Source organism: Phascolarctos cinereus, unplaced genomic scaffold, assembly GCF_003287225.1.
Source record: "Phascolarctos cinereus isolate Bilbo 61053 unplaced genomic scaffold, phaCin_HiC Scaffold_5;HRSCAF=322, whole genome shotgun sequence".
NCBI lineage: Eukaryota > Metazoa > Chordata > Mammalia > Diprotodontia > Phascolarctidae > Phascolarctos > Phascolarctos cinereus.
Window position 1 is genome coordinate 50,177,616 of NW_027555958.1, and position 123,595 is coordinate 50,301,210.

The 123,595-nt window shown below is 40.5% G+C and overlaps 3 protein-coding genes across 7 annotated transcripts in view; 1 reads left to right on the top strand and 2 right to left on the bottom strand.

The window, feature by feature from the left end:
- Positions 1-11,145: 11,145 nt before the first annotated feature.
- Positions 11,146-21,870, top strand: TRIM45 (tripartite motif containing 45). 4 transcript variants are annotated; one of them, XM_021002784.2, is made up of 7 exons: positions 11,146-11,270; positions 11,749-12,267; positions 14,508-15,241; positions 17,147-17,276; positions 18,353-18,467; positions 19,185-19,311; positions 20,607-21,870. In XM_021002784.2, the coding sequence occupies exons 2-7, from the start codon at positions 11,774-11,776 to the stop codon at positions 20,756-20,758; spliced, it is 1,752 nt and encodes a 583-aa protein (XP_020858443.1). In that variant the 5' UTR covers positions 11,146-11,270; positions 11,749-11,773; the 3' UTR covers positions 20,759-21,870. The 4 variants fall into 4 exon arrangements, with proteins under 4 accessions (XP_020858443.1, XP_020858432.1, XP_020858426.1 ...); XM_021002773.2 differs by lacking the exon at positions 11,146-11,270 and adding an exon at positions 11,381-11,518 and having other exon boundaries at positions 19,265-19,311; XM_021002767.2 differs by lacking the exon at positions 11,146-11,270 and adding an exon at positions 11,382-11,518.
- A 489-nt stretch (positions 21,871-22,359) lies between these two features.
- TTF2 (transcription termination factor 2) lies at positions 22,360-83,755 on the bottom strand. Of its 2 annotated transcripts, XM_021002759.2 has the most exons (23): positions 83,635-83,755; positions 83,403-83,505; positions 79,323-79,409; positions 64,547-64,613; positions 60,832-61,758; positions 60,137-60,263; positions 59,594-59,782; positions 58,313-58,461; positions 54,636-54,717; positions 53,254-53,370; positions 49,151-49,301; positions 48,224-48,329; positions 46,576-46,757; positions 44,734-44,887; positions 44,268-44,359; positions 43,473-43,555; positions 42,199-42,332; positions 41,329-41,499; positions 35,361-35,419; positions 31,715-31,868; positions 30,759-30,841; positions 28,743-28,817; positions 22,360-24,725 (listed from the first exon to the last, which is right to left on the bottom strand). In XM_021002759.2, exons 1-23 carry the CDS (start codon positions 83,660-83,662, stop codon positions 24,581-24,583), a joined length of 3,465 nt encoding a protein of 1,154 aa, XP_020858418.1. In that variant the 5' UTR covers positions 83,663-83,755; the 3' UTR covers positions 22,360-24,580. The 2 variants fall into 2 exon arrangements, 1 of the variants encoding a protein (XP_020858418.1); XR_013486868.1 differs by lacking the exons at positions 22,360-24,725; positions 28,743-28,817; positions 35,361-35,419.
- Positions 83,756-115,500: 31,745 nt separating this feature from the next.
- The window catches only part of CD101 (CD101 molecule), a 50,659-nt gene continuing 42,564 nt past the window's right edge, over positions 115,501-123,595 (bottom strand). Inside the window, exon 9 of the mRNA XM_021002744.2 lies at positions 115,501-123,595. This exon is cut by the window's right edge and continues 1,004 nt beyond it. The gene's annotated coding sequence lies outside the window, so the exon portion shown is untranslated.

The following is a 123,595-nucleotide window of genomic DNA, read 5'->3' on the forward strand; positions in this document are numbered from 1 at the left end:
GTTAAACAAAGGACTTGATATCCAATGCTGGAGCTAATTGAATGAGTAGATCTACACTTTAGGAAAATCACTTTGGCAGATGATTTGAGGATGGATTAGAGTGGGGAGAGACTTGACACAAAAAAACCCAATTAGGAGATGACTGCAATAGTCCAGGCAAGAGGTGTGGTGAAGGCCTGAGCTAGTGCAGCAACTGTATGAGCGGAGAAAGAGACATAAACAAGAGATGTTGAGAACACAGAAGTGGCAAGATTTGGCAATGGATTACACGGGTGAGTGGAAGAGAGCCCAGGAATAAAGCATGACACCAAGGTTGGGCACCTGGTGACGAGGAGAAAAGGGTACTCCATCAATAATAAGGAAGTTCAGAAGAGAGAAGGGTTTGTGGAAAAATAACGAATTCTCTTTGGGATGCATTGAGATGTCTACAAAATATTTAGCCAGGAAAAAACAATTAGGGCTAGATATATAGATCTAGAAATCAATTTCACAGAGATGATGTATCAACCCACTGGAACTAATGAGATTACCAAGTGAGATGGTTACTGGGGAAAAAAAAGAAGAGGGCCTAGAATAGATTCTTGAGGGACACCTATGGTTAGTGTGACATGGATGAAAATCCAACAAAGAAAGAATGGTTAGAAAGAGAGGAGGAAAACCAAGATGCAGAAGCGTCAAGAAAATCTAAATGAAAGTGTATCCAGGAAGAGATCAGCAGTGTCAGATTCCAAAGAGAGGATAAGAAGGATGAAGATTGAGAAAAGGATGATTGCTTTCAAACTTGAGACATCATTGGTAACTTTGGAAGGGGAGTTTTCATTGAATGATGAAGTCTGAAGCCAAGGGTTTAGAAGTGAGTAAGGGGGAGCAAGTGGAGACACTTAGTACAGATAAATTTTTCAAGGAGCTCAGCCAAGGAGAGGAGAGATATATGGTGAGGATAGTCATATCAAACAAGGGTTGTTGAGTTGCTTTTTTTTTAAGGATGAGGGAGACATAGACTTGTTGGTGTATAGAAGGGAAAGAGCCTGTACATATGAAAAGACTGAAGGATAGAGACACAATGGGGTGATATCTGGGGCAATTTTGCTGGCTCTATCATCAGAGGTACACGTGGAGAGTCTGGCCTTGTTAAGGAGAAGGGCTGCCTATTCATCCAATATAAGAGTAAAGGAGGAGACAGTAGTAGGGGGAAGATGCATGAATGATGTATGTTTATCTTTTCCAGTTTTGTCCTACCTGCACGTTTGATGCACGTGTCATCTATTACTACATCCAAGTTATTGATAAAAATCTGAAAAAGTACAGGGCACCGAGCATAGATCACTCAGGCATTTTACTTCAGATTTTCTTCCAAGTTGCCATAGAATCATTCATCACTACTCTTCTGAGTCCAGCCATCCAACTAACTCCAAATCTATTTGATTATAACACTGTCTAGTCTACATCTGCCCATCTTTTCCACATGAATAGCATGAGATACTTTATCAAACACATTACTGAATCACTAATTATTAGAAAAATACAAATCAAAGTAACTCTGAGGTTTCACCTCTGAGGGAGGCAGGCAACAAGTAACCATGAAGTACACTGTGTACCAGGTACTGCATTAAGCACTGGGGATATGAAAACAAGCCAAAAAGAGAAACAGCCTTGCCCTCAAGGAGCTTACATTCTAATGGAGGAAGACCACACACAAAAGGGAGCTGGAAAGCGGTGGGAGAGGATGAAGGTACCTATTAGCCATACGGTATTGCTTATGTCTGGAAAGTCTTAAGCATATCCAACAGAGGAACAGTCAGCAAGCCTGGGCCCCTCCCCAAAGGGAGGGTCTGAGACGAACTTACTAATGGGAGAAGGTGGAACAGTATCTGCTACGTAGGCTGAAACTAGTTTTCCTTAAAATGTACTGAAATAATCCTCAAGACTTAATTGAATCAGGAGACGAAGTCTCCAGCTGTTAACATAGCTCCCTGGTGGCCTGCGGACAAGAGGCAGCCAGAGAATGGGCAAGAATTGCTCTTGAGAACACTTGACTGGTATGGCAGCATGGTCAACACAGATGCAGGGAGAATGTGCTCTGCTCAATTAATGCATGGCTAAATAAACTTCCTTTTATTCTGTTAGATGGTCTAGGAGTGTTTCATTTCAATTCTAAACCAGAATTTGGGCCACATTGGCCCAAGTGAAGCCCAGTCTATACTTAGAGACAGAGCGTTGTATCAGAATGGCCTCATGGAAGCTGGGGAAGGTCAGTGAAGAGAAAGGTGAGACCCACATAGTCCCCAAGCTTTTGGCCTTGCTTCTATCCGTACTAGCCATTTTCTCTACAGCAGCTCCCATTCCAAGGTTGGAATTAGCAAATATCCAACCCGCAGGCATTCAGCAACTCAAGACAAATGTGAATGGGATTTTCATCTTTGAGAACTAAGTCCTAAAGATGCTTTAGCTGCCTTCTTTGGAACCTTCATTTTGAGGAAGAGCCCAGACTGACCATGTTCCACTCTTGCTCTCCAAACTCTACCCACGCCACCATAAGGGTGCATCTTCCTCCTCCTCCTCCCCTTTTATGTGTTGTCTTCCTCCATTAGAATGGAGGCTCCTCAGTGGCACAGACTCTTTGTTTTTCCTTGTATTTGTATCCCCAACACTTAACGCAGTGCCTGGCAAATAGCAAGCATTTCAATAAATGCTTGTGGACTTGACTAAAGATGATAAATGCTATAAACTTTTTTTGCTAAATTTGTATAATTTTCATATTTGGAAATTATAGTACTCTATCAGAGAAATTTTGGACCCTGAGGCAAAGTTCCAGCTGTTCTGTCCTAGATACAGCTGTGGTCCAGGCATGACTAAGCTACTGATAGTGGGGCAGAGGGGAGAGGGGGAAGAGACATATGCTAATATGCCATATGAATCATATAAACTAATACTACAGAAGTCCAGAAGAAGAAGAGTTCAAAGCATAATAACTATCTAACACGTAACCTTCCTATGTTACGTTTGCATTCTAACCCCAAGGAGTAACTAATGTTGGGATTTCAGGTTGGAGACTAGTGGGGTAGATTTTTGATCACAGAGAGAGGCCCATCCCAACAGTCTTCAAATTACATCTCACAGCTATATATTCCATATGCAGGCAAAAGCACCCCTGTGCCCCAGGATTAAATACCTACAAAATAAAAAATCTGCCAAGTAAATAATCCACATGAAGATAACTAAGAGTTGGCTATATGAGATATTTGAAAATGTTGAGCTTTAGTTTAAGGTTTTTCTTTGCTATGATTTCTTGGGTGTTTACAGAGCTCACTCTGCCAGTGTCTTAGAGCAGACCACAATATTAGGACTGGTTGATAGAGTTATTCTTGGTGATTGCATTATCAGATCACACCCACACTCTGCCTTTCAGAAGGCAGTAGACCACTATGGGATTTGAAGTCTCTTTTACTTAAGTTGACCAGATTCTGCCCTCTGGGTAAGCAGGCCTGAGGATAGGGTCAGTGAGTAAAATAGTGGGATTAGGGGGCAGACAGGACAGGACAGTATCAAATGAGGAGAAAGTTTCTCACAGTTGTCTAATTCTAACCCATCCAAAACCACGACCCATCTTTTCTCTCCCTGTCTCCATCCACAATGTATCTTAGCTTGTCAGAAGTGAAGAGTGTGTCAAGATCAAGAGAAGGAGAGAGTGGGATCCTGGTCAAGTGAGAGGCTGAAACCTTCCTTACAGAATACTTTCAGAATTGAATTTCAGGGCCTGTTTAAGTTAATGTGTGTGTATGTACATACACCCCCCCTATATATATATATATATATATATATATATATATATATATATATATACACACATATACAATATATATGGAGATACATACATATGTGTATATGTGTATATATATATATATATGCACATATACAATATATATGGAGATACATACATATGTGTATATGTGTATATATATGCACATATATGTATGCATACAAATGTACACATACGCATATATGTGGAGGGGTGCTCATTATTCATGGACTCCATATTTGTGAATTTGCCTACTTAATAAAATTTATCTGTAACCCAAAAATGCATACTCGTGATATTTTCATAGTCATTTGTGGATATGTGTAGAGCAGTAAAAAATTGAAGTCTCTCATTGCAAATGTGCCCAGCTGGGTAGAACAAGGTGACACGCTCTTCCTTCTTTTATCAGCTCTCACACCGCAAACAGTGTCCTTTTCTCAGTATATTTAGTGCCACATTATGTTGTTCTATTTGTATTATCTTTGTGCTTTTTGTTGGAGATTTCTCTATTTAAAATGGCCCCAGTAATGCAACATGATGGATTGAGGAGAAGGCTGCCAACTATGAGTCTCTCTTCTAATAATCCAAGCATGATATGATGAGGGTCTGGACTGGAAGGGGTGGGGGAAGCTGGAAGTGGTGAGAAAGGGAGACTCTGAGGGACATTTTTTTTTGGTGAGGCAATTGGGGTTAAGTGACTTGTCCAGAGTCACACAGCTAGTGAGTGTTATATATCTGACTCTGCATTTGAACTCAGATCCTCCTGACTCCTGAGCGCCACCTAGCTGCCCCTGAGGAACATTTTAAAAGGAGAAATGATAGGACTTAGCGACTGATGAGATAAAGTATATGAGAAATAAGAATGACTCAAACCTGATGCCCAAGTTTTGAACCTAGATAATTGGGAAATTGATGGTGCTACTGAAGAGACAAGCTAGAAGGGGAAGTTGGTCCAGGGGGAAAGGCAATGAATTTGGTTTTAAACATGTAGAATTTGAAGTGATATGGGCATTTCCCAGTTAAAGTGCTAGTAGGAATTTGAAAAATCGGGACTGGAGTTCAGGTGAAAAAAAAAAAGATTATAGATATAGATTTGGGAGTTACCATCTGAAAGTTGGTTAAATGCATAAAAATAAGTGAGCTCTCTAAGGTAGATAGAGAAAAGCAGAAAGTAAAACTTAAGAAATTCCTTAGATGGGAGACAGGACGAAAAAGAAAACAGCTGGAAAAACACTTTCACATCATCCCAATAACCTGTGTGGTAAGTGGGGAAAGTCTTATTATCTCTATCTTACTAAGGAGAAAATTGAAGCAGAGAGAGAGATTAAGTAACTTGCCTGAGGTCACAATGTTTAATTAGGGGCAGGAGCAGACTCCCTGACCTTTTACTCGGAAAGCCCCCAATTATGTTTCCTTTTGTTCACAGGAAGAAGGGAAGGGAAGGGAAGAGAATAAGCTTTTATTTAGTGCTTACTATGGGCCAGGCTCTGTGCTAAGTGCTTTAGAAAGAAGTGCATTTCTGACTGCTTGGGAGAACAAGCTCAGAACTCCGTAGACAAAGAGGGGTTTTCTGGGAAACAGCTCTTAGAGCAACACCTCAGTCTCAAAGGGAAGGCTGTCAAAGCTGGGAAGCCGTTTATAGCTATATCACAGCAAGATTTGCCAGTGAGACAAGTCTGAACTCTGGACCTTGAACCAAAAATTTCAGAGAGGGTTACCTTCCTCAGTCCCTGGACTTTTCCTTATATACTAGCCATGTAACAATATTAGGTCTGATCCTGATTCAGTCTCTTAGTTTCTTCTCCTCTGAGAAAACAGGATGATGATGAGGATGATAACAATAATAATAATAGCAGCTAGAATTCATAGAGTGCTTTAAGTTTGCAAAAGTACTTTTAAAATATCATCTAATTTTATCCTCAGAACAACCCTAGGAGGTAAATCCTATATTACTAATACCCATTTTACAGATGAGTTAGCTAAGGCAGACAGAGGTCAAGCAATTTGGCCAGGATCACAAAGCTACTGTCTGAGAATTGAGATCTTCCTAACTCCAGGTCCAGCACTCTAACCCACTGTACCACCTAGCTGAGAGAGGAATCCATTCTGGGAATGGGGAAAGCATGAACAAAAACAGAGACAAGAATGGGAGGATGAGAACAAGTGGAGAAAAAGCAGTCCCTGAGCCCACCTCTCACCGGTGACCAGCAATAAATCCGGTGGTCTTTTCTTAACTCTTCTCTTCCCAGACCTTCCTCCATACTCTGCTCTGGCGTCAACAACACCACACTCTTCCTGGTTTTCATCCTCTTTCTCAAACTGCTCCTTTAAACACATTTTCTCCAGGCAAATGTCAGCGTCCCTTAATGTTGTTATCCCTCCATTCTCTCCTTACTGACACCCTAACCCTAATCTCCACACTCCACCACAAACTTAAAGTGAACTCACCTTCACTGATCTCTAGGACTATGTATTCCTTTTATTAATTATAGTTCAATTTGTATTATAAATCATCTATGTGTGGTTAATAACCTCTTAGAGACTATAATCTCTTTATGGGCAGGAACTTTATTTTATTTATATTACTATCTCCCCTAGCACCTAGCACTTAACATAGTCTTAATAAATACTCTGGTGAATGAAATACTCTCCTAGAAATGAAACACGGTCTTCCTCTTCATAATTCAAATGTTCCCTTTCTATCCATCTACAAACTCAACGTTTGGCATTGCTGACATTGCTGAAAAACAATGAAAAGGAATGACTTGGGCTTTCCTGTCTTTAACTCCACTGTCTACAACATCTTCAATTGGCTTATCCATTGTTTCCCCCCCCTCCCCCATTTCTCCCCTTGATGCTTACTGTCCGGGTCCCAAAGAGAGAAGTGGCATCATGGGGTCACTAGAAAGGTGAAACTATCAGGGCAAGGAATTGTCCAGGAGCTTCACACACACACCTTTGGCACCTCCTACACGGTCTCTCTCCTCCCTGAAACTTCACATGCCAGCTCTCAGCACCAGATCACATAGGGGCAGAGATTGTTCACTGACAGTTTCTTGTTATCATTACTGGCATCATCATTGCATCATCAACAACAGAGATTTGTGGAACCGATGCTACATGTAGGGTTACTACATGTTAGGCATAGGAGATAAAAAGAGGTCTAAGTTATAGTCCTAGCCCTTAAAGCGTTTACAATCTAGTTGGGAAAATAGAACACATTATTAATATTAATAATGATGATGATGATAGAACACACTATCACATGCTAAGTACCAAGTGGTACAGAAGAGAAAAGGCATTGATCATCAAAGAGGGTGAGGTGGTTAGGGAAGTCTTCATGGAGGAAGTGGGTCTAGAGACAGATTTTGAAGGAATGATAGGATTTAGAAATGCAGAGATGGGGAGAGGGGGAGGAGAAGGGAATGTCCAGTTAGAAGAACATTCCAGACATGTACATAACAGGTTTCAAAAAGCAATGAGCAGACTGGTTTAGTTGAAGTGCAAGGTTTGGAGAGCAGTAGGAAATAAGACTGAGGAAGTAGGTAAAAATCAGATTGTAGTGGATTCTGAACATTAAATAAGCTAAGGAGTATACATCTTACAAGCAATAAGAAGTCACTGAAGGTTTTTGAATGATGGCATGTTTACTTGTGCAAAAGGAATTTTTTTAAATCACATATAGGATAAATTGATCAGAAAAAAATCAGAAGCAGGGAAATGAGTTGGGAAGTTACTGCAAAAGGAGATATGATGTGATGAGAGAGTGAACAAGATTAGTGGCAGCAGGAAAGGAACAGATGAATGAAAGAGACCTGAAGAAGAAAGAAAGAAAAGACTTGCTAACTACATGCAGATGATGAGAGTCAAGAATGACTCCAAGGTTTCAGGAGCCTGAATGACTGGAAGAATGAAGGTACACTTTGGACAAACAGCTTGAGGTAAAAGACAGTGTTAGCTTTTAGACAGGCTCAGTTCTACAGGCGATGGAAGTCAGGAAGAAGCAGCATGGCGCAGTGGTAAAAATATACTACATTAGGAGTCAGAAGACCTTGGTTCAAAACCCTGTCTGACAAGATCTCCTGTCTACTTGTTGACCTCCTGGGCAAAGTAACATTACTCTTCTGTTCTCTTTCTTCATCTATAAAATGAGAAGATTGAACTAGATGACCTCTAAGGTCCCTTCCACTTCTAAATCCATGACTGTGTGATCTAGGTGAAGATGTCTGGCAGACAAGATGCCTGATTTAAGGACAAGGATAGATGTGGGAATTACCCGCATAGGAGTGATAGTGAAAACTGTGGCAATGAATGAAATCTCTCAGGGAAAGCATGCCTTGGAGGACACACACATTTAGGAGACAGGAAGAGGAAGTAGAAGTAGAAGAAAGCAGCATAGGAGAAAGAGAAGGTAAGAAGGAGACCAGGAGCAGGTAGTGATTCCCCCAGCCAGTGATGCCTCCCCTCCAAAATGAGACTGTGTTTATTTTGTACGTATTTTACGCTTTCATATGTGTGTGTGTGTGTGTGCGTGTGTGTGTGTGTGTGTGTGTATAGATATACATATGCATGTACACATTATCTCCCTCAATAAAATGTAGGCTCTTTGAGGGCAGGGACTATTTCATTTTTGTGTATGTATGCCCAGCTCTTGGCACAGCCTGACACATGATAGACATTTAATAAATGCTTTTTGATTAAATAATGGTATCTTGAAAGCTGAGAGAATAGAGAATTTCAAGGAGAGGAAATTGCTAATGAAGATGAATATTACAGATAAATTTAAAAAATGAGGACTGATAAAAGGTCACTATATTTGGTAATTAGGAGATTACTAGATATTTTGGAGAAAATACTTCAGTAGAGTATTAGGAAAAGCAGCCAGTGGATATTTAGGAAATGGAAGAATTAAACGCAGAGAAATCAGGTCACAGAATCATTGAGAATCATCTAATAACTAGATTCTAATTGAACTTCCTCACTTTACAGATGAGGAGCCAAAGATCTGAAGTGACTTCCCAAAGGCAGACTCCAAGACTCTTTCCACTCTGCTACTTTTGAATGTTTCAGAAAGAGAGAACATACCTGGAAGGCATAACAAAGTCAAGGAAAACTTTAAGGAATGGGAAAGCCCGAGCATATTTGTAGGTAGAATGGATAGAGAGGAACAGATTACGGAGAGAAAGAGATTGAAAAAGATGGTGGACAGAAGGGGATAATGGACTAAGGTCACAGGAGGACAGCAAAACATGGATGGGATCCAGAACACAGGCAGAAGGGTAACCTTTCTATGGGAGGAAAGGCCTCCTGAGATGCAAAGGATGGGGAACAGTCACAGATATTTTGAGACAGAGAGGTAAACAGTAGAGATTGTGTCTGATGACCTGGATTACTTTTAGTAAATTAAGATACAAGAAGCAACATAGAATGCTGGTTTCTGAGTAAGGAAGACCTGCATAAGTCTTGTATCTGACATTTAGTGGCTTGTGACCCTGGGCATGTCACTTAAACTCTGGGAGTCCTCTGGCAAATTACTAAGACTAATATTCAGAGAAGGTGCAGATCATTTCATTAGTAGATGAAGTACATATATGAAACTCACAATGCCTATGGACTTGCAGATTTTTTTAAAAAGGCAAGGAGTAGGATTATATTATAGGGTAATAGAGATAATTAGGAACTTAATGAGTTAAAATAGCTGCCGTGGGGAACATAGTAAGGATTTAAGTACATAATATGTGCAAAGTGCTAAGGACATTAAGGCAAAAATGAAACAAGATTGCCCTCAAGGAGCTTACATTCTAGTGGAAGAAAATAAGAAATAAAAAAAATTGTCAAGTAGCAATGAGGACCTGGTTGAAGTATAATAGCATGAAATTGTTTTAGACTCAGTCAGCATGGTTTCATAATTTTTTTTCTAGCAAATCAGAAATGCCCATGTTTAGAGTATGCAAACAAAAGGTGTAACCCAATGATTAGAATGGTAAGCCTAGTAAAAAGTCAGAAGAAGGGACAACTCATCCTGAGATGGATGCCTTGAGTCCAAACTAGATAGAAAAGAAAGCAAAGTCAGAAGGGAGTTGATGGACTGTGGAAACAGGGAAAAGAGTAAAGGGACCAGAAGTGGAGATGAAGATGAAGATAAGATTTAGAAGATATCAAGAATAGCACAATGGGAAAGTGAGCAAAGTGCTGATCACAAAATCAAAGGTATGGCTTTGCCAGTATAGGGCTGAAGTAGATTGAATTTTATCTTCTTTCATCTCCTCTCATCAATGCCTTCCAGGTAGACAGTACTGAATAAATATCCTATCTGTTAATCTCATCCCCCCAACTAAATAATGAGCTCAAGGAATTCTTGTCTTACACCTCTTTGCTACTTCCTGCTTAGATGTACCCCAGCCCACGAGGCACATAGTAGGTCCTCAATGAATATTTGTTGAGTCACAAAACTAAAGACTGTTGTACGGTGATGGTGGCATGGAATTATGAAATCACAGAAGGTCAGAGCTGGAAGGTACCTTAAGCGTCCACATGATCCAACCTCCAAATTTTAAAAATGAGGAAAGAGGCTCCATGGACATTGGGTGACTCGCCCAAGGTCACACACCAAGATTTAGGGGCAAAGGGTCCCCAGTGAGTGCCAGGTTGTTGGCCCCCTTTCCTATCAGACAGGTGGGGAGACCTATATGGGAACACAATGGGGAGAGTGAGGGTAAGAGATCTAGGGCAACAAGCTCCTAAAACCTGCAGAATCGAAAAAGACCTCTGTCCCTTCCAGTCCTCTGATTTTTCTAGCCCTGAGCAGGGGGATCGTATCACCAGAAAAAATGTGGGAGGGGAAAGAAGAGCATCAACTTCAGGGTGACAACACTCGCGTTTTCGAAAAGCACTAGAAGTGAGAAGGAAAAATAGTCTGGCTGAGAAGAAACTACATCTCCCAGAATCCCTTGGGGCTCCGGGGCTCACAGAATTTAATTGACATCACCAACAACCAATCCGAAGGTCAAGAGGCAGAACTTCCTGTTTCTATTGTTATCCTTCCCCAAGGTTTGATTTTTTAAAAGCTATTGGGAGAACTTTTCGGTTACCTCAGAGGTATAAGAGATAGTTGCCCGTAAAAGGGTGACTCCTGCTTGACCTCTAACCGGTACCACCCCCCTCATCCCGTCCTATCCCCTTAGTAAATCCTTCCTACGGAGGTCCACTTACCTACTTCCTCCACTTTAGTGCCGCCCTCTCCGTTAAGTGATTGGTGAAGACTGGAATGGTCCAATGGTGATTGGTAAAGATCAGTGTCACTCTGAATGGGGGCGTGGCGGGGTGCGTGAGGCAAGGGCCGCCTTTCCAGGATGGTGATTGGACTCATCTGAGGAAGAGGAGGAGGCGGCGGGGTTGGTTTTGGCGTTTTGGTGTAGAGAGAGGAAGAGGAGGAGAGAGGAGAAGGAGGCTGAACAAACTGAGCCTCGGGGTACAAGCGTCGGGCGCTGACTACTAGAGGGAAGGGGGCGGGGAGTGTGCTGGAGGTTGGCACGTGACAGGGAATGGGGTGGGGAGGGGAGGAGCGAGTTGGAGGGTGGCGCGTGCTCCTGGGGAGAAGGGCGCGTGCGTGTAGGAGGATCACGTTGAGGCTGGATCCTTGAGTGGCGGGGCGTAGCAGATGCCTGGGGAGGGGGCCTGGAGATGTAATGAGTCCCCCACTGCCCAGCTACTTAGTAGGTAGAATTGAAGCACAGTGAAAGGGCTTGGGGTGGAGGGAGGCTTCCCTGGGTCAGGTGGGTAATATCCAAATTGGTAAATTGCATGCTCCAGACGTCATCTCCAGGTGTTGGGGAATTGTTTTTTCTTTCCCCCTTATGTTTTTGCCCCTCTGTCTGTCTATTAGATGTGTGACTTGGAAGGCATTCCCCTATTGGGGTGATCCTAACCCCTCTGTTGCTTCATCGTAGGCACGTTTTGGAAAAACCTCGGGAAATGTCAGAAAGAGAGGCGGAGCAGGCGCCCCAGGGGGCTGGGATGCAGATCTCTAGCCCTCCTGCACTTGGAGGCCTAGGCAGGACTCGCTGTCCAATGTGCATGGAGCTTTTTAAAGTCCCCAGGATCTTGCCATGCTTGCACACGTTTTGCACGACCTGCCTAGAACAGTTGGAGCCCTTCTCTGTCCTGGTGTTGCGACCACTAGACCCAGGAAAAACCTCAGAGGGTGCAAGGCTCTGGGATAAGCAGCCCCAACAGCTGGAGCCACAGCTTAGCATCCTCTGTCCAGTCTGTGATACAGAGGTTGATCTGCCTCCTGGAGGAGTGAAGGCCTTAACCATGGACCACCTGGCTATAGATGAGGTGCTGCTACAAAATCTGCAGGAGGACACTCCAGGTGTGGTGTGTGATCTGTGCAGTGACAGGGAAGTGGAGAGCCGATGTCTCACCTGCAAGGTGAATCTCTGCCAGTTCTGCAGCCAGGCTCATAGGTAAAGAAGGGTTCGGCCCGTTTGTCCTGGGGCTAAGTGGAGGGGCACAGAGTCCTGGGGTAGAGATTCACTATGGAAAGGACACCTTTCTCTAATAGAGTGGAAGTAAACACTAATCTCTCTTGTGGACCCCAATTCAGTTCAGTGATCACTAAATACCGACTACATAGAAGACAACACTGTGTCAGACAAAAAAGAAAAATCCGTCAAAATTTGTCATTTTGTAGACTGAGGAAACTGAAATCCAGAGAGGGGAAATGACTTGCTTAAGACCACACAGGTAATAAGTAGTAGGCCCGGGACCAGAATGCAGGACTATTAAAACACTGCACTATGCTCAGAGAGGTTCTGAGGGCCTCTCAGCATTTACGTTAAAAGAAGGCCACTTGGTCAGAAGTTGTGCCGGGCATTGGAAGGCTTGTTGCTCGTTGAGGTAGGCCACTGTGTGCTGGCAACAAGTGCAGGGTTGCTTCTGGATGTCTTAGTATTTGGTGGGCAAACCAACTCCTAGATATTTCTGTGCCCCCGAGGGGACACCCTTCCCCCCCCCCCACCACCCACACAGTGTTGTTGAGTCATTTCAGTCACATCCAATTCTTCACGACCCCATTTGGGGTTTTCTTGGCAACAGTACTGGAGTGGTTTGCTGTTTCCTTCTCCAGCTCATTTTACAGATGAGGAGAGTGAGGCAAACAGGGATAAGTGACTTGTCCAGGGTCACACAGCTAGCGAGTGCCTGAGTTCATATTTGAACTCAGGTCTTCCTGCCCCTGGGTCTGGTGCTCTTTCCACTGTGCCATGCAGCTGCTCACAGTGGTTATACGGCTACCCAAGGTGCTTGTCCGTGATTTTTTTTCTTAGTAGGGCCATCAGAGGAATAGTATTTCTTCTTGTTTTTTAATCTGCAGTTGTGAGATGATCCTTAATAGTCTCTGTCAAATAGGCAGCTGACAGCAGGTCCCACTGGGGTGACTTTCCACAAGCTCCTCCCTCCCCCCTTCTAGCACAGGATCAGGCTTGTTTTACCTTAAATGGATTCCCAGATGCTGATGGTTTTGTTTATTTAGGATGGGTCACTGAGCTGGACCTTTTTCATCAGGAAGCCGAAAGAAGACAGCTTGTGTCAAAGATGCCACTGACTACTGGGGGCTGTCCTTGTATTCTTCTGATGTCCATTTTAAGTGTTTGGAAGTAGTGGAGCTCTCTGAGTTAGGAGCAGCCAGACATCAGGGGTGGCTGCAGAACAGGGAAAACTTTCATGGCTGATTTGGGGGAGTAGCTGCTATCTGGAGAAAATGCCCTTCCAAAGCCTTATACCTGAACTTTATCTGGACTGATTCCGCACAAGCTACTCTATAATTCAGTTCCCTTGCAGGGTCACTGCTGAGTCATTTATTTAGTGGATTTTCCATGTCCTAGTGTAGAGTTTCACTGGAGAGCTCCTCTCCTGTTTGCCAAAGGGTAAATCATTCTGCAGGCTCTTGTTTCAGTTTGTTCAGATATAGGCAGAGGGGTACAATTCCCTTTTTAATTTGCTGTGAACTTTCGGAATTTACTACCCTTTTGTGTCTTAAGGTGGCTTTTTTCTTAGATGCTCAGAGATTTGGGGGGTCAGGTCCTACAGCTGAAATTGCCTAGATTTTAGCATTCTAAGAAAACCATGGACCTAATTTAGAACTTGTCTGTAAGCTGTGTTATGGAATCTCTGCTGGTTGTCAATGGAGTTTTAATGGCTTTTGATTAATAGTAGTGGCAGGGAGACATATTTAAGCATATTGGAAGGAAACGTTTCCTAATCAGTATCTGAGAATGGAATGGGGCCATCTTGGAAGGTAATGGGTTCCCTTTCCAGAAGATTTTCAAATAAAGGCTGGATGACTACTTGTCAGCTATATGGTAGAAGGGGTTCCTAATCAGGTATTGATTAGACTAGATAGCTTCTGAGGTGCCTTCTGCCTCCGAGATTCTGTGGTCACTATTTCTGTGGCACTTGGTATATTCATTCATTTAGTAAACTACCTTGCGTCCTTTTTTTTACCGGCTGCTCCTACACGCTTATGTCTGATCACAAGTCGGTACAGTGATTTTATTTTTTCATAGAATCAGAAACCTTGAATAATTTGACCCAAAGAAATGGCAGAAGCGGGCTTAGAACCTATAACCCCCTACATTGCATAGCCACCATGCATTCTGCTGAGTCATAATCTCCATCTAATCTTGTCCCTGTCTGTTTAACCTAGGAGGCAAAAAAAAACTACTTCCCACTCTGTCATGCCCATGAAGGACCCAAAAGGATATAGCCAGATTAAGAGGCCAATTATGTGTTCCATCCACCGTGCCAAGGAGCTGAACCTATTCTGTGAGCAGTGTGACCAGCCAGTGTGCCGGGACTGTGTGCTAGGTGACCATAGGGAGCACACCTATGACTTGATAAACAACGTTATCCACAAGCATGGGAACTCCATGTGGGAGCTCCTTCACAGCACCCAGCCCCACATGGACACCTTAGAAAGAGCGCTGGCCCAGATCGAGGGTATGGGCAGTGCCCTCCGGAGCCGCATGGATGCGCTGTCCGCCGACGTCCAGGAATTTTGTGATGGCTACATCACGGCTATCAGAGAACACCGCGATCAGTTGCTGAAGCAATTGGAAGACCTCCGGATCCAGAAGGAGAACTCTCTGCACCTCCAGAAGCTCCAGGTGGAGCAGCTGCTGGCAGACCTGAGGACCGGAGTCGAGTTCACCGAACGCCTGCTGAGTAATGGCTCCGACCTGGAGATCCTTATCACCAAGGGGGTTGTGGCGAGCAGGCTGAAGAAACTCAAGAAAGCCGACTACAATGTTGGCCCCGGGGAGGACGACGGCATCTGTTTCTCCCCACAGGAGAAGGCTGGCCAGTGTGGTGGCTATGAAGTGTTTGGGGCCATTCTCACGAAAGGGGTTGATCCGGCCAAGTGCCTTCTCCAAGGGGAAGGTAGGGAAGCATTTCTTATTCATCTCATGTCTTTGGGGATGGACTCTTCTTATCCTGCAGGTCATGGCCCAGTACTCACCTTGAGAGCATTTCCCTTCTGGTCAGTTTACTGAGGCACAGGGGATCCCATTTGAGAAACTGGACACCTACATCCTTCTTATCTCGTTACCATGGGAGTCAGAGGGAGACATTTTATAGACCTTCTTTAAAAGGTCATGAGGCGTAAATTTTTTCACTTGAGGAAAGTAACAGTTGCCCAGCTACTCAGAGACTGTGCCTTATTTCTCTAAAATGGACAGGTATGAGAGGCAGAGGAGGTGACCGCAGTGCCTCAGCAGTCATGCTGTACCTTGTAGTGCCCACATGTTACATGTTAGAGCAGGCTCCCAGCGGAAGCAGGGGAGACAAGGAGAGAAAGGGGGAATTCTGGAAATTCCATTTGGAATAACAGAATCCTTTTTCCTGGATTCTGTCCTTAAAGTCAGGTTGGGCTAGAGCTAGAAGGAGCCTTGTCATTTTCCAGATGAAGACGGTGAAGCCCAAGAGTGGTGACTTGATTTGTCCAAGATCACAACTAGTTAGGGACAGAATTGGGAATAAAAATTCAATCTCCTGTATGTTTGAAAACTTCTGTTTTACAACTCAATCATGTCCCTGAGTCATCCTTTTTTTAGGAAAATCTCTTCCATAGGATACTGGAAACATTTGGGGTCACCCAGCAGCCTGTGGGGTAGCCCAAGCCAATCCCTATCTGCGGTTAGCAGGCCAGCAGTAACATTTAGGGTGATCCATAGGGGATCCCCCAGGGGAAAGCTGATTTGGGCCATATTCCTCTGGGATTTTCTCCAGTGACCAGAATCCCAGGAGGGAGAGGGCTGGGACCAGAGAACTGTGCTCTTGTGCAGTCTAAGTAAGGAACCAGGCTGCTGGCGCTTCCTTGCAGTTTGTGTTACACAGGGTGCCCAGTTCCTTCTGAGGACTACAGCTTCCAGAAGGATTCCTTCCTTCTTGTTCAGTGAGCCACCCTTTTCTTCTATGATTTAGGCATAATTTAGATGCTATGTCTTCCTCCTCCTTTTCTACACAAATGGAATTTTGATTCCAAATTCACTTTGTTTTTCCCATGGCCTAAATCTCCTCTCTATCCCAAGACAGACCCCGAATGAGAACAATAATGATTAAGGTAAGGAGTCAGAAAGGAGCCTTTTCTCAATTCTTCTGTTCCTATTACACTTTAGCCCTTCCGGAAGGGAAGCACATTAATTTGGGGCGCGCTGGTCCTTTGATTTCTTGGGGTCTCAATTTCTTCTTCTATTAAAGTGCTGCACTAAGCGATCTTTAGGTGATTCCTTACGGCTCTCTTATTTTACCAATAATCCCATAAAAGGACAACAGCGGCCAGATCCAAATGCTGAGTGGTCTGGTCTGTTTTGCAGTTGGCAGTGGTGGGTCCTGGGGCCACGTGAGTTTGGATTGAAACTGTAGCTGCCTCAGAAAGCTCATAATTGCCCTTAGGGTTCATTTGCTGACTCTGGGTATGGCTCCGGTTCAGGATTCCTATGGGGTCACCGGGTGACCGGTCTTTCTAGAGGATGCCTGGAGGTTCTCATTGTCCAAAATCTCTGGTTCAGTCTTGGGAGTGGGCTTGAGGTATCTTCTAGGGCACATGGCCTAAAACCAGCTGCTGCATGACAAGTAACTAGGGGTACTGCTTTCTCTGGCAGTTACTCAGTGACAGGGTAGAAAGAATGGCCGTAGAGCAGGCTGAGAAGGCAGGATGAGGCAAAGGTAAATTATTTTTTTTTCTCTAAAGGCTGTAGAGTAAACTGCTGCCTACTAAAGTACTTTCAGTCCTTTAAATTTGTTCTTTTGCAGTAATTATTTACTTAATGCTTGCTTCTTCAGACATCCACAAAGCTTGGGAGAAGCAGCAAGTCACTTTCACCCTGCTCTGCAGAGATATTTTGGGAGAGCACATGGACAGAGGAGGAGAGCACATCCGAGTGAGCGTCAGCCATAAAAATAAGAAGGACTGGTTGGTATCCGACGGCTAAGTTTCACGGGTAACACACACCTAGAACTGAAAACTCCAGACTCCCAATATTTGGGGATACAGGTGCAGTGACCATCGTCATATAGGCAAAGCTGCCCTCAGGGGTGCTGTGGAAATTCCATTTGAAAGTGATGATTCCCATTGGCTACGCCTTTCCCTCTCAGGAGAATGTTGTCCAGGTGGGGGTGAGAGCGGGAGGTCATTCTTTATTGGTTACATCAGGTGTCACATGGTTCTTGTGACCATATGCAGTTTGCTCTCACAGGGGCACTTTCTGAGACCCATATGTCTCTAGACTTTAATCTGTGCTGGACTGATGAATATCTGCTTTGCTACATAATAATATTGAGAGCACATGGTTTGTGTGCCAGGAAAGGATGGAACAAAGAGGAAGAAAATTCAAATAGGAAGAATAGGATACAGTTATCAGGGATTAGAATCACAGAAGCAGTTTTGGAGATGAAAGGCATCTCAGCAGTAATTAACGCCCCTCCCTCTGCCTTTCTTTGAGATGATCCAGCGTGTTATATTGAAGAGTACTTGCTGTGGACTCAGTGGGCCTGGGTTCAGCTCCTACCTCTGATGTGGCTTCCCTGGAGCTTAGTTACTCCTTTGTAAAATTAGGGAGTTGATAGCTTTAGAAGTGGATGGCCTCCGAGGCCTTCTCTCTTACAGATGAGGAAATCAAGGACCAGAGAGAACTAATGTGTGTAAGATCATTAAGTGACTGGGAGTCAGAGATGAGATTCGAACACAGGTCCAGGATCCGATTTAAGGACCCGTTCTTCCATCCTATCGTGCTGTGTGGTGTAGCTGGCTGCTGAGGTCTCTTACAGCTCTAGCATCTGTGTCGGCTCCGGTTTATGCTGCTTGTTCAGGTGTGGAATTAACTGGAAGATGTGGTAACTCTCCAGTGACCTTCCTTGGCTTCCTGACAACAAGGAAGGCTTATATAGTGATTCCCTTGGCCTTTGGGGACCCCCGAGTGTAGTCAGTTTCTATAAATGATGCTCAGGCACGTGGGAATGAGTCTTTCTTGAACTCTTGTCCTCATTCAGTGTTCTTAAGACGATGGTCCAGGATAACAACAATGGGACTTACACCATTTCCTTTGTCCCTGAGGAGCCCGGCCCCTACACCGTGTGCGTCTGTGTCAGAGGGCAGCACGTCCAGGTGAGTGAGACAGCCACTGGCAGTTAGGCTGCCCTGATCACCTTCACCATCGTAGCCCCTTACCCCTGAGGACAGTCCTTTTCCCATCATACCCAGACCACCTCCTTCCTTTGTTGGCTGCCTTGGAGGTGTTGAAGTAGGATCTGTAACAGGATTGCCCTGGTGGTGAATAAAGGATGTGCCTTGGAGCACAGGGTGATGTGACTGATCACAAGAAGTCCCTGCACTCACCCTGTCTCTTCTTCGTTTAGTTCATTCTTTCTCAATCAGGATACCATGCATCAAGATGTCCATAACGGTGGAATGGTCCTCATTCCCCAAACTTGAGGCCTTCCAGCCTTACTGAAAGAGCAAGGAGGGTTGTGTCCACCCCACTTTGCCCACCTTGTATTTGTGTGGTTCCTTATTATTGGTTTGGGACAGAGATGTTCTGTCACAGATGTTGAGGTGGGAGTTGTCTGGTTTTTCTATCCATTACATCTAAGAACATGACATTTTAGATCTGAGCCTTAGAAAGTGGTAGTAAGCAGTCTACACAGTTGACTGGGATCCTCCTGGGCATTTAGCAGTGTTGGGCAGATAGGATGTAGAGATACTTGTAGTTTGATATAGGATTCACTTCAGGGATTGGAGTTAACTCATGCAGAAATTAAACTGTCACTGATAATCATTTCCCAAATGGAGAGCCTATCCTCTATCACAGTTATGGTTTTGTAGGGCTCGCCATACAAAATGATGGTGAAGAGAAAGTTCCGCCAGCACCAGGGCGTCTTTCATTGCTGCTCATTTTGTTCCAGTGGGGGCCAGAAGAGTGCCCGGTGTGCCTGTGGAGGAACCATGGCAGGTGAGGTGCCCCAGCACCCGAGCACGTGTGGCAGGACCCACGCTCCCCTTCCCTTGTCCTGCAGCCATTGGATCTGATGGCCAGCTGACTTAGTTGTGGGTCTGGAAGGAGACCCAGGATGTCCTTGTGCACATCGGTCTGAAGGGTTCTCTTAAGCTGTCTGAGAACTTCTAGTTATGCTGTGAGGCAGCTGATCCTGACTTTGGTGTGGACCCTAGAGGGCTGAGCCATGTCAGAGGGGAAAAATGATTCAGTTAGACTACCTGTGGTTCTGCATGTGGAAAGGAGACATGTGGGGTGAAGGTTTGTTCAGATTTCTTTGGCACAATGGTAGACCAGAAAGTAGATTTCAGAAGGTCCACCCCTCTCCTGCTCTCACTCCTTTCTCTCTACTTTTCCTTGTCTGTTATTCCCCTTTCAGCCAGGCTTCATTCAACTTGGTACAAGGGGAAAAGTGCTGCTTCTGCAGTCAGAGAACCTGGGTTCTGTTCCTGCCTCTGATTCTTCCTGTCCACGTGATCTTGGACAAGTCACTTTCCCTGGGCCTCAGACTATTCTGTAAAATGAGGGAGTTGGACTAGAAAGGCCCTGAGGTCTCAGCTACCTCCAGTGCTTGTCCTAGCTGCTGTATACTCCTGGCTATGTGCTGATTAAATAATATGATTAAAATAATAATTCACAATAACTAATTTAGGGCAGCTGGGTGGCACAGTGGAGGCAGGAGGATGTGAGTTCAAACCCAGCCGTATGACCCTAGGAAAGTCCTGCCTGACTTCCCCCAAAACAAACCACATTATCTTTCTCATCTACCGACTTATTTAAGATGAACGTTCTGGCCGATGTAGTTGTTGGTGGACAGATGTCAGCCTGTTGTTTGAAGATCAGGTGACAACGTCGACAAAGTACCGTGTCAATAATCTCTAGGTGCTTCGGCCAGCAGTTGTCGTTAGCAGTATCTCCACTGCAGTCACTGAGCCTGATGCCGTGCCATGGCCAAAGCTGGCTCCAGGGAGAGCTGCTCTGCAGGGCTTTCTTTCCAAAAGCTGCTGCTTGGTCTCCCCTCCACCAGACCTAGGCTGCTGCTGCTCAGTTAACAAGAAGCTTTCATTAAGCTTCAGTGTGTGCAAGGCACAGGGCTGAGGGCTGGAATAGAGAGAATGAAACCGTCCCTGTCCTCCAGGATCTCACCTTCTGTCAAGGAAAACCATCACGCAGAAGTGGATAGAAAATATGGACAGAGACTTGCCCTTGGGAAGCCTTGTTCTAATTCTCGCTCTCTTGTCTGTGCCGGGCAGGTGGGTACCAAGGTTGTGGACACGGACACAAAGGTCACCCGGGCCGCCGTCACTGGTCGTGCTGTGGGGCGACAGAGGAGAAGTCGGCCTGCTTGTGGAAGGTGGAAGCGGAGAGTTCCCAGAGAAGCCTGGTCAGGACAGTGGCACTCTGAGTTATCTGATGATGAAAAGGCCAAGTTTGCATGATTGTCACTTAGCAGGAAATCGCCAGGCCTTGTGGCAGAGCTGCTGATTGATTCTGAAGAAACCACTACAATAAATGTGCCTTATCTTACCATCTAGAACAGTGCATCTGTGTGTTCCTGAGGTGATGGCCCCCGAATGAAGCTTCGGACTAGGTGGTTTTGTGTCACTGTCACAGTGTCTCACGGCGTGTCCCTCATTACAAGGGAAAGGCCCCATGGATTCATAGCCTGGCATGTTATTACCACTACTGGCTAAAAGCCAAGGTGTGTTTCTTGCCGATGGCAGATCGACAGTATCATCTTCATCTACAAAGAGGCTGTGCTGCTAGATAATAATCACGAAAAAGGAAATTTTCCAATCTAAATAGAGCTTTCCTTTCCATAGCTACTACTTTCAGGCTAGTAGAGTTGTCGTTCAGTCATTTCAATTGTGTCACTCTTTGTGACCCCATTTGGGGTTTTCTTGGCAAAGATACTGGAAGTGTTTGCCATTTCCTTCTCCAGCTCATTTTATAGATGAGGAAATTGAGGCAAACAGGGTTAAGTGACTTGGCCAGAGTCACACAGCCAGGAAGTGTCTGAGGCCAGATTTGAACTCAGGAAGATGTGCTTTTCTGACTCCAGGCCCAGTGCTCTATGCACTATGGCGCCACCTAGCTGCTGCTACTGGCTAAAAATCAAGGTATGTTTCTTGCTGATGGTGAATTAATAGCATTATCTTAACCTACAAAGAGATTTTGCTTCTACATAATAATCATGAAAAAAAAAGGGTATTTTCTAATCTAAATAGAGTTCTCCTTTCCAGAGCTGGATATCTCAGGCTCCTACAGTTAGAGATATACATACCTTACGTTAAACTTGTAAGATCTCCTTTTGGTTAACTGGAGCAATAACTTGAATTTTATGTCTTTGTGGTAGTTTTCTGCTTTGAGGTTGAAAGAAGACTGGGTTGTAATTTAGCATTAAGCCTGTTTTGTACACTTTATCCTGGATGCCTTTTGGAATACATACAAACTAGATGTCTTGTGTGTACCTTATTTAGCAAAATACTACATAAAATAATCTGGCCTTTTCTCAAATGCTTGTCTTTCTGAGTTGTTTTCCAGTGTAACTGCAAGTAGCCTGGACTATTCTGATTGCCTCAAACATGAAGAGAATAGCTCCTGGTGAAGAAGCCTGGCTGGATTCATTCCCTTCCCCCACCCCACCCTGGGCTATTAATGAATCGAGTTCAGAACTTGAAAAACTGAAGGAGGGGAAATGTACCATCTGCTTCAGATCAGGGTGCATTGGAAATTGGGAAACACTGTTATTTGTTAAAACATCCTCATACAACAAAAAATCTTTATGTTTCTAAGCTTTACAAACCTTCAAGTGCTGTATAAATGTAGCTAGAATTACTTAACTAAACAAGATATTTCTTGTAAAAATTCAAGTACAAGCAGAAAAAACGGACAACTTGTGAGAGCAAATGAATTTTAAAATGTCGTCTTTAGGACTTCAGCTCTCCTTTGTGGCAAAACCAAGACTTAGCAATTCAGGAAGCTTTCCGAGGGCAAGGCAGGAAATGGTTTCAAGGAGATCAACTTTAATTTGTCAGTATTTAAGTACCAATATACCAGTGTCCCCAAAATCTTTTAATGCACTTTTAATCTTTAATAACTTCAGAAGCAGAGATGTTACAATTTACAAAAAAAAATTTAATTTTGAAATACTGATGTTTCTTATTCAGATTCAACATTAACCACCATCTTGTGCTATCACTCTAGTTGATGTCAAACTTTGTAAAAAACTTCCTACAGCTGCTCCTCTGTGACTGAAAGGATGGCATTTGTAATCCATACCTCCAGCTCATTCAGAGAATAAGGTTCTGATGCAGACATGACAGTTTTGAAACGATGCCATTCCCTCAAAAAAGTCAAGTGATCAAGGAAGAGGACCTCCTTTACCAATCCATTGGTCTGTGGAAGTGTCATCTAGAAACTGTCACACATACAGTGTGGGACAGGGTGCCCCATTTGTTAAAACTAAAGAGAAATTTGAATAATTAAACTTTCAAATAAATTTTTCAGTCTGTAGTAATTATACTTCTAAACTTATTAAAGCTTAAGACTGCACTAAGATTTTCAGGATACCCTGTATATAAAGGGACGTTATGACGAAATATGCAGCTGATGCTATAGCTGAACTACCGACAAAAGCTTAGCTTCTTTCAAACCTTAAAACAGTAGCACAGCACTGCTGAATGAAAGAAAAATCTTTCCCTGTGCCATAGTCCTCAGCCCCTTCCTCCCACCTGCTCCTCTCCTCTCCACCAAGGGACTATAGTTATGGGGTCATCTGTCTCAATAGGGAAGGAAAGGATGGTTGAATTAAAGATGAAACATTCATGCCTTATTCAATTAACATAAAAAAAGGCCTTAGGTTTCTTAATTCCAAGTACTGTATGAGGGCAGAAAGGAACCAATGAAGCAGACAACCCAGTAGCTGGGTATTATACTGTCTGTTACAACACGTAGTAGACCCCTTTTCTATTTATTAAGTGTGTGTGTGATAAGTTTTTGGTTTGAATAATACCCAGAAACAGCCTAAAAGCACAATAATACTCACTTCCGCATTTTTGTGGTAAGAGCTCCTCAAATCCTACTATAATTCTTCATGATTTCACCCTAAAGTAGCAGTCCTATACAATAAAGAACAGCAGCTACAAGGGCACCTTGTGTCAGTTTTCTGGCAATGTTAACTTTTATCAGATGACCGGAAAGAGAAAGTGTACTTAGTGGCACCCAGCACAGCCGGATGAGTATCTTTAGGCAGTCTGGAGTCAGCTTGGAGCCACTGTGCCAAGCAGCACCAACAAGAACACAACACAATTTGCCAGAGGCTGCAAAGCAGTTGTCAACACCCCCCCCCCCCCACAGCTGGACGGCACAGGGGCCGAAGGAAAGTTGACATTGAAAGTTGCCTTCCTTTCTTATAGTTCAGAATGATCCTCTTGCTAATATAAGCTCTTTTCAAGGAGTCTCTCAAGAACATATCTCCAAAAGCTGCTATTTTGTAACCTGGGGGATAGCTCTTGTGTATCTGCAGAATGCCCTAGTTTAAGCAACTCTACACTAAAGAGAAGAGGGAAAAATCTCTTTAGAAACAATGTCAAAAAACCTCTGAGACACCACCTCACATGCATCAGATTGGCTAAGATGTCAGAAAAGGAAAACGACAAATGCTGGAGGGGATATGGGAAAAAAGGAGTTGTGAACTGGTCCAACCATTCTGGAGAACAATATGGAACTATGCCCAAAGGGTTATAAAACTGTATATACCCTTCGACCTAGCAATATCACTACTAGGTCTGTATCCCAAAGAGATCAAAGAAGAAGGACCCACATGTACAGAAATATCTGTAGAAGCTATTTTCATGATGTCAAAGAATAGGAGTTGAGGAGTGATTGAACAAGTTATGGTTTATGAACGTGATGGCTGTGCTGTAAGAAATGCTAAAGGGGAAGCTTTCAGAAAAACCTGGGAAAATGGAAAGTGAAGCGAGCAGAACCAGAAGAATAACCTACATTGTAACAGCAATACTGCAAACATAATCAGTTGTGAAAGACTTAGGAACGTTAACCAATACAGTGATCCACCACAACTCCAAAGGAATCATGATGTAAAATACTATCTACTTCAGATAGAGAATTGATGGACTCAGGGTGCAGATGCCCAAATAAATCAACATTAGAAGCATCTAAAAATTCCCCAGCTAGACTGTTCAGTTCTGTCTTAGATGGAAAATTAAACGCCAAAGAGGATTTTGAGGTCAGCAAGAGTGAGCTTGGTGAAGGAGTCCCCAGATCCAGACAGAACCTGTGTGGCTAAATTCTTCTTCCTGGTCTGAAGGTGCGAGATCTTTTCTTCTACTGTATCCTCACAGATAAACCTAAAAAACCCAAAACATAACATTAATTTTCCTTAGGCTGCATGGGAAAAAAAAAACCAACCCAAAAACCCTGACATAACTTGAAACTTGTACACTAGGCTTTTTATGGAAATCTGAGAGGTTCTTATTTCTCTAGTGCCTAGATGACTGACAAACTCTTGACTAAATTCAAGTCCTTCTTTAAAAATATGACTCCAAATGCCTTTCTGTTTTCTTTTGAGACCAAAATAGAGGAGGAAGACTGAGTGAGCAAAAGGCACACCTGTGTAAGGTGTAGAATGTCTAGCTTCCATGTACCTCGCCCCAAAGCGTGCTGGATGCAGTCAGGCACAACACTGCATCTAGCAGCAGGGCCTGGGGACGTCCTCCCCCAGAAGTAGCCAAAGCTGAGAACATGCTGTGCAATTCAGGGTTAGTGCCAAAGAGCTTTCCGTTGGCCCCCGTATTAAAACAAGGCTTGCCTCAATGATCCACAGTTGGACGCCTGCTTCCTTTTGTGGTACAAAATAAGTACTCTCAAGTTCCCCTAAGCTCATTTCTATTTCTTTACTGATTATGAGCCCCAAGAGTAGCAAGCCTGAGCAACCTGCACTACGGTATAAATGAATTTAACCACTTTAATTAAGTACCTACAGTGTGCAGGATACTGTACTGGGGAAGATAAAAATGTCTGACCCCTGTCCACTGGAGGGGAACTCAGAGGTTGAGTCCAACCTGTAGATGCAGAGGAACGCCCTCTACAACATCCTCAGCAAGTGGTCATCCAGGAAGTGGCAAGGAGCCCATTAGCTCCTGAGGTAGAGGGTTTCAGGAAAGGCTTCTTGCAGTAGAAAGATTTAAGCTAAGTCTTCTGGGATAGGTAAGATTTCAGAAAAAGCTGAATGGTTTAATGAATATAGAGTCAGCTTGCTGCTGAGTCAAGAAGACATGTGTTCACACCTTTCCTCTGACACACAATGGTTGTGTGATCCTGGGCAAGTCATATAACCTGTCAATGCTCCCACAAAACTCTTGGGGCTATAAGTTACAAAATAATTTGACAATCTGGGTTGGGAGAGAGAGTTTACCCCACTAATTAATTCACTGATGCAGAGCTTTGTTCCCTTACCCTAAAATATGAACAGGCCCAGAGGATGGAAGATAAAGCCTAGTAGAGGGGATGCAAATCAATCAACATGCTGATGGAATAATATGAGTAATTAGTAGCTCAATTTGTCATGGACAGAGACCATAAAGGTAGTTTGGCACCAGGTTGTGGAGGGTTCTAATGCTGGAATAAGGAATTTGAACAGTGTGATGTAGGGGAAAGAGCAGAGTGTATTTGGAGTCTAAGGATCTGGATCTGAATCTCAGCTCTGTCACTTTTGTAACTCACAATCTCTCTTTTGTAAAATGAAGGGGGAAAAAAATCACTGAATTAATAAATAAATTTAGGAAGTTGGTTTAAAAAAAAAACCCAAATAAACCATTAGCTTTGATTTAAAAAAGAAAGGAAAACCAAATTACTAGTATCAAAAAATGAAAAAGAATTCACAACAAATGAAGAAATAAAGGGTATTACTAGAAACTATTTTGTCTAACTATATGTCAATAAAACCAAAATGTTACATGAAATGGATGAATATTTACAAAAATGTAACATACCTAGATGAACAGAATAGGAAATAGAGAATTTAAACAACTCAATCTCAAAGAAATTGAACTCCCAAAGGGGGAAAAAAAAAGGACCAAGTCTATCAAACACCTGAAGAACAATTAATTCCAATATTATACAAACTGTTTACAAAAACAGGAAAATAAGGAATCCTACCAAATTCCCTTTTTTTTTTTTTGGCTAGGCAATGAGGTTAAGTGACTTGCCCAGGGTCACATAGCTAGTAAGTGTTGTGTGTCTGAGGCCAGATTTGAACTCAGGTCCTCCCGAATCCAGGGCTGGTGCTCTATCTACTGTGCTACCTAGCTGCCCCCCAAATTCCTTTTAAGATATGTGATCTTGAAACCTTAACTAGGGGGTCAAAAAAAGAAAAAAAACTATAGACCAATATACTTAATGAACCCTGATACAAAAATTTTAAGTAAAATGTTAGCAAAGAAGCTAAAACAACATATCACAAAGATTATACACTATAAACAGTTTAGATTTATTTCAGGGTTGGTTTAATATCAGGAAGACTATAAACATAAGTGACCACATTAATAATAACAATTATATGATTATATCAAGAGATGCAGAAAAAGCTTTTGATAAAGTATAAACCTCCATTTTTGTTGGGAAAAAAAACCCAACCTAAAACATAGGAATAAATGGATCCTTCTTTCACAGGATAAATAGTATATATCTAAAATGAAGAGCCAGTATTAAACGTAAGGAGAATTAACCAGAGTCCTCATCAAAGGAGCAGGACATTAAAAAAATCCACATAAATCATCAGCATTTCTGTATAATACCAACCAAATCTAACAGGAAGAGGTAGAAATTCCATGTAAAATAGCTATAGAATGTAAAAAGTTCTCAGGAGTCTATCTACCAAAATCCACAAAGGAACTAAATGAATATACTTACAAAGCACTGTTTAAGGAAATAAAGACCTAAGTAAGTAGAGATATACTAACTGCTCCTGGATAGGCCAAGATAATATAAGAAAAGTTGACAATACTACTTAAACGAAGGTATTTATTCAGTGTCATGCCAGATTACCAAACAATTACTTTTTAGAACTAGAAAAAAAATAACAAAATTGTTTGGAGGAGCATAAAGGTCAAGAATATCAAGGGATATAATGAAAAAATGGGCAGAAAGAGTATTATTACCAGATCTCAGGCTATACTACAATGCAGTAATTACCAAAACAATTTGCTCTAGGTTAAAAAACAGAGAGACTGATCAGTACACAATCAATGTAGGTCCACAGTACACTGAAACAGATGAACCTAGTAGCCTAGTATTTGATAAATCCAAAGATATCAGACTCACTACATGTCAAAAACTGATGGGAAAACTGAGCATTTATCTGGCAGAAATTAGGTTTAGACTAACCTCACACCATATACCAAGATAAACTCCAAATGGACACATGATCTTAAACTGTGGGCTTGCAACCTCATGTGGGGTCGTGATCCACAGTTTAAGACGTGCTGAAGGGGTTGTGCATAGAAAAAGTGTAAGAAGCCCTGATCTAGATATAAAAGGTGACATCATAAACAAATTAAAGGAACAAGGAAGAAATTACTTTTGAGAACTATGGAAAGGGAAAGAGCTCATGACCAAACAAGGGGATAGCAAGGATCACAGAAGATAGAGAAGACAATTTCAATTACATAAAATTTAAGTTTTTGCACACACACAAAAAGAAAACAACCCAGTGCTACTAAGATCTGAAGGGAAACGAGTTAAGTAGTTAAAAAAAAATATATCTTTGCAGTAAATTTCTCTAATAGAGGATATATAGACTGATTCAAATATATAAGAATAAATGGTCAAAGGATATGAATAGGCAGTTTCTGGAGTAAGAAATCCAAGCTATCAATATCCATATATAAAAAAGTGCTCCAAACAACTAGAGAAATGAAAATTAAAGGAACTTCAAGGTTCCACCTCATATCCATAAGATTGGCAAAGTTGACAAAAAGGGAAAATGACAAATTCTGGAGAGACTGTAGGAAAACAGACACACTGATGCATTACTGTCAAAGCTGTGAAATGGTTCAACCGTTCTGGAAAGCAATTTGGAACTGTGCCCCAAAAGTTAATAAACTGTGCAATATTCTCTAATCCAACAATACAACTACTAGGCCTATTCACCAAGGAGATCAAAAGAAGAAGAAAAGGTCTTATACATACAAAAAATATTTATAGCAACTCTTTCTTGTGGTAGCCAAATCGTTGCTGAACTCATACATAAATCATTTCAAACCATCAAACAGAAGGTAGAAGAGTTCTTACTCTATCTGAAGAAGTCAGAGTAACCTGCCAAAGAATCTTAGAAGGACTTTGAGGCCTGAAAGATCATTTCTCACCTGTGTATGACCACATTTTTTTTCTGTCCAACTCGGTAAATTCGGTCACAAGCTTGGTCCTCAAGTGCTGGATTCCTGCCAGGGATAAGAGGAAAAAATAAAGGTTTCAGCAGCTTGAACTGTACCTGCCTAAATGATCCTAAAAACTTGCTCTTCAGTATCTCACAGTAATACTACGTGATCATCTATCCTCTCCACATTTTTTGGATAGAGGTGACTCTCTTCCTTAATAATCCCTTGCCCTGTTACTATTTTAGAACTGTTAGCTACTGAGGCAAGGGTAAGATTAGACCTATCTCCAAAGAGTCAAACTGTCTTGCCACTCAAAAATATCAATTTTCTTTTGCTTTTTTTTGTTTGTTTGTTTGTTGGTGGTGAGGCGATTGGGGTTAAGTGACTTGCCCAGAGTCACACCGCTAGTAAATGTTATGTGTCTGAGGCCAGATCTGAACTCAGGTCCTCCTGACTCCAGGGCCAGTGCTCTATTCACTGCACCACCTAGCTGCCCCCAAAATACCAATTTTCAACCCCAATCTCTCCTCTACTACCTTCTCTCAACATTTCAGTGTCTCACTCTCTTTTTTTTTTCTTTTTTAAAGGAGAGCAAATAGTATGCTTCCATCTGCACTCAGACCCCATATTTCTTTCTCTGGGTGTGGACAGCATTTTCCATCATGAGTCTTGGAGTTGTCTTAGATCCTTGCATTGCTGAGAAGAGCTAAGCCTATTAAAGTCAGTCATTGCACAATGTGGCTGTTCATGTGTACAATGTTCTCCTGGTTCTGCTCATTTCACTTAGCATCAGTTCATACAAATCTTTCCAGGTTTTTTTGAAGTTTGCCTGCTTATCATTTCTTATAGCACAATAGTCTTCCATTACATTCATGTACCACAACTTGTTCAGCCACTCCCCAACTGATGGGCATCCCCTCAATTTCCAATTCTTTGCCACCACAGAAAGAGCTGCTATAAATATTTTTGTACAGGTGGGTGGGTCCTTTTCCTATTTTTATGATCTCTTTGGGATACAGACCTAGAAGTGCTATTGCTGGGTCAAAGGGTATGCACACTTTTATAGCTCTTTGGACATAGTTCCAAATTGCTCTCCAGAATGGCCAGATCAGCCCACAACTCCAAACATCAGTGCTTTGCTCTTTAAAAATCTCTGAGAATCATCTTCAGTTTCAGGAACTGCCATGATTCTTTACCATATATTCCTTATTCAATCTTCCCTCATAAAGACCTGTGTGGTACCAAGCACAGTAAAGCCTGAACCTAATTTTCCAAAGCTCAGCGCAGTATGGTAGCTCTAAGTGTGCCAATTTTAAGTTGGTGAGGATTGAAGCACAGCAAGAGTCCCTGGGAGCACTGCTCATTATGTAAATTCCTGATCAGAGCAAGAGTCAAGAAAACAAAAGATAATTATTAAAAATTCTCACAGCACCTGACTAATTCACTCATATTTATATGCAAACAGAGTATAACTGTTACTGGTCTTTACCTTGTCAAGTCCAACACAAACACTAATGTAGAGTTGACATGTTAAATATACTTCAGCTCCCTTTACGTGTAATTGAAAGTTCTTCATGTTTTTTTCGGAGTAAGATTTTTTTTTTAAAAAATCCTCCCAAGTTGAAATGTTCTTGGGCCCCAAAAAATGTATTTGGAAACAGGCACGTTTTGTTGCAGCTGAAACAGACAGGTGTTTGCTCTCAGCTGCCAGGAATGGCCCTGCTTCAGTTACCATGGCAACAGATGTGAGCTTTAGCAATCAAGTGGAAGACTTTAAGTTATCATGTGAAATCTTACTCAAGAATTCTGGGAACTACTCCTCCCCCACCCAAAAAAACCTCCCCACTATGCTTATTTCTCTTATAACAGCACATAAGCCAACACACATCCATGTACACAGCACAGGCACTTCTGGAGAGTAAAGAGAGAACTCAATGAATAAGGCAGATCCCTCCCTTCCACTCTGGCGATCTGTCCTGCATAATGAAGGAAAGCAGTTGGTACCAATGCATATCCAGAAGAAAAAGGTGGTTCCCTCCAGTTAGGTTCAGTCCAACGCCTCCAGCCAAGAGAGAGATCAGCATGACCTTCAAAAGGAAGCACATGTCACTAATTCTGAAAGGCCATCACGATCATCCCACAGGCTGCTGCCAGATTTCCTCCTCTCACCAATTACTGCATGATTCCATGGGGATCACAAGATCTTTCCATCACTTCCTCTTTTTAAACACCACTCCCCCCACCCAGCCCTTTACCTGCTCCAATCAGCCAGACATCAAAAACGAAGCCAGTGTCTGTGACAAGCGCAGTGCTATGCTGAAGTACAATATCCTACCTGTAAGCTCAGCTTGAGTCAGGTACAAAGCTGGAGCTTCAATAAACAGTTCAGATGAGCCTGCTACACCACCCTGTCTGCTCTTAACAGTTTATGAAAATGGAGAACCCCAGGAAAAGCAAAGTCCTTACAAAAAGCACCATGTTAACAAATACATAGGAGGAAATAATCCTATATTCAGAATTGGAGTATTTTGCTAGTGTCCAAAAATTCATGCTCTGTAGGGGAAATAGGCTTAAGTCCAACTCTCAACCTATGTGTATTTGCCAAAAAAGAGTCAGCCGTTTGGGATGCAATTATAGATTCTGTTTAATGGTAGCTAAACTTGTGTTGATATCAGAGACTGGCAATCCTATTGTTAGCAATAAATTAGCTCTTAGAACTCTTGACATCAAAGGACCATGAAAACAAAAGAATTGAATCTCTGAAGCCAAATGTCACCTGTAAGAGAACTAATTCCTTTTGGCAAGGCTGAAGGCTGTGACAGCCTCATATTGTCACTGTTAGCTTACTTCTTTGGAGATAGTCAGTATCAAATTGACCAATCTGTGCCCTGGTGAGAGAAATTACAGACTGCTGATCTTCAAGAGATTTCAGTTAGCAGTTTTCAGGACCCGTTTCCTACCTGGGGTCCACTGCAGCTGTTGTTGAAAGCTTCTACCAGGTCCATCCTCTGTTTGGGATTGACAGAACCATCAATAGTGGCATAAGTCAGCCCATGTCGCTGAAGATGCAGAGCTACAATTTTCAGCATACAGGTCCACTGAGACACAATGACACTAAAAGACAGTAAAGGGAACAAATACAATGAGCTCTAACTCAGTTGACAGGTGTCAGTATCCCTGTTATGCATGGCCTCTAGGCCCCAGGTAGAAGAATGGGTTTCTACTTAAGTATCATCTCCAAATCCCTATAAATCTGATACAGGGGAAAGACCACTGGCTCTGAAGACAAAGGACATGGGTTCAGATCTCACCTCTGATGCAATCAGTCAACAAGCAATTGAGTACTTGGTAGTTGTTGTCAGTCTGTCCAACTCTTCTGACCCCAGGTGGGGTTTTCTTGGCAGAGATACTGGAGTGATTTGCCATTTCCTCCTGGCTAGTGCTGGAGCTCATCTGACAGATGAGGAAATTGAGGCAAACAGGATGCAGTGACTTGCCCACACAGCTAGTGTCTTCCTGACTCTGGGCCTGGCCCTCTGTGCGCTCTGGCGCCCCCTAGCAAGCTGCCCATTAAGTGCTCATTAGGTACCATAAACTCTGAACAGGTCACTTAAGCTCCCTCAGCCTCAGCTTCCTCACCTGGGGCTGCTTCCAGCTCTAGATCTGTGCTTCTTTATGCCTGTCTCTGAAGAGGTGGCTCTTCTTGCCAAGGCCTTGTGACCTCAATCACATCCACTGAAAGCTTTCTCCATCAGTTATCCCCCCTCTGTTCTTCTTCTTCAATGTCTCCCTCGCTGGAGGCTCCTTTCCTACTGCCCAGGCCATTAGCGTTTTTTAGAGAACCTTCTTTGGCCCTGCCATCCTCTCAAGTTCTGATCTTTCCCCACCAAACTCTTAGAGGTGCCTGTCACTGCCTCCACTGCCTCACCTCCCACTCATCTCTTGACCCCTCTTATAGTCAGGCTTTCCACCCTGACCCTGGATGGAAACTGCTCTCTTCACAGTTAGCAACAGTCTCTTCACTGCTAAATCCAGGTCCCTTTTTTCAGTTCTCAACTTCCATGACCACTCTGTAGTTTCTGAGAGCATTGCCCACCTTCTCCCACCTCTCCTTTCTTGGCTTCTGTGACACTCCCTAAGCACAGTGGATAGAACACTGGCCTTGGGAAGGAGAAAGACTGAGTTCAAATGCTGCCTCAGACACTTAATAGCTGAGTGGCCTTGAGTAAGGTCACAGCTCTTATCTGCCTCAGTTTTCTCCTCTAAAATGGGGATAATAGCATCTACTTCACGGGGTTGTTGTGAGGATCAAGTGAGATTACATATAAAAGCACTTTGCAATTCTTAAAGCACTAAAGAAATGTTAGCTAAATCATCATTATTTATTTGTTTGTCTAATTGACCAATCTTCTTAGTCGCCTTTGCTGGATCATCCATGCCACCCCCCCCATACACCCCCCCCATGTATATGGGGAGAGAGAGAGAGAGAGAGAGAGAGAGAGAGACAGAGAGACAGAGAGAGACAGAGAGACAGAGAGAGAGAGAGAGAGATATCTCCAGACTTAATCCCTCTCCTTAACTCCAGTGTCACATCACTAATTTCCTGTTGGACAGCACCACCTGGCTGTCCCACTGGCATTTCAAATACATATAAAACTGAATTCAACACATTTCCCTCTAAAAATCACTTGACATTTATGAAGTACTTTAAAGCTTGCAAAATGCTTTACGTACATCATCAGACCCACGTCTCACAATAGGCCTGCCAGGTAGGTGTCACAGCTATTTGAGAGTCTGTGGTTTCTGTTGTTGTTCTAACCTGTGATTTTCATGAGTACAGGGAATTCCTATCATGAAAACTCCCTCCACAAATGCCAACTAGCAACTCTCACCTCTAATGTAAGTTTCAGAGAATTGCACAGGTCACTTAGAAGTAATTTACTTAAAGTCATGCAGTTACTATGTGTCAGAATCTAGACATCACTCCAGTTCCTCCTGACTCCATCCTACCTGCCCTGCTGTTTCTCACCATTTTACTGATAAAGAAACAAACTCCAAGGTTCAGTAACTGGCTCCAGGAGACAGAGAGGACAGGCAGAGGCTAGATGTGCACCTAAGCCTTCTTGAGTTCCCAGCACAGGTGTTCCTGCTGTCCTTCACGCTTCCCTATCCCTAGAGAGGGCGGGCATTGCCACTCTCACTCACATTCCCCCAGGTTTATAACCTTGGAATCCACCAGACCCTTCAGCTTCTCTCCCCCAACATTCAGTCAGTTAGCAGCCCTCCCCAAGCTCTTTCACCAACATCCTATCCTGGTACACACCTTCTCTCCTCTTTGTCTTCTAGTTCCCAGGCTCTTTCTCTCTAAAACATCCAGAGTTGCCAAAATGATCTTGTCAAATCACAGATTTGACTGTGTCATCCCCTTGCTTAAAAGCTGTCCTTGGCCCCACTCTCTAAGGCTTCTAGGATAAAAGCAAAACTCCTCAAGACCCTCCAAATTGTGCCTCCAAACTACTTTTCCCATCTTACTTTATAGACTACACACAGACACTCAGACAATCTGACATTTTGGCTGAACTAGACTACTTGTTATTCCCTGCACCCAGCTCAGCACTGCCACCTTCCACATCTATGCAGTCACTCAAAGGCTAAGCTGAGGTGCCTGTCCTCCCAGGAGCCTTCCCTGATCCCTCCTTCTTGCTTTGTCAAATTACCTTAGACCTATCTAGAGGTACATCTGTTGTAGCTAGCCCTCCAGTAGAATGAAAGCTCTTGAGTGGCAGGAGTGGTTTTGGTTTTGTCTCCCCCGGGCACCTTATACATAGTAGGCTGTTGAAAAATGTCTGTTTAATCAAACTGCCACATCCTCGAGACCTACCTCTGAGGCTGCACAAAATCACAGAATCTGAGAGCTGAAAAGGACCTCAGAAGTCACCTAGTCCAAACCCTACAGGAGAGGAACCTCCATCATAACATGCCTGACGAGGGAACCTCTCAATGCTGCCTGGAAGTTTCTGAGGAACAGGACCCTACCGCCTCCAGGGGCAGCCCGTCCTGTGCCCACCGGCTCTGATTCTGCTGGCATGGTTAATCCTAGCTATGAATTGATGGTGAAAAGGGCAAGGAATGAATTCTTTGAGTTGCTTATGCGAAATGGTGTCAAAATAAAAATAAAAGCCTATAGTTAAATATATTTCACTTTTGTTATTTTATATCCTTGGTATACACCTAGAAAACAAATCTATTATTCTGTCAGAGAAGGGAAATAACAGCAGAGAGAATCAGACCATCTCTTGGGCAGCTGTTAACCTCAAACTGCTTTTTTACTTTCTATTAGAAAGTTTCCTCCAGACATTTAACTTGTTATTACAGGGCTCCTATAGAGATTCTTCTTTCAGTCTGAACCACAAGAAAATTTTAATTCATAATCACAGATAGGTGATGGTTTCCATCCACTCTAATTACTGTGCTCTTTCTGTTGTGGTGTGACTCAAGGGCCTTGGGAAAAGGTTTTTGATTCTCACAGAAAATGAATTAAAACCAGCATTCAACTCTCCAGTTTAGTCATAACCAAGCCTTAGGAAGATGAGGCATTACATTTACCTTTTTTGAAATTCTGAATTTTTCTGGATCAGCTCCAGCTCTGCTAACAGAGATGATATCTAGATAAGAGAGAGATTGATTTGTAAGTTTATGAAAATCCCATTCATATATTATCTGTGTACATTATAATTTACCCTATAACACTGTAACAATCCACAGAGCTGGTATTATGTTTTGTATACAACAGTGTCTAGTACAGTATCATGCAAACATGCTTTATACACACACATACACACACATACCCAACACTTAAAACCCTGAACTGAATATATTTGTTCATTTGTATCTTTCCCATATGATCATGGTTTGTTGTTTTAGTTTTTTCTTGTAAAATGGGCACATGTGCTACTCATTGTTACCTCCCATAAATAACCTCCTGGCAATAAGCTAATCTACTAACTAGTCTGAGTGGGTAAAACAGGGAAAAAACACTCAAATGACTCCTTTAATTTGCACCCAAATTAAAACTTTCATTGTACCCAAAATAGAAATGAACTTTAAATTCTACTTTGATTAGGTCACTTTGTAATTCAACCACTGTCAAGTATTTTTCTTTTAACATTTTAAGGATGCCTTTTTCCTTTACACTGGTCATTCCCAAAGTGCCTACCACATAAAGCCTCTCTTTGTCAACATATATTTGTTGAATGACTAATTTATTACAAAATTCACTTCCACTTTTCTCCTCTACTCTAATTGTTGTTCCAACCCATCCAGTGCCCATGACGAGGTCAGCTGCCCTCCATTAAGGTTCCAGGGCATTTGCTAGAGAAGACACCAACTAGAATTTAAACAACAAAGGAACCAGTCAAGTCAGCAGGTATTTACTGAAAACTCACAGAGCCAACTGCTCATTTGGGAACAGCTATAAACAATACATGGGGATTGAGTCTTGACACAGAGAAGACTAGGTTCATCCTGTTATGTAACAACAATAATATTATTAACAACAGATTTATATAGTGTCTTAGGGTTTCCAAAGTACTTTATATACATTAACACATTGGATTCTTACAACACCCTGAGGTAAATGCTACAGATATTATCATATCTTTTTTATACACGAAGAAACCAAGGCCAATCCACTTTGTATGAGTTGTCTGAAAGGCCAGTGGGACAGCAAGGTGGTGGTATCCAACAAGAAATTAAGGATTTGATAAGAGTTAAGGGGAGAGATTAAGTCTGGATATGTAGGTATGTATATATGTACATACTTATGTCAGGGAGGCCTCTGAATGGAGCAGAAGAGATTAACTAAGAGTGTGTAGAGTGAAAGAGATAAGGGCCGAGGACAGAGCCCTGGAGTACACACCAACGCTTATCTGCTGGGCCTGGATGATCCAGCAAAGGCGACTAAGAAGATTGGTCAATTAGACAAACAAATAAATAATGATGATTTAGCTAACATTTCTTTAGTGCTTTAAGAATTGCAAAGTGCTTTTATATGTAATCTCACTTGATCCTCACAACAACCCCGTGAAGTAGATGCTATTATCCCCATTTTAGAGGAGAAAACTGAGGCAGATAAGAGCTGTGACCTTACTCAAGGCCACTCAGCTATTAAGTGTCTGAGGCAGCATTTGAACTCAGTCTTTCTCTTTCCCAAGGCCAGTGTTCTATCCACTGTGCTTAGGGAGTGTCACAGAAGCCAAGAAAGGAGAGGTGGGAGAAGGTGGGCAATGCTCTCAGAAACTACAGAGTGGTCATGGAAGTTGAGAACTGAAAAAAGGGACCTGGATTTAGCAGTGAAGAGACTGTTGCTAACTGTGAAGAGAGCAGTTTCCATCCAGGGTCAGGGTGGAAAGCCTGACTATAAGAGGGGTCAAGAGATGAGTGGGAGGTGAGGCAGTGGAGGCAGTGACAGGCACCTCTAAGAGTTTGGTGGGGAAAGATCAGAACTTGAGAGGATGGCAGGGCCAAAGAAGGTTCTCTAAAAAACGCTAATGGCCTGGGCAGTAGGAAAGGAGCCTCCAGCGAGGGAGACATTGAAGAAGAAGAACAGAGGGGGGATAACTGATGGAGAAAGCTTTCAGTGGATGTGATTGAGGTCACAAGGCCTTGGCAAGAAGAGCCACCTCTTCAGAGACAGGCATAAAGAAGCACAGATCTAGAGCTGGAAGCAGCCCCAGGTGAGGAAGCTGAGGCTGAGGGAGCTTAAGTGACCTGTTCAGAGTTTATGGTACCTAATGAGCACTTAATGGGCAGCTTGCTAGGGGGCGCCAGAGCGCACAGAGGGCCAGGCCCAGAGTCAGGAAGACACTAGCTGTGTGGGCAAGTCACTGCATCCTGTTTGCCTCAATTTCCTCATCTGTCAGATGAGCTCCAGCACTAGCCAGGAGGAAATGGCAAATCACTCCAGTATCTCTGCCAAGAAAACCCCACCTGGGGTCAGAAGAGTTGGACAGACTGACAACAACTACCAAGTACTCAATTGCTTGTTGACTGATTGCATCAGAGGTGAGATCTGAACCCATGTCCTTTGTCTTCAGAGCCAGTGGTCTTTCCTCTGTATCAGATTTATAGGGATTTGGAGATGATACTTAAGCAGAAACCCATTCTTCTACCTGAGGCCTAGAGGCCATGCATAACAGGGATACTGACACCTACAGATTGAGATGGAGCTGAATTCAATGCCTTTCTCCCTAAAATCACCTGACATTTATGAAGTACTTTAAAGCTTGCAACATACTTTACATACATTATCAGATCTTGGTCTCACAACAGCCCTGCCAGGTAGGTACCACAGTTATTGCAGGGTTTGCTTTTTTGTTGGTCTTCTAACCTGTGATTTTCATGAGCACAGGGAATTCTCATCATGGAAACTCCCTCCACAAATGCAAGCTAGTAACTCCCATCTATACCTTAAGAGTTTTAGAAAATTGCTGCCAATATAGTCAAATACAACATCACTTTCTAGTCTCTTTCACTGCAAGGTTTCTCCCACCTAAACATCAAGCTCATTCACAATTCCTTAGAAGACATAACAGAAATAACCCCGTTCAATGACCCTCCAACAATAAGTGTCATTCAAGGCATAAAATAAGGAGATGCTAAAGGTATCTGCCAACGTGTCGGAGAAGATCCAGAGTAAAGTCCAGGCCAAAGGAGGGTTCTCTGTGTGTGGTGAGGTCCTGGAGATGCTCCAGTTTGTGGGTCACATCATGGTGACTGCATCAAACCCCACAACTGCAAAACCTTCTGGAAGTTTTCTGCAATTACCTGAAAGGGTTTAGTCTGTCACCCACACATGGTAGACCAAGTGGATAAAGAGTGTCTGTTGTCCAGATTTCAACATGCATTTGGACGGACACTCTCTAGAGTTTGTCCAGTAGTATGTATACTTAGGACAGACAAGAATGAGCCTGGCCCAATGCTGAATAAAAGGAGCACAGTGGGCTAGACTGCATTTGGTAAATGGCGAAGCTCCTTTACTGGCGCCATATTTTCAGTAGCAACATTTTATCAGTGGTACTCTATGGAAGTGAATTGTTCTCTTGGTTTTGCTCACTTTGCTACATAAAAATGCATATGAATCTTCCCAGGTTTCCCTTTTGTTATTTCTAACTGTACAATAATATCCCATTACCTTCATATACCATAATTTGTTCAGCCGATTTCCCAGCTGATGAGTTTACAGTTTTTTGTGACAGCAAAGTACTAGTATGGGTATTTTTTGTACAGATAGGCATTTTCTCTCTTTACTGAGTACTGATATTGCTGGGAGGGTATAGACCAGGGGTGGGGAACCTGTGGCCTCAAGACCACATGTGGCCTTCTAGGTCCTTAGGCGAAGCCTTTTGACTGAGTCCAAGTTTTACAGAACAGATGCTTTTATTAAGGGGATTTGTTCTGTGAAGTTTGGATTTCGCCAAAGGGCCGCACTTAAGGACTTAAAGGGCCACACGTGGCCTCAAGGCCGCAGGCTCCCCACCCCTGGTATAGATAGTTTAGTGACTTTTGGGGTAGAGTTCCCAAATCCTTTCCAGAATGGTCAGGTCAATTCACAGTTCCAGCAACAGTACAACAGTGTTTAGCCCAATTTTCTGGCCTGTCAAGATCTTTTTAGATCCCAACTGTCACCAGTGAGTTAGTTTTCCCTCCTAGCTTTGTATCGTCAAAAAATTTGACAAGAATGTCATTTATGCCTTTTTCCAAGTCACTCATAAAAATGTTAAATAGCACAGAGCCAAGGTAAGTTCCTTGAGGAACTATTGGGGATTTCCCTCCAAGGTGACATGAAGTTATAAGCACTTACTCTGAGTCTGGTCATTTAACCAGTTCCATACTGTCCAGTTCCACACTACTTGGGGTACAGAGTAAAATTATACTATCATCTACCCCAAATCTCTCCATCTTTGTCATAAGTTTAGCATGAGATATTTCATCAAATATTTTGCCAAAAATCTAGGTAAATACATCTTCAGCATTCTTTGATTTACCAGTTTAGAAAGCCGGTCAAAAAGGAAAATAAGTTCTGTTTGGCATAACAAGTGTGACATGGCAGTGAAACAAGCTAATAAGATCTTGGGCTGCATTGGGGGGGTGGGGTAGAGCTTCTTCCAAAATAAGGAGGTGCTGCATTCTGCTCTACCCGATCTGGGGTATTATAGCACCACAGCTTAGAAAGGACATTGATAAGCTGGAGAGCATCCAAAGAAGGGCCAAACCAGAATGGTGGAGATCCTAAAGTTCATGCTGTATAAGGACTGATCGAAGAGTCTGGGATTTTTTTGCCTGGAATAGACAAGTCTGGGTGGGAGACATGCCAATCATCTTCCAGTATGTGAAAGTCAACCATGTAGAATAGTGATACCCCGAACTTCCCCTTCCCCCAGTTCCCTTTAACTGATCTTCCTTATAGGAGGTTTTAACATATTATTTAATTTCAATCTAACAACAACCCTATGAACTACACAGGGCAGCTCACAAAATCTCAAAATTCAAAGGAACATCTGAGGCCAATTAGACTAACTCATTCTAATTCTGAAGAAACAATAATCCCTTAAACAACATCCAGCTTTTATGGGATGAAATCCTGAAGTAAGGAGGAATCTCCTCAATGAGATATTCTTCTTCTCATTTTAAAGGCAGGGGAACGGGCTCAGAGTAGGTAAATCAATCAACAATCAATTATTAAGTGCTGGGCATGTGTCAGGCATTGTGCTAAATACTTGAATTGTAAAAGATCATCTAGCTAATAAATGACAGAGACTGGGCAGATAGCCCAGGTCATCAGACTCCTTGGTCTTTCTTCCACACAGTAGTGATAAGGAAGGAGCTTTGGGGTAAGAATGGCACAATTCAGGTAGGAACACTGAAAAGAGGACACACTTAGGAGAGTGTGGAGGACAAGGGCATATAATTATAATCCAGCTAACAAAGAGTGTGGCTGGAAGCCAGTTAACATCCTATCTCTGCCACCCTCTGGAAGGAAGTGTCAGCCTTAATAAGCTTTAATGGAACTAGAATGGAGTGATTAATGGAGGTAGCTGGCCGAGTAAGAAACAATACTTAGAGCTAGAAGGTTTTCAGTGAGTAAAAAGCAACTGACTTCAGGTACAACCCCCATTTTGTGGATTCAAAGTCCTTTTGTGGTTTTCTGATAAAGCTCTTTCTAAAAAAGTATCTTTGCAGCTTTGTTCACTGCTTAGGCATTCCTCCCAATGTAAATGGATATGTGACTCCCTCTTTCGCCTCCCAGGAAAAAAAAAATTAAAAACCTGTCTTGGTCTTTTTTAAATGCCTCAGACCATGAATAATCAGGTGGGGTTACCTGGTTCTTTTCAAATTTACTGTAGTCTGGCCAGCTTAGCTCTCTCCATCCCAGGGTTTGGCCATTACCAACTCTGAAAGGAATTGAAGACTGGAGGAAAGAGAAACCCACCAACTGAAATCCAAAAGCAATAAAGAAGAGCGAGACTTCCACGCCTTCCACTGCAATGGTGATGACTCCCCAACCCCATAATACCTTGGTACTCTCTCTTGTATCTTCGAACAGTTCCACCTTGAATTGTGTGCCATTAAGGCAGACGGTGGCAGATGGATCTGGGTTATGGAGTTCTGACAAGGTCAAAGCACTGAGCTGCTCCTCCAAGGAAAGGAACAGGCCTTCACTCTTCAGCTCAGTCTGGTCAAGAGTCTAGACATAATGAAACAAATCCAGCATCAGCAAAAGTGGCCCAAAGGCTTATGCCAGTTTAGGAAACTGGCCAAACTGCTGATCCAGGCTGAGGGCTGTGCTCAACACTCATCAAAATCCTTTACAAGGCACCGTTAGTAAATCCTCACAGAAACACTAGACAGAGCATAATTCCAACCATACTAAAAGCCTGACAAATAAAAGGTTGAAAGGTCACAAAATATATGACATGTCCATTTCCGCCAGTTTTTAAACTCTATTTCAGTTCTTCAAAGTTAAGTGTAGTCCCAGAGTAAAAGACAGTTCCATTCAGTTCTACAGCCCCACAAAAATCTTCTTAATTATAGAGATAGGGCCACCAAATTAACTGGACATGAGAACATAAATGCTCCTTTAGTTAAGTGGTTCATGGGCATTAGCTGACACATCTCAATTTAAAAGCCAAGCAAGCATTGCTTACGGCACTGGCTGCCTGCTAAAACCAGTCTTGGGCAGAGGCAACAGTAACTGAAGAATTACTAATCACCCAAGTCTGTGAAATCAAAGCTTTCCCATTCAGCCTCTCAATGAAAGATTAACCCTTGACCTGACAGACACAAGTCAGCGAGCAGACAGACGGCATCACAACTAGAACGGACCCAGGAGCTTCTCAGAATCTTCCAGGGCACCACACAGAGATATGTTGAGGGTTTTCCTTACCGATTTTAGTAAAGAGAGATGACAGCAGCACTGGCGGAGTCTCAGCAATGATGACAAGATATGGGCAGTGCTGGAATACTCGGGGCCAGCTGGGGCGCTCGGCCCAGGATCACAAGATTCAAACTCCTTTGTCACTGCCAAAGCAGCAAACCCAAAGATGAAGTGAAGGGCAGAGAAAGAGTTGTTAGAAGAGCCAGGGCAGGAACAGGTCTGTTTTAAAGTTCAGGGTGGAGTGCTGGAATACACTTCCAGTTCAGGAAAGAATTTCCCAAGCTGCATAGTTGCTGGGACAGCTAACAGGCTTTCTCCCCATTAGACTATGAGTGCCTTGTGGGCAGACTGTCTTTTTCCTTTCTTTGTATCCCCAGTGCTTAGCATAGTGCCTGGAATACAGACGGCGCTGAATACATGTTTCCTGACTGACTAACAGGCCTTCAGTATACCTATGGTTCTCTGCCTTCAACAAGGGACCCAAACTAAGTGAGATCCTGGTTTCAAAGACTGTTGATGATCTGGTTGTGGGGTTTTTTCCCCCGATTGGAACTATTTTTAAAATACACGGGTTCCATTCTGATTCAAACTCCCTCCATAAGTGGTTTGAAACAACCCTTGCTCAGTATGATCACTCTAATCTCTGCTTCATGGTTTGGTTCAAGGTTCTGATACCAAAGGAACATAGGTTTATGACTAAAAGAGACCTTAGAGGCCATCAAGTACAATCCCCTTATTTTACAGGCAAGGAAACTGAGGCCCAAAGAGGTTTAAGTGAATGGCCCAGGGTTATACATTAAGTGTCTCAAGCAGGATTTGAACCCAGGTCTTCCTGACTTGGAAGACAGCTTTTGAAATACTATGTCATGCTACTTCTCCAAGAAAGCAGCTTATCAAATGCCCTGGATGGTACTTGCCGGGTCCATTTCTCCATCCCTTCAAGCACACACTATCACACATCACACTGTATCTTCTAGCAGACTCCCTCTTCTGGAGGTGGAAGTGAACCTGGGCTCTTCCAACTCCACTTGGCGAGAGGGGTGAAGATTCTGGCAGGTCCTGCCATGCTGGGAAGGTGGCCAGCCTGGGCCCCCCGACAGACTGTGGGACTGTCGTTTAAGGCTCAGAGGGTCTTGTCAGCGAGTGTGCTTATGGAATGACTTACTGACATAGCTATGGAGGAGGTCACCTATTACAATATGGACGGATGGAATCAGCACAGGGAAGAACCTGCACTAATTAAACTGTCGCTCTTTTGATGTGACCTCTTGAGCAGAGCTCACCTCTACTGAATGGATTATCAGGGCTCCTTCCAGATTGCTTGTTTTCCCTCAGATGCCTTTTTAAGTAGGACTGTAGAGTTGACCTGGATCAAACAAAGACAGACTCTATGAAAACCACGACAACCTACACTTAGAAAGTGCTCTACCACCTACAACATACTTCCCACACAGCCACTCTGTGGTGCTCAAAGAAACCATAAAGTGAAGGTCATGATCACTATGGCTTTGTGCTGGCAGCAGCCTGCTGGTAAACAATTAAGGTCACCAGATAACCTGTCAGTTGAAATTAATATAATAACAAATGATGACCAAATATGATGTCATAAGAACTAGAAAAAGAGTCTGGTTTTTAACAAAAGACAGAAAAAGTCACAAAGACAGAAGCAGAAAACAACAGAGAGAGAAAACTTGAGGTTGAGGGGGAAAGACAGCAGCCATTATCAAAGTATCATTGAGTAAGATTAAGAAAAAGGCCAAGTGTGATTCTGAATGTTATATACACTGACTAACAGAGCAGAGAGAGACAACCTCACATTACTGGCATGACTGGGGGCCAAACTGAACCTATGCATATTACATTAAGATAAGAGGGATTTTTGTCCCAGAAAACAAATATGAAAGAGAAGAATCAAAATGTTGGACTATTAAAAAGAAAAGATCTAACAAATCAAACATTGGTCAACTCACAACACATAGTCTAAGGGGGTCCAATCTAACTTTTCATTTACTACCAAAGGAAAAAGAGCATGGATGATATGAGAGAGAGAAAGAGAGTGAACTTCTTTTATCACACACCTTGATTTTGTAAAAAGGACATCATACACAGCTTTTTCATCTTCTGAAAGTTTCAACTGGTGCAACTTGAAGCTACGTTGGGGCAACACCACCTGATGGAGAGTCAAAGAAATACTAAGCCAGTATATTTACAAATATTTATAATACATGTGTGTTATAAAAGGAAAGATATCTTTGATGTTTATCTTAACATACCATTTAAAGGTTACTGCAGAGCAGACTCACAGAAACTGGCACTAGACATCAGACTCCTAGCCATTACTTAAATATCAGGTGCCACCTTGAGGACAGACTTCTGATAATGGTGCAGTCATTGCATTAAGTAGCAATCCTGTGGTCTCCTCTGAAGTAGGAAATTAGGAGCTACAGAACCCATGAAATCTAGCAAGTAACCATTTCAGCACAATGAAAAGGACCATCTCCCTCCTACTGTGGCCACCCAAGTGAAAGACAGAAATGAAGTTACCAGGGGTTTGCCACTTGAATCCAGCTGGTCTTTTGTTCTCCTCAGCAAAAGACTTTTGGTTAAAATACTTAACCTCTCCCCTCCTTTTGATGAACCATTGTCAACCTGACTCTTCCATAGCTTGAACTCATCAAATGGAGAACAACGGAGGAACCTGATTTTTGGAGGGGATGGAGCAAGATGGAAAAAAGGAACAGCAGTGAAAGGTTAAAGCCCAACCTGAGAGGAAAAGTAAACCATATTTTGTGTTTCATCTGTCATTCAACTACACTAAAAGGAGATCATCACAGCAAGGCCCCATGAACCAGATCAAGACAGCCTGGGCAGCCACTAAGACCACACGACAACATGGGAATTTCTCCATAAACATCTGTGAATGTTTGACAGTCACAAGAGCCCAACCACCAAGAAGTGAAATTCTCTGTAACTCAGTCTTGTATTCCTATAGGAATATACTAAGGAACAACCAACAACGCTTTTTTGTGTCTGCCTCAGATAAACTGAGGACCTTGCCCTAGGCCCTGCTTTTTGAAGAAGAATATGTCCATGACTTTCTGTTGTCCTAAATGGACTTTTGGTTTCATTTTTAAGCCAACTCGCTCGGCATTTGAGAGGCAGGGTGGCACGACTGAAAAACTGCATTACGTCTGGAGTCGGGAGAGACCTGGATTCACATCTCACCTCCAAGCTTACTAACTGGGCAGCCACATGTAAGTAACTTAACCTCTCCAAGTCTCAGTTTATTCATCTAAAAACAGGAGTAATAACAAGTGTCAGCAGCAAGGTGCCCTGCTGCCAGAGTAGGCAGCAGTCCCAAATGGAACACATTACCCCACCATTCTCACCAACACTTTCCCTTGTACACGAGTCCAAGACCTTACACCCAAATATCTTAGAAATATCTTAGAAGGTGCCCAGACCACCAATCTTGCTTCCCAGCTCTCACTGCTATCATCCAGGGGAACGACTCCTATGGAGAAGAAGCCCCATCATCCCTGCCACCGCCAATACCACCCACTGAACAACTGCCACCAAAGGACAGGTAAGCACAAGAGGACCTGCCCCTACCCCTCACTACCACTGCCAGCCCTGCTTCCGGGCTGCCCTTAGAGCCATTGCCTAGGGAAGCCACCCTTGTGGAGATGAGATCTGGTGACTAACTCTGCCCCTGCTATAGTTACTGCAGACCCAGAAAACAAAGCGCTCACCCCCAAAGTCCTTGGCACTTTATCACAGTTCAATGTCAGAAACAGGAAATGGCTTTATCAATGGAAATGACACTAAAGAGGGTGTATTACCATGTCTTGACGCTTCACCCTAAGGACCGCTGGGCCTTTCCATCTGACTTGTAGCTGAAACCTCCTAGTTATACTGCCTCCCCCTATTAGAATGAGTTCCTTACAAGCAAGGATTGCCTTCTCTCTTTGTATCTCCAACACTCAGCATAGTATGTGGTATACAGAAAGTGTCTAATAAATGCTTTTTCTTTTCTTTTTTCACTCACTTATTTCATTCAATCAAACATTTAGTTCACAGGGCTGCTTGGTGAATCAAACAGAATGAAATAAAGGATGTATATAAAGCACCTTATGAACCTGCAGGTAGGTCATATACAGAACTGTATAAATGTGAGTTACGGCTGTTAATACAAGGACCTCTTATAAAGACACAATCATTTATCAATCAGCTATCAATCATTAATTTATAAAGACCTTTTGCTATTAAAAATATTAATAGACTCATCTTCTGTTATGTACAAAAATCTGACTCATATTCAGGTTCTCAATGTAAGGAAGCTTGTAAAGGGCTACAAAACCCACCCACATTCCTCCAGAATCTTACTTCAGCAATGAATACATGTCCAGCAGGTTGTTCTGAATGGGGGTTCCAGTGACAGCCCAGCGGGCCCCAGCTCGTAGCTTACAGACAGCTATGGAGGTCTGCACGCGGGGATTCTTAATGTTGTGAGCCTCATCCAGTATGATGCGAGCCCAGACTATTTGCAGCAATGGCGATGTGCAGTCCTAGAGAAGATAGACTGGTGATGCAATAACTCCAAATGGGAAGGCTAATATTAAGAACATTAAATAGGGAATTGGTTTAGGACCCAAACTAACTCAACAGGAGTATATATAAGCAAGTCATTTAAAGTCTCTCAACCTCACCCTACCCATTATTTCTTCAGTGACACTTAAGGTCTAGATAACACATAAGAAGGGCAGCTAGGTGGCACAGCAGATAGAGCTCCGGCCTTGGAGTCAGGAGGACCTGAGTTCAAATCCAACGTAAGACGCGATACTTACTAGCTGTGTGACCCCGGGCAAGTCACTTAACCCCGATTGCCCCACCACAAAAAAAAAAAAGAAAAGAAAGTAGATAACATATAAGAAGACCTTAACTTTCTAAAACAGAAAGCAATCTTTCAAAAACAAGGTAAAAGAAACCCTCACCATTCACGATGGCCATATTCAAAAGATATAACCACAAACAGATAAATCTGTAAACACTAAAAACTGCAATTGATACTTGCTGCTGTAGCACATGCACTAAATGCAAATGATGTGGCAGATTCTGGCATAATCACTGTTCAGGGACAACAGTGATTCATGGAGCTGTAATTTATTTCTTTAAACTGGGTTTGTTGCTACCATAAAAAACAACTTGCTACTAAAAAATGTATTCATTCAGAAAAGAATGATCAATGTCACACATTCTTCCTTATAGTATATCAAACCACACATACGCTTACCTAACAAGTGAACTTTCTTGATTATATCCATTATTTTCCCTACCCTTTGACCTCTTACTCATCTGCCACAATCATTGCTTTTTTCTTTTAGATACCATGAATATGGATATAGATATGTCCAGGATACTGTAGAATTTGCATTATTAAAGTAACCAAAAAGTACAGTAACACACTGATTACCCTTGTGGAAAAACTATGAGCTGATACACATAAGCTTCCTGTATTCATGTTATTATTACAAGTTATGTAAAGTTTTCTACTATATTTCTATTTCTACTATAACAAATAATTTGAAATATGCCTAACTTCAACGTAAGTGATACATAAAAATATATACATATATAAAAATATAGGGGCAGCTAGGTGGCACAGTGGATAGAGCACCAGCCCTGGAGTCAGGAGGACCTGAGTTCAAATCTGGCCTCAGACACGTAACACTCACTACTTGTGTGACTCTGGCAAGTCACTTAACCCCAACTGCCTCACAAAAACAAAACAAAACAAAACATAAATATAAATAATAAATGTTTGTTGAAGTGTTTAAGTAAGAGATTAACTGCAAAAGTGACAAAGGTGGGTCAGGGAAGCAGATATTCACTCCCATCGGTAAGACATATTATAAATGGCTTCCATTTTACAGAATTAAAGAGATGAGCTCTTAACTCCATGGGTTAGGTAAAAAATTCCACCCCAGTTAATGATATATGGTTTCTAAAATTGTTTTCCCTCAAAGTACCTTACCTTCACACAGGCATCAGTAGCAGGGACAGTTCCCTCTTCCTTCCTTGTAGGGATCTCCTTGGCAAGAAGACTATAGGTGGTGATTACTACATCATATATGGAAAGGCTATACAAACATGAGACATGGAAATGAATAAATTTGGAAGGCAGAACTAACACTTGAGAAGTACCTGTGCCTACCTGATTGAGTTATTGGGGAGAAAAAAGTATTTTACAAATCTTTAAAGCCCTATATTAAGTGAACTATTATTCATGAAACCAACATCTCTCAGATGACATATATAACGCCAAAGACAAAACAATGAAATTCTTCTACACAACTTTTCAAATGTATTATCTCACGTGTACCATATAAGGCTGGTTTCATTGCTAATAAAAGAAGAATGTAAATAAAAAAAAAATCATGGACATTGACAATCCCCTAAACTAGGAGAAATGTGGACTCAGTCTACTTTCAAATAATAGCCTTCTTCTCTGGGAGAGTCCTGCTGCCACCTGGTGGCAAACCCTAGGAATCCCAAGGCCTTCTAGATTATAGCCTGCAAAAATAAGCCAAAGGCCAAAAATAAGCAAAGGCCAACATTCGGCTCTCAATGTATGCATATCCCTCTGCTCTATAATGAAAGGAACTAGGTTCCATTTTAACACCAAGCATGACCTCGACCTCCCCTTCCTTTTCCAATGAGATCCCTGGTGAAAGATGGCTTGTTTTTTTCCCAGCTCCAAACATGGGAAGGTGATTGATTCTGAAACTGCAATACACACTCGCAACATTAGTTAGAGTAGAATCTACATGTGATAGTAAGTAGGTGCCAGAAGAGACACCATCATCTCGGTCTTGCTGGTGAAGGTCAATTTTAACTTACAGTCCCCCTTAGGCTAACCAGATGCTGAACCCTTTCAAGGTCACAATGATCTTCCACTTACGCCTTTGCATGTTGTTCCCGATGAGACCCATGATAAAGATAGATTCTCAGCCTGTTGCCACTCACACGTTTTTCTATTTCCTTTTTCCAGTGATGAATCAGGGAGGCAGGGCAGATAATTAAAGTGCCATGGGATGTAAAGCTAGTGGAATCTTAAGGGAAAAAAAACCATGCAGTTAAATGATAAAATCTTAAGTTCTTATGGACCCATCACCTTTTCTTGACTACTCAACTTCTATTTTTAACATTTATTACTCTTATTTCTAGGGGTTTATGAATATGAGCTAGAAGGGAATATTTTTATAAATCAAATTTCTTTAGCTATTTTCCTTCCTTTCCCCCATAAAAATATAATCCAGGAAGATAGCACTGGCTCCTTAGTGGTACAGAGAGGTGTGTTGTAGGCCTTCTTAAGGTGGTGCTTTACGTATTCTAAAAAGTAACGCTATATATCCTCTGCCTAGAAAAGGAAGAAGGGGTAGAATGAGGAACAAGAAGACATTACATAATTCTCCAGTTTCCCATCAGTTGGGTCTTCAGTATGACTATTATTTTTAAATGCTGTGAATCCCCAAAATAAAAACACATATTCAAATGTAAGTATGAAAAACAATCTCCAAAGCCAAATAGAAATTATTTGGGTTGATCTCTACTTGGGCCTCTCTGTGAAATGTGTTCAAATATATACATTAATCACCCTACCCCATAATGGAACTGGGCTCCATCCTAACAATAAATATGATCGCCTCTTTCATTTCCAATGGGGCCACTGATGGCAGATGGTTAGATTTTTTTTTCCAGCTTCTACCTTATCTTTAGAATTATTTGTGTGTGATCCAAGACAATTTCAAAGGACTCATGATGAAAAGTGTGATCCACCTCTAGTGAGAGAACTGATGAACTCTGAGGGCAAATTTTCTCACCTTTGCTGCTTTCTTTTTGCAATACAGTTAATATGAAAATGTTTTGCATGATTTCACATGTGTAACTGATATTATATTGTTTGCCTTCTCAGTGGGTGAGGGAGGGGTAAGAGAATCTTGAACTCAAAATTTATAAAGAAAACAACACTATAAATAAATGATTTTAAAAAAGAAAACTGTAAACAGGAAAAAACAAAATAAAGAAAAATATAATAAGAAAAGAATAAAAATAAAACACTGGAGAAAAAAGAATTGTTTGTACATATTTGGTTATAGTATATGTAAATATGGATTCACAACTGGTTAGATGACTAGACTCAAAGAGTAATAATTAATGGTTCAATGTCAATATATCAGGAAGTCCTCAGTGGAGTGTCCAAGAGATCTATGCTTGACTTGTGCCATTTAATATTTTAACTAATGACTCTTAGATAAAGGCACAGATGACACGCTCATCAAATCTGTAGGTGTCAGCAGGATGAAAAGGACAGCTAACAAACTAAATGACAATCAGAATCCAAAAAGATCTTGACAAGCTAGAGCACTGGGCTGAAACTAGTGAAATGAAATTCAATGGAAATAAATGCCAAGCTTTACATTTGATACAGGAAATCAACTTTACAAGTTCAGCCACAGTCAGACAATAGCTTTGTTTGCAAAAGATTTGCTCAATGAGTCAGCAGTGTGATGTATCAGCCAAAAAAGCTAATGCCACTTGGGGCTTCATGAAGAGGGGCTTAGCTTCCAGGGCTGATAGTCCCATCACACCAGGCCCTTCTCGGACCTCATACAAAGTAACATATCTGAATATGGGCAGACAGTTTAAGGGCAATGATAAGCTGGAGTGCACATGCAGGAGAGCCACCAGAATGGTGAGAGGATCAGCTGAAGGAATCAGGCACGTATAGTCTGAACAAAAGAAGACATGAGACATGGTGGCCGTGTCTGCGAGTGTGTGAAGGGCTATCATGTGGAAGAAGACTTAGGTTTGTTCTGTTTGGCCCCAGAGGGAAGAACCAGAAAGAATGGGGAGAAACTGTAAAGAGGCAAATCTAGGCTTGATGTCAAGACAAATTTAGTAACAATCAGAGCCATCCAAAAGTGAAAGGATTGTCTAGAGAAGGGTGAATTTCCCCTCCTTTGAGGTAGGCAAGTGAAGGCTAGGTGACCTTCTGTTGGGTATGTTGCAGTGAGGATTCCTTTGGCATGAGAGTCGGGCTACATGAGCAATGACATCTCTTTCAACTATCGTTTTCTGTGATTCTAAGGAAAGATCTTTTAAAATCCTGACTTGGGCATCCATGGTGCTAGCTATTCCTCCTAATTTTGGATCACTTTCAATTTAATAAGCCTATCTATGATCAATATGTCAAATAACACAAGGCCAAGCATGGATCCCTGGGAAATCCCACTGGAGATCCTCCCACAAGATGACACAGAATTACTAATGATTACTTTTTGGAGTCTTGAAATTCCAACCTAGTCAATCTAATTGGAATCCAGTCATTCCACAATTCCAAATTCATTTAATTGTATTTTATAATCTGGTCTACATCTCATCTTTTCCACAAGATTAGCATGAGCTACTCAAAACTAGGTTACAGTTAGTTTCAGAGATCCTTTTATCTTTGTAACAAGTGTCAGTACAAACAAGAACTATTTTGGAGAATTAATTTCCTTACATGATTATATAAAATGGACAATTTTGATATATTAAATTTTTAAACGTTTGGACAAATAACACTCATACAGCTAAAATTAGAATGGAAGTAGGTGTGAAAAAAATTATTAGAGCAAGTTTGTCTGTAAAACACCTCATTTCCAAGATATTCTAATTTATAAAAATAAGAGCCATTCCCCACTGATAAACAGTCAAAGGATATGAATAGGCAGTTTTCAGAGGAAGAAATCCAAGCAGTCAACAGCCATATGAAAAAATGGTTCAAGTCACTAATAATTAGAGAAGCGCAAATTCAAGCAATTCTGAGGTTTCACTTCAGATTCATATGATGGACAAAGTTGATAAAAATAGGAAAATAACAAATTTGGAGATGCCATTGGAAAATAGGCATACTGATGCACTGTTGGTAGAACTGTTAACTGATCTAGTCATTCTGAACAGCAAGCTGAAACTATATTTAGAAAGTTATTAAACTAGTATACCCTTTGACTCAGTCATACCACCATGAGGTCTATACCCCAAAAAAGATCAGAGAAAATGGGAAAGGCCCTACACGTACAAATATATTTACAGTAGTTCTTTTTGTGGTGGCAAAGAACTGGAACTTAAGGGGATACTCATCAATTGGGAAATGGCTAACAAATTATAGTGTCTGAATGTAACAGAATACTATTGTACTGTAAGAAATGATTAAAGGGAAGGCTTCAGAGAAAGCTGGGAAGACTTGTAGGAACTGATGCCAAGTAAAATGAGAAGGAGAAGGGAAGAGAACAAGTCAGTAGGTAACTACTAAATGCTAGTCACTGTGCTAAGTGCTTTATAAGTATTATCTCATTTGATCCTCACAACAACTCTGGGAGGCAGATGTTATTATTATCACCATTTTATAGTGAGGAAACTGAGGCAGAGGTTAAGTGACTTTTCCAGGGTCACACAGCTAGTGTTTAAGGCTGATTTAAACTCAGTTTTTCCTGACTCTAGGCCCAACATTCTACTCACTGTGCTACCAGGAAAACAATTTACATAACAATAACATCATAAAAACTTAAGTCTAAAAGACCTAAGAACTCTGATCAACCCAATGATCACCCACAATTCCAGAGGATTCATGGTGAAACACGTACCCACTTGACAGAGTTGATGGACTTAAGGTGCAAGTTAAGACATATTTATTGAATGTGGCCAATATGAGAATTTGTTTTTCATGACTATGAATATTTGTTACAAAAGTTTTGTTTTTCTTTCCTTTTCAATGGAGGAGTAGGAAAGAAGATAGATTTTTTTAAGTAAAAAAAAATTAATTCAAAAACATTTTCTAGACGGAAAATTTGCTGATTTTAGTAAAGTCTATAGTCACTCTGAATTTGTATTAAAAATGCCACCTGAGAAATTAGTTGGCTCCCTCATAGATGGACTAGATATGACCCAGGGTGTTTTGGCTGCTTATAATTTGAAGCCTCCTTCTCTCAGCCCAGAGGAACCCCCGCCCCCATCCTGTACCATCTTTGGAGAGACACAAAACAAGCTTTTGGTCTTTCTTTTTCTTCTGCTCTTGATTTTTCTGGGCTAAAATGAGTGCAATCATCGTCAGGGTCTTGCCTAAGCCCATATCATCCGCTGGAAAAGAAGAACACAGAAGACAGCTAAGGTTATTCAGGGGACAGGATTAACTTGCCTCCCAAGCCCCACGTGCACGAACGTTCTTTGCTTCCTTTTCCCTTTACGGGGCTCCATCACAGTTATTCTTCTCAAACTCTCTGGCTGAAAGCAGACCCAGGTTTTCTTCCTATTGCTGTGTATTTTGACTCTTTACGACTTGACTCAGAACTTCCAAAGTACCCAGAAATCACACACTTGAAAAAGGTTCACAAACAAATGTTAACCTTACGTCAACCAAGCCCCCTCAAAGTGCTTTTACTTGATCCCTAAATAGAACTGCATTCCTAGAAGGGATGAGCGACCTTTTAAATTTTTCAAAATGGAAAAACTGAGACCAAATGACAGGCCTTTCATGGAAAAAACTAGCTATCAAAAAAGAAGCAGTTAATCAAATCACAAAAGATATGGAGACATCCCACTCCAGGAATCTGATATTAAGAATAAAGGCTCCTCCCTGCTAATCACTGGATTTAGGAATGGGTTTAGTCTTATTAGAACCAAGGCAACTAAAATGTAAATAAGTTGCAGAGATTCTTGTGATTAATAACTAGCATTACACTGACTGAAAAGAAACAGCAGCTTGTATAAGTAGGCTTAAGAACTTAATTGGGGAAAGGATGAATCAAGCAGCAGGATGAAAAAAAAGCAAGTGGAAATAGAGTATATTTTAAAGGAGTTTGGGGATTGTAGAAAAAGAAAGTGGAGAGACTAACACATGGAAAATATGTTTTACGTGATTGCACATGTATAACCTATATCAGATTGCTTACCGTCTCAATAAGGGGTAGGGGAGGGAGTGAAGGACAGAATTTGGAACTCAAAACTTTAAAAAAAATGTTAAAAAAACACTAAAAACCAAATAATTTAGGAAAAAACAACTTGGTAACTAAAACAAACTGATCCCGAATATATATGCCAGACAATCATTTTAGAAGAAAACACTCATGGATGATATTCTAAATTTGAAAGTTTTATTATTTTTTTTTATTTTGATAAATAAATACCTGTAGCAGCATGGCAAGAGTAAAAATAAAAAAAAAAAAAGAAAGCTAGGGACAACCACCTTCAAAACAAACAAACAAACAAAATCCATAAAACTCCTATTAGGTTCACAAGATTGGCTATAATTCTACCTCTAAACTGTTCTCCACTTCCCCTACACTTCTCTGAAGATATTCTGTCAGGGTACATGTACTCACAAAGGCCAATACTTCTCCACTTACCTAGAATTCCTCCATGAGGTTTTTGATTCTCTCTCCATAATAACCATGCCAATGCTTGCTTTTGATGCAGAAGCAAAGGGACCTGAAAAGAGAAATGAAGTGTAAAGTATAACTTGCCCGGTCATGCTGTACTTAGTTGTGGTTACTCCGAATCTCACACTTTGCTTCTTTGTTACACGCTCCTCATTTTCAAAAGAAATACCATTAGGAAACCAACTAAAGTGGACAGTAGTCCTTCCATCTTTCTTTTCTCCTGTGTTACATCCTTCCTCCTTCTAACTTCTCGACAAAGGTCAAGATTCTACTCTGCCTCTTCAGATCCTTATTCAAATAACTTCTTCCATTTTTAAAGGGGCATTTCATTCCACCTGATAACCTGAAGAGCGAAGAGATATTCCTTGAACCCCATTATATCTTTGCTCTAGGCTGCAAACCAGCCTGCACTGTGAACATCAATAGCAGCTACTTAGCTAAGGCAGAAAGACAGAGAATACTCCATGTACATCACTGCAAATTTGTCTCTCATGGTCACAGTGGTTGTTGAAGTAGAAATGATATGAAACCTTGGAAGTGACCATTCAACTCTCAGAATTTATGATAGAGTACAGGCAAGCTGTCCACCTAATTACAAGAGAGCATATTTCAAAGGACTCAGAGATACAATAGATAGGATCCCATGGACTAAAAGGAAAATTGGACCAGGGAAGATGGGAAACAATAATAAAATTCTGACAATATAAAGAAAAATGATTTCAATGAAAAGGGTAACTTGTCTAAAGAGACCAATGTGAATGCACAGGGGAACTCGATCAATTTAGATTTTAAAAAGATAAGGTACAGAAGAAGGAAGTAGGGACAGATGAGACAGGATGAATACAAAAGCATGTCGCAGAACCACAAAAATAACACGAGGAATGCTAAAACTCTGAATGATCCGATGCAAATAAAGGACACTACATGCAACAAAGATTCCATTTTGTTGTTTTTTTGTTTGTTTTGTAAGGTTATTTTTTTTTTCAGTTATAAAGGACAAAAGAGAAGGATCAAAGCAGGAATAGGACTGGGGCTCAATATGGATGGGACAATGGAAAAACAGCAGATCAATTATCCAACTCTTGCTTCTATTTCCTTTGCCAAGCACAAATAACCTTCAGAATGGAAAAGACAAAACAAAAATTGTTAATAGGGTACTGATATCCAAGATTTATAGGGAGGTAGAGCACTTAGCTGCCTGTCACCAGGTACAGACTATCACAGGGTAGGATCATGAATTTAGAATGGGAAAATATCTTAAACATCATTTAGTTTAACCCTTTAATGTTACAAATAAAGAAACTGAGGCCCAGAAAATTTAAATGACTTGTTCAAGGTAACACAAAGTAACACAAGTAACAAGATTGGAGCAGGGATTGGAAATGACCGCTGTCTTCAGGCATCTGAAAAGAAACCATGTGGAAGACAGATGAGATTTTTTCAGCTACTGCTTTGAGCTTGGGCAGGTTACTTCACAGGGCTTCTGTGTCCTCACCAGAACGAGGAGGCTGATTTAGCTGGGGAGGTCCCTTGCAACTCTAAATCTATGATCCTATGAAATAGAAACCCAAGTTAGAAATTGCAGAGACAGCTCTAGGCTCAAAGTTAAGGAAAACCTTCCTCTTTCTTACAATCAGATTTATCAAACAGTGGAATGGGACACCCGTGGAGATGATGGCCTACCTCCCTAAAGCCCTTCAGAGAAAGGCTGGATGAGCACTTGTTGGCGATGTGATAGACGGATTCTTGTGCAGTGAACTAGATACGCTTTCTGCCACTCAGATCTGTTAGGACCAGCACTCTATCAACTAAACCCTAGTAAGCCAGAACTCATTTCTGCACACAACTCGCTAGTAATTGCCTTTAGATTTGCCAGTCATGCTGTCTGGGAAGTCTTATCCCTCTCTTCTCTGCCTGTTCAAAATCTACATTTTAAGGTCCAGCTTAAAGATCAGCTCCATTAATTGTTTCCTGACTCATCTTAACAGACAATGATCTTTTCCTCTGAACTTATTTAAGACTTTAGATGAAAGAGCCAATTCTAGGGCCATGATAAATTCACCCACACAAGGGGACGAGACCTCTGGGACTCCTGTCTGCTTCCTTGGCTTTCTTGTTGCCCCATGAGTAGTGGGGACACTGGTCACCTTCTTCCTTATCCCCAGAGTAGATAATAAAATGTTAAGGAACTCACTATCTTTCTGCGTAAGCCTTCCCTGTCCTACCTTCCCTACTGCTGCAGAGGGCAGCACTGTCCTCCCAGTCCCAGAGCCCTCTAGGCTCACAACCTAAGAGTCATTCTGGACTTCACACTATCTCTCACCCTCCACATCCAATCTGTTGTTACGGTCTGTCCATTTCACCTTTGCAGTATCTCTCGAATACATTTCCTTCTCTGTCCTCTGCTCTAACTACTAACCTCCCTGGCTTCCCTTAAGTCCCAACAAAAATCCCACCTTCTATAGGAAGCCTTTCCCAACTCCTCTTAATTCTAGTGCCTTCCCTCTATTAATTAGTTTCCGTTTATCCTGTATATAACTTGTCTACATATATGTTTGCTTGTTGTCTTTAGATTATGAACTTCTTGAGGGCAGGGATTGTCTTTTGCCTCTTTTTGTATCTCTAAGTGCTTAGCAAAGTAACTGGCACATAGTAGGTGTTTAATAAATGTTGACTGACTATGGACGGTATGAACTTAACAAATACTTAATGATAAAACTGGACTATATCATTACTAAACATAATGGAAAAGATACCAGCAGAGAAGTTACTAAAGCATCTAGAGGCAGAAATGATATATTAGAATCTCACCATGCTAGGCTATTTCATACAAGTTGTTCATATAAAACAGAATTTATGCCTTGGACTACAACAGTCTCTATAACGTAAAGGGTTTCAGCTTTGAGGTTTCATTCAATGCCCAACAGATTGGCAAAGATGATAGAAGATGGGAACAGATTAGATTGTAAACTCCTGGAGGGCAGGGATTGTCTTTTGCATCTTTTTGTATCCCTTGCATTTAGCAAAGTGACTGGCACATAGTAGGCACTTAATAAATGTTTATTGATTGATTCATTGAATGTTAGAGGGGTTGTAAAAAGACAGGCACACTAATTACCATTAGGTAGAACTGTGAACTGGTCTGACCATTATGGAATGGAACTTGGAATTATGCCAAGAAAGTAACTAAAATGTCTATCATTTGACCCCGTATGTCCTAGACAGGTCAACAGTTAAAAAAAAAAAAGCCCCACATACACCTCAATATTCATAGCAGTGCTTTTTGTAGTAGTAAAGATCTGGAAATAAAGTAGATAGCCATCAACTGGGGAATGGCTAAACAAGCTGTAGTACATGAATAGAAAGGAATAAATAATATGATGATCGGAGAAGCATCAGAAGACACATAAACCAATCAAAATAAAGTAAGCAGAACCAGGAAACAATATACACAATAATAACGTAAATGAAAACACCAAAATAAATGAAACTGGACTTATAATGACAAGAAACCTCTCCACTCCCTTCTCTGCAGTGATGGGGGCCTATGGCTGTAGAACAATGCAAATAATGTGAGACTTTTTTGACGTATTGGTTAGTCTGGCTGAGCTGCTTTTTAAAAATTCTTTTCTAATTCAGTTTACCTTCAATCCATCAGGATCTTCTTCCACTGTCTCCTTGCCAGGACATGATTCAAGAGACTTGTGGAGCTGATCGATGGCATCACTTGTAACTTTCCACACAGCCTGAAGGCGATCATGGGTCATCCGGCCCCCATACAAGTGGACTTTGTCTAGGAAAAGTGTTATAAATCTAGTTTTACATAATCTGGCTGGACAGAGGCTATTAATTCCTTCCTGTTACAATGCCACAATGGCTGAAACATGGGAGAGGCAGTGCAGTGAAACGTGTTAGCTTTGGAACCAGAGGACCTGCACTCAAATCCTAGAAAGATGGGAGACTATAGTTGTGGAGGGCAGCTAGGTGGTGCCACAGTGCATACAACATTGGCCTGGAGTCAGGAAGACTCATCTTCCTAAATTCAAACCTGGCCTCAGACACTTCCTAGCTGTGTGACCATGAGCAAGTCACTTGACCTTGTTTGCCTCAGTTTCCTCATCTGAAAAATGAGCTGGAGAAGAAAATGGCAAACTACTCCAGTATCTCTGCCTAGAACACCCCAAATGGGGTCACGGAGAGTCAGACAGCACTGCAAATGACTGAACAACAAGGGTATAGAACATTGCATACACCGGCAGACATGAGCCTTTTGTTGATTAGTTTTCCTTTGTTACTAGGTATAGTGTTCAGCAAGGTCAAGGGAAAATACTGTAATAGGAAATGACTTGTGTGAAAACAAGAGGCATCAATACAACTCTAAAAATAAAGAAATTTATGATCCTATGACAAAGTTTTTTTTTCCAGTACAATCCTAGTTCTCAAACATTCATTTTTTTTTTTTAGGCAACTGGGGTTCAGTGACTTGCCCAGGGTCACACAGCTAGTAAGTGTCAAGTGTTTGGTCTGAGGCTGGATCTGAACTCAGGGACTCCTGACTTCAGGGCCGGTGCTCTATCCACTGTGCCACCTAGCTGCCCCACAATCCTAGTTCTCTAAGCACACTAACTACATGAAAATGTAGCATGCATTCATCCACCTACACACAAAAATGAGAAGAAAACTACCACAAACGCAAAATGCTTCCATGTTTAAAAACTGGCCTATCCAGCTCATAAGAATGTAGGAAGGAACTGGATTAGGTCTCAGTAACAAGTTAAACTTTGCAGAGTACCATCATCTGAGACAGAGTTCAAAAACAGCTTTTGCTTTTACATGGGAACAAGGGCATCCAAAAGCTAGCACCTACTTATTACCTATAACAATATTTATGATGGTTAAAAACTCACCACAGAACCTGACCTTACCTCCAGAGTGTTGGCTGGGTCCCCCAAGAGACGCCTGGTTGGGAGCATGCAATCCCAAAGAACCCCCCAAAGGGGGAGAACCCTGAAGCTGCAGCAGTTTGGGTGGCACCGCTCGAGGGGCTTCTGCAGTGGTTTTAGTGGAGGGATTGCATGGCAGATGGTCATGAGCATCTCTTTCCTTATTACTCCCTGCTCAAAAAGTAGAAAAACATCCAAAGTTTAGAAAAATAAAGAGGTCAATCAATGATGTGAAAGTCACAGGAGCTAGATATGAGTATTCATCACTACCATCCTAATCAGTGAGAGGGAAAGCTTCCTGTTAGAGTTAGTGGGATTCCCAAAATTGCTTAAATGATGAAAATTAGAGAGCTGACCTTTGGGACAGGGAGGGCATTCCACCACTAAGTGCGAGCTTTGGAAGAACACTCAGAGGTAAAAGTAGGACCAAAGAAACAGGATGACAAATCAGTTTACAGGCTGCTTGCCAAAAGTGGTTTTTCTGAACTGTAACCAGATGTTTAAGCAGGGATTAACTCATTTTACCTTGTTCTGTACTTGTCACTGTGGCTAGGGATAGAGCATTGAGTGCAGCCTCCAAATCCTGAACTTGCTTGAGGAGCCTCTCGCCCTTGTCTGGAAGGGCCTGGATGTTCACTGTTGCCAGTGTACTCTGAAAAGCAGATTCTGTTAGACTGATGGCCTTGTCTTCTCAGCATGCCAATGAGGGAGAATTTTAAATAAAAACACAGCAAAGTACTGAGCATCTTGAAGCTTTGCTGTTGCATGGTAGTCTGTAATTTTTTTCCCCTAACATTTTCCCTACTCTAGAAAAGCAACAGACAAAAAGGGAACACAGGGGTAATTGGTAAGTCCCCTGACTATTCCTTTTCCTTATTTGCATAGTACGCTTAAAGTTTATATGTGTTAAACTTCCGGAGCTCTCTGTTTGCCCAAAACAAACACTGACTGTGTGAAACCACTAATTTTTCTTGCTGGATGCCCACTAGGGAATATGTTCTGGGTTCTTATTTCCAGTACAGTATTGTCTGAAGTGCTCACACTCTAAAATTCTCTCTAACCGGCCAATAGTTGGCATCTAGGCTAAGTATCTAAAAACATGCTAAGCACAAATACTTCTAAGAGCCACTCCCCAGAAAATATTACCTCTAAATTAAAACATTTACAGACTAAAGTTACTCTCACCACAAACACACAAATATCACAGTGCCCAAAGTCACCTTTTTTTGCTTAAGTTGTGCTGCGAGATGCAAACGTTGGGGCGTAGGGTCTAAAGGCTCCACCTTCTTCAAGGTCTTGGTGAATCCTGGGATTGATCTTGGCTCCCTGGTCTCAGGCACTTTAAGATTCTTCTTCTGTGTTGAATCTTCAGTCACCTGAACATGTAGGGAGTTTTCTTGTTTGGAGGAAACAATATCATCTTTACTGCTTTCATCGATGCCCTTCCCTTCTCCTGGAGCTCCTGATGATACTTGTGGTCCACTGGCCCCTCTCTGAGGGACTACTTTGGGAATCTCTAGCTGTACCAGACTTTGACTCTTTGGTCTTGTCTGTGGGTCAAGATCAGCCTTGACCTTTGTTTCTCTGGCCTCATAGTTCTTAGGCTGCTCTCTCTGGGTCTTCTTTACGGTGTCCAGACTGACAGTACCTGGAGGCTTCTGCTTAGTTTCACTCTCCCCCTGAGGTGCTGATTCACCAGAGACTAAGGGATTTGCATCTTTTGATTTCTTCTCTTTAACAGGAAAAGACTGTTTCCTTAGGTCTTCCTTAGTGGACAGGTCTGGTTTAACCTGAGAAAAGCTTCTTGGATGTGAAATTTTGTGATCTTTTTCTTTATTCTGAAGCACTGATTCCTTCTTGGGTACTTGTGATTTATTTATTACCACATCCAGTGGAAGCTTCTCTTGCACAATGGATTCTGGCGTAGACTTCTGCTCCTTGTTTTGTGGCAAAAGCTGATCTTTCTTTTCCTTCAGTTTCTTTTCAGCTCTCTTTTCTTCATTTTCGCCACTGTTTAGTTGTTTCCAGAGGGATGGTTCTTGGTTCCTGTCTAAAACTTTAAAAGGATTTCTTGGATGGCTGGAATGCTGGAGCCAATCAGATGCATCCTGGGCTGTACTGCTTAATTGTCCTTTAGCACTGGGTTCCTGAAAGAGGCGATCAAAGAATAAAATTCTAACACACAGTTATAATGATGATGTCTATATGTAAAATGTCTCTCTCAGAAGAAATGGAATGAATGGAAAGCATAAACTTATGTTCTTTAACTTCCTTAAAACAGTCTCTCCAGGAGGCATCCCTCCTCCTAGAAAGAATCAAAATTTAGGAGACTTGTTTACAGATCCACTTACAATCGGCTACAAGACCCCTTGTAACACATTAAGTTAGGCCTCAGTCTCAGAAAAATATTGACCAACCTCTACAGGATGCTCTGCAGAATCGAAAGCTAAAAAAACTATCATCAAAACGCTAAAGAGTAAATATTTTGTCTTGCCGTCATAATGTTGTCTAGTGTCTATCTTTCTTTCTGTTAGGCAGAATATCGTGAGCAGCCATAATGATCCAAATGCACTCTGGGAGACAGCATATTACAGCAGAAAAAAGTCTCAACTTATGAGCAGAAGACCTGGATTCAAATCTTGGCTTACTTAGGTAAATCATTCAACTTTTCCGGGGTTTCAGTTTCCTCGTCTAGAATGAGATAAAATTCTTACCTTAAAAAGTTGTGGGGAAAATACCTAGTATAAGATACATCTCTCTGACCATCTAGAGATATGAGAGTTAGCATTAATCTCATTTCAGTAAATGAGCTCTGCATAAGCTCTCTGAAATGGAAAATTTTCCCACACCTACATAATGTCATCAAATGGGGATTGTGAGCAGGCATTTATGTTCACCTTGCAGTATGGCATAGTAGATAGAAGATAAGATTTGTGTCAGGAAGACCTGAATTCTAGTCCTATCTCCATTTAGTATTTCTGTGACTCTAGGCAAGTCACTTAACTCCTCTGAGCTTCAGTTTCTTCATATGTAAAATGGTGAATATGTATTGTAACTACCTCACAGGATTGTTAAATTCAAATAAATTGATGTGCATAAAGCACCCCGCAAAACTTAAATTGGTAAATGAACATCAAATGTGATGACGATGGTGCCTAATCAGTCTCTAAAAAGACTTTTCAATTAGTTTGAGTGAATATACATTTTCTCCAAATAAAGGTAATGCTGACAATTTTCAGGACACAAAAGCTGCAGTGAATTGGTAAAAAGAACAAGAAGTCCTAACCTTGATTATAACTGTCGAGGTCTACAGACCACTCTATAAGCCAGTGGGGACCTACTGATCAAAGCAGAGTAATTCATAATGGGATAAGACGTCACAAGTCAAAGTTGGAAGACCTGAGTAGCCTCTGTGTCCAACCAATACCTGAACAAAAATCTTCACATGCCAGACAAGTGGTCATTGCACCTCTGGATAGTACTCATTGTTACATGTGGCCTCTTGCAATTTCACCCATTTCTGTAGATTGCATCATTTAAACAACTGAGTACAACATTAAGCAGCGGTTACGTGCAAAGCATGATGCCAGACTCCACGGAGACAAAAAGGAAGCAGTATCTACCCTCAATGGGGAGAGAGATGTAAAGAGGCTGGAAAGGGACATCAGAGCCAGATGATTATTATTATTATTAAATTATTATTTTTTTAAATCAGGCTAAGGATTTTTCGTTTTTTCTAGAGAAAATGAGAAGTCACTAAAGGTTTTTGATTGCTTTTGTTCAAAACAAAACAGGACAGAACCACATCAAATGAGTATGTTAGGAAGGTTTAAGCAGCTCTAGGAAGGTTGGACTGGACAAGGGAAGAGAGTGAAAACAGGGAGACCAATTATCCAAGCAAGAGGGAATGAGGGCCTGACCTGGGATGGTGGCAATGAGAGTAAAGAGAAGGGAGATGTCAGAGAAATTGTGGAAGTAGAATTGATTAACTCTGGCAAAATGACTGACTATGGAGAGTACAGGAAAGGAGGAAGTCAAGGATGACTGTAAGATTATGAGACCAAGTGATTAGGAAGACAGCTGTACCCTCAACATAAATAGGAAAGCTGGGGCAGCTGGTGGTGCAGTACATAGAGCTCTGGCCTTAAAGTCAGGAGGACCTGAGTTCAAATCTGGCCTCAGACACTTGACACTTCCCAGCTATGTGATCCTGGGCAAGTCACTTAACCCCAACTGCCTCACCAAGAAGCAAAAACAAAAATAAAACATAAATAGGGAAGCTTAGAAGAGGAGCATGGGGGGACCAGGACAGACGGGGACAGAAAAGGAGAGAAAAGGGGAGAAAAAGGAAGAGTGAAGAAGAGGGATAAAGGGGGACAAGGAATAATAGGAGAAGAAGGGAAGAAAGAAATAGGAGGGAGATAGAGATGGGGAGAGAAAGAAGAAAAAGAAAGAGAAGGAGAAGAGAGATGGGAGAGGGAGGGGAGAGAGAAGGAGGGAAGCGATGGAAGTGAAACCTACATATAAATAATCATTGGAGAAACTTCCAAAAGATGATGGATGGGATAGGAACAAGTGCCCAAGTCAAAGGGTTGGAAAGTCACTGAACCTACTGAGACTAGAACAAAGCAGAGAAGGGGTGAGAGCTCAGAGAGGCTATGACATGCAAAATAGGAGAGCTGAGGAAGCTCAAGATGCCTGGCCTCAATTTTCTCAGTAAAGTAGGAGCTGAGGCCACCTGCTGAAAGCGAAAGAGACTGGAGGCAGACTTAGAAGCTTGAGAAGAAAAACAGTTTAGAACAGCCATCATGGATTGTACCAGTCAAATCAGGGATAAATGAATCGTTACAAGCAGTAAGGGCCTTGTTGGTTAAAAAAGATGAAAGGTTTTAACATAGGGAGTTATTGGTTTAAATCAAGATGAGCCATTCCTACCTTCCAGGGAATGTTTCCACACCAATGTTTCTTCTCTGCTTTACTTCGACTACATCGATAGAACAATCTAACAGAACATAAAACACAAAGCAGAGCCATGAAAGCCCAATCAGAAGTGCTAAGTTTATTTTTTATAACCAAGCCCGAAAGCTTTGTTAAGGCAAATGTCTTGTTTGTATTCCATAATGTATAGTATATACATGTTGGATAGTACAGTACTAAGGGCATTTGAAAATGAAGGAAAAAAAATAATGCTGCTGCTGCTGCTGTAACCTGAGGATGTATGCATTTCTTTTGCTCCCTCAAAACTTAGCTGAGCATTGATTTAAGCTTTCCTCAAAATTCATCCATTTTTGTCTTACTTGATAGGCAGCTACAAAGACCTGAATCACAGCTGAATAAGAGTTTTTATTTAATATGTTCAACACCCAGGGCGTCAAATTATTTGCATTCAGGAAAAAGTGTCCCAGAGTTAAATCGTTTTAGTCTTGATTATAACTGCTTTATGCAAAATAAGTCAATCAAAAGCTATAGAAAATTATCAATGAATAAAAAATGCAAGAGAAATAAAGAATTCCAAGAAATAGTGAAGAACTCGAGGCTGTTTCATGCTGGCTCTGCTTGTCACATCTCCTGCTAGCAATGTGGAAAGACTTTAGGTGATTTCTTGGACCTCTTTTCTTTCCATTTCACCCCTAAGTCTATTTTTTATTCTCACTGGGGCCCCCAGTACTTTCCCAGGCCAGTACCAATTTGGACTTAACCATTTCAAATCTATGCCTATCCTCTACTCAGGGGTCCTACCAACCCCCTGACCCTGGATTGCTCACTCCCATCACGCACCAACTCTGTTGCTCTTTTTCACAAGCCGAAGGGGACTAGAAGATGCCATACAGCAGTACTGGCTGGGTTCCCTATAAACTTAACCACTCTCTATTGGACCCTCTCTGAAGCAAGGTGATCCTTTTATCCCTCCAAAAAACTCTCTCACACCACCCTGCCCTTAAGCTAAGGACTTCAGCTTAAAACTTTACTAAAAAAAATAAAAAATAGAAGCTACTCCCAGTGCACTGCCTCTCTTGCCTTTCTCTGCCTGTCACAACTGTTTGATGGTTATCCTCCACTATCAATTACTTTAATCCAGACTCTGATAAAGAGGTGACTCAACTCAATGTACTCTTGATCCCATCCTCTCCTGTTTTCTCCAGTATATTGCCCCCAAAGCATCCACTTGCTAATATCTCCCTACCTACAGACTCCTTCCATGCTGCCTACAAACATACCCCATTCTCCCCTAACCTTAAAAAGCTTTCACTGCACACTAAATCTTCTTGAGCTAGCATCCTACCTCTCCCCTCTCTTTCGATGCCAAACTTCCAGGAAGTTACTGACACAATGCCTCTACTGCCTCTTCTTCCATTCACTCCTCAATCTTTTGCAGTTTGGCGTCTGACCTCAATATTCAAATGAAACTGTTCTCTCTAAAGTTATATACAACTTCTCAATCGCCAATCTAATGGCCTTTTCTCAGTCAGCATGCTTTTCAATCTCTCTGCAGCGACGGCAGTGTTGATGACCCTTTCTGCTGCTGCTTTCTCTTCTCTTGGTTTCTGTGATACTGCCTCTCTTGGTTCTCCTCCTGCCCATCTGCTTCTCTCTTTTCTTCTGGCTCATCTTTCTTATTACACCTGTTAGCTGTGCACGAATTCCCAAGGTTTTGTCCTAGGCCGGGGGAGGGGAACCTGCGGCCTCAAGGCCACATGTGGCCCTCTAGGTCCTCAAGTGAGGCCCTCTGACAGAATCCAAACTTTACTGAACAAATCTCCTGAACAAAAGGATTTGCTCTGTAAAACTTGGGACTCAGTTAAAAGGCCGTACCCGAGGACTTAGAAGGTCACATATGGCCTCGAGGCCACCAGTTCCCCACCCCTGTCTAGGCCATCTTTTCTTCTCTCACTTCTGCTGGCTCATCTTTCTTACCACACCTGTTAGCTGTGCATGCAATCCCAAGACAGTTCTAGGCCATCTTCTCTTCTTTTTCTACACCCTCTCACTTGCTGGCATCATCAGGTTCCATGTTTAGTTACTGTCTTTGTGCAGAAGACTCCCAGATCTACATATCCAGCCCTAGTATCTCTCCTGAGCTCAAGGACTATATTAACTGCCTATTAGATATTTTGAAGTATAAATCCCATACACACTTCAAATTCAATGTGCCTGAAAACAACTCATTATCTTCTATTATTAATGCCTCTCTTATGAATTGCCCTCTTTCTGGAGAAGGTACCACTATTCCTTCCAGTCTCCCAGTTTTGAAACCTTAGTTTTTTCCTTGATCTTTCACTCCTCCTCACCCCACTGAGTGCCAAATTTTGTCTCTCATAGCTCTCTCCTGGATTATTTCAATAGCCTAATTGGTCTCTACCTCAATCTTTACCCCTCCCAACTCATTCTTCATACAGCTACCAAAGTAGTTTTCTTAAAATGCAGATCTAACCACATCACTCCTCTGCTTAATCTCTGGTTGCTAAATGTTGTCTCGAGGATAAAATATTTGACATTTAAAGCCCTTTGTAACCTAGCTCCAACCTACCTTTCCAGGGTTATTACATATTACTAATCTTCCTGCACTCAATGGTGCAGCCAGACTAGCTTACTTGCAGTTCCTCACAAATAATACTCTGTATTCTATGTCCATGCCTTTATATTCATTGTCCCCCATGCCTGCCAAGTACTCCCTGCTCGCCTATGCCTCCTAGAATTCCTATGATCCCTTGAGATTCCAGTACTACCATCACATAAAGCCTTTCCTGCACGTTCTTTACACCCACCCACCCATACCACTTTATTTATTTTGTATATCTCATGTATACACTTATTTGTGTGCATGAGGTTTCTTGTAACAGAATATAAGTTTCTTGAGGGAAGGAACTATTTCATTTTTGTCTTTGTAACCCTAGTGCCTAGCATAAACCCTATCACATAGAAGGCACTTATTAAATGCTTGTTGATAGACTGATTTATCTCAACTAGGGGGAGTGGTCCCTTCAATGGTAGAGATTCTAACGCCTTCTCATCCTGTGCATTTCGAGTCACTGTCTTGTCTCTTGACATTACACAGCTAGCTGGGCAGTAATGCAAACTGCCCACCTCCTTTTCTGGTCATACCTTTGACACCACTTCTAGTAGCCAACCTCACTGGGAATTTGCTGCTGTATTATTTATGTCCACCATTACTTTATTTCCCTCTGGATGAGTTACAATTTTGATTCTTCAGAGACTGTGGTTTCCACGATTTATAGCTATACCCTAACACTGGATTGTTAGTATTGAAAAGGTAAGCCTTTGTTTCAAGGAAAAGCTTCAGGTCATTAAAAGAACTGTGCAATGTTCCAAATGCAAACCTTTTTATTTAATTCTGATGCCAATTCATTCTTCACCCACAACCTGTTCAAGGCACACACATATATACACACACACATATCATGTATACACTTACTGAAGGATCAGCTCTGTCAGCTATCCCATGTACTTGAATATCACAGTCTGGCCACTCAGCATAATTCATCTATTTGGTTTTTGCTAAGTACATAATTGCACTAAATACTTCTTTGACCGAGTTTGGATCCAATTGAAGAGATTCTGCAACATCTGGGGCTTTGATGCAATCGGAACAATGCTATTCCAAAATAGAGTCATCTGGAAGACCACCATTTAAAGGAAATTTTCCACTTAGATTCTGTGGTGGATGTCCTCCATGATCATAAAAATGTCTTTAGTGAGCATACAGAACCCTGTTTTATGCCTCATTTGATACGAATAATCAGATGGCTGGATCAAGTTATCTCTGTTACATCTTTCAAGGAATTAGAGGATCACAGCTTGAGAACTGGAAAGGGCCTCAGTGGTCAATAAGTCCAAGCCAAACTCAAAAAAGAATCCTCTACCACATAGGCAGCATCAACTTTTGCTAAAAGAACTCTAATGAGGGGGAGTCCACTGTCTCTTAAGGTATCTCCTTCTATTTGTGGACAGGTCTATTGGGAGGTTTTTCCTAAAATGACACCTAAATTTGCCTCCTTACAACTTCTGTTCATTGTTCCTAGCATAAGGTATAGGAAATTATGTTTCCACAGACACAGAGGAAATGGTCTTAAAGTCAAATATTGGTGTGAAAGGAGTGGTTTTACTTAGAATTGTTTTTCAAAACTAGTTGTGTGGTTAAAAGCGCTGAAAGTAGGACAAAGGTTACAAATTGCTCAAACTGCTAGTGCTTAATGAGCCTATGAATATTATCTTCTCCTCCCCAAGGGGAAGATTAACACAATTTTAGGCACAATGTTGTATGTAGAGGGAGGGAAAAACATTAAGGAATAATACGAAGTAGGCATTCCTGGAAGTTGTACGCCTTGAAGTATCCAGCCAATGGACAAACAAGGGAGGGACCTTACATTTCAGGACAGGAATATAACTGCTTGCTTTTGCTTCTGTAGAGTGTATCTGCCTGTAGCAGCACATCCGCTTCTTTTTTTTTTTTTAAGTGAGGCAATTGGGGTTAAGTGACTTGCTCAGGGTCACACAGCTAGTGAGTATCATGTGTCTGAGGGTGCATTTGAACTCAGGTCCTCCTGGCTGCAGGGCCAGTGCTCTATCCACTGCGCCACCTAGCTGCCCCTAATACACTTGCTTCTTGCAAGAACATATAATAAATGAGCTCGCCTCATCTATCTCGAGAATCTTTGTTTTTCCTAACAAAAGTTATTCCTAACACTAGTTCTGCTCTCAGCGGCCTAGGACAAGGAGGATCCCTTTCTCATAGGACAGCCTCCAAATACTTTGAGCCAGCTATCACATTTCCCAAATCTTCTTTTCTCCTGGGCTAAACCACCCAGGGCTCCTTCAAGGCTCATGACCTTTCAAGGCACCGTCTTCTTGATGCTATACAGCAGTGGTGTCAAACTGAAATAGAATCAGAGTCTTAGAAAACCAAATTAACATTATCTATGTTGTATTGTATTTTTATTCATTCTGTTAAGCATTTCTCAATTACATTTTAGTCTGGCTCCTGCAGCAGCCTCAAGTCTGACACCTCTGGTCTATAGCTTATCAATGTCCTTCCTAACCTGCGGTGCCCCAAATGGTATATATACAATACTCTAGATGTGATCTGACAAGGACAGAGCACGGCTAGGCTATTGGCTTTTTATTCCTGGAAGTAATGCCTCTTCTTTTTCTTCTTCTTTTTTTAAGGCAATTGAGGTTAAGTGACTTGCCCAGGGTCACACAGCTAGTACATGTCAAGTGTTTGGTCTGAGGCCAGATTTGAACTCAGGTCCTCCTGACTTCAGGGATGGTGCTCTATCCACTGCACCACCTAGCTGCCCCCCAGTAATGCCTCTTTTAATGATACCCAATATCCCAACAGCTTTCCTGTATTCAGGATCACATTATTTAATGACTGAATGAAAAAGCACTTATTAAGCATATACTATAAGCGAAAGGACTGTATTGACTGATATATGCTGAGCTTGAAAATCCACTAAGACTCCCAGATATTTTTTCACACAAATTCCTATCTAATCATTCTTCCCCCATTTTGTATTTGTGAAGTCGATTTCTTGAACCCAAGTGTAGACTTTATAATTATCCCTATTTCATCATATTAGATTCAGCACAATATTCTAGCTTTTAAAGATCTGTTTGTATCCTGACTGTCAATTACTGTATTAGATATCTCTCCCAGTTGTGTCTTAACATCATACCTGATAAGGATGCCATCAAAGTCATTATCTAAGATATTGATAAAAATTTAAAAGCAGCAGAAGGTGAAATACAACCCTTAAGGCACTCTACTGGAGACCTCCTTCCTTCCAAGATGACATTAAAACTGTCAAAGATTATTCTGTGAGTCTAGTGATTCAACCAATTCTGAATCCATCTAACTGTATTTTACCCAGCACACACTTCTCCATATTTTCCACAAAAACAGCAAAAGAGGCCAGCCTAGCATAATCTACACTGACGTTCTCTAGTCATCTCTTTAATGATCTTCCTAGAATTTTTCCAAGAATTGAAGTCAAGTTCACCGCCTACAGTTTACACTGTTTTTTCTCCCCTTTTTTGAAAATCAGGTCAATATCTACCCCTCTTTCAGCGCTGTAGTATCTCTCCTGTTTTCTACAGTCTTCTCAATGTCACTGACAGTGGCTCAGAGATCACACTCACTCATTCTTTTTAGTACGTGAGGACATAGTTCATCTGAACCAGGTGACTTGACTTCGTCAAGAGCAGCTAGTGCTCACTTACCATCTCATTAGCCATTTCATTATTCATCATGGGAATCAAAATGTAAACACAGGTAAAGGAGACAGCACTAACAACTAGGAGGGGACCACAAAAAGGCAACTAGATGGCTCAGGGGATACAGCACCAGGTCTAGAGTCAAGAAGATCTGAGTTCAAATGTGACCACTTAGTATGTGACCACCAGTCACTTACTAGCTGTGTGACCCTGGGCAAATCATTTAACCTCTGTTTGACTCAGTTTCCTCATCTGTAAAATGTGGATAATAATAGCATCTACCTCCCAGGGTTGTTGTGAGGAAAAAAGGAGATAACAATCGTAAAGCTCTTAGCACAGAGTTCGGCACATAGTAAGGGCCATATAAATATTAGCTAGTAGTAGTAGTAGTTTCCCCCCAATCACAGTTTTAGAGCCAAGAGGTTACCTAGGGGTCACAGGGCAACCCACTCATTTTCTAGATGAGGAAATTGGGACCCAGAAAGATTTGGTTAGTTGCGTTAGGTCATATTGCTGGTAAACGGCACAGTGGGTATTTGATTCCAAGTTAAGTACTTCTCCCACTATCACACACCTTTTAGAACGGATACTTTAGTTGATCCTTGAAGGAAGATAAATGTTGTAAGAGGGCGAAGAGAAAGAGGAGGAACATCACAGAAAGAGCAGACAAGAAGGAGAAAAGAAATGCTGGGTTCAATTTGGCTGGAACACAGATGGAATGATGTCTTTCTGCAAAGACAGGTGCCAGACCATGAAAGGTTTTTTAAGTCAAACTAAGGAGTTTTTCTTTTATCTTCAATGGTATAGGGAGGCACTGAAATCTTGAGAAGGGAAGTGACAGGGTCAAACCTGTACCCCAGGGAGATTATTTTGACGGTTATATGGAGGATGGAAAGAAGAATGAAGAGACTAGAGGTGCGGATACCAATTAGGAAGTCACTGTAATAGTCCAGGGGAGCAGTGATGATCACCTGAACTAGGGTAGAGGTCATGTGAAAACAGAGAAATGGGTGGATGTGAGAGATATTATAGAGGCAGATCCAATAAGAATTGGCAACTTATTGGGCATGGGGGTAAAGGAGAGTGAACAGTCAAACATTATTCGAAGATTGCCAACCTGAATGACTGGAGGGGTGGCAATGCTCTCAAATGAGAAACAGGAAAGTTTGGAGAAGGTACAGATTTAAAAGGAAAGATAATAAGTTACATTTAAAAAAAATTTTTTTTCCTATCCCGCCCCCATTTATTTTATTCTCTCTTTTGACCCTGTTCTTCCTTAGAAGTGTTTGCTTCTGAGTACCCCCTCCCCTAATCTGTCCTCCCCTCTATCATCCCCCTGCTCTCTTGTCCCCTTCCCCCGCTATTTTCCTGTAGGGTAAGACAGATTTCCATACCCAACTGAGTGTGTATGTTATTCCCTCCTTAAGCCAAATCCTATGAGAATAAGATTCACTCATTCCTTCTCACCTTCCCCCATTTCCCCTCCACTGTAAAAGCCTTTTCTTGTGTTTTATGTGAGATAATTTACCCCATTCTACCTCCTCCTTTCTCCTTCTCCCAGTATAATCCTCTCTCACCCCTTAATTTTATTCTCCAGATATCACCCTTTCACTTTCAACTCACCCTGTGCCACCTATCTAGCTAGCTAGCTAGCTATACACACATATAATTTTTTCCCTCCCACTACCCTAATACTGACAAAGGTCTCATGAGTTACAGATATCATCTTTCCATGCAGGAATCTAAACAGCTCAACCTTAATAAGTCCCTTGTGATTTCTCTTTCCTGTTTACCTCTTTGTGCTTCTCTTGAGTCTTGTATTTGAAAGTCAAATTTTCTATTCAGCTCTGGTCTTTTCATCAAGAATGCTTCAAAGTCCTCTCTTTCACCGAATGACCATTTTTTCCCCTGAAGGATTATACTCAGTTTTGCTGGGTAGGTGATTCTTGGTTGTAATCCTATCTCCTTTGCCCTCCAGAATATTATATTCCAAGCCCTCTGGTCCTTCAATGTAGAAGCTGCTAAATCTTGTGTTATCTTGATTGTGTTTCCACGATACTTGAATTGTTTCTTTCTGGCTGCTTGCAATATTTTCTTCTTGACCTGGGAACTCTGGAATTTGGCTACAACATTCCTAGGATCAACCATCCAGGTTGCCTTGGGCTGGAAATTTGTTTCACTCTGTCCTTGTGTGGGTTCTGTCACTTTAGAATTTGTTTAGAGTTGTTTTTTACAGATATTTGGAGAGGTTTGGGGGACAGCTCAAGCAAGTCACTGCTTTTACTCCACCATCTTGGCTCTGCCCCTAATAAGTTCCATTTTGCACTCATTGAGTTTGAGATACCTGTAGGATATCCAGGTAGAAATGCCCAGCAGAGAGGTGATGAGGTGGTACTACTAGACTTCAGGAGAGAAATGAGGCTTAACTATATAGCTAGAATCATCTGGATAGAAGTGATAACTGAAGCCATGGAAGCCAGTAAGATCTCCAAGAGAGAATGTAGAGAGAGAGAAGCCTTGGGGAGACACCAAAGTGGGACATGACTTACGATCTCTCAAAGGAGACTGAGCAAGAGCAGCCAGACAGATAGAACCAGTCAGTCAACAAGCACTTATGAATGCCTACTATGTGCTAGGCACTGTGCTAAGAAGACAGAAGAGTCACAAGAATCAAGCAAAGCGAGAGTACCTAAAAGTCTAGGGCAACAGTAAAAAGTCAAAGAAAGCAATAACACTCTTCTCAAAACCCTTCAATGGTTTTCTTGAAAATATCTAAATTATTTAGTGTAGCATCTCTGCACTAATGTGAATGGTTGCCTCCTAATGTTGTGAAATTACATTATTTTAAATAATATTTAAAATATCTCACTCCTGTATGAAATGTGAAATGGGTAATTTTGACTACATAAAATTAAAAAGGTTTTGCCTGAACAAAACCAATGTAACTAAAATTAGAAGGAAAGCAGAAAACTAGAGAAAAAAATTTCAGCAAGTCCCTCTGATAAAGGCCTCATTTCTCAAATATATAAAGAACTGAGTCAAATTTATAAGAAAACAAGTCATTCCCAACTGATAAATGTTCAAAGGATATGAACAGACAGTTTTCAGGCAAAGAAGTCAAAGCTATCTATAGTTATATGAAAAAATGCTCTAAATCACCATTGATTAGAGAAATGCAAATTAAAACAACTTTGAGGTACCACCTCACACCTATCAGATTGGTTAATATGACAGAAAAGGAAAATGATAAATGTTGGAGGGGATATGGGAAAACTGGAACACTAATACACTGTTGGTGAAGTTGTCAACTGATGCAACCATTATGGAGGGCAATTTGGAATTATGCCCAAAGGGCTATACAACTACATATCCTTTGATCCAGCAATACCACTACTAGGCCTATATCCCAAAGAAATTTTTAAAAAAAGAACCGATTTGTACAAAAATATTTATAGGAGCTCTTTTTTGTGGTAGCTAAGAATTGGAAATTGAGAGGATGCCCATCAATTGGGGAATGGCTGAACAAGGTATATGACTGTGATGGAATACTACTGTGCTATAAGAAACGACAAGTAGGATGATTTCAGAAAAACCTGGAAAGACTTACATGAACTGATACAGAGTCAGATGAGCAGAAACAGAAGAACACTGTACACAGTAAGAAGTCATATTGTCATAATGAAGAACTGTGAATGACTTAGCTATTCTCAGCAATATAATGATCTAGGACAATCCTAAAGGACTCATGATGAAAAGTGCTATTTTGAATCTACTGGCTTCTATGGCTGTCAGCTAAAAATGCTATTGATTTATGTCTGAATACAGACAGAAACATATCATTTTTCACTTTTTTTTGTTCAAGTTTTCTTCCACAAAATGACTAATGGAAATGTTTTACATCTTTGCACATGTATAACTCATATCAAATCCTTATCTTCTCAGGGAGGGGGAGAGGAGGAAGGGACAGAATTTGGAACTCAAAAATTAAAAAAAAAAGAGTTTTAACATGTAATTGGGGAAAAATATCATTTAATTTTATTTATTTATTTTTAAAAAGAGAAGAAAAAAATCTCACTCCCAGTAATAAGTGGTCTAAAAAAATAATCTTGGGGCAGCTAAGTGGCCCAGTGGATAGAGCTCCAGCCTTGGAGTCAGGAGGACATGAGTGCAAATTCGGCCTCAGACACTTGACACTTACTAGCTATGTGACCCTGGGCAAGTCACTTAACCCTGACTGCCTCATCAAAAAAAAAAAAACCAACCTCCTGCTTTTACCCAGGTCAGTCAAAGTAATGACAAAGTTCAGTTTTCCTTTGTCCTTCTACCCTTCACTTTAGGAGAAAGAATGTTTTACTTTAAGAAATGTGGGAGTAGCCCACTTTTTGTGGATAGAGCACCAGAACTAGAGTCAGGAAGACCTCAGTTCAAATCCAGCCTCAGTTGCTTACAAGCTGTGTGACCCTGGGCAAGTCACTTCATCCTGTTTACCTCAGTTTCCTCATCTGTAAAATGAGCTGGAGAAGGAAATAGCAAACCACTCCACTATCTTTGCCAAGAAAAACCAAACGGGGTCATGAAGAATCAGACACAACTGGAATAAGTGAACAACAATAAAAGCGAACTGTTTGGGTAGGGGAAATTCAGGAGAAGGAAGGGAAGAGAGAAACCATGCACACAGAATAGTGCATCTGCAATGAAACCCAGCTGCAGTGCTGGTTGGTTCTAGTGACCTGGTTTGGTTTTCTTCTTCTTTGTTACAAAAGATGGCTCACTCAGTAGGGGAGGCCGAGAGGGAAACATTCAGCAATGAATACGATATAAAAACAAAAGATATTAATTGTTTTGAACTTTAGCACCAACTAATAAACTCAAAGCAAATATCTAATTTCCGTTCTCTTGGGCGTTCTGATGGCTTACTTAGTGCAAGAACTCCAAAGCTACACCTGGGAAATGACTGGTCTATTCAGGGACTCATCAGATGCTAGCCAGCAGTACCACCTAGTGCTAAAATTCAAGAAATACACCTAAAAGCAAACTAAAACTATTTTGTAGCAATATTCTTGAGAATAACTGTCTTTTGCAACCATGAACACTTTGTAGGATTAATATGATGGCACTGACTAAAGAATATAAAATTTTTTATGCTCTTTGGAGGAAAACCAGGGCATAACACTTCTGGAAAGAATAAAACGAGTCTTTGTTTTCTGAAGTTCCTGTCATTTTAAAACACTGGAACACTCAACAAAATTCAAACACACATCAAACACAATGCAGTACAGTACTTGGTTATATTCAGTCACCAGCAGTTCAGTGACTTGCTGACCTCGTGGCCCAGAATAAATTCAGAGTCTCTTACAAAGAACCATTTCATCAAATCTTCCTCTGCAACATCAGGAGCAGTTATTACTTTCTCTCCACCCCCACTGCCTCCAGGCTAATGTAGACCCTTATCACCACATACCTACATTATTGCAACGGCCTTCTAATTGGCCTCCTTGCTTCCAGTCTCTCTCCTGAAATCAATCCGTCCTGTATAATGCTGTTTAGTTAATATTCTCCAAATTTCATCTTTATCACATCACTGGCCTGGCTAAGAAATCTTTAACAGCTACTTACTATTACCTACAAAATCAAAGTCCAAGCACTTTAACCCAGCATTCAATTCAACAACCTGCCTCTCTAGGTTCATTTTGCATTACTTCCCTTCGTGAACGTTCCAGTTAAAGAACTAGCTATTTCCCCATTTGAGGACATCATTTATTGCCTTCATAAGCTCACCAAAAAAGTACCTGAAAAGCACTCCCTCCTCTCTAAGAATCCTTATCTCCCTAAAAGGCTGACCTCAAATGCCATCCTCTCTTTGAAGCATTTTCTGATAGTCCCAGCATTATCACCCTCCTCAAATTTCCCTAGAGCATTTTATCTGGCTCTCTCCTTTGCCTACCTTGCATTACATTCGACTGTGTTCATGCTGTATCCTTCCTATAAGAAGAATATAAGCCCTTTGAGAGTTAGGACTGAAAAATTTTTTATCTACGTAACTCTGGTGCCTAGCACAGTGCCTTGTAAGTAATTAACGAACTTTAAAAAATGTTTGTTGAATTTTTCCCTCTCCCACATAACCGACATCCAATCAACTGCCAAGTGCAATGAATTCTACCACCACAGCGTCCCTTCCATCTGTCCACTTCTTTCTATTCCCCAGTCACCACTTTATTCTCTCTCACATGAACTACCACAACAGCCACCTAACCAGTCTCTCTGTCCCCAGCGTCACCCGAGCCCAATCCATCCTTTACATTGCTGCTACGTTAAATCTACCTAAGCACGAGGACATTCTGGTTATTCCCCCGCTTGGAAAGTCTCAATGCCTCCCTCGTGCCGACAGAACCAAATCCAGGATTGCTGGCATGGCATTCAGGTCTTCTACGATGTATTGTTGTTGTTCAGTCGTTTCAGATGTATCCAACACTCTGTGACCCTATTTGGGGTTTTCTTGGCAAAGATACAGGAGTGGTTTGCCGTTTCCTTCTTCAGGTCATTTTACTGATGAGGAAGCTGAGGCAAACAGGGTGAAGTGACTTGCCCAGGGTCACACAGCTAGGAAGTGTCTGAGGCTGGATTTGACTGCAGGTCTTCCTGACTCCAGGCCCGACACTCTATCCGCTGCCCCACCGAGCTGCCAGCATATATTCTATAACATTCTCCAGCCTATACTTCCAGTCATTTTAGCATTATGCCTTGAAATACTGCAGCCAAACTGAGCTAATCACTATTCCCAGAACACAACCCACTTCTGCTTACGTGATTTCCTCTTTGTGGAATGCCTCTCTTTTGCATCTCTTACTACTGAGATCCCACCTACGCTTCAAGGCCGGCTTCCTTAGGAAGCCCTTACTGAACTCTGTCTCTCTCTCGTGACACTTACTAGAAAAGAGTATGGACTTAGAAATGGAAGATTTATACACTGGAGGCCATTTGGTACAAACTTCTTATTTTACAGATGAGGAAACTGAGGCCCAGAGAGGGGAACAGACTTGTCCAAAGTCAGGTTGTAAACAGCAGTTAGGATCCAGATCCAATTGCCAGCCTCAAAATCCAGAGCCCTTCCCACAATACTGCACTGTCCCCACTTCCTCATATTCTGCCTTACACCACAACTAATTCTGCAGTCACCTCTCCACATCTTAGCATCGAAGCCAACGCCTCTCAAGATGAGGGACTGTGTCCTACCATAATAATAACAATTACTATTATTATTGATTTAATTAAGAATAGCTTAAATTTCCAAGCCCTTTATGTACACTACATCTTTGTGTGATGTGGGCACTGTATGTATTCACAAACAGGCTCAGAGACATTAGTGACTTGCCCAAGGTCACACAGGCAGTCAAGCGCAGTAGTAGATTCAAAACCAGGTCTTCTAATTTCAGATCTAGGGTTCTTTCTACTACACGTGCCCAACAGTGCTCTATATGTGGCACGCTTTTAAGAAACACATTTTTTTAATTGAATTTAAAAAAGACATTATCAGAAACAGTCAAAACCAAGGGAAATCTACCAGTAAATTACTTTGGCAGCAATCCCATAACTTACATGGACAATCAGGGACAACTGCAGTCCCAATCAAATAATTCACAATATATCTAATGCACGTCCAGGGAATCAAGAATTAACTGTAACCACACATTGAATACCTTTTTTTTCACAATCACTGCTACCATTCACTTGCTGAATTTCCATGTATAGAATGTGTGCTTTCCTATGAATACAGTACTAGACTGCCAAACCTTTAAGAGAGATCTTAAAGGGAAACAGAGGCAACTATCTTTAAGGAGAGAACAGCAATTACTATATTTTTTATGATGTATGGCTCCCTGAATTTCCTTAAGCAATTTCAAAACACAAGGTCAAGATACAACGTAACCTATTTTTTAAAGTGGCATCCTAAAGCAGGGGTCCTCTTAAGTCCAGGCTGAATGTGAAACCTGACTAGTTCTTGGAAAAATATTAGAAGGACCTCTGAAACTATCTAGTTCAACTCTTTTATTTTACAGATAAGAATTCTGAGGGGACACACATCACCTTTCCCCCACAGTTATTCTCAGTAGAGAAGGAAGCATGGTATCAACTATTAACACTACTAAAGCCTCCCAAATTTTTCCTGATGATATATCTTTCATTTTCCACAAATCTTATGATCACCAACAAGGATGGGAGTGGGGTATCTGCTAGCCCTATGATTACCCATATCAATATTTGAGATTAACCAGTCAGTAATCATCACCTGTCCAGGAGAAAAAGATATGCAACAATTAACAAAGAGTAATTATTCAAAGAGTACAAAAGTGTTGAGAAGACGGAGCAGAGCAAACATTTACCTGTGTGTGTGTGTGTGTATGCATACACACACACACATAAAACAAACACACATATTAAACATGCACACATATGCACAAACATCCTTTGAACATACCTATATTCTTTCATGTCTTGCGGCTGAAGCAAACCCTGGAGCTCTACCACATAATCTTCATGTAATAAACAATGAGAAACAGGAACACTGAACATAGAAAAAGAATATCAGATTTTTTTTTTCATTTCAGGAGACAAGAAATCAAGCACTCAATATCCTAAGATCGAATCCTAAACACAGCTTTTCTTAAACATAAGAGAAACACAAAAACTCATTTATGAGGCCAGGCCTCTAAAAGCACTGCTGTTCTGTATATCAATATGATACATCCTGCTATTGAGGAATTTTACATAAGCCTTTGCCAGATAACTGAAATTTACTTTTCTAAGCAGCAAAGCTCCCTTTAGATGTTTTTGATAGAATCTTTTAAAAACACATAATACATCACCACCTCCTTAAATAGTAAATATAATTTAAAAGTTTTTCATAACTTTGGGTTGTTATGAATATCAATTATGGCACTGTTTTATAATATAGTAGGACCACTGAGGCATGTAGAGTTGTATACCCTTATATTAAGCCACCATCAAATGTTAGGCTTATTGTGTTTGCTTTAGTTTTTCTATAAAAAAAGCTGTCCACTCTAACTTCTTATCGCCACTCCTTTTACCAGTATCTTTCACTTTTATCTTGCTACTTCTACTTTGCTATAATTGGGGGAAACTAACAAGTAAGTTTCAGCATTCAACAAACATTTATTAAACACTACGTACAAAACACTGCTCGATACTAGGGACTGTTGTGGTTCAGTTGTGTTGTGACCCTATGGACCACAGCATGCCAGACCCTTCTATGTTCTACTGCTTCCCAAAGTCTATCCAAGCTTATATTCATTGCTTCCATGACACTATCTATCCATCTCATCTTCCGCCATCCCCGTCTCCTTTTGCCTTCACTCTTTTCCACTATCAGCGTCTTTTCCAATGAGTCCTATCTTCTCATTATATGGACAAACTATTTAAGCTTCAGCTTCAGTATTCGTCTTCCAATGAAGAGTCAGATTCTGGAAAAGACTTTCACATAGCACTTTTCTCTCACATTCTGCAACAGCATCTACCTAATTGAAGATAGGCTTCCTGGGAAGCATAAAATTCCACTAATTCAACATAAAAAAAAAAATGAGTCCCTCCCAGGTACAAAGTCCTAAATTAGGGGTGGGGTGCCATGTGTTTAAATAAGAGATGGAAAATAAAACAAATGCACAAATTAACTACAACAAGTAAAATGTGTTAAAAGTCACAAGAAACAGGGGGCAGCGAGGTGGTGCAGTGGATAGAGCACTGGCCCTGGATTCAGGAGGACCTGAGTTCAAATCTGATCTCAGACACTTGACACTTACTAGCCGTGTGACTCTGGGCAACTCACTTAATCCCAATTGCCTCACCAAAATAAAAACAAATAAGAAACTTATTCTACATGCAGTCCGTTATTGTATCTATTAAGTTGTAAAAAAAACACTGCAACTAGTCTTCTATCCAGTAATTTCTCTTCTCCTATCAACTTATTACAGGTCTAAGACAATATTTACCCCCAAACATCATTTTTTGAAGGTACAGGTAAAAAGAAAGTATTGTTTAGTTTTTTCAGGTAACTCAGATTCATTAGTTAAAAAATACAAAACCAAGGTAAATGCATGTATTGAGAGGACAAACTTTCTTTCCTGAAAATAAGCCCCATACCTCACACTATCTGCATGAGTATTGAAACTTTTTTTTAAACCAAGCTTAGTTAAAAATCAATAAATAGTAAACAAAGACTGAAATGAGAAGATAGAAACTTTTTTTCTTATTCTACATGTAATCTGTTATATCTGTTAAGCTGCAAAACTATTCCAACTGCCAGGAGAATATTCTGTCTTGGGTAGTATTCCAATAATTTCTTCCTTTTATTATCAAGTGAGGTATGAAGCTGGAAGTTTTCTTAGGAGGCAGGGGGACTCAGCTGAATTGGGTCTGTAAGTTAGAAAACCAGCTTCATATTCACTGCAAGGCCACAAGCAAATTACTTCACAACTGTACCTTCCTTTCCCTACTTATAAATTTCATACATGTGAAAATGTTCACAGGGGGATTGATTCTAAGATGGGAATGACAAGCCATCGCCAATTTAGTGTTGGATTTAAGAGTCAGGAAGGCCTAAGTTGAGATCCTCCCTCAGACACTTACTTAATAGTTATATGATCCTGGGAAAGTTATTGAAATTCTTCCTCAGTAAGTCATTTAACCTATCAACCTCAATTTTCCCATGTGCAAAATGGGGATAATACTAGCACCTACCTGTAAGGGTTGTTGTGAAGATAAAATGACAGAATAACTGTAAAGCACTTAGTATAGTGCCTGGCACATAGTAGACAATGCTACCTATCATTTTAGCAAAAGGGAAGAGGAAGAATTATTCTATTTTGGTTTTTATGTCCCTAGTTCCTAGAATTGCATCTAGCACAGAGTAGACTTTTAATGTTTTAATTAGGTTTCTTTAATTGAAATGTGGGATAAACAAGTAACCATTGCTAAAGGAAGATAATAGAATCACAGAATTTTACTCCAGGAAAGGTCTCCACAGCTAGCTGGAGGCAGATCGAGGACAACACCCTGACTCCTAAGTCCAATACTTTCTACTTTACCACATTGCTTTCCTTTAGGCCATTCTGGATTTCCTCCTCCCACTCCCATCCCCAATCAGTTAGGAGGCAATGAGACTTAGAAAGAACAGTGGACTTGGAATCAGGGGCCCTGGACTCAAATCCCACAAGGCATATTAGCTCTCTGAGCCTGTTTCCTCATCTGTAAAACTGGGATAATTGTGGTTGGCTACCTATCTTACAGGGTTTGGGTGAAGAAAGCAAACTTGAAGCTACATAAAGATATGAGTTATAACTAACCATCTGTTCCACTTTGTTGATGTCTAGCTAACCCAAGAGTTCTTAAGTGTAGTCTGTGAACCTACGTTTTTTTTTAATATTTTGATAACTATTTCAATATAGTTGCTTTCATTTGTAACCCTATGTATTTTATACATTTAAAATGACATGTAAATGCTAGTTATTATTTTTTTATCAACTATGTGCCAGGCAATGAAAATATGAATATAAATGTGGTACAGATTCTTTGCCGAAGGAATTTACATTCTATTGGGGAAATGTGTTTACAGATAAGTGAACAAAGGAGATATATGAAATAGATACAAAGTGACAGGGGCAAGGGCTAAAAGAAAAACTACTAGTCCAATCAGGGAAGCGCTGTTGAAGTAGGAGGCATCTCAGTTTGTCCTTAAAGGGGGTCAGTGGTTACAGGTATGGAGGACAATCTATGCAAAAGCAGGAAGGTAGGGGATGAAAAGAGCTACTCTGTTGCTCCCCAACAAGCAGGCCTGCTTGGCTGAAGCCAAGAGTGAAGAAAATAGAATAGTGTGTGATCAAAGGTGTACCAGCTCAAACTGAAGCCAAGTGTGAAAATTTTTAGTATGAGCATTTACACTTAGAAATTGGCAAACTACAAATCAGAGCTTGACTTACTGTTTTGTTGGTTGCTTAGAATGAAAAGTGATACAAGAAAATGTTAACAAAATAGGTTAAACTCAAAGGTGTGTCATTCATGCACTTCCCCCACTAGCTCACCCCCGAAATGAGTCCACTGGCTTCACCAGACTACTCATGGCACACAAAAAAAGGTTAAGAACCCCTGCTCTCAGTCCTTATAGACATCATTACTAGACTGTAAGCTCTTCGAGGGCAGGAACCTTGCCTTGGCTAAAGTTTAATTACTCTCAGCACCTAATGTCTAAGGCAAATTCTGCTTCCATTTCGATTTCTGACTCTAACCCTAACCCAGGCCTCTGCACATGGACAGGGAAAGGAGATGGCCTCGGAAACTTAATCGGCATAGGGAACTTCCAGGTGAGCGAAACTCCCTTCATCAATGCAGGTCTGCAACTTATAGTCTTATGAGGGCTGGTGAAGCGACTTGCCCGGGGTCACACAGTCGGGTGCCTGAGGAGGGCCCTGAACCCAAGCCTTCCTTAGCCTGACTTGGGGAGACAAGCACAGGCGGGCTCCGACAGCCCCCCACACCCAGGACCTACTCGACTGGCCGCACGAAGCCACACGACTCTCCCCGGCACACGAAGAAGCTCTTGCCTTTACTGGGGCCCTCGCGGACTCCGGTTTTCAGAAAGCAAAGGGTCCCTGAGGAGAGAAGGCGACACTGAGGACACTCGACATCGACCCGTGGAAGCAGAAGAAACTCCGTCTCCTGTACCTCCTCTCCTCCCTCCAGGCACACACCCACCCGAACCCTCGCTCCGACCACCTCACCGTGATCGGGACACAGAACCGGCTCCATAAGTACAGCCGAATGACTTCTACTTTCCTTTTCCCCCCCGAAGCCCCGTCCTCTAACTCTACCACGAGTCAATCAGCCCCCGTAGCTCGGCGACTTCCGCCATCAGTGCGCCCTCCCTGAGGTGCAGCCAATCACAGCGGGGGCGAGCTCACGAAAGCCAATCAAGATCGCCGGCAGACTCGACGCGTCCGGAATTTAAAATGACAAAGTAGATTGATTGGTCAGGACGAAAGGATTGTCCCCCGGAGCCCTATTGGCGGAGGAAAAGAACGATGTGCGAGGGAGCCAATAGTAACAGGGCTCACTCGTCCTAAAGTCGAAATTCAAGGCGGTGACTGCCTGGGAAAAGTCACACGGGACTGTGGGACTGAGCGTGTACCTCTGTGCAGTCCAGGCCCTGGGGAAGATGCGCGAGAGCGTCTCTGTGTCTGCAATAAAATACAGGGCGCTTTTATTTCAGTAGAAGACTCTGTCTAGGTTCTAAAGCCTGGTGATGATGATGGTGATGATGGTGGTGATGGTGATGATGGTGATGCTGATGGTGATGGTGATGCTGATGGTGATGGTGGTAATGATGATGATGGTGAGGGTGGTGGTGGTGGTGATGGTGATGATGGTGATGATGGTGGTGATGGTAGTGGTGATGATGATGGTGATGCTGATGGTGATGGTGGTAATGATGATGATGGTGATGGTGATGGTGATGATGGCAGTGGTGATGATGATGGTGGTGATGGTGATGATGGTAGTGGTGATGATGATGGTGATGATGATGATGATCTCAACAACAAAAACAATAATATCAGTAATTATAAGAGGCTGATTATTCCCCCTCAAGTACTCCTGGCTTCAGCCAAACTGGCCTACTTGTTGCTCCTCTCCTCCCAACCAGTAGGTCCTTTCATCTGCCGCCTCTGAGCTTTTTCAGGCTGTCTCCCATATGTGCTCATAGATGCTCTTGATTAAGCAAAAAGACTACACCAACTTATTTGAAAGATTACTCACTACCAAGGATTCAAGTTTATCCAAAATTATATGCCTAGTTGACCATATTGATAACAAAACAATAAAAAGTATGATTGTTAGCAATTGACATAGAAAACAACTTTTTCAACCCCTAAAAATCATAGGAATAAATAAACCTTCCTTTAATATGGGAAAATATCTATATACTAACACCAAGAACTCCTCTGTTAGACTGTGAGCTCTTTGAAAGCAGGAGCTGGTTTTTTTGTTTGGCTTGGTTGGTGTTGCCGTTTGCCTTTCTTTGTATCCCTAGCACCTGGCACAATCCTGGGCACATAGCAGATGCTTAGTAAATGTTAGCTGGCTGACTGACAACTGACATCTATAACATCTTATATCAGATGCCACAATAATGCTCCAAACTGATCCAGGAGCAAAATATTGAAGGCCATATAAAACTCAGAAGAGGAGAAGATACTTTAATGACTATGAATAGGGGAATAATACTTAAGTAAACAAGGGATAGAGGCAACCAGAAGAGATAAGGTGGATAATTTTGATTATATAAAATTAAAAAACTTTTGCACAAGCAAAATCAATTCAGTTAGAATTAAAAAGGAAACAGTTATCTGGCTTTTAAAAATGTTTGAGCAAATTTCTCTGATAAAGATATAATATCCAAGATATATTGGGAACTGATAACATATATGTATACATACGTACATATACATGTGTGCATGTATATGTATATGCTGGTAGAGAGACATGCAAATACATATACACACACAAGAGCCATTTCCCACAAAATAAGTGGTCAAGGGATATAAACAGGCTGCTAAGTGGTACCAAAGTCTTCTAGTATCTCAGTGGATAGAACACGGGTCCTGGAGTGAGAAAGTTCAAATCCCACCTCAGTTACTAGGTGTGTGACTCTGGGCTTCTTAATACTGAATTTAACTTGTTTGCCTCAGTTTCCTCATCTGTAAAATGGGGGTGATAATAGCACCTCCCTTCCAGGGTTGTTGTGAAGATCAAATGAGATAATACTTGTAAAATGCTTGGCACATAGTAGGCACTTAGCAAATGTTTATTCCCTCCCGTTCCTCCCCCAGCTAGGCAGCTAGGTAGCACAGTAAGTAGAATGCTGTTCCTGAAATCAGGAAGACCTAAATTCAAATCCTGTCCTCAGACATTAATTAATTGTGTGATCATGGTAAGTTACTTCTCTTGGCCTCAGATTCTTCAAATCCAAGTATACTTATTTACAGTGTTGTTATCAGGAACAAATGAGACAATATCTACAAAGGGCTTGACAAACCTTAAAGCATTATGTAAACATTACCTATTATTATTATTATCTCTTGTCAGAGAGGTAGGAGGATTGCATATAAAACTGCAATTACATACAGCTTTTTGTTGTTTTTCAAAAGTATATAACAAGTCATCATAGTAGTCCCAAAGCTGTTTTGCTTATTCATGTCTCCCTTTGGATTTCCTTCTGTACCCTTTTCTGAATTAAAAAAAAAATTTGTTATATAACTTTTCTTTTTTTGTTGTTATATAACTATCACTGTACCCTGTCACTTTGCACCCCCCATAAAGCCTTATTACCAAAGCATACAGTCCAGCAAAAGAAATCCACACTTTAGCCATATTTAAAATTGTATGTCTCATTCTGCATCTCTAGGACATCACCTCTCCGCCAAGATGTAGAAAGCATGTTTCATCATTAGTCTTCTGGGGTTGTGATTGTTCATTGTATTAATCAGAATTCTTAAGCCTTTCAAAGTTGTTATTTTTATAATGTTTTATTTTGTAAATTGCTCTCCTGGTTCTGCTTCCTTAACTCTGCATCAGTTCATACAAGTCTTCCAGGTTTCTCTGAATCAATTCCTTTAATAATTTCTTATGGTGAAATAGTTTTCCATTAATCTATATATTATAATTTATACTGTGGTTATTATTAAAATGTTGATATTATCACAGTTCAATCAAATTTAAAATATAAATCATATTTAATTAATTTACATTTTTAAGATTATCATAATTTTTTCAGCCATTGCCTAGTTGATGAACACTTCCTAGTTTCCAGTTCTTTGCTAGGACAAAAAAGTGTTGTTATGGGTATTTATATTTTAACATAGGTCCTTCCCTCTTTCTATTATCTCTTTGGGACTTTTGTTAAATTTAATAGACATTTTTTAAAATGATGTCAAAATTCACAGTTTCATATGTAATCCTCTTTTTCATTCTTTATATGCTGAAATGTTTATGTTTGTTGATGATTTTTTAATGTTAAAAAAAGAGTTTAAACAAATGTTTGTTGATTAATCTGGACATCTAGACCTCCATTCCTTTTTCTTTTCCCTTTTCTTTTCTTTCTCTTTCTTTCTTTCTTTCTTTCTTTCTTTCTTTCTTTCTTTCTTTCTTTCTTTCTTTCTTTCTTTCTTTCTTTCTTTCTTTCTTACTTTCTTTCATCTCCATTCTTTAATGGGTACAATTTTCAATAGTTATTTCCTAGACCTTACTTCCTAGTTTTTATTTCTGTAGTAAAATGAACAACATTGCAACTGTTACAATGCTTTCTGTGATGTATTATCCTTGAAGATTCTATCTATATTATATGCATAAAGATATACTTTTGCCCATTTTTGAGAACAATTTAGAATTATGCAAATAAAATGACCAAAAAAAAATCTATATTCTTTGACTCAGAGATTCCACAACTGGGCATATACTCCAAAGAGGTCATTGATAAGAAGAAAGTCCCCATATGCATCAAAATATTTATAGTAACCATTTTTATGATAAGAAAGAATCGCAAACAAAGTAGCTGCCCTTTGACTGGGGAATGGCTAAGCAAATTGTAGTACTTGAATGTAATGGAATGTTACTATGCCATAAGAAATGACAGATATGATAAACACTGAGAAACATGGAAAAACTTATATGATCAGATGAAGAATGTAAGTAAGCAGAGCCAAGAAATCAATATACAGAATGACTACACATAAACAGAAAGAACAGCCATAAAAAGTTAAAAAATGAATGTTGCAAAGTTGCATAGAACAGGCATGGCTTGAAAGAGAAGATAGGAGATGTCTACCCCACTCCTTTGCAGAGGCAGGAGGTCCATAGGTATGGAAAATCACTTATATTTTCAGGCTTTTTCAATGAATAGATCAGTTTTGTTGAGCTTTTTATTCCCCTTATTATTCCTGTTTGTTTTCTTTTAAAAATTTTTTTGTTACATAGAATGGAAAGACTCTCTGAGAAAAGGTTGGGGAAGGATACTAGGAGAAATTTTAATGGTATAAAAACGAAAAATATCAATAAAATTTATTTTTTAGAAATGTGGTTTTGATTTTTAGAATTTTGTAACTGCAAATGCTATCCTTCCTCATTTTGAAGACTGTAAGTGAATTTTATTGTTACTTGCTATAGAAATATGCATACATATACACGTTTATACAATGCCATATTAATAAATAAACCTTTGTTAGGATTTGAGTGTATTGGAAGTTTATTCTTCTTCTCCTGTGAAATCTGAGTTAGCATCTCACATGTAGAATCTCAAAGGGAAAAAAAAAACCCATAAGCACCTTTAGGAAGCCTTTGATTCCTCACTTGAAAGAATAACCCAAGGCCTTCAAGATTCAGCTCAAGTGCTCCTGTCTTCATGAGACTTTTCCCTGGTCCCCAAGCTACTAATGCTTTCCCCTCTAAAGTTACTTTCCATCTACTCTGCATCTATCTTATATGTTCCTATTTGTGTGTATGTTGTCTTTTCTTAAAAGATAAGCTGCTGGAGGGCAGAGCCTGTTTTTTTTTTAACTTTTTATTTGTATCCCTGGTACTCAGCACAATGCTCGGCACTTACTAAGGTCTTAATAAGTGCTTGATTGATTGAGTCTCCTGATTCTTGCCAAATAATTGGCATTTATTCCAAAAGTATGAATTTTTTCCCCTTTGCCCCTAAAATCATCCAAGAATTTTCTTCCCAGTGATAACTTCCATAGATAAAGTGTCTATCTGGCCAGACAGTCCCATAGTACTTGCATAAGAGATAAGACTTTTGTATCCCCCTTGAGTAAATCAGGAAATATTCTACTTTCATACTTCTCAAACAATTACTCCACTCAAAGATCCAAAGAAGTAAAACTGAAGTAGATAAGACCTTGTTCTATTAATCACTATCCTGGAACCTCCAAAAGTCAAGTAAATAAGCCCTTATTAACTGTGTGGTTTGCACCAGGCATTGTGCTAAGCACTTGGGAAACAAAGAAAGGGGAAAAAAAAATCTCTGATCTCAAGGATTTAAGTCTAATGGGAGAGACAACTATGTACAAATAAGATATCTACAGGGTAAATGGAGGAAAATTTCAGAAGGAAGGCATTTAAGGGACACCACGAGAGGCTTCTTGTAGATAGTGGGCTTTTAAGTGTGACTTGAAGGAAGCCAGGGAATCCAAGAGGTAGAGATGAGGAGGAATGGAATTCCAGGCAAGGAGGACAGGCAGTGAAAATACTCCACATCTCAAGATGGAGTATCCTATTAAAGGAAGAGGAAGGAGAACAGTGTCACAGTATTATAGAATATATGGAAGAGGAAGAGCATAAAGCGTAAGATGACTAGAAGGTTAGAAAGGGATTAGGTTCTAAACAGCAAACAGATGATTTTATATTTGATCCTTGAGGTAACAGCAAGACACTGGAGTCTATTGAGCAGGGGGTGCAGGGATAACATGGTCAGAACTATTCTTGAGGACAGACTTATGGCCAAGAGACCAACCATCAGCTGTTGCTATAGTCCAGGCTGGTGGGGTGATGAGAATCTGTACCCTTCTGCTTGCAGTGTCAGAGGAGAGAGTATATGAGAGGCGTCATGAAGGTAGAAACAACAAGGCTTGACCATTGATTGGATTGGGGGGGGAGGTAAGGATGGCAAATAGGTTGTGAGACTGACTTACTGGGAGGGTGGCAGTACCTTGGATAGTAATAAAGAGGCTGGAAAGAAGGGAAAGTTTTCAGGGAAAGGTGATGAGTTCAGTTTTGGACATGTTGGGTTCAAGATGTCTACAGGACATTCAGTTGGAAATGTACAGTAGGCAGTTGGAGATGTGCTACTACGTGAGTGAACCAGCTCCTTATGTCAGAAATGGCATCTTTCTGATATAAAAGGAAGCCATCTTTGGAGTTGGTTCATACCATCGGTATCTAGCAATACCCCATTTAGAGCACTCTAATGTCTGACTTCCATCTCCAGCCTTCCTGAGGCCTTGGTTGGCTTTTTAAAATATCTTTTAATAAATCTTCACTGGACACATAAATATTGTACGTAGATCTCCTTTTTCCCTCCCCAATGCAGATGTAAGATTACACAATCATTCACTCAGGGAGGTATTTAGGAATAAAGGAAATAAGCATTTATTAAGTGCTTGCTAGAACAGGCACTGTACTAATCACTTTACAAATATTATTTCCTTTGATCTTCACAACAACCCTGGGATTTAGGTGCCGTTATTAGTCCTATCTAACAGTTGGGGAAACTGAGGCAGACAGAGTGATTTGCCCAGAGTCACACAGCTATTAAATGTCTGAGGCCAGTGTTGAACTCTACTGGTCAGCTTCCATGATGCTGATTTCCACTCTACTTCAGGGGTGGTCACACCTGATATGTCACAGTCACCTGAAAATTGTTCTGACTCCAAGATCTTAAATTTTGAAATCCTCTTCTTTGACCTTCTTCTCCCACTTTCCTTCTCCCCCCTGTTCCCTGGCCCTCATTGTGATCTCCTGCCTTCAATCCCTTCCTCTTCTAGATCTTGACTCTAAGCTCAGTGATCCATTGTGCTACCTAGTTACCTCGTGCCTAATGTCAAATGAAGGAACTGAAACAGATAGATATAACTGATCAAATCACTTCCTCATTCTTAAATTCCTTGAACTCAAGAGGCTCTTCTTTTAATTGCTGCTGTGAGAGGCACTAATTTACTTATTTTTTTTCTGAGTAAATGAATAATGATTTAATTGCAATGGTCAACAGGTTGCCATTAAGTCAGATCAACTAATTCCTCAGTAATTAGTGACAAAGAAGTTATTTACAAAGCTTATTTTTATAACAGAAAAGAGGAATAAAAAATTACAGCAATCTTAGGAAACTTGCTTTGAACATAATTCAATTGGATAAGATGGGTCATCTGACTAGTTTGCTTCTCCCAAGCTTTCTTAACCCAAATTCATACTGTTGGCAACATTTAGCTGTCAAAGTGAGATTACCGGAGAAGTCCTTGCCCTGCAGTTGATGCCTTTTGTAGCCAGAAAGCTTACTTTATTTTTTTTATACATGTACAATCATGTTAAACATATCTCCACATTAGTCATGTTGTGAAAAGAGAATTAGAACAAAAGGGAAAAAGCATGAGAAAGAAAAAAAAACACCGGTGACAATAGTATGCTTTGATCTGCATTGAGACTCTATAGTTCTTTCTCTAGATGTGGATAGCATTTTCCATCATGAGCCTTTTGGCATTGTCTTGGATCTTTGTATTGCTGTGACAAGCTAAGTGAGAGGCACTAATTTAAATACCCCAAACCAAATGCTGTCTTCAGCTTCCAACCTGACCCTTCTTGAATACAGAATTACATAAAGCCTCACAAGCTTCATGCTTATCATTCAAGAAAAATCAAGTGGTTGGAGGGTGTTTATTGTACAGGTTATGACACGTATTTGGAAGGCTAGCCCTCAGAACTGATCTATCCATACATATATCTTGGAAGGACACTTTAAGTAGATAATAAATTGTAACTAGAATTGAATAATAGGAAAAGAATGGTCTGTTATACATTTGGGAAATTTCACATCTACTTTAACCACCCAAAGCTCCTCCCTGAGATAAAAATCCATTTTTAACATCATTATTCTGGTGGTGCTATATGACTGAGAATCATGGAATATCACAGTTTCTGAGGGATCAAAACTGTAGGTCACCCAAAAGGCAATGGAAAGGGTCATAATGAGTGCAAACAGAATGTGGTATATTACCAGTGAGGGACTGAATAAATGAATGAGTCAAGTTAAATATGTTTAGAAAGGCATATTGAGAGGAGTTTTATACATCCAGCTAAATAGTATTTTCTACTATAGGCAATGAGGAGGCCCTAAAGGTTTTCAATAAGGCGGGTAAAATGAATAGACCTTTGCTTTAGGAAGTTTATTTTGGTGACTATATGAGAGTGGATTGGTCAGAAACAGGAGAAGAAGAGACTAGTTAGAAGGCTTTTACAATACACTGTGTGAGGGGTGATATGAACAAGAACTAGGGTGGTAGGATGAGCAAAGAGAAGAGGAGATATCTGAAATACTATGCAAATATAATTGACAGAACCTGGCAATTGTGTGGAAGTGGGGGATGTGAAAGAAAAGCCAAAGGTGACTTTGAGCTTTGGAGCGTGGGAGAAATGTGGGTGCCATCAACAGAAGTAAAGAAGGTGGGAGGAGGGGAAGCTTTATGGGGTAGAAGATGAGTCAATCAGAGACAAATAAAATGACCATGTAGCTATGAATGCCTAATTGAGGATAAATAGCATGTTCCAGTCAGCTCAGTTTTCTTTTTTACATTTATTTTAGCAGTGCTTCATGGTGGGAATAATTCTGGGTTGGGGATTAACAAGATGGAAACATCAGAAGAGCAAAGGTACATGGTGGAAGACAATGTATTGCTTGAGTCAATTAAACTAGGAGACTATAGAGTCAAAAATATAAATGAACACACTGTTAAGCCAGTTGAACTAGGAGACTACAGAGTTAAAAAAAAAAGAAAGAAAAGAAATAGGTAGAGGGAGGGATTGAAGGCAGGAGATCACAATGAGAGCCAGGGAATGGGAGGGGGGGAGGGAGAAATGGGAAAAGAAGGTCAGATAAAAGGATTTCAAAGTTTAGGAACTTGGAGTCAGAGCAGTTTCAGGTGACTGTAACACCTCGGGTGTGACCATCCCTGAAGCAGAGTAGAAATGTTCATCATGAGAGCTGATCAATAGAATATAAGCTCCTTGAGGTCAAGGGCTGTTTAATTTTTGTCTTTGTATCCCCAGGCAAAGTGCCTGACACATAGTAGGTGCTCAATGATGCTTATTACAGAATCACAGAATGTAGAGCTACAAAGGCCCTCAGCAGCCATGGAGTCTAACCCTCTTATTTTAAAGATGAAGAAACTGAGATTAAATGACTTACCCAGAGTCATATAGCTAGTATCTGAGGTGAGATTTGAACCTAGGTATAATATCCTGTTTAGTTTACCACATCATCCTGAACTAAAGGAAGGAAATATGTAATCATTATTTTAGTACATAATCTGAGCCCCAGAGCCCATTCAGAGAGGTGTCTTTCTTCATTGGCAGAGATCAATGCCTTGAGCCTGCCTACAGGGCAGAGCAAAGTTGGTGAGAGTGGAAGAGAAGAGAGATCTAGTCTCTTCAGGTTCTTTTAGCTTCCATCATCAAGACAGAAGATTGGGATTCCAACTTCTCTTCAGTGCCATGGAGGAAGAAAGATTCTGGGAAGAAGTCAACATGTGGAACTTCTGTCACGTTCTTATTCTTAGCTTACTACACTGAAGACTGGGGAATTTTCCCTTCAATGAGATCTGGGACACTCTCTCTTGGTGGAGTTGAGTTATCTGACTCTCAAAGAGAGAATTCCTTCAATTTGTATTGTCTGGTACATATTCTCATATATGTGTGTGTGTGTGTGTGTGTGTGTGTGTATGTATATGTATATGTGTGTATGTATATGTATATATGTATGTATGTATGTAGATTTCTCTGATTTGGGTTTTATGATCAATTTGGATAAATGAGTTTCTTTACTATTTTCTACATGTGTGTTAATTATGGAAGTGGTGTTTGGGAAGGGAGTCAAGCTTGGCTATAAAGCTGCCTGCAACCTCCCCTCACCCCCGATTAAGGAACAAAAATCAGGAGTTTAGCTTGAACTTAAATATTACATCTTCTAGACTAGTGTCAAATTCAAATAGCAATGGATCCCTGTGGGTGTGAGCTGTATATTGATTTAGAAAACCACAAATCAAAATTATCTAAGTTGTATTGTATTGTTATTTATTTTGTAAAATATTTTCCAATTATATTTTAATCTGGTTTGGCCCTGTGAGTGTTTGAAACCTCTGACTTAGGCCAGCAATATTTAAGGGAGCAGATAGATATAATTCTAACCTCTCACCCCTCTCTCAGATGAGAGCAGAGTGACCAGCTTCTGCCTCCCAACTTCCTGCTTCCTCGGCTGGTAGAAATTAGTCTCCCTTGGAGAAGGTTTGGAGGAGATCTAGAGATGTTTATTCTTGCCTCCCTGTAAACCACATATGACACCCCATGCTACAAATATATTTGAGATGGATTAAACTAGACCAGATTTTTTAGGCTGTGGCCTATTAAATTGACCTACTCTTATTTTTTCATTATAAAAAAAAAAGTTGTGTGGTTTTTTTTAATTAGTGAGTGATTCTTTTGCTTAGGTATATGTAGCCAAAATGACAGCCTCTTTGTATCATGTATTGTGTATCTTGGCATAAACTCAATCTACTGTGGGAAATAACATATTACTAGATTTCATATAGCCTGATACAAAGTTTATTTTGAATTAGTCTGCCAATTACTGGAAAGAACTTTGCAGAATATACTTTGAGGACCACTCAAAGCAAATGGTATAAAGAAACACAAGCAGAATCATTTGGGCAAAAATGACCTTTTTATCTTTTGAGAGGAAGGATTTTACTGCTATGCAGGCTTGAACTAACAGGATATATTGCCATCATTGTTTATACATGGTTGGTCAAAGGCCAAACTTAAACAATAATAATAACAGCCAGAATTTATATAGTGCTTTAAGGTTTGCAAATATTACGGTTTACAAATAGCATGCCTTTTTATACTCACAACAACCCTGGGAAGTAATTGCTATTATTATCCTCATTTTATAGATGAGAAAACTGAGGCAGACAGAGGCTAAATGACTTATCCAGGGCCATCCAGTTAGTAAATATATGAGATGGAATTTGAACTCGGGTCTTCCTGACTTCAGGTCCAGCACTCTATCTACTACACCATCTAGTTGCTAAAGTTGTTCCTTTATAAAAGGCTGGGTAATAAAAGACCCATAGTCCCTTCCCCACCTCCAAGAGAAAGAGATCTTATTAGCAGAAAAAAGACTATGTCATCAGTATACCAAGCCTTACATAGTCATTGGTTTTTTTTAGGATTGAAAGGGATCTTGTCATTGAACCTGAGCATTGGAAGGAACCTGAGAGGTTATCTTATTCAACCTTTTTGGCTAATGCATGAAATCCTACAACCACATTCCCAACAAATCATTACTCAGCTTCGGAAGCACCTCCTCTGGGGACTAGAAACTCAACTACCCCACAAAGCAATTTTTAGACAACTCTAATTATGAAGTCATTCTTCCTTATTTGGAGTTGAAAGCTGCCTTCCTGTAACTCCTGCCCACTGGTCCTAGTTATCTCTTTCAGAGCTGCCACAGAATAGGTATCATCTCCTTACTTCATTGATTTTAAAAAGTTGAAGTTCAGAGAATAACAGAAGGTTATCTAGCTAGCTGGTTAACAGCAGCTAATTTAAGACTAGAATCTGGGTCTTCTGACTCCCAGTCCTGTGCTCTTATCCCTACTATACATTGGGAAAACACAAATAATTCAGCAACTCATTCAGTTATTTGGCCTGCCTTATGTCAAATACCCACTGGTTGTGGTATAAAGATGCTGTTCAATAATTGCTCAGCTACGTACAAAAAGCACCTAAGTTTCTGCCATTTTACAAATGGTCACCAGGGAGCAGCATTCCAACACAAAATGCAATAAAGTCAGAATGAAACCCAGGGCTTTGTAACTTTCTGTGCCAAGGAAAAAATATGGCGATTTACAGAGCTTAATTCATTTCATTTTATTTCCCTTAAAAATGTAGCTGTTTTAAACAATGTGCATATTTTATTACAGTCATAAACTAGATATACTATGACCAGGTCAAATCCTTTTACACTGAGCTCCAAGGATCAATCCACATATGGGGATGGGGGTATACTGGAATTTTACTGTATTGAATTTGAGCCAAATCAACTTAAAAATCATAATCACAGAGCGGTTTGGTGTGTGTGTGTGTGTGTTGTGTATGTAACTGAAACAGTAACTTTCTTTAAAAGCTCATGTAGCTGTTTGAGTGAAAACAGAAGTAGAAAGGATACTTTGGGTTCAGAAGGGTTAGAACAAACTCTGATATATGTGATCTATCCCACAAGTGATCCAAGCAATGTGCTTCTGCATTCACACCTGACCCTCTTAAGGGTGTCCCTTTCCAGCTACACAGCTCGATGTTTGCTGACTTTTGATCATTAATGCCCCACCACTAAGGTCAGTAGCAAGAGTTGGCCTTTGGAAATGTGGGCCAAGGACAAGAGTATGCTTGTAGGATCTCAAATTTCTGCAGGAATGGGGGTGGGGGAGGGTATGGGGAAGGAGATTCTCTTGCTTTTAACTTTCCCTGGTGGCAGAGCCACAAAACAAAAATGGGACTATCATAGATCTTGCTCCCACCACCTTCCCCCCCCCCACCTCACCAAGGAAACACAGAGTTTGCTAACTCTGGCAAAGATGCATTTAAATTGCCAGCTCCACTAACATACCTTGAGGATGCTCTGACTCCAGCTTAGTCCTGGGGTCTAACTTCAGAACTGGGATGTAAATAGCTCTAGGAGTCCAACTATCCCCAAGTCATTTGTATATCGAAGGAACATTTGAGTTTGACTGACTCAATCTATCCTAGAGTTCACACCAAGTTTGATTCAGTATAACTCCAGGCCCTCCATGACATGGAGTTCACTTCAGAAATAAAGCTTTGAACTTTCTGGGTGATTCAGGAGCCATCTCACCCTTAAAGCCATATACCCTGGAACCCAGGCTTTATGTGACTCCTCTGAAGTAGACTCACAGGGCTGAGGGTTCCAAGCTGAACTAGCTGTTAAGATTGCAGGGGCCAGAGATTAAGGCTGAAGCATTTCCTTGGAATTCTGCCTATTTGCTGCCTCTTTTCCCCTGCTCTTATTTTTTCCTGTGTATCTTCTCACTCAACTAAGGCAGGGGCAGGATACTTTTCCCCCCCAGGACAGTATGCTACCTGCCTTATTTTGATTTCGTGGAGAAATTGATCAAGAATGTTTTCTTAGCATTTCCAGCCCTAATCCTTCCCAAATGTGGTTCCTGTTATCTTATTCCCAGCTTCTGAAAAGTAGAACCGATCACTGTATGCTAACACTCCATGTTCTCCAAGCCTTGTTTGTGATTTTTATGGTTGTCTCTTTGTTTAGGAATTTCTTTATGACTGAATCCTCTGGAGGGAACAGACAAATCATTGTATTCAGGAATAAAGCTTTAGGTAAACTCCAAACGGGGCTTTAGGAAAGATTTGTTCTCTCTCATTGCATCTCCCTCACATGGAAGAAAAAGAATTGGAGATCAAAGAAAGCTCCCCACTATGTTTCTGCCTCCCCCACTATGCTCCTTCCACAATTCCAAGCTAGAGCAGTCCCAAAGAATAAGAGCTTAAAAAGATAAACCTATTTCCTATCTAATGTAGAAACCCTCTATAATAAAGCTATGAAGTACTTATTCATGTCTGTTTAAACACTCTTAGTGATTGGGAGCTTACTACCTCATGAAGTACTTTGTTCCAATTTTTAGTAGTCCTAATGGTTAAGAAGTTTTTCTTATGTGAAATGGAAATGTGTTTCATAAGTTGCATGCCCAAAGAGTTAGATTCCTTATAGATGGCAGAACTCTCCTGATGATCCCATTTTGCAGGTAACATCCTGCTGATTGCATCCTTCATTCATTCAACTAGCAAGCATTTATTCAGGGCCTACTATGTGCCAGGCATTATTTAAAGCAGAAATGTCAAATTCAAATAGAAACAAGAACCACTGAATCTGTGCATAAGGATCCAGACTGGCTGTGCATTGTGGGAAAAGGCTTTTTGCTGAAGGTGGGACTTTAGCTGAGGTCTGGAGGAAGTCAGAGAAGATAGGAAGCAGAGATGAAGAGGGAGTGAATTCTAGGTATTGAGGACAGTCAGTGGAAGTGCCTGGAGTTGAGTGATGGAGCATCTTGTGTGAAGGATAGTAGAATCCAGGGCCACTGGCTTGCAGAGTATTTTGAGGGGCTGTAAGTTTTAAGAAGCCTGGGAAGGTAGCAGGGAGCCAGGTTATGAAAGGCTTTATAAGCCAGAGGATTTTATACTTGATGCAGGAGGTAATCAGCACCATTGGAGTTGATTAAATGGAGGATTAGACCTGTGTTTTAGGAAGACCTTGACAGCTGAGCAGAGGACAGACTGAAGTGGGGAGAAATTTGAGGCAGAAAAACTAATCAGGAAGCCATTGCAACAGTGCAGGGTAATGAAGTGAAGAAGGTCTGTACCAGGCTGCTTGCACATGAGAGGAGAGGAGAGGCCATATATGAGACATGATATGAAGGTGAAAACAATGAGGTTTGACCACTGATTGGATGTGGGGAGAGAGAGTAACAGTAACAGGGAAATTAGGAAGAAGGGAGGATTTAGGGGAAAGATAATAAATTCTGTTTTTGACATATTGAGTTTAAAATATCTTTGGGACATCCAGTTTGAGTTATCTAAAATTTCTCAGTTATTGGAGCTATGAGACTTGAGGCTGAGAGAGAGGTTAGGGCAGGACAAGTGGATCCAAGATGATAATAGAAACCATGGGAGCTGGTGAAATCACCAACCGAAATTATACATAAATATATATATGTGTATGCATATGTATATGTGTATATATGTATGTGGGGAGGGAGAAAAAGAGAGGGAGGGAAAAAGAAGGGAGGCAAAGAGAGTGGGAGAGGGAGAGGGAGGGGGGGGAGGGAGAAAGGAGGAGAAAGAGAGAGACAGACAAAGAGACAGAGACATAGGGAGACAGAGACAGAGACAGACAGACAGAAATACAGAGACAGAGACTGACAGACAGACAGAGAAATACAGAGACAGAGACAGACAGACAGAGACAGAGACAGAGAAACAGAGACAGAGAGAACTTCAGAGCCCTGGAGTTCCCTCATGGTTAGTAGGTGTTATGTGGATATCTGGCAAAGGAGACAGAGAAAGAGGAGTTGGACATGTAGGAGGGGAACCAGGAGAGAGAAGTGTCCTTAAAACCTAGATAAAAGAGAGCATGCAGAGACATTCTGCAACTGGCTCCAGGCTGCTAGCCATGTGGGTAAGGAGAAGCTTTTTTGATTCCACGTGGAATTAGAAGCATCTTCAAAAATGCCTAATTCAGCCCCAGCCTAGTCTTTTCACCTCATTCCCAGTTGCTCTACTCTTGATTTGAGTCTTTTCTCATGTTACCTGGTGAGAGACAATGCCATAAGAGGAATGCCATTGGGCCTTCTCCATTCTGAGGTGTTGAATCCCTGGGAATACAGGACTGAGCTCTTTACCAGCTCTGGCTTTTGTTCTTTTTGTTTTTTTGTTTTTGTTTACTCAATCGGGGTTAAGTGACTTGCCCAGGGTCACACAGCTACTAAGTGTCAAGTGTTTGGTCTGAGACTGGACTTGAACTCAGGTTCTCCTGACTTTAGGGCTGGTGCTCTATCCATTGCACCACCTAGCTGCCCCCTTCTTTTGTTTTAGATAAAAGAAGAGCCACATCCCATTGTCCCAGACTCAGGGGTTTTACAGCCAGCTCAGCATCAGTTCTCTGAAGAACATGGAATCACCTTCAGGAGTGACCTTCCAGACCCAATTCATAGTAGCTAAGATTAGGACTTATCATCTGCATGTGAACTTGGCAGAACCAATGTTTTGCAATAACTGTGCTAAGAATGTACCCACTCCTTCCAGAGACCAAGATGATATGAGAGATTGTGCCCGTGAGGGTTGGTGGGGTTTTGTGTGTGTGTGTGTGTGTGTGTGTGTGTGTGTGTGTGTGTGTGTTGTTCTTGCTATTATTTTCAGAATAAATATCATCTTTATAAATGCTAATTGTTGTGAACTGGAGTGCTAATCAGTTTTTGACACCTAATAGTGAGGGGAACGCAGCCAGTGGGCTATGAGCTAATGGCAATAAAGAAAAGATATATCCCAAGCCCTCAGGGTACACTAGAATCATAAGGAAGAAATGTAGCCAACCTTATATAACTTTCAAAGCTGTCCAGTTTGTCTGTATTTCCTTTTGGTTCTCTCTTGAACACTTAAAATGTTTCAAGTGACCCTCTCTTTTTGGTTTGTTTATTTGTTTTGACAATCCTATATTGGTAGCTACCTTCTCCACTCTGAAATCTTAAACCCATATTGAAAAAGAAAAAGAAAAAAACCCCTTGTAACAAATAAACAAATACACTAGTCAAGCAAAAATAAATTTTCATATTGGCCATGTCTGAAAAATTATGTTTCATTTTGCACTTTGAATTCATCACTTCTCTTTTAGGAGGTTGGTAGCATGCTTCATCAGTCCTTTGAAATCACGATTGGTCATTGCATTGTTCAAAGATTTTAAGTCTGTCAAGGTTTTTGTTTTGTTTTTTATAATGTTGTTGTTAATCATATTACATGTTGCTGTTATATAAATTGTTGTCCTGGTTCTACTCACTTCACTCTACAATTGTACATATAAGGTTTCCCAGGTTTCTCTAAACATATCCCTTTTGTCATTTGTTATAGTACCATATATTCTATTCCATCCATATACCATAATTTGTTCAGCCATTCCTCAGTTGTTGGGCATCCCTTTAGTTTCTAGCTCTTTGCTACAGCAAAAGAGCTGCTATAAATATTTTTGTGCGTCCTGGTCCTTTCCCTTTATCTTTGATCTCTTTGACATATAGACTTAATGGTAATGTTGCTGTGTCAAAGGGTATGAATTTAAAGACTTTTGAGGGAAATGTTCAAAATTGCTTTCCAGAATCGCTGGACTAATTCATAGTTCTACTTCGAGTACATTCATATACCTGTTTTCCTGCAGCCCCTCCAACAATTGTCATTTCTTTTTTTTTTTGTCATCTTTGCCAATCTAATGGATATGAGGTAGAACGTTGGAGCTATTTTAATGTGCATTTTTTCTAATTATTGGTGAGTTAGAACATCTTTTTCATATAGTTAATAATAGCTTGGATTTCTTCCTTTGAGATAACTTCCTTTGACCATTTTTCTATTGGGGACAACCCCCTCATTTAACAGATGGGGACACTGAAACTCAGAGAGTTTAACTGACTTGCCCAGGTCACACAGCTAATAAATATCTAAAACAAGACTTGAATTCGGGTCTTCTGATTCCAAGCCCAGTGCTGAATATATTCAGTTCTCTTTTTAGCTGTCTATTTCATTTAGTTCAGTCCAGTAATCATACCCTTTCAGTAGGGTTTTCCAATCAGCTAAGAATTTGCTCAACTGAACTATCATTCAGCCCATTTGTTACCTTCTTGTCCACAAGTATATCAGAGACTTTGTCAAATATCTTGCTAAAATTCAGATACACTATATCTATATCATTCCCTTGATCTATCAGTCTCAAAATCATATCAAGAAAGGAAATGATAAGAATCTGGTATGGTTTGTGTAAGAACATAGGAAACAGCTAAAAGTCCAGACAGGATATGGCTCTCTAGGGCAAAAGGCCACTCCCCACACTGAATGAATGATTCCTTCAGTCATATAACCTTTCCACCCCTTCTGTTCCCTTTTGCTGTGCTATTGCTACTTACAGAAATGTGAACATTTTCACTTTTCATGCAATCAAGTCCTTTCTCAAGGTTATTTCTGCAAGAAGCCTCAATTGATATAAAGGTTATGGGGGAGGAGGGAGGGAGGACAATGGTAGTGGAAGGATCCCAAACCCATAATATCATTAGTTTGAAGACTCCCATTGTGGGAATGCCATCCATTGATGCAGATCTGCATCTTACCTGGAACACATAAACACATAAGGGACTCAGAGAGTCCCTTAAGGATACTTAGACATATATGCACACATACACACATACATACACACATACATATATATGTATATATTCCTTATTACATCTTTATTTTTTTAAGAGCATTTTTTCCCCAATTACATGTTAATACAATTTTCGGCATTCATTTTTATAAGATTTTGAGCTCCAAATTTTTCTCCCTCCCCTTCCCTCTTCCAAAAATGGTAGGCAATTTGATTTAGGTTATACATGTGCTATCATGTAAAAAAAATATTTCCGTATTAGTCACAATTGTGAAAGAAGAAACAAATCAAAGGGAAAAAAAACAATGAAAAAGAATAAAGCAAGTGAAAAAAAATATGTTTTCATCTGCATTCAGAGTCCATCAGTTCTTTATCTGGATATGGATAGAATTATCCTTCATGAGTCCTTTTTTCTTATCTTAGATCATTGTATTGTTAAGAAGAGCTAAGCCATTCATAGTTGCTCATCACATAATGTTGCTGATACTGTATACAATGTTTTCCTGGTTTTGCTCATTTCATTTTGCATCAGTTCAGGTAAGTCTTTCCAGGTTTTTCTGAAATCTGCCTGTTCATCATTTCTTATTGCACAATTGTATTCTATTACATTCATATACCATAGCTTGTTCAGCCTTCCCCCAGTTGATGACCATCTCCTCAGTTTCCAATATTTTGCCACCATGAAAAGGTCTGATACATATTTGCACATGTAGGTCCTTTTCCCTTTTTTATGATCTCTTTGGTATATTGACCTAGAAGTGGTATTGCTGGATCAAAGCATATGCACAGTTTGTTTGCCCTTTGGGCATAATTCCAAATTGCTCTCCAGAATGGTTGGATCAGTCTACAACTCCACCAACAGTGCATTAGTGTCCCAATTTTTCCACATCTTCTCCAACATTTATTATTTTCTTTTTTTTGTCACATTAGCCAATCTGATAGGTGCGAGATAGCACTTATTTTAATTTGCATTTTTCTAATCAAAAGTAATTTAGAGCACTTCTTCATATGCCTATAGATGGATAGCTTTGATTTCTTCATCTGAAAACTTCTTGTTCATATCCTTTGACCATTTATCAATTGGAGAATGGCTTATAATCTTATAAATTTGACTACATTCTCAATATATTTGAGAAATGAGGCCTTTATCAGGGTCACTTGCTGTAAAGATTGTTTCCCAGCTTTCTGCTTTCCTTCTAATCTTTGTTGCATTGTTTTTATTTATACAAAAGCTTTTTATTTTCATGTAATCAAAATTATCTATGTTACACTCCGTACTGCTCTCTATCTTTTGTTTGGTCATGAATTCTTCCCTTTCTAGATCTGACAGACTATTCCTTGCTCTTTGGTTTACTTATGGTGTCACCCTTTATCTCTAAATCATGCACCCATTTTGACCTTATCTTAGTATATGGTGAAATGTTGGTCTATAGTCTATACAAAGCTTGTGTCCAATTGTTTTCTAGTTTTCCTAGCAAACAGTGAATACTTATCCCATAGGCTGGGGTCTTTGGATTTACCAAACACTAGGTTACTACAGTCATTGACTATTGTATTTTGTGTACTTAATATATTCCACTGACCCACCACTTTATTTCTTTGCCTGTACCAGATAGTTTTGATGATTACTGATTTATAGTATAGTTGGAGATCTGGTATTTCTATGCCACATTCCTTTGTATTTTTTTCATTACTTCCCTTGATAATTTTGACCTTTTGTTCTTCCAGATGAATATTGTTGTTATTTTTTCTAGCTTTATCAGTTTCTTTTTGGTACTTTGATTAGTATGGCACTGAATAAGTAAATTAGTTTAGGCAGAATCACCATTGCTATTGTATTGGCTTGGCCTACCCATGGGCAACTGATATTTTTCCAGTTGTTTAGATCTGACTTTATTTGTGTGAAAAGTGTTTTGTAATTGTGTTCATATGGTTCCTGGGTTTGTCTTGGCAGGTAGACTCCCAAGTATTTTATATTATGTACAGCTATTTTAAATGGAATTTCTCTTTCTATCTCTTGCTGCTGGGCTTTGTTTATCATATAAAGAAATGCTAATGATTTATGTGGGTTTATCTTATATTCTGCAACTTTGCTGAAGTTAATTATTTCAAGTAGTTTTTTAGTTGATTCTCTAGGGTTCTCTAAGTATAGCATCATATCATCTGCAAAGAGTGACAGTTTTGTTTCCTTATTGCCTAATTTAATTCCATCAATTTCTTTTTCTTCTCTTATTGCTATAGCTAACATTTCTGGTACTATATTAAATAATAGTAGTGAAAATGGACATCATTGCTTTATCCCTGATCTTATTGGGAAGGCTTCTAGCTTATTCCCATTACAGGTAATACTTCCTGATGATTTTAGATTGATACTGCTCATCATTTTAAGGAACACTCCCTTTATTCCTATGCTCCCTAGCGTTTTTAATGGGAATGGGTACTGTATTTTGTCAAAAGCATTTTCAGCATATATGGAGATAATCATATGATTTCTGTCTGTTTTGTTATTGATATTGTCAGTTATGTTGGTAGTCTGCCAAATATTGAACCAGCCCTGCATTCTTGGTATAAATCCCACCTGGTCATAGTGTATAATTCTTGTGACATATTGCTGTAATGACTTTGCTGGTATTTTGTTGAAAATTTTTGCATCAATATTCATTAGGGGAAATGAGCCTATAATTTTCTTTCTCTGTTTTAGCTCTTCCTGGTTTAGTTATCAGCCCCATATTTGTGTCATGAAAGGAATTTGGTAGGACCCCTTCTTTGCCTAGTTTTCCAAATAGTTTATATAGTATTGGAATTAATTGTTCATTAAATGTTTAGTAGAATTTTAAATGTTTGGTAGAATTCACATAGAAAACCCAACTGGCCCTGGGAATATTTTCCTAGGGGGTTCATTAACGGCTTGTTCAACTTCTTTTTCTAAGATGGGTTATTTAGGCATTCTATTTCCTGATCTGTTAATCTAGGTAATTTATAGTTTCATAAATATTCATTGTTTTCATTCAGATTGTGAGATTTATTGGCATATAATTGGGCAAAATATTTCCTAATGATTACTTTAATGTCCTCTTCATTGGTGGTGATTTCACCCTTTTCATTTTTGATACTGTATATTTGGTTTTATTTTTTCTTTTTTTAAATCAAATTAACCAATGGCTTATCTGTATTACCAGTTTTTTTCATAAAACAAGGTTCTAGATTTATTTATTAGCTTGATAGTTTTTTGTTTGTTTGTTTGCTTTACTTTCAGTCTTATTAATCTCACCTTTGATTTTCAGATTTCCAATTTGGTGCTCAGCTGGGGATTTTTAATTCGTTTTTCTTCTAGTTTTTTTTTAGTTGAATGCCCAATTCATTGATCCATTCTTTTTCTACTTTGTTGATGTAAGAATTTAGAGAAATAAAATTTCCCCTAAGTACTGCTTTGGCTGCATCCCATAAATTTTGGTATATTGTCTCATTGTTGTCATTCTCATTCATGAAATTATTGATTGCTTCTATGCTTTGTTCTTTGACCCACTTATTCTTTAGGATTAGATTATTTAGTTTCCAATTAATTTTTTTTAGTTTTCTTTTTCCATTTTATCAATTTATTTTGATTTATCAACAATCACTTCCATATGCTTTTGAGTTTAAAATTTTTCTCCCCCTTCTCCCCACCACCCTCCCCAAGACGGCACACAATCCAACATAGGCTATACATTTACATTCCCATTAAACATATTTTCCCATTAGTGAAGTTGTAAGTAAAAATTCTCACTAGTGTTTTGCTTTTGACCACCCCTCCCTCAGTCCTCCTCCCTTTCCCTTTTCTTCCCTTTAGCCTTACTGCTTCTTCCCTCCCTTCTATCCCCTCTCCCTTTTCTTTCCCCTTTTCCCTCCTACTGCCTATAGGGCAAGTAAGATTTCTATACCTAACTGATTATGTTATTCCTTTCTTGAGCCAAATCTGATAAGAGTAAGGTTCAAACAATGCCAACCCCCCCTCCCTTCTTTCCCTCTGCTGTAATAGGATTTTGTGTCTTTTCCTGTAATGTAATTTATTCTTGTCTCCTCCTCCTTTCTCAGTACATTTTCTAAATAGACTAATCCACTTACTTGGATCCATTTAACCCACTTGATTAGATTTTTTTTTATCATTACATCAAAGTCAACTAATATCCACCCCTTTATGTATACTCCTTTAACATGGGTAATAACAATACAGTTCTCAAGAGTTGCAAGTGTCATCTTCCCTTGTAGGGATGTAAACAGTCCACCCTTACTAACAACATATTGTATCTTTCTGTCCCATTTACCTTTCTTGAATCTTGTACTTGAAGATCAAATTTTTTGTTGAGCTCTGGTCTTTTTATCAGGAAGGTTTGGAAGTCCCTATTTCATTGAATATCCATCTCCTCCCTTGAAAAATCATGCTCATTTTTGCAGGGTAGTTGATCCTTGGCTGCAATCCAAGCTCCTTTGCCTTACGGAATATCATGTTCCATGCCCTGCTGCAAGGTCCTGTGTAATCCTGACTGTGGTTCCATGATATTTAAATTGTTTCTTTCTGGCTGCTTGCAGCACCTTCTCTTTCATCTGGTAATTTTGGAATTTTGCTATTATATTCCTTGGCGTTGTCAATTTGGGATCTCTTTCAGGTGGTGAATGTATTCTTTCTATGGTTATTTTACCTTCTGGTTCTAGGACTTCAGGGCAGTTTTCCTTTATGATTCCTGAAAGATATTGTCCAGGCTCTTTTTTTCATCATGATTTTCAGGTAGTCCAAAATTTTTAAATTGTCTCTCCTGGATGATTTTCCAGGTCGGTTGTTTTACGATGAGGTATTTTATTTTCATCTATTTTTTCATTTTTTTGTTTCTGTTTGACTGATTCTTGCTCTCTCATAGAGTCATTAGTTTCCATTTGTCCAATTCTAGTTTTTAACAGATTGTTTTCTTCTGTTAGTTTTTGTACTTCCTTCTTCAATTGGCCAATTGTATTTTTAAGGGATTTGTTTTCTTCAGTGTACTTTTTTTCCAGTTTGCCAATTGTGTTTTTTAGGGACTTGTTTTCTTCAGGGTACTTTTTTTCCAATTGGCCAATTGTTTTTTAAGGACTCTTCTATCTCTCTCATTAGACTGTTAAAATCCTTCTTGAGCTCTTCTAAGAAGGCTTTTTGGGCTTCAGACCAGTTCATATTCCCTTTTGATGTTGCAGATGTGGGTTTGTTGACAATGTTGTCCTCTTCAGAATTTCTGTCTTGATCTTCACTCTTCTCATAATATGAATCTATGGTACGTTTCTTTTTACTCATGGTGTTTCTTTATTCCCTGGCCTTTAAAGAGATTGAGCTCTCCTGCTGGGGAACAGAGGCACTGACCCAAGCATCTTGTGTTGGGAGCCTAGGTCTTGGTCACTGGTTTTGTGTGCTGGGGCCTCTTATTTTGGCAATTGGAAGCTGTAGGGTTCTGGCAGCTTACCTTGTGTTAGGCTGGAATCAGCAAGGCTGGAACTTTCAGGCAATTCTAGGTTGCCTGCTTTTCCTTTCCTTCAGCTTTCTTCAGCTCCTTTTAGATGGGTGCTGCAGGGTGTTTATCTGCCTGGGGCCCCTTGCAATGCTGCCTCCCTCGTTTCTGCTAATGCACTGGGAGATTCCTTCGTGGTAGAGTGCCAAGGCACCTGGTGGTTTTCTGAGCTGGTTTCCACTGGTTCCCCCGCCCTCACTGAGGCACTCAGAGGTCCTGGTGTTGGTGTTTGCCTGCTCTACCACCTGGGCTTCAGGATCTCTTCCTGGGGTTCTGACAGCTTACCTGGTGTTGGGTTGGAATCAGCAAGGCTGGGGCTTTATGAAGACTTCAGGTTGCTTTCTTCAGCTCCTTTCAGATGAATGCTGCAGGGTGCTTATCTGCCTGGGGCCCTTTGTAGTGCTGCTTTCCTTATTTTTGCTGAGGCACTGGGAGACCCGTTTGTTGGGCTGCTGCACTGCTGTTTTCCCATCTTTTTTCTAGTTCACCTGTTCCAGGGTTTTTTTTTTTCTGGGGTGATATTTTCTGGGTTTTCAGAGGTTGATAGGGAAGAGTGAGAGCGACTCCAATTAATTTTTAAAGTATCTTTCCACTGCCCTTTGTTGGATGTAACTTTTATCTATTGTATTATGACCCAAAAAGAATACATTTAATATTTCTGCCTTTCTAAATTTGATTTTGAGCTTTTTATGCCCTAATACATGGTCAATTTTTGTGTAGGTGCCATGTGCTTTTGAGAAAAAGGTATATTTCTTTCTGTTCCCATTCAGTTTTCTCCAAAGATCTATCACATATAACTTTTCTAATGTTCTCCAGGCCCAGTGTTCTATGCACTATGGTACCACCTGGCTTATAATCATGAAGGTAGTGTGTGTCACAGGTAGAGTTTGAACCCAGGCTTTCCTTGCTCTTACGCTGGCACTCTATTCACTATTGTCTTCTGCCTCTCATTCTGTACCCAAATCATTTTGTCCTTGAGGCGGAGAAGCAGTGAAATGGGAGCCCCGTAGGCATCTCAGACTCAACATACCCAAAACAGAACATATAGTCTTTCCCCAGCCCTCACCTTCTAAATGTCCCTTTTACTATTAAGGGCAATGCCATCCTGCCGATAATACAGGCTTACAAAACTGGTGTCCTCTTTGCCTCTTCACTCTCCCTCATCCCACATATCCAGATTGTTATTAGATCTTCTTGTTTATACCTTCACAACATATATCATCTATGTTCCCTTCTGTCCACACCTTCAGCCACCAGATTAGGCCCTTCTTACTTACCTCTGGCCTGCACAATTGCATTGGTCTTCCTGCCTCAAGTCTCTCCCTACTCCAAGGCTACACACAACTGCCAAAGTCATATTCCTAACAGGAAAGTCTGACCATGTCACACACCTCCAGTCAATAAATTACAGTGACTCCCTATTAATCCCAAGGATAAACTATAAGGCCTTTTAGCATTTATAGTTCTTCTCAGCTTTCTCCCTTCCTATCTTTCCAGTCTTTTTATGTATGACTTCCTTCCACAGACTCTATGATATGTCATGCTAGCCTGTTTAACACACCTCCAACATATGGCTCTATCACCCATCTCCATGCCTTCACACTGACTGTCTCTTATGCCTGGAATGGTCCCCCTCATCTTTTCCTCTTAGTGCCCTTGGCTTCCTTCAACAGTCAGCTCAAGCACCGCTACTTCCCTATCCAAGATGTGAGTGTCTCCTCCTTTAAAGCTACCTTTCATCTACTGTGTATGTATCCTTTATGTACCTATTTATGTATTTATTTACTTCATTAGGTGCAAGCCCTCTGAGGACAGGGGCTATGTTGCCTTTTTTCCTATCTCCACTGTTTCTTATAGTGCCTGGCAAATATGGGATGGGAACTGACTTTTCTGACTTGTACAAGAGTCAGCACATTTATTAAGCACAGGAGAGTGCTTAATAAATGCTTGATTGATCAATGAATTAATTAATTATGTATGTTTAGTAAACACACCACCCTCATTTTAAAGAAGGACCTCTCTGAGCATAGTTGAGGGGCATAAGATGGATAGGCACATTCCCAAAGTCAAAGCATCCTGAGTTCAGAAGACTAGCAGCATAGCATAGATGAAAAGAGCTCCGGACACAGGGTCAGGAGTCCTGAGTTTGAATCTCAGCTCTGATACTTACCAACTATGTGATTATGGGCTGGTCACTTCATTTCCCTGAGCTCCAGTTTTATCATCTGTAAAATGGACATATTCATATTTGTACTAACTACTGCAAAGGAATTGCTGTGAGAAGTGATTTGTAAATCTAATGCCAGGCTTGGCATCCCTGTGTCTTTTGTACTCTTGCTTCAAGATCTGCCTGAATACTTCCACAGTGCCTCACCATTCCTCCAGCCCAAAGGTTCTTGCTTTCAGCACCACCCGGGATACTTAAGTAATATCCTATTTCTGAGAAAAGAGCTGGAGCATAGCTAAGTTGTAAGCTGGAAAAGTTTTGTCATGAACTGACTTGGCTAGTTTTGTTTTCAAATTGTCCATTATCCCCAAGTGTGTCTGCAGAACAAAAATAATAAATAAGTGGCATTGTAAAGACTCATTCCATCTGAACTATGTCAGTGGCTGGGTATAGGGTATAGGGTAAGTCACAATTCACTATATTAATTAAGTGGTCAATTCCCAAGTCAGTTATTTGCTGTCTTCAATAACATTTGTTTTCCAATGAAATGTCCCATCTGCACTTAAATCTACATATAAATTGAATTAACTAATTAATATAGGAATAAAATACCCTAGGATAGGAGTCTCTGGTGACTCCATTTCCCATTAATTCCCAGGTATTTATATATCTTCACTTGGAAGTCCTACATAAAACTCCACCAGTTATTCACTTTACTGAAAAGCCATCAGGAATATTGTATTAGAATGCTCTTCTTTCCCTACTGCCTTAGCCTACCAACTCTTACCTGCATCATCATCATTGCTATGAAGCTGGGAATTAGGAACCTGAATGCAAATGTCTAGTTTACTAGTCAGTGGTGTGGAGAACAGGTAGATTAGCTATTTTGTAGGTTAGAATAATATAGCTCACTGTTATGTCATCCTTTACAAAATAAACGACATATTGTAATGGGAAAAACTCCAGAAAATCTGCCTTCAAATCCTGGTGTGATCCTGGAAAAGTCATCTCTGGGCTACAGCATCCTCATCTGTCAAACGAGGAAATTGGACTCAGTGATTTCTAAGACCCCATTTTAGTTGCAACTACTATGATGCTGTAGCTCACAAAATATTGTACACATGTTAGAAAATACAAACCATAGCTTTAGGAATGCAAGACAGAGGTTTCCAAGTTCACCCCAATTCTGTAGTGTTGCTAAATGAACTTTGCAGATAATCTACATGACACTGAAGGAAATGATGGAAATTTAAAGGAATTTATTTACCCCAACCAAATATCTAGCAATCCTGGGGAAGTTCCTGATAAAAAAGAACTGGATGGTCAAAAATATGGACTGTTTGTTGGCCATGTGCAGTGGAGGGAAGCTTGAATCCCAAAAGAGGTAAAGTGCCCTGAGGTATGAGTTGTTTCCCAAAACAGCAGTAGATGGCAGCAACTCAGTAATGAAATATCCTAATACCAGCTGCAGAAGCAGAGAGGTATGCCAGCCAAGGTACAACCCTAGAAACACAAGTTGTCTAGGAAAAAGTGTTCTTTCTCCCACCAGTAGTTTGGGAATCTGTGAGAGATCATGTCTCTATGTGTATGGAAGTGGGAAAAAGGGTGAAGTGTTCCTTATTATTTACCTTATTATGCTATTTCATTAAAAGTACTGTGTTTTTTAAAAAAAAGTACTGTGTTTTTAAATAAATGGTCAAAGGATATGAACAGGAAGTTTTCAGATGAAGAAATTAAAGCTCTCTATAGTCATGTGAAAAAAATGCTACAAATCACTGTTGATTAGAGAAATGCAGATTAAAACAACTCTGAGGTACCACCTCACACCTATCAGATTGGCTAATATGACAAAAAAGGAAAATTATAAATATTGGAGAAGACGTAGGAAAATTGGAACACTAAAGCATTGTTGGTAGAGTTGTGAACTGATCTAACCATTCTGGAGAGCAATTTGGAACTATGCCTAAAGGGCAAACAAACTGTGTATACCCTTTGATCCAGCAATATCACTACTAGGTCTGTATCCCAAAGACATCATAAAAAGGGGGAAACAACCCATATGTACAAAAATATTCTTAGCAGCTCTTTTTGTGGTGGCAAAGAATTAGAAATTGAGAGGATGCCCATCAATTGGGGAATGGCTGAATATGAATGTAAAGGAATACTATTTTTCTATGAGAAATAATGAGCAGGCAGATTTCAGAAAAACCCTGGAAAGACTTACATGAACTGATGAGTGAAGTGAGCAGAACCAGGAGAACATTGTGCACAGTAACAGCAATATTGTGTGATGACCAACTTTGAAGGACTTAGCTCTTCTCAGCAACATAATGATCTAAGACAATTCCAAAAGACTCATGATAGAAAATACTATGCACGTCCAGAGAAAGAACTATGCAGTCTGAATAGAGATCAAAGCATACTATTTGCTCTCTCTTTTTTTTCTTTCTCATGGTTTTTTTCTTTTGTTCTGATTCTTCTTTTACAACATGGCTAATGTGGAAATATGTTTAATATGATTGTACATGTATAGCCTATATCAGATTGCATGCTATCTTGAGGAGGGAGGAGGGAAGGGAGAGTGGAAAATTTGGAACTCAAAGTCTTATAAAAGTGAATGTTGAGATCTAAAAACAAATAGTTTTTTTAAATGCTTTGTTTTGAATTGATGTATAATCTTGTTTATTCTAATAAATATATACTGAACTATAGATTTGATCCTTACCATATCCAGTGAAACAGGTATTGTTACTCCCATATTACAGATCACATTGTCATACATTTAGAAATGGAAAGGAACTAAGAGGTCATCTAGTCTAACTCTTTCATTTTACAGATGCAGAAAATGAGATCCTGTGAAGTGACTTACCCAAGGCCAGACATGCAGTGACAGAAGTAAGATCTAAATTGAGATCTTCTGACTCCAAAGCCAGTGTGCCCTTTCCCCTGTACTCTGCTATATCTCTTTTGAAGAAACTAAGGCTCAGAGAGAAAAAATCTTGTGCCCAAGGTAAGTGGCAGAATCCAAATATGTTAGGTCCACCTATCCAAGGTTCTTTTCATGATCCCAAACTGCCAAACTTTTTTCTTAAGCACTGTTTGTTAATCAATGGGTAGCTGAAATTCAAATTAATGGAGTAATTTTGAAGTGTCAAGTATTGATATTCTTGCTAAAATGATCTTCTCCCAGGGGACTAGCATGCCTTTTGGAAGGAAGGACTGGCATTACTGATTCTCATTTGATAGATGGCATTTTTCATTTATCCTTGTCTTTTAGGGTAGCAACTTCTCTGTATTTACTAAATCAAAGTTATCCATATTTAGTCCTAAAACTATATTACTTTTGTCAATCAAAGAAAGAATTGACTTTCCAGGACAGTGTTTAGGGATTTATGTTTATGGATCCCTGACGTCAGCGAAAGCAGTTGCCCCCAGAGTGAGTAGTCTTTCCCTGGTACTAAAGCTGCACTCCACCATTTCAGATAGTTGAAATTTTCTCTCCGTATTTTTCCAAGTGATTTTTTTTTTTACTGAGGCATTCTGGTTCACTAATCCCTTCTCTAGAAGACATAAAATTAATAAATAGGGAATAGCACCATTTCATTGATCTTATTATGTCTCAAGAATGGAAGATGATAGAATTCCCCCCAAGTATTTCTCACTGCTGCCTTTGTGACAGAGTGCTATTGGCTGTCCTGTTAACAATGCAAAGATTTCTTTACCCACATTGCCATGTTGCTTCTACCTGTCATATATATAAAGTACTTGGTACATTTCAAGACATGCAATATAGGTATATGTACATATGTGTGTGCATACATATATGTCTGCATGTTTATGACCAGTCAGCATTTGGTCATGTGACATGGTAATGAAAATGTACTTGGCATGACCTACAGCATACCTCAGGTTTATCTAGGCACTCAATCAATAATTGCTAGATTGAATTGATACTAGCCATGACCAAAAAGGAACAGTGTAAAGCCTTCTTGGACTTCTGCAGCCTTCATTTCACTTTTTTGCTTTGAACCCCTATAGATGAAAAGAGATAATATATCACATTTCAAGAACTTTTCATTTTGGGGCAGCTAGGTGGTACAGTGGATAGAGTACTGGCCTTGGAGTCAGGAGGATCTGAGTTCAAATTTGACCTCAGATACTTGACACTTACTAGCTGTGTGACCCTGGGCAAATCACTTAACCCCACTGCCTAGCCAAAAAAAAAAGTGTTGTTCTGAATATTTTAGAGCAGCTGGGTGGCACAGTGGACAGAGTACTGGCCTTGAAGTCAGGAGGACCTGAGTTCAAATCTGGCCTCAGACCAAACACTTGACACTTACTAGCTGTATGACCCTGGGCAAGTCACTTAACCTCAATTGCCTAAAAAAAATTTTTTTTAATTTAAAAAAGAAAGAATATGTCATTTCAATGGTGTGGAAACGCCTTAATCATAAGTTCATAATCCATCTCTTACCTTATGCTTTTAGAAATTTACCCAAGGTTGAGAGATATTAAGTGACTTGTCCATGGCCAGACAGGTAGTAAGTGTCAGAGATGGGATTTGAATATAGACTTTCTCTTTTTTTCTTTTTTTTTTTTGGGGGGGGTGAGACAGTTGGGGTTAAATGACTTGCCCAGGGTCACACAGCTAGTGAGTGTTATGTGTCTGAGGTCGAATTTGAACTCAGGTCCTCCTGACTCCAGGGCCAGTGCTCTATCCACTGCGCCACCTAGCTGCCCCGAATATAGACTTTCTCATTCCAGATTCAACACTGTGTCCCCTATACCTGCCTTATATAGGATAGGGATAGAAATTGGATTTGTGATTTCATTGATATCTAGAATTTCAAGATGAGAAAACTCCCTCTACCAACGTAGGCTGATGTCTTATCTCCAATTTATAGTCTTAGAGATTTGGCTAGATCGCTTAGAGGTTAAGTGACTTGTTCAGGGTCACACAGGTAGTATGTGTCAAAGATCAGCATCCTGGTTCTGAGGACAGCTCTCTGTCCACTGTCACACTGTATCTACCTGTGTTATGTAAAGTAAGATATTGCATAGGGGTACCTAGGTGGTGCAGTGGATAGAGCACCAGCGCTAAAGTCAGGAGGACCTGAGTTCAAATCTGGCCTCAGAAACTTACTGGCTGGGTGACCCTGGGCAAGTCACTTAACCCCAATCACCTCCCCCCCACAAAAATATTGCATATAAAATAGTTACTATAATTGTTTCGTATATGCAAATCATCTACCTCAAATTTACTCTTAGCTGCTCGAGTACAAAGATTCTATCTTATGTTTCTCTTGTTAACTCTCAGTCCCTAGCATAGGTAGCCCTGTGGTTCCAAGACTGGCCTAAAGGCATTCTTTTTTTTTTTTTAAGCCTAACCAATGATCACATTTATTTACAACGATTACTAATGATTAAAAACCACACAAGCAACAAAGATAAGAATAACATTCAACGCAATAAGTAATAATCAACATAAAAGAAAGTAGGTATAAGAAAAGAAAGGATACACACTCACTGATCAGGAGAGCTCAAATACCTAATAGACTGGGGAGACTGGAGAATGGCCAAAAGGTCTGGTCAGGGAGGCCAACAGAGAAGCGTCCTGCTCTGACCCAACAGAAGCTCTGAACGTGGTCTGCTTCTGAACACACACAACAGAGATTCGGCATCCCTATCTCTGACTCAACGTCTCCAAAGATCCCTTTCCAGATGACCCTTTTTATATCCATGCAAACCAGGGAAAAACAATCTTGATATTTTGCTTTGTGTACGTATCCTTGGAGAGCGCTTATGTCCAGGCACGCACACATCTCTAACAAAAGTTGGGGCTTGATCAGAGCCCCAAATACCTGTTTGTTGTGTAAGTCTCCAAGGAGGGATCAATTCCTTGGACAGTTACAAACCTTTCTCAAGAAAAATGTTCCTTGAGATAATTTGCTTTCCCAGGTAACATGGCTTGTTGGTTTGTTACTTAATGTTTTGTCTCCACGGTCAGCTCCGGCCATGAATGATAACTACAATTTATCTTTATGTTCGGTCGTGAGGTGGTTATACAGGGGTCTGGGGAGGATCTATCCTCCTCAGTTTCCCTTATATTCGGCCTCTAGATCCGACCCAAATCCTGATCAGAAACCATACACAAAAAAAACCTTACAATCTTTAATACAAACAACAAACATCACACATCATCCCCTAAGAAGAGGGGAGGCCAAGAAAACTTATCACCCTGACAGTAGAGAAAGTTCACATATCATCCTTTACAGGGGAATCCATGAGTTCATAGAAAGAAAATAAATGTAGTCATGCAGAAACAAAAGAAACCAAACATTGTAAAATACAAGGTCCAAAAATCAATAATAAGACTATTACTAAGAATATAAGTAGCAATAATTTCAACAGTTTTAGCAATATGGGTCAATACTATTTCATGATCAATGTATCCTACCCAGGGGATTAAAAAAGCAGTAGTCTTATGTACCCACCATAAAAAATTATCCCAAGAACTTCTTCTATTATGGTTTGCAGAATTAATATAATTTGTGGACTTAAACAATGGAAAGCATTTAATGTAGTAATCATATCCCATTGAGTCAAATTTGGTAAAGCTTCATACACTATTAGAGGAATATTAGATCATCCACATACAAATATATATATCCAGTAGGGGCACGTATGGTCTTAAGAATAGTAGTAATCAATAAATGTTAAACCAATAACTACAATTAGTTGGCGCATACATGAAAACATTTGTCCTTTTAAAAACTGTTGGAGGCTGGGTACAATTATTACGCATTATATGAGTAAAATTGGGGGAAGTAAAAGTGGATATATTGTCAGTTACACAAATATATGTAAAGGGGCCTACTTGGGCTTTTCCTTCTATAGTGATTAATATACTTCCAAAATGTTTACTTTCATTGTAAGTCTGATTATAAAATTTTTGTCCAGTATTAAAACAAAGTGCATTTTTAAATGTCTCTCATTCAGGTTGCACTTGAAATAAGGGTGTTGCATATCAGGTAGAAGGATATGGTTGAGGCGTTTCAGGCTAGTTCTTAACTCCTCTACATTGTAGAGGTCCGTCTTGCATTTGAGGGTGAATTTGGCAGACCCAGCAGTCCCATGGTCCATATCTGCCACTGCTTCTCCAGGGAATAAAGGCATTCTTATACTCAGAGAGTTATTAGTGATATCCATTCATCTGCTCATTTCGTAGGTCATATAATTTTGGAGCTAGAAGAGACTTAGATCACCTAGTTGGGGCATATATATGATTACATCATTATCCATGGTCAGAGGTTAAGTGACTTGTTCAGGGTCACACAGCTAGTATGTGTCAAAGGTCAGAATCCTGGTTCTGAGGACAGCTCTCAATCCACAGTGGCACACTGTTTACATCTGACATATGCAATGTATATGAAGTGCTTTGTATACCTTAAGACATTACATAGTAGGTAGCTACTATAATTTGTTTTATGCCTGCTTACTACATGGTAGACACTGACTACTTCCCCATCAGTATATCACAAAGAGGAAAAAAAGGAACTCCTTTAAGAAATTAATTGGTAAAGTTTCCTTTTCAGAAATTTATATTGAGATGGGGCTAATTATAAATATAATCATGATGCTTCAAATAAATGTTCATCATAATCCATGCTACCAAATCTGAGTTTTGGGGCACTAACAAATTTCATAGAATTTTAGAGCTGAAGGGACCTTTGAAGACCTCCTTAGTAGGAGCGTAAACCACCAAAGAAGGCTCTGAATGAAAAAAAAAAAAAGCGTTGGGGGGGGCTGTTAAGAGAAAGTAAGAATAACACTTTTAAAAATATCAGCTCTAAATTTGTGAATTGAGCTCACACGAGTCTCACTACTTGGAGACATCATGCTCTACAATTAGTTACTATGGAGGGAAGCTACAATATGGGAAGAAGAATAGCTGAAGAAATGCTCAGAAATTCCCACGAGGCCAAATCTAAGAAAGAAGCAAGCAACAGAGCTCCAGTCTAGGCTATCTAGAGGCAGACGCACAAAGCATGGGTGACAAAAAGGGCGGGCCAGAGATCCTAATGCAAGGAAACACATTGGATTTCACTGGTATCACCAAGCCTTTTTGGAAATGGGATACATGACTAGGCTATGCCTAGAAGGAAAGCAAAATTCATTCAAAAGGAATAGGATAGGACCTATCCAATAGGTAAAGCGGATGGGGAAATAGTACCAAATAGCATTGTAGAGTTAGGAGATACACTCACTTAAGGAAATTCAGGCACCAGACTGGGGAAAGCGAGCTGGAGAGCACTTAGGTGAAGAACAATTGAGGGGGAAAGAGAGGTGTTATGTCACAGACCACTTGGACAAAAAGGGGAAGCAGGATGAGGTCTTCAGGAAACCATCCTCAGGCTTGGAACGTAGGCAAGACATAATAGGGCGAGGTAGGATGGTGTGAGAAAAGGAGCACTGGACTTGGGTGCAATAGAGACCTTGGCAAGTTCTGCCTCTAAAACTTAGGAGTTGTATGATCACGGGCAAGTCATTTTGAGCTTCAGTCTCCTGACCTATAAAACGAGGTTAAGACTACCTCTGGTACCTATCTCACAGGGTTGCTGAGGGAAATGAATTAAACTTTTTTTAAATCTTAAAAGCTTTATGTAAATGCCAGGAATTATTAATGATGGGGGATTTCAATTATACAGACATCTCCTGAAGAAGTCTTAGGTGTGGGAAGAGTAGATTAAGGGCTGGTTCAGAGAAATGACAGGTTTCTTAGGACTAAAATTCCATGGGGGAAATCTGCTCAGAATGGAAGTTCTTTTTTTTATAATTCTTTTTTTTCTTTTTTTCTCCTTAGGCAATTGGGGTTAGGTGACTTGCCTGGGGTCACACAGCTAGTAAGTGTCAAGTGTTTGGTCTGAGGCCGGATTTGAACTCAGGTCCTCCTGAGAATGGAAGTTCTCCACAATTTTTTTCTTATTTTATATTTTATTTCTATTAATAACATTTATTTTCTCTTCCTCCTACCCTCATTTAAAAAAATACAGACTGACGCTTTGTAACAAATAGACATGTTAAGACAAAAACAAATTCCCAAATTGGCCATGTCTGAAAATGTATATCTCATTATGCATTTTGATTCTATCACCTCTCTGTCAGGATGGGGGTAGCATGCTTCATTATCCATCCTTGGAAATCATGATCAGTCAATGCATTGATCAGAGTTCTTAAATCTTTGTCTTTATTTATAATAACAATGTTGCTATGATATAAATTGTTCCTCTGATTCTGCTCACTTCTCTCTGCATCAGTTTGCACAAGTCTTCCCAGGTTTCTCTGAAACCATCCCTTTTGTCATTTCTTAGGGCACAATAGTATTGTATTACCAAGAATGAAATTCTAAAGTTGCAAAGTGAGATAATTCTAATGAGGAGGAAAAACAGATAACAATTTGGATGCACAAGGAACTTATTGACAAGCTTAAATTTCAAAAGACCTGCACAGAAGGTGTAGCAAGGGCAATAAATAAAGGCTAAATGCAAACACATGGCATTTCTCCGATGCAGAAACTTTCCCTGTTGCCAGGCAACTCCACTTGGTGAATTCAGGACATCTGGCCCTTTTGAACTCACAGTATTATCACTAAGCTGGGACATGTCCATTTTGAGGTCAATGTTTGGTTATCTAAAGAAAGAAACTCAAAACAGAAAAGGGACCTAGAGCTCAAAAATCTAGTCTCTGGCTCACCCAGGCAGGATACACATTTTTAGCTGCTTTGTGCTTATGGATTTCAGTGCAGACGAGCTGCCCTTCTCCTACCCCTTGTAGGAAGTTGTAGAGTCACGTGATAGTGTCTGATGGTTTGAAGGGTGAGACATTCAAGGGTAGAGGTTTTTTTAAGCCTACTAGTTATGATCTCTTCCTATTCAGTGGCCCAGAATGGGATTGCTTCATCATTCCCAGCTCACCCCTGTACTGTCATACATGACCAGAAACAATCAGGGAGTTCATCACCCCCCAGAGCACTCAAGCACGGAGATAGCACACATGGTTGATCAGAATCAGGCAGGGGAGCTCTGCATATGCTTTGTGTAATCCCAAGTTATAAAAGAATACACATTGTGAAGGACCAAAGGGCAATGGAAAGTTATACGATAGACAGAGACAGGCTATCACAAGACGCAACAATGACTTGCATGCATCAGGTGGCATGATGGTAGCCTCCAGAAATTTATCATCAGAAAGGAGGGAGATTGATCGAATAATGAATCCAAGGGATAACAGATAAATAGCTGAAGGGTTGCACTTGTATCCACTCAATGTTAACTAGTGTGGAGAAAGGCTCCTCCAGTACATTGTATAGATCTTACATGTATGGAGAGGCACACTGGCTAGATGGAATGACAAGAAGACATAGATGGTTCGCATTCTGCATCGGTGGGAGGAGTACTCGTGTTAATGAAGTCCTGGATTAGTTTACATGCTCCAGTAGATCTGTTATCTCATCAGTGCAGAGACTGCTCTGGTGATGCAGGTCATAGCCCATCCACTTCTTGTCTATCATCCAGGCAGACAGGTGCCTAAGTGGTTAGAACAGTGGTCCTGGAGTCAGCTTCCTGAATTCAAATCTAGCCTTGGATGCTTACTGGCTATGAGAACCTGGACAAGTCACTTAACTTCTGCCTCAGTTTTCTCAACTGTAAGATGGGGATAATAATAGCACTGATCTCCCAGATTTGTTGTAAGGACCAAATGAGATTGTATTTGTAAAGCACTTAGCACAGTGCCTGGCACACAGCAGGTGCTTAATAAATGTTTGTTTATTCTTTCTTTCCCCCTTCCCCATTATGTGCAATTCTTATCCATGTCCTCTCATAATTTAAAGATGTAATTTGAAACTGAAAAATTTATTAATCCCTGCTCTTAATTGTCTTTCATATGGGTTAATTTCTCTCTGCCCCATACCTCAGTATTTTTTTCCTCAAGATTTCTCAACATACTCTGTCTAGATCTTATCTTTTGCTCTATCTCTATCAACTTCAGCTTATAGTTATTTGTGCATATGGAATATTCTCCTTAAGCTCTCTTAGGGTAAGGACTTATGGCAGCTCTGGCCGGGACCTGTCATTTTATCATTGTTGGGGACTCCCAGATGAGGAAACTCCTCCAAATGTAGAACAACTCTCCTACTGGAGACTAGCAAATGTTTTCAGACTTCATATCTTAGAGACTAGCCTGGAACACTAAGAGTTTCAGTTACTTACCTACAGTTACACAGCCAGTAGGTATGAGAAGTGGAGCTTCAACTCAAGTCATCTTGCCTTGAAAGCTAACTCCCTAACCACACTGGCTGTCTAGGAGGCATTTAATAAATATTCACCAAATAGCATAGTCAGTAAGTTTGCTTTTGGCAGGTAGAGCTAATTGAAGGAGAAAGGCAGATTTGAGTCATGTCCAGTACAGATCCAAGTTCCGCAGAGCTATCATTATAGGTGGTGATCACCACCCCTGAAAGACTGCATGACACTACAGACAACTGAGAGAACAAAGTGTCTCAGGAAGAATGGGAATGGTAAAGAAGAATGGGAAACCATAGAAATGACTTCCCAGAGTTCATTACCAGGCCTTTATTGAAAAGGCATCAATGAGCTGAACATGGTTCCTAAGCCAACATCTAGGGTGGGGTAACTTAAAACGCAGCGAGAGGAAGACTGTAAAATCAGGGAAAATGACAGTCCCAAAGGCATAGCATAATTTTGAAATGAAAAAAAAAAGCAGCAGTTTCAAAGCCCTGAGCCAAATATCTAATAAGCAAATCAAATATAAAAAGAAAAGACAAACTTCAAAAAGATATATCAAATTTTAAATGGAAGGCCAGTTATAATGGTGACTTGGTCTAATTTTCCTCCTGCCCAGCCCTGTCCCCTTTTCCTGTGCTAATTGACACAAAAATTTGATTATAATTTTACTTTGAAGTAAAATTTTTTATTATATATTTTCTTTACTGCATGTATAAAAAAAATATGCACTGTGTCCACTGACAAACCTTGCTCCTCTAAGGTATTCCTAAATTCTGTGCTAACAGTAGACAGTCAAGGACAAGCTATTGTATTTATTAGATATAGGAGAACCCTATAACAATGATGAGCCTAACACACCCCAAGTCAGGTTGTATGTCCCCAAACATAACAACTACATAAAACAAACACTGACAGGGTGTAGCTTAAAATGGAATGGGTTCATCCTATTCTCCAACAGTAACCTTAAAAAGAGTTCTCCGTAATGTAGAAAAAGGGATACCTATCAAATTACATCATGAGCTGGACTGCAGGAGGTAGAAAGGCAGACCAGAGATGTGAAATCAGAATACTTAAGTGCTAATCCCACTTTAGTACTTATTACTCTCATGTTATTGGAGACGTCTTTTACCTCTTTGGGCTCTAGGTCTTCATCTATAAAAATAAGGGTATCAGGTCACATGACTTCTAAGGTCCCTTCCACATCTACATCCTTTGAGTGAAACTTTTGTTTTTGTTTAGTCATTTTTCAGTCCTGTCTGATTCTTCACGACCCCATTTGGGGTTTTCTTGGCAGAGATACTGGAGTGGTTCGCCATTTCCTTCTCCAGCTCATTTTATAGATGAGGAAACTGAGGCAAAACAAGGTTAAGTGACTTGCTCAGGGTCACACAGCTAGGAAATGTCTGAAGCCAGATTTGAACTCAGGAAAATGAGTCTTCCCGACTCCAAGCTGGGCACTCTATCCATTGACCCTGACAATCTGCCTCTCCCCATCAAAACAAAAGAAAACAAAGCCATGGCTTTCTAGAAATAGTTCTACGCCGCCTTCTACTCAATTTCTCTGTAGCTTGATCTGTGGAATGTGCTCCCCCTACCTGGGAGACAGGAATAATGCATTTGTTGCCACTGATACAACTTTAAATGAGGCTATAAAGGGATGAATTTGAGGAACCAGAGGTTCTGTTGGGGAATTCTTACTGCTGCCAATGACTCCCTTGCAAACAAGTTAATTACATTTAGAAAGGACTTTTGCCTGATAAAATAATTAAAAATAAATAGCTCTCCTTGGAAATGCAAATTGCCCTGCATTAAAGCAACCATGCTGCCTACAGAGGCAGTAAACAGGCTGATTTTCTCAAGTCTGTTTGTTACATGGGACTTAAAGCTACCTATTCAACCTGCTGCAACAGTCTCTTGACAGTTTCTGAAGTTCATCTGAGGGACAGATAGTTTTTTTAAATTAAATATTATTTTTTTTCAATGAAAATCTGCCTTCTCTCTTTACTCCTTCCTCCAACCACACAATGAGAAAGAAAGAAAAACAAATTGAGACATATTTTTTTTTGATATGGCCAATGCAGTAATTTGTTTTGTTTGACTATACATGTTTATTACAGAACCTTTGTTTGTTACATGGGACTTAAAGCTACTTATTCAACCTGCTGCAACAGTCTTTCAAAGTTGTTTGCCTTTACAATATTGTTGCCATTATTTAAATAGTTCTCTTGGTTCTGCTACTTCACTTTGCATCGGTTCATACAATTCTTCCCAGGTTTCTCTGAAACCATCCTTTTCATCATTTATTATAGCATCACATTCAGATACTATAACTTGTTCAGCCGTTCTCTAACTGATGGGCACCCTTTCTGCTTTGAATTCTTTGCCACTGCAAAAAAGTTTCTATAAATATTTTTGTAAATCTTTAGCTATAGTTGGTTTTGTTTAGGAATAATCAGGGAGTATAATTTCAGGGGGCTTCAGTCCCAGTTGTTTTGAGAATCCTTTTTGCTCTGAGGGGTCACTAACCCAAATCATGACCCTTTCTAGCATCTGGCCCAATACTTTCCATGTAGCCAGGACTGATTGATTGGTTGAGAACAAAGAGCTTAAAGGAATAACATTTGATCTACCCAATTTATTTATTTCCTTAAGCTCATGGCTCATTTGGAGGAGGAAAAAGTGGTTGGGTGGTACTGTTGACCTTCCTTCTTGCCCTGATCCCAGGTCTTACTAAGTCAATAAGAATGATACCATTAGGATAATTTTTTCTGAGCTCACTCAGTACACAAAAGGATTATACACACACATACACACACACACATAAACACACATACAAACAAAACCAAAAACAAAACAAAATTAAATCAGAGACCATTTTGACTGGCCTTAAGTTACAAGAGAATTTGGTTCATTAAGGGTACTGAATTTGTAGCTGGAGGACCTGGG

What these genes read in the sequence shown, in the direction of transcription:
- TRIM45 (XM_021002773.2), top strand. Translation starts at nt 11,460, where the DNA reads ATGCCTGGGGAGGGGGCCTGGAGATGTAATGAGTCCCCCACTGCCCAG. An exon ending in CATAAAAATAAGAAGGACTG is followed by an intron (nt 17,277 to 18,352) that starts GTTGGTATCCGA and finishes GTCCTCATTCAG; the next exon opens with TGTTCTTAAGACGATGGTCC. An exon ending in CTGTGGAGGAACCATGGCAG is followed by an intron (nt 19,312 to 20,606) that starts GTGAGGTGCCCC and finishes TGTGCCGGGCAG; the next exon opens with GTGGGTACCAAGGTTGTGGA.
- TTF2 (XM_021002759.2), bottom strand. Translation starts at nt 83,662, where the DNA reads ATGGAGCCGGTTCTGTGTCCCGATCACG. An exon ending in GGCTTCGTGCGGCCAGTCGA is followed by an intron (nt 79,410 to 83,402) that starts GTAGGTCCTGGG and finishes TTCTATGTTCAG; the next exon opens with TGTTCCTGTTTCTCATTGTT. An exon ending in CGGGAACAACATGCAAAGGC is followed by an intron (nt 48,330 to 49,150) that starts GTAAGTGGAAGA and finishes ATGTTTGTATAG; the next exon opens with CCTTTCCATATATGATGTAG.